This window comes from Microtus pennsylvanicus, chromosome 13 (genome assembly GCF_037038515.1).
Source record: "Microtus pennsylvanicus isolate mMicPen1 chromosome 13, mMicPen1.hap1, whole genome shotgun sequence".
In the NCBI taxonomy this organism is placed as follows: domain Eukaryota; kingdom Metazoa; phylum Chordata; class Mammalia; order Rodentia; family Cricetidae; genus Microtus; species Microtus pennsylvanicus.
In genome coordinates this window covers 64,849,192-64,991,136 of record NC_134591.1, presented here as the reverse complement: position 1 = coordinate 64,991,136, position 141,945 = coordinate 64,849,192, and the positions used below count along the sequence as shown (strand labels likewise).

Below are 141,945 nucleotides of genomic sequence, written 5' to 3'. Positions count from 1 at the left end.
TAACTCTGTGAAACTATGTTACTTTGCCTGTGTTGCCAGACAGGGAGAATAAATAGGAGGAGAAATCTGGGAACAAAAGATCAAAGAGCAAGAAAAGAAGGGGCCAACCACCCAGCAACAGAGCCCAGCACAGAGTATGAAGTAAAGAAAGATATATAGAAACAGAAAAAGGTAAAAGCCCAGGTGAAAGGTACACCGCATAATTTGAGTTAAGCTGTCAAGGAACAAGCCAAGCTAAGGCCTGGCATTCACAAGTAAGGATAAGTCTCCTCCATGGGCCGGGCGATGGTGGCGCACGCCTTTAATCCCAGCACTCGGATCTCTGTGAGTTCGAGACCAGCCTGGTCTACAAGAGCTAGTTCCAGGACAGGCTCCAAAGCCACAGAGAAACCCTGTCTGGAAAACCAAAAAAAAAAAAAAAGTCTCCTCCGTGTGCATTTATTTGGGAGCTGGGTGATGAGCCCCCAAAGAGCCAAAAGAGTTAAAAACAACCAGCTACATTAACCCTTGTCTGGTTATCTCTGGTGTAACTGGTGCTGGGATTACAGTGTCCGCCACCTCATCCTAGCCCAGCTGGGCTGCTTTCTGCACACTGCCCCAGGTATTCCACAGATTTACATCTTTGACACCTGCTAGGGATAGGGTCGTGCAAGGCGCCAATCCATGTGGAGTTCAGAGGTCTACCATGGAGGTGGTTCCTTCCTTCCTCCTTCACACGGGTTCCAGGATTGAATTTAGGCCATAAGGCTTACATAGCAAGCAGTTTTGCCTGTGGAACATCTCATCAGCCAGCCGTAACATAAACCCTTGACCTTGATATCTCCGCCAAACTGCTTCTCCCTCCATTCTCTCTGCCAAGAACACCATAATCCATCTGCTGGTTTTCGGGCAAAGCCAGAGGTCATGCCCCCACTCCCACCCCTATTAAGCCGTTCTCAAGTCCTCTCTTTGCAAACTAAACCCTAACCCATCCCCTTCCCCCTTGCCATTAGGTCTGGCGCTGTCCTCTCTCCCATGGATTACCGCAGTAATCTCCTAGCTCAGGCCTGGCAGCCCTCCCTTGCCCCCTTCCAATCCAGTCTCATCATTCTACCCAGCAAAAGCTTCATCTTTCGGAAATAAATCAGATCAAGTTGATCCCCAACCTAATGGCTCTGCCTGCAGAGTCACATCTGAAGCGCAGGCTTCGTCTCATAACGCAGTGGATCCTTCCGGTTTCCTAGAGACTCGCCAGATAAATGAGCATGCGGACCTTTCTGCCCCAAGGTCTTCACGCTTTCTATTGTTTTTGTCTGAGAAATTTCTCTCCCTGGTTTGCCCATCATCATCTTCAGGTCTCAGATTGAATGTCATCTTTGTGGGGGACGCCCCTCACTGGCCCCTTTTTCATCCAGTCCCTAGTTTCTTCCCTGATTTCCTGGGGATGCACCGGAGAACAAGATGACCTGGGGTTGCTTCCAACACTCCTTGGGTGGGACACCCAGCACTCATCTCTGTCCTGTTGCTTTCCCTAAGGAATGCCACACACAGCGGCATCTCTAAGAGCCATTTCTGGCACAGAGGAAACATTTGGGAAATATCGTCAGATATTTCATTATCCTTTAAAGCACCCCTCCTAGGATTTGGTTATTATTTATTTTATTTATTTATTTTGCTTCTGAGATATGAGATTTGTCAATCAGGGATCTCCTGGCATCACCCAGTGGCTATGTGTATACAGGAGGTGTTTAATTGGGTTGTTTAATGAATACATGAGAGGAGCCATCTTTTCTTTCTTTTTCTTTTTCTTTTTTTTTTTTGCCCCTTTTGTCCTGTTTATCTTTCAACACCAGACTGTTTCAGTGGATGTGAAACTGGAGCCCTGCCTGGGTATTTAGCTCGGAGGTAGAGTGCCTGCCTGCATGCAGAAGGTCTGGGTTGGGTGTCCAGCACTTCACAACAAAAAGGCAAAACACACACACACACACACACACACATACACACACACACACACACACACACACAAACCAATGCCCTCACTGAGGAGGGGGAGAGAAAGAAAAAAATGAAAAACTCCTGCTACCCTCTTGGAGGATTTGAGAGCTGCCTGCAGAGGCAAGGAGCGTCGTCTCTACTTGCCAGAAATGTGACAAGATACGGAAAGCATGTGGCACCTGCTGCCTCTATTGTGAACAGTCACAGCCTTTTATTCCAGGAAAAATAAGTAGGGCAGAATTTTCATCATAGAGGAGATGAAAAACAAAGAAAGTCTGAGCTCTCTGGATGCAGCGGCAGGCGGATTGCAGGCTGTGGGCTGGATGGCATTGGCAGTGCACTTGTGGCTTGCTGGGGAAGACACTCAGTCTCCTGTCCACATATCCCTCCTCCCCTGACACTTAGGAACCAAAGGCTTCATATTACCAATGCAGGAACAGAGGCCCAGAGAGAAGGGCCCCGCTTAAGCCACTGTGAATGAGAGCCAAGGTAGGATCCCTTTAAGCCTTAATGGATTCCGAAGCTCTTTATGAGATGGGGAGGAAGAGCAGGTGAGAGAAAGGAGGGAAGAGGGCGAGAAGGAGAGAGGTGAAGAGTCTGCTGGCAGGTGGGGGCGCTGACAGTGTATAGGGCAACCAGAGACCCTGGGGAGTTCAGCAGGAAAGGGGAGCTGGAGCCTGGGGCCTGGCTGTCTTATTTTCAGAACTGCTATCTTTGTCTGCATCTGCTAAATTATTAAACCGCCATCACATCCTCGAGGGTGTCAGGCCAGCTTGCCAGGAAGATGCAGGGGGCGGGGGGAGTGTTGGAGCTTTGTGCTGGGGCCGCGAATCTTGTGGGCTGGAATAGAAGTGGACTCCTCAGGCCTGACCTCTTGTCCTAGCCCATGCTCAGCTGATTGATGGACCTGGCTGGGGCCACACTCACATGTGCCCCTCCCCCCAACCTTCAGAGTCCCCTCCCCAGAGGTTGTTCCGAGAGGGGTTGGTCCATACTGGCCACTTTGCTTATAGTGTCTTCAACTCAGACTACAGGCTTCAAGCCAGGTAGACAGGAACAGCCCCAAGGTCTTACACAACCCTCAAGTCCTGGCTGTGCTATTGACACTTCAGATCTCTGACAGGACCTGGACATTCAGAGAAGGTGCCTCGCTCTGCTTTTGAAGAGCCAGGGAAGGACTGAACCCCATCCAAACACAAGCTCCCTACTCCTGGGTCCCCCTTTCTCCCTTATCATTACTTTTGGTTGTGAGGTTCTAAGTTTCCAAGGAAGATCTTGAACTTCCAATCCCCCTGCCTCCACCTCCGAGGAGCTGGGATGACAGGTGTGCACCATCCTGCCACCATACCCAGTTTTTCTGGTGCTAGGGGGTTGATCTCAGCACCTTATGCATAATAAACATGCGTTCCAGCTTTTGGTTTATCACGAATATTTTTTTGTTTTTTAATTTTATTATTTTCTCTATTTTCCTACAAGAAAATTATAATTTTTATAAAGATCCAAGAAAATGTAATGGTCATGAAAACCACAAAATGTGTTTCCTAGCTGGGCCTGCTGACAGACGTGGTCCTTTTAGGAAAATGGAAGGGGGGGAGGGTCAGAAGTTCAAGGCCAGCTTCAGCTCTCTAGTGTATTCAGAACAGCCTGGGTTACATCAGACCCTGCCTCAAAAAGACAAATGTAAGTGAAGAGGCACAGGGCCAAAGCACTTGTTATACAAACCTGAGGGCCAGAGTTAAATCTGAGCCCCACGTGATGGAAAGAGAGGCCCAGCTCTCACAAGCTGTCCTCTGGCCTCCATGAAGGCAGCAGTTCCTGCACATACCAGGTATACTCATGTGCAAGTGCACACACACACACGCACACACGCGCACACACACAATGCACACACACAGGCACGCACACACATGCACACACACACACACAAGCACACACACAACGCACACACACAGGCACGCACACATGCACACACACACACAATGCACGCACACACACACGGTAAGTTGAGTAAATGAAATTTTAGCTCTTAGAGCTTTAATAAAACTTAAAAGTCACTTTGTCAGCTTGGGCATGGCGCACACCTTTAATCCCAGCACTCGGGAGGCAGAAGCAGATGGATCTCTGTGACTTCGAGGCCAGCCTGCTGGTCTACATAGTAAATTCCAGGCCACCAGAGTTGCATGATGAGACATTTTTCTCACCTCAAGAAAAAAAAATGTGTCATCCTGGTTTGAATTACCTCCTGAATGCCAGGACCATAGGCTGTGTCAGCACACCTGGTTAATGTGTTTGGTGCTGGGATCTATCCCAGGACCTCAGGCGTGCTAGCTAGCTAGGCAAGCACTCTCCCAACTGAGCCCATCCTCAGCTCCCAGCTTCCTCATTCAGAGCGCTCAGCTTGTTGGGCTAGCTGTGTACTCATAAGTGGTTGGCTGTGGTCCCTGTCCACTCCTGGGACTGTGAAGTTAAACAAGACGTCAAGAAAACGGGCAGTTGCCACCCGTCTATTCCTACCCTGAGTCCGCCCCCCTCCCCGTATTCTTCACATTGACTCATCCTGCGGTTCTCAGCTGAAATACCACCTTCTGCACCTTGTCTTCCCCAGCTGGCCTCCTTGGGCAATGTGTTCCTGCAGCCTCTGTGTTTCTTCCAAGCAGGTATAAACAGTACTGAGCTGCCATCCAGTCACCACAGCAGGACTTATCTCGTTATGGCTGTGTCTCCCATCCCATCAGTCAGCCCAGCGGAGAAAGGGATCATCAAATTGAGGAGAGAGGGGGAGAGAAGAAATGAATGAATGAATGAATGAGCGCAGAGAGGAGGTCTCGGTTCTGATGGAGCCTGCTCCCATCGTTCCCCATTCTAGCGGATATTAGGATGGTGGTACATCTCTGTGGTAGAACTCTTGCCTAGTGTGCACAGTGCCCCAAGTCTCGTATCTAACAACACACACACACACACACACACACACACACACACGAGTGCTTTTGTTTTTAAACTGGGGACTTTATTGTTAGTGTTTTTAGCCCTTTGGAAGTAACAGCCTTATCTTGTTACATCAGGTAACATTATTGTTTCATTTTTAAAAAATATTTATTTATTTGTTTATTTATTTATTATGTATACAATAGTCTGTCTATGTATATTCTTGCAGGCCAGAAGAGGGCACCAGACCTCATTACAGGTGGTTGTGAGCCACCATGTGGTTGCTGGGAATTGAACTCAGGACCTTTGGAAGTGTAAGATCCTCACCCCTTATTCTCAAAGGGGCGAGAAGAAATTTCCTAGCAGAATGTTTTCCCAGGAAGATAGTGGCCTTCCCCTCTCCCACCCGGGAGATTCGTAATCTGGGCACAACAGAAGGGCAGGCAATGCTCTTAACCACTGAACCATCTCTCCAGCCCCTCTTTCATTTTTTATTGATTTTTATTGAGCTCTATATATTTCTCTGCTACCTTCCCTGCCTCTCCCCTCCCCCCTTCAGCCCTCCCCCAAGGTCTCTATGCTCCCAATTTACTCAGGAGAGCTTGTCTTTTTCTACTTTCTACTTCCCATGTAGATTGGATCTATGTAAGTCTCTCTTAGTGTCCTCATTGTTGTCTAAGTTCTCTGGAATTGTGGTTTGTAGGCTGGCTTTCTTTGCTTTCTGTTTAAAAACCACCTATGAGTAAGTACATGTGATAATTGTCTTTCTGTGTCTGGGTTACCTCACTCAAAATAATGTTTTCTAGTTCCATCCATTTTTCTGCAAAATTCTAGATGTCGTTATTTTTTTCTGCTGTGTAGTACTCCATTGTGTAAATGTACCACATTTTCCCTATCCATTCTTCAGTCGAGGGGCATTTAGGTACGAGTGCTTTTAGACCCAAGCATTCTGCTAAATGTCAAAGGATTCCAGCTATAAAGAAAACTAGAATAGAGGGGAGACTCCATCGATAATGAAACAACTTATCACATATATTTATATATAATACCTCAGAGGATAGGAATAAAATAGTGAATACCCAGTGTGATGGTGGATGCCTTTAATCCAAGCACTTGGGAGGCAGAGGCAGGAGGATCTCTGTGAGTTCAAGGCCAGGCTGGTCTATGGAGTGAGTTCCAGGATAGTTAAGGTTACAGAATAGGACCCCATCTTAAAAGTGTTTAACTTTTAAAAAGTTGTTACTGATTATCATTGTTGCATGTCTGTGTGTGGTGTGTGTGTGAATGACGCACACAGGGTGCTTTAGGGAACTGTTTCTTATTCCACTGTGATTTCTGGGAATCGAACTCACGTTGTCAGACTTGTGCTGACTTAGCTGATAAGCCATCTGGCTGGTGCTGGTCTTCACCTTTTTGAGACAGGGTCTTATACTATTGATTAGATTGGCCTAGAATTCAATATATTCCCCAGACTGGTCTCTGACCCATGGCATTCTTATTGCCTAAACCTCATGAACTCTGGGGTTATAGCTGTGAGCCAACACACCCAGCTCAGTTATGTGACTTAGAGAGGTTTCTTTTTTAATATTTATTTATTTGTTTATTACGTATACAGTATTCTTTCTGCAGTCCAGAAGAGGGCACCAAGCCTCATTACAGATGGTTGTGAGCCACCATGTGGTTGCTGGGAATTGAACTCAGGACCTTTGGAAGAGCAGGCAATGCTCTTAACCACTGAGCCATCTCTACAGCCCCTGACTTTGAGAGTTTTAAGTTCCTTTTAGGAAGAAAAGTCTGCTGATTTCCATATCTAGGGATGATGTAAAGAAATAGAATATTGACTTATTCAGTGAACACTCTATCTATCTACCTATCTACCTACTCAATATCTATCTATCTGTCTATCTATCTATCATCTATCTACCTACCTATTATCTATCTATCTATCTATCTATCTACCTACCTATTATCTATCTATCTATCTATCTATCTATCTATCTATCTATCTATCATCTATCTACTTATCCATCTACATATCTAGATATCCATCATCTATCTTTCTTTTTTTCTTTTTTTTTTTTTTTGTTTTTTCGAGACAGGGTTTCTCTGTGGTTTTGGAGTCTGTCCTGGAACTAGCTCTTGTAGACCAGGCTGGTCTCGAACTCACAGAGATCCGCCTGCCTCTGCCTCCCGAGTGCTGGAATTAAAGGCGTGCGCCACCACCGCCCGGCTCATCATCTATCTTTCATCTATCTGTCTGTCTATCTATAATTTATCTATTCATCTATCTATCTATCTATCTATCTATCTATCATCTATCTTCCTCCCTATCTTCCTATCTTTCTAGTTATTTGGATTTTGAGACAGTCTCCTGTAGCCTGGTCTGGTCCAGCTCTTGCTGTATAGCCAAGGATGATCTTGTGCTTCTCATCCTCTTGACGATCTCTCACGTGCTGGACAACAGGCAGGAGCCATCATAGCTGCCTGTTGTTTTTATTTGACACGGTGCTGGGGATTGAACCCAGCTTGACTGCTGAGTCACGCTTCCGGCTCCTAGTAGATATGCTTTGACCATCTTCTCCCTCCCAGAGAGACCAATGCCCAAGGTCTCTAGAAGAAAGTGTGTGAAGGTTTTGAACCCAGATCTGAGAGGTTCTCTGGATCTGACCAATGGTGGGGTTCAGTTTTGTTCAGCAAATAACAGTCCTTTTTTTCTTAAAAAGAAGTTACATTTTATATTATTTTTGTTTCTTTTGTGTGCCTATATCTGTGTGTCACTGCATACATGTGGAGGTCAGGGGACAACTTTGTGAGAAAGTTCTCTTCTTCCATCATATCACTCCCAGGGATCAAACTCACACAGTCAGGCTGGGAAATAGGTGCCTCTATCTGGGGAGCCATCCCAGCAGCCCTGAGGCAGGTTCTTGACAGTCTGATACTCGCAATTACATCATTTCTCTCCTTCCCTTTGATACCTCCCATGAATCCCCTTTGCTCTATCTTAAATTCATGGCCTCTTTTTCTTGAATTGTGTGTGTGTATATTACATTTATAAATTATATTAAATTATAAATATATATTTGGGTTTTTTAGTATAATAAAGGGTTCTTTATTCAGGGGTGGACTCACAGATCACATTCTCTGCACGAAGGGGGAACAGAAACCAAATCCAAAAGCAAAGAGAGAAAGAGAAAGAGAGAGAGAGAGGAGAGAGAATATGTATTTGTAATACACATATACATATATTCCTAAAAGTATAACCACAGCCTACTCAGTTTGTATAATGGTGATGGTGCTTGTATGTATATGATTCAGGGCTGACCACTTAGCATTGGATGAATGATTGGGGAGATTTTCTCCTTAGGTATAGAGGAGTTGTGTTGTAGACAGATCACTGGGCACCACGTCGGATCACTGGGGGCTGGGCATCGCATCGGATCACTGGGGGCTGGGCACCGCATCGGATCACTGGGGGCTGGGCACCGCATTGGATCACTGGTGCTGGGCATCACATCGGATCGCTGGGGGCTGGGCACCGCATCGGATCACTGGGGGCTGGGCACCGCGTCGGATCACTGGGGGCTGGGCACCACGTCAGATCACTGGGGGCTGGGCACCGCTTCGGATCACTGGGGGCTGGGCACCGCATCGGATCACTGAGGGTTGGGCACCGCATCGGATCATTGGGGCTGGGCACCGCATGATCTCTCGTACTCGCATTTGGATCAGTGTGGTTGTTTATAATGGTCTCTGCCTGTTGCAAAGGAAAGTTTCTTCGACAAGGAGGGAGAGCTGCACTTGTCTATGGCTATAAGGATACAGATTTAGAACACAGAAATTGTGCTGTTTTGGTAAAATGGCAGCTGTAGATTCTCCTCCAAGATCTATGATCTAATATCCTGAGGTGGTTGGCTACATTTCCAGCAGCAGGCATGATTTCCCTCTTGCTGGATGGAGCCTTAAGTCCAATTAGAAAGCTACTGGTTACCATGGAGATTTGGGGGCCACCCCTGCACCTTTAGTGTAAATGGTTCATGGGCATCACAGCTGGGTAGCTCGGTTGGCTGCTTCCCTCTCTTGGAAGCTTGCATGGGACCTTCTGGTGCCGTAAAAGCTAGTCTCAGGGAGGAGGATTTCGGGTCAGGTTTAGCTTAGATAAGTGGGGCCTGTGTTCAAAGTACATAGCGCCTTCAGCAATCGTGACTTACCTTTAGCCTCTGGGAAGAAACCAAGGGCAATGGCCATAGCCTACAATGTTTTAGAAGCCTCTTTCTTGGGCTACCCTGACTAGCAACTCCAAAGATGGCTTCCTAAGCTCAGTTTTGGGGTTTTAGTCTATGACTCTTGGGGGTAGCATTGTCAGACCAGGTGGGAAATTTTAATTTAAACTGTGTATGTACGGGCTGGAGAGATGACTCAGTGGTTAAGAGCATTGCCTGCTCTTCCAAAGGTCCTGAGTTTAATTCCCAGCAACCACATGGTGGCTCACAACCATCTGTAAAGAGGTCTGATGCCCTCTTCTGGCCTTCAGGCATACAGACAGAATATTGTATACATAATAAATAAATATTAAAAAATTAAGAAAAGAAGTGGATCATTTAAAAAAACTGTGTATGTATGTATGCCTATACACATAGGCTTATATGTATTATATGAAACTTTAGATAATGATTCCTTACTACTATATTCTTTAGGCAGCCCCACCCTTATGGTACCATCCTGACTCTCCATCTTCATTGTTTGTTTGAAACAGGGTTTCTCTGATTTGTTCTGATTGCCCTGGAGTTCACTGTGTAGACCAGGCTGTCCTTGAACTTGCAGAGATCCTTTTACCTCTGCCTGCCAAGTACTTGGAAGAGGGGCATGAGCTGCCATCCCTGGCCTTTCTCTTTTTAGTAAGGGTTTCATGTAGCTCAGGTTGGCCTTGAACTCTTGATCCTCCAGCCTCTACCTTGGAAATGGTGAAATTACCGGCTTGTGCCACCTTGAAGGAATGGGAGGGATGTTGAGACTTGGGGGGGTGCAGGATAAGGGCCTGTCTGTTGTTCCTCACCTCCATTCATCTGAGAGTTGGCAGCTGATGCAGAAAACACCAGTCAAGTTTCTCTGGATGGATTGCTTTTGCATTGAGAGACCCAAAGCTGTTCTCAAAAACAGACCCATATTATGATGCCTTACTCAATCTCATTGAACCCCTCTGACTCTCTGAGTTCCCATTCCCTGGGCTTCACTTTCCCCACTGTGCCATGTCACCCCCCCCCCCGCCCCCCTGCGTCTCTATACCTAGGTACCTGTTAACCCGAAGCCCTGGATCCTGTTACTGGACTGAGCTCAGTGAGCTGAATGGCCCCTCCTCTTCCTCTCGCGGAGTCATCTCCCCGGTGTGTCTCCTCTGAGAGCTACTCCTGTTAACTCAACACCCCTTTTCTATCTGTGAGTCTTCTCTCTTCTCTGAATCTAACTCCCTCACGCTCTCTCCCTTCCTCCCTCGCTCCAGGAGCTGCCTCTCTGGAGACTTGTTGTCATGCCTACAGTCCGCGGTAACTCAATCAAAACGCGCCCGTAAGCACTTAGAGAAGGTCAGGGGAAGGGAGGGACCAAGGCTTTCCTCCTCCTCAAACCAGTCTTCTCTTCAGTCTTTGAGATTTGGGGCGTTGGCCACACCTTTGGCAGGCCCTCTGAAACCCGGGGACCCGCTGTAGTCCTTCCTAATGGGGTTCAGAGCTGCTTTCCAGCCCTCCGGACTTTGCCCCCTTCCACCCCGGACTTTGATGGCACCTTCAAACAGCTACAATCGGAGGCAGGGCCACTGGGGTCCGGGCCAATGTGGGAACAGCAAGTCTACTTCAGCTGCGGGGGGGGAAAGAAATTGGGTAGAGCCAGAATGATTAAAATCCGAGATACAGCGCCGAGCGCCTGGGGGAGGAGAGGAATCCAAGTATCTCAAAGGGCTCCGACGAACGGTTGAGCTTATTCATTTCCGTCCAGACTCAGTCACTATCCCGCAATGTGACCTTGAGCACAGAGCACGCGACTTCTTCAAAGTCTCCCCCTCCACGTAAATGGTACGGGGGAGGAATCGTGTGCAGGCAGGTGCACACACAGGCAGGCGTGGAGCTGGAAAATAATTTTGCACACCTTGGGATTCTCTAAGGGCCCCACGAAGGTTGGCGGACCCAGCAGCAGCGGCTGTGGGGTTTGTTTTGCAAGCAAAGTGCCTTCCTGGTGTGCAACCAATCCAATCATATGTCCATCCTTCTGTGGACGTCAGTCGTCCCTTTGCCTTAATCACCGCACAACCTCAGAATGATGGAGGAGGGCGTCCTAGCGAGCCTTGTGGCCCAGGAGATCCTGAGCGCTGAGTTCTAGGCCAGGCTCTCACGGTCGTGAGCGCGGGGAAGGGGGGCAGGGGTGACGCTCAATCCAAATCCTTCTCTGGGTGGAGACTGAAATGTATGACTTTTAAGCATCCCTTCGAAGTTTACCGCTGTGAGAGTCCAGGCCAGGAAAGTGACCGCTACTTATCCACCCAAAATTTGGGGTGATCCCCAAATAGGGCCAACCCGGGAGAAGGACCGGGAACCTGAGGCGCTTGCGGACGCGCTTCTAGGTAGAGGACAGGCCGATTGAGGACCCGCAAGTCTCGGATTGGCTGTGAGGCCCATAGCTCCGCCCCATGTGCTATAAGTTGCGGGGCGGCGCGTGCGGCCTGGGTGTGGGTTCTGCGGCCGCCTCTCCCTTCTCTCGTGCCCAGCATCTCTCCTCCCCACCGTACTGACAGCCGGGGACCGCCGCGGGGCGGGGGATGCCGGGCTGCCGCATCAGCGCCTGTGGCCCAGGGGCCCAGGAAGGGACGGCAGAACCGGGGTCCCCCCCGCCGCCACCCCGGGAGCCCCTGCCGTCCCTCCAGCCCCCGCCTCCATCGCCGACCTCGACCCCGACACCCACTCAGTCACCGCCCTTGCCCGAGGCGGCGGAGACACCCGCAGAGGGGCAGGAGCTGCAGCGCTGGCGCCAGGGTGCTAGTGGGGGTCCGGGGGGCGCGGGCCCGGCGGGAGGCTCCGGCGGGGGTGCGGGTGCGGCGGCAGGGGCGGGGGGCCGCGCTCTGGAGCTGGCCGAAGCGCGGCGGAGACTGCTAGAAGTGGAGGGCCGCCGGCGCCTGGTGTCGGAGCTGGAGAGCCGGGTGCTGCAGCTGCACCGAGTCTTCTTGGCTGCCGAGCTGCGCCTGGCGCACCGCGCCGAGAGCCTGAGTCGCCTGAGCGGCGGCGTGGCCCAGGCCGAGCTCTACCTGGCGGCGCACGGGTCGCGTCTCAAGAAGGGTGCGCGCCGCGGCCGCCGGGGTCGTCCTCCCGCGCTGCTGGCCTCGGCGCTGGGCCTGGGGAGCTGCGTACCCTGGGGTGCCGGGCGGCTGCGGCGCGGCCACTGCCCCGAGCCCGACTCGCCCTTCCGCCGCAGCCCGCCCCGCGGCCCCGCCTCCCCGCAGCGCTGACCTCAGAACCCGCGACCCCTGGGCTCCGGAGACAGGCGGAAGGACAGACGGACGGACGGGTCCGAGTGCTGGCTAGATGGACGGCGTCATCTCTGCGGAGGAGACAGGCGGGGGCCCGGGGGCCCTGAAAATGAGACTAAGGTGAGGTGTTGTTAACTGGTGCTTTCTGGGGTACAGTGTGTCTGTGTCGAGGTGTGCAGTAGTTGTGATGTCTCATCTCTGGGGTGCCTGGCGTCTGTGAGGCCCTAAGGGAGCTGTCCGTTTTTTCGTGGCTTCTCTCTTGTTGGGTTAAGTGGCAGCGCTGTTGTCCCCTTACAGAGCTGAACTAGTGGAGGGTGTTGGGCTTCAGGAAGGATTTGGTGGCAAACTTTAACCAGCTGGAGCCTGCTGCGATACTGTAGCTTCTGCCACCTTCACCTGCGCTTGTGTGGTCTCTCCTGGGTCCCCTGGGACTGTAAGTAAAGTCCTGCCCTTGAAGCTGCTGGTTTCTACACAGCAGGGCTCCATCTCTCGGGGATGGGAGGGAAGAGTAAGACCCCAGGATGGAAGGAGCGCTGCCTTGGGGCTGTATGATGGGATTGTCCTCCTCGGAGCCCCTTTCCCATTGGAGGAGACAGAATCCCATAGAAGTTGAAGATTTGCCCCCCAGCGAGTTTAGTTAGGCCGCTTCTAGGAGGCAGCTTTATTCCTAATAATTTTGTTACCTGTGTTTGTAGACTGATGGAGATGACCAGAATGGGAGGTTTATCACCTGCTCAACCAGCAGCCCTCCCCAATGTATCTTAAAGATGGCTCTGCCAGAGACAGAGCCAGGTGACTCTTTAACAGCCCCAAAGGGGCAGGCATGGCATCAGCTTCCAGAAAGGCGGGCCTTAAAGGGCCAGACTGGAAATGCCACCTGCTTCTTCCTGACAACATGCCCTTCAGGCCCCCATTCCTCTGTCTGCACTCAGTGGCCTGGCCCCTGGCTCGCTTCCTGCATCTGATTGATGACAGCCCACTCGTCAGTGGTAAAGAGGGTATATCTGCCTCTCCGGAGGGCCGCGGGGGAAGCCAAAATGGGGTGTAGGATTTTTTTCTCACTGTAAGCTGTGGACATTTTACTGATTTAAATCACACCTAGAGACCGGTGCTGCCTTCTGTCTCAGGAACCAGGAGCTAATTTAAAGTCCTCATTTTATAAAATGGAAAAGGGATTTCTCAAGGTCACATGAGAGAGAGAGAGAGAGAGAGAGAGAGAGAGAGAGAGAGAGAGAGAAACCTGATCCTAGGCTGTGTGTGCCCTTTTCATTGTGTTCCAGCTAGGGAGAGCTGACCTCTGGACCCTGTCTACAGTGACCCAGAACAATACTGTCCCCTCTCCGAGTCACAGCTTCTCAGAATATGGTTGTCCCTCCTGTCAGACCTGAGAAGGGAGTGCAGGAGGAAGAGGAAGATGTCAGAGTCACATCAGTAATGGAGTCAAGTAGATTGCCATGGGCAGGAGTCCTCTGCTGACCCTACCCCCATCAGGCCTTTTTCTCCACACGTAACAGACTTAGCAGCTGGGTTCTCAGAAGGCCTTCATGAAGCCGCCTTAGCTGGACCGCTCAGAGCTTCTGAGAAAGCTCTGGGACCAGTGTCGTGGGGACTCTGACGTGTCCTGGCTTCCTCGGATAGGGCGGACTTACTGAGCCCTCTCAGTTTATCCGGGGTGCTGAGGCCCAGAGAGCACAGGACTTCTTGGAGGTGACATTGCTGGCTGCAGCGCTGGGCTTCTGCCAGGACCACCTGATTGCTGGTCTGCAGCAGTGGCTCCGCAGCTGCTTTCAGCTAATGGCATAGAGTGCTCCCTGCCATCAGTTAGGACCGTCTCTGGGGTTCGCTGTAGAGTGCTCCCTGCCGTCAGTTAGGACCGTCTCTGGGGTTCGCTGTAGAGTGCTCCCTGCCGTCAGTTAGGACCGTCTCTGGGGTTCGCTGTAGAGTGCTCCCTGCCGTCAGTTAGGACTGTCTCTGGGGTTCACTGTAATCAGCTTTGACCTGATTTAGAGGTGGGGTGGGTGGATACAGAGAGATGACACTTGCTGGAGAAGAGTGGGTGGGCACGTGGGGGGATAGGCAGCGATGGTACCTCCCTCCACTCCCTTCCCCCACCCAACAAAAGAAGTCTGGGCCAAGGCGAACCACAGAACTCACTGACTCGAACCTCAGGTTATACAGTTAGTCTGTGTGCATCTTTCAACCAAGGGAAAGTCACCTTCTCGCCCTGTCTGAGCCTCGTAGCACCCTGTGTAGAGTCCCCAGGTCCGGCTCCAGGCTCTCCTCACCCAGCAGACCCGGGTTTCCATTTACTCCCTGGGTTTCAGGAGGAACACGTACCAGATGGCCTCCACCGTGAAGGGTTTGCTCTTTGGACCTCTTCCAGGCAGCCTTCCTGGATGTCACCATCTCAGGAGACCTAATTGGAACCCAGGTTATTTTCTGATTTTATTTTTGAGACAGTTTGCCATAACCTCCATAAATAGCTCAGGATGATTTTGAACTTTTTTTCTTCAAAACATGCCTCATTTGTGGGTGGGTGAGGGGCATGCATGTACCGGAGCCCTGCGTGAAGGTCAGAGGAAAACTTGCAGGAATCCATTCTCTCTTCCACCATGTGGGTCCCAGAGGTTGAGCTCAGGTGGTCAGGCCCGGCAGAGGCATCTTTACCTACTGAACTACCTGTCTGGTCCCAACTGTGAACTTCTGGTCTCTTGCCTCCACCTCCCAAATGGGTTTTGGTGCATACCCCACCATGCTGTGTTTATGGGTCTGGTGTTGGACCCAGGGTCTGGTCCATGCTGGGCAGGCACTCACTAACTGAGCTACATCCCCAGCCTCTGCAAGTTTGGTTTCTATGGCTTATATTACTCTACCCCTGATCAGAAGCACTCTTCCCACATGACTTCCTGAACACTTTCGTTTGCTTTTGAGACAGGGTCTCACTGTGTAGCTCTGGATGAATACTTTCTTGATGGCCCCTAGTCTGCAGACTGGACGAGTTCAGGGACCCTGGGGATCTGTGCAGTGAGGACACTATGTCAACCAGTGAATCTGGGTGCTCAGTAAACAGAAGCCCCTTTGCTTTTAGGCTGATCCCAGCAGTTAACTTACTTAGCATTGCCACCAGAGGGCAGTGTGGAGCTGCTTAGTGAGAGTTGGGGGCGTGGCCTGGGGCGCGTTCTGTTTCGGGTGGCCCAGTCCTCCACCATCTCCTCTGTGGTCCTGGGCTTGCTGGCTTTGAGCTTTAAGGGTCAGCGTAATAAGCGGTGGTGGCTGTTCCCGAGACCCATTACTGACGGAGTGGTTCTAGTGATGGCTTCTAGCATGAGGAGGCTGGGGTTCTGCTCTGCATCCATCACCCCTGGGAGCACAACTCGAGAAAGGGACAGAGGAGACCCTGCCTTCAAGGAGAGATTCCAGTAGGAAAGACTTCTTGGGAAGAGGCTTCCACTGTTGACTGCCCGCACCCGAGTCAGTTCTGTAATTTACCTATTTGTTCCGCTGATGACATCACTTGGTTCCGCCACCACCTAACGACCAATGTGGTTCCTAGACATTAGGCTGAAGTGACAGGTCCAGACGAAGGTGTTCCAGACCAGCAGTGGGCAGTGTCTTGTGATGACAGCTTGATTCCTTGAGAACCAAGCACTCAGGTGCCCTGGCGTCTCCGAGTTGGAGAGTCTAGGCCTGGAGGAGGTATTTAGGAAAGCTGGGAAATTCCCAGCCTGTTTCTTCTCCCATTATTCCTTGACTACACCCTAGCCAGAGTGATGAGAGACGAGAACCCTTAGTTCTGGAATAAATGGACCACTTCCTTCACACTGGGCACCATACTAAGCACCTATGGTTCACATTCTCTCAAACACTCAACATGCAAGGCTCTTAGCCCCATGGCCATGAGGCAGAGGACTGAGGTGTGCAGATGGTCTCCTCAAAGGTGGAAACCTGTAAGCTCAGTGGGCCAACGACAGCACCATTTTGGGGGGATTTCTGAGTTCTTGTTTTTAGTGGGTCCAGTCCTGGGAGGGAGGTATGAGATGCTGCAGGGGCAGCCAAGTGTGTCTTGCACCCTGCCCCCCAGGACTGGCCACACCCTTGCTGGTTGTCTGGGTTCTAGAGGTGAGTCAAGCTGACTCAACATACCTGGCTTATGGCAAGGGTGGGCCAAAGATGTTCAGGACTGGATGCACAGCACAGCTAAGGCTTGTTCCAGCTGTCTCCCTCCCTGAAGCTCTGAGCAGGGATGTTCGGTGCCAAGGGAGCAAAAAGCCTGGGTAGCAGGAGAGGAGAACATGTTCTATGGCAGGCACAAGGGCTCAAAATAGAACAAAAGAAACCTGAAATCTGGTCTTGGGGTGAACTGAACTGTCTCAGCTTGGTGCAATGACTTCCCATTTTTATTTTTTTGTTTTGGTTTTTGAGACAGAATTTCTCTGTGCAGCCTTAGAAGTTGCACTATAGACCAGGCTGACCTTCAACTCAGAGAATCACCTGCCTCTGTCTCCTGAGTGCCAGGGTTAAAGGTGTGCATGAGTACTCCTGCCTCTAAATATTTTCCTTTTTTTTTCTTTAAGATTTTTATTTTAAATTATATGTATGTGAACCAGGCGGTGGTGGCACATGTCATTAATCCCAGCACTCAGGAGGCAGAGGCAGGAGGATCTTTTTGAGTTCGAGGCCAGCCTGGTCTACAAGAGCTAGTTCCAGGACAGGCTCCAAAGCTACAGAGAAACCATTTCGAAAAAACAAAACAAAAAAAAACCCAAACAACAAAAAATTATGTGTGTGTGCAGGTGCCCTTGAAGGACACAGTGTGGGACCCCCTGGAACTGAAGTTACAGGCATTTGTAAGCTGTTTGGTGTGGGTGCTGGGAGCTGAACTTGAGACCTATACAAGAGCAGGACATACTCTTAACCTCCAAGCTATCTCCCCAGCTCGAGAAACACTAGCGAAGGGTTAACATCTGGGTGCAAGAAGTCCTACTGAGTGCCTCATAGTGGGGCTCTGTGATGGTGGAACCACTCTGCCCAGGGCAGGAGACAACGCAAAAGCTGGATAAAGATGGGTTATTCCACCAGAGGAACAACGCAAGCCTTGGTGGCTCTAGGGCAGGGGTTCTTAACCTATGGGTCTCCACTCCCATAGGGATTGCCTAAGACCATCAGAAAACACAGAGACGATCATAACAGTAGCAAAGTTATAGTCATGAAGTAGCAATGACAATAGTTTTATGGCCGGGGGTCACCACAACGTGAGGACCTGATTTAAAGGGTGCCGCCAGGGGGGAGGTAGGAAGGTTGAGAGCCGGGGCTCTAGAGCATCACCATATTGGGAATCTCTGGAACAGCCCTGGGGAGCTCAGGAAGGAGAGGCGTGGGGGAGGGGCGGGCTCTTCATTCCAGGAACATTCCATTCCAGCTGCTCAGCCTCATGGGGATCCCAGCCAAAGACCAAGATCCTAGGGAACCTCTGCTTCTCTGAGCCCCTTTCCATAGCAAACCCTCTTGCCCTGCCTCCCTATGATAGTCCTCAAGGAAGCAGCTGTGGAAGATTTCGGGTGGGGTGGGACAGCTTCTGGAAAAGGTAATTAAGGCTCTTGGCATTGTTCTTCCAGCTCCCTGGAGCCTCCACTTTATGGGTCTGGACTTCTGCATTCCACTCCTCTGGACACCGCCCTCAGGAAGACTTCCAGGATTGACTGTACCCAGTCTCAGCACCCTCCTCCCAGGAGCCCTTCCAGTGGCAAGGGACTGGGGCCTGGGAACTTGCTATACTCTCAATTGTTGCTTTCCATACACTGCGTTTAACTTTGCTTATGCAGGGACCTGAGATGCAGTCAATTAGCAGAGTGCAGCAAACATGGCCAGTGTGACCACGAGAAGGATTTCCTTTAAAGATAGACTCCTCATTCTTAAACTGCAGGTCACAGTAGCTGGAGCCCCCGTCACTGCAGGTCACAGTAGCTGGAGCCCCGGTCACTGCAGGTCACAGTAGCTGGAGCCCCGGTCACTGCAGGTCACAGTAGCTGGAGCCCCGGACACAGTGTAGCTGGAGCCCCCGTCACTGCAGGTCACAGTAGCTGGAGCCCCGGTCACTGCAGGTCACAGTAGCTGGAGCCCCCGTCACTGCAGGTCACAGTAGCTGGAGCCCCGGTCACTGCAGGTCACAGTAGCTGGAGCCCCGGACACAGTGTAGCTGGAGCCCCCGTCACTGCAGGTCACAGTAGCTGGAGCCCCGGTCACTGCAGGTCACAGTAGCTGGAGCCCCGGTCACTGCAGGTCACAGTAGCTGGAGCCCCGGTCACTGCAGGTCACAGTGTAGCTGGAGTGTCCCCCCCCCCCCCCGTCACTGCAGGTCACAGTAGCTGGAGCCCCCGTCACTTCTAAGTCCAATAGCTCCAGGAGGCCTATTTGAGGCAAATCACTGGTGTAGAAAACGCCTGTTTTCCTTCAGCCACTGTCCTTGTCCTCCCCATGTGAGTGAGGACATCTCTGTGGCTCCTTGCAGACAATCAGCTGCTGCCTCCTAGGGGGACACCTCTTTCTTAGGATGAGGGGGTGGCAACATCAAACTTCCGAGCCAAGTTCAATGCACAGGGGAAATCCTTTTCTTTACGACAAGGGAAGGAGGCACATGTACTCACACACCGCCCGGAACTTAGAGGCTTCTGTATATCGACTCGGTCCCCAACTATATACACACGGGAAGAATAAAACTCAGTAATGCGAGGCTGAACTGTGCGGTGTTGTGGCTCACGTTGCAGTGTCCCTGCGCCTTCTGTCTGGTGGGTGACAGCTTCTGTTTGGTTTGGCAGTCTGGGCCTAGGGACTGGCTTACAGAGCAACTGGTTTTCCCTTGACTTGGCTCAGAGCTGACCCTTGGTTAACAGCGGTATGACAAGGAAGCCCAGAAAGAAATACATGAGACCGAGTGACGCGTGCAGGCTGAGAAGCTGTGACAGTGGATGTCAACGCTTGTGGTATAGTGTTGTGGGTGACTGTCCCTTGGGGTCTCAGGAGACAGGTGCATTTAAACTGGGGAGAGTCTTTTATTTATTTATTTATTTATTTAATATTTATTTGTTATGTATACAATGGTCTATCTGTGTGTATGCCTGCAGGCCAGAAGAGGGCACCAGATCTTATTACAGATGGTTGTGAGCCACCATGTGGTTGCTGGGAATTGAACTCAGGACCTTTGGAAGAGCAGGCAATGCTCTTAACCACTGAGCCATCTCTCTAGCCCAGGGAGAGTCTTTAAAAAGGGACTTTAGAAAAGGTATGGGAGCCAGGCAGTGGTGGTGCATGCCTTTAATCCCAGCACTCAGGGAGGCAGAGGCAGGTGGATCTCTGCGAGATCGAGGCCAGCCTGGTCTACAGAAAGAGTTCCAGGACAGTCAGAGATACACAGAGAAACCCTGTCTCCAAAAACAAACGTAGGTGTGGGATGTATCTAAAAACTAATAAAGGGGAGCCAGAACTGGTGACACACGGCTGTAATCCCAGCACTCAGGAGACGGAGGCAGGAAGACGGGAGAATTTAAGGCTAGCCTGGGCTACACAGGACACAGGAATACTCCGTCTTCAAAAAAAAAAAGAAAAGTAAAGAAAAAAAAAATCAAGAAAAAAAACTAGAGCTGTAACTTCAGTAATAAGGTGTTTGCCTAGAATGTGGAAGGCCCTGGGTTCCAGAGAGAGCTCATGAGAAAAACTCACATTGGGAGGCAAGTGTTAAAGGCCTGCTGCCATTAGCACGAGGGGTGTGAACCATGACAGCCTGGGAGGGAGGGAGAAGAGTAAACACCCTCTCCTTTCAGGCTCCTCCTGCTGGGGCCTCAGTGTCAAGAGCAGCAGGAAACTGGGGAACAAGGGAGCCATTGATGCCACCCAACAGCCTCCCCAGGGCCCTGAGCAGATGGGTGGATAGTGGATCAGGAGGGGCCGGCATAACATGTACCTGCCCAGGGGTGCCCACTGTGGCTCTGGCCCCCTGACTTACAACTGGTAGGAAGGGGTGGGTGGGTTGTTATTGGTACAGCGGTTAGAAGGTGAAGGACAGGACTCTCTCCCCTCAGCTGTCCAGATTCCGAATTCCTGCAGCCTGCACATCCTGGCATTCCTAGGTAGCCACGGGGATAATCCACAAGGACAACGTCAGGTACAGAATGTTTTTCTCACACCCGGAAACAATGTACCACACCCATAGCTCTCAGGTGTGCTGTTGCCACGACAGGTCCCAGACAGTCACCCCAAGCCATGACTACTGGCACAGATACATCAAGAAAATGTATGTCTTGGCACTCTGCTACACTCTGCCAGTCATACAGAAAATAGCCCGAGCCTTGCCACAAGTGCACAGGAGACAGGCTTGTCACCGTCATTCGTGTGGAACTACAGTGCAAGGGCGGATGCAACGTCTTGAGTCCGGCAAACCTCTTCCACCGCTTCGGCCCGCGTTTTTGTCTCTAAGATGGAAAGAACACTGTTCTCTGGAGTTGTTGTAAGGATGCGACTCCAGTGCTTGGACAGACCTAAGCATGGCATCGGGCCTAGAATAAATCACGCTCCACAGCTGTTGCCGTGAACGTCTGCCACTCCCCCCACCTCGTTACATCCACGCACGTGTGTGTGCCGGCTCCAGAGAGTACCCACACCCACACAGGACCGGCCAGACATCCTTAGGCACACGTGCCCTCCTTCAGACATGCCTGCCAGGGCACGTGTGCATTCACAGACAAGCTCCCTTGGCCCAGAACACTTTCTCTAGACAGCTACATGGCTCACTTCCCAGAACCTATCAGGCTTTGTTCAATCCAATACCATCTTCCATGAGGGGCACCTTGTGTCGATTTAAGTTCCTTGCTACATACATTTTTCTGCATTGTTGACCTTCTAAGATCACACTGTTTACCTTATTAGGGTATAACTGTCACAAGGGTAGGGATCCTAAACCCAGAACCATAACAGGCGTATGGTTGAGCTCGGTGCATACACACGAAGACAGAACTGGGTTTCTCATCTGAACCAAGCAAATCCAGGTGAACCCGCATCCCAAGCCATTGAGCCTGCTGTGTTTACAATGTTCCCAGCTCAAGTTTAGGCTCACATGGCCAAATCAGGAGGTAGGAGAAGCTTTGTCTGAGCACCTTAATGAGGTGGCCACAGGTGGGTGGGATAGGAGAGCCCCCCTTCCCCCGTTTTTTTCTTTTTCAAAACTTTCTCTGTGTAGCTTTTGGAGCCTGTCTTGGAACTCACTCTGTAGATCAGGCTGGCCCCAAACTCAGAGGTCTGCCCACCTCTGCCTCCAGGGTGCTGGGATTAAAGGTGTGTGCCAGCACAGTCAGGCCTGGGAGATCCTTTTCAATTGCCTTTCCAGCCATTTAGAGCCAGGAGCAGAAGGAACTGAGGCACCTAGCCAAACCCACAGCCCAGGTGAGCACTCCCTCTGATGACCCCCTGGGGCCTCCTTTGCTGCTTTATTCTTTTCCACCTGACTGGAACCATCAAAGTCACCACTTCAGAGGGGCCTAATGAGGCTGAATATGTTAAAAGCTTTGCGATCCCCAGATCAAAGAGGCGGGGTAAACAGCAGGCAGCGTCCAGAAGTGAGTGACCGATGCCCTGAGGGAATAGCTCCCCAAAAGCTGGCACTGCTGGACCACTTGGCTGGCCCCAGCTGGGTTCAGAGAGACCCAGCCACTCTCTAGAGGACCTGTTTACAATAAGGTAGAGCATGCCCGTGTCCACTTGCTTGGAAGACCGTAGCTGGACTCTGGGGGATCCCTGCAAGTCACCTAGCCTCAGCTTTCATTCCAGTTCAGATTCACCCTGCTTGCTTCCTAGGCAGACAGAGTGGACAGACATGCTAACCAAAGGCCAGGTTTGGGCCTCTAGGATTCCGGGGCATATTCCCCTTTAACACGAGAGGCCTAGACTTGCTGAGCCAACACGGAGACCAGCCAGACTGCCAGTTCACAGCTGTTAAGCTTTGGACAGGAGGGACTCGCAACAGCCGCTCCTTGGCTCCTCCTCCCACATCACAAGTCAAACAGCCTGGGGAGGTAGGGCCAACCTGTGCCATAGAGATCCTTACCCCAGGAGAAAGCATACGGTTATGCCAGGTGTAGACACTTTTATTGGTGGGAAGAGTGCACCACAGTGGCAAGCTCAGAGGAATGGGAAAAGAGATGGGGTATGCCTCCCGCCCACCCGCCACGTGAAAATCCCATAACCGAGCCGTGGGGTGGGAGTCGCTGACTGCGGCAGCTTTGAACCAGGCAGCCCCCAGCATTAGTGCCCAGACAGCAGGGCTCCTGGGAGACACAAGGGAAGGGAGAGGGTGGCACACGGGGAGGCATCCCGTCGTGGCTGTTTACCTGTCCACTGGACACCTCAGCACCTCAAGAAGGCCACATGGGTTTCAGGAGCCTGAATTCCCATCCCTCCAGAAACCCAGGGAGCTGCCTCATGCCTTAGTTTACCTTCTCAATGGTCAGCAAGGTTGGACCACCTGGCTCTGTGAGTCATTCATATAGACCCCAAAGTGAGTATTCCTGTCACGTGATGTCGTATTGTAGCCAGTGTAGGAACTTCTGGGTCCTTGTGGGCTGACCCCAGGCCATGGAAATCCACCCAAGGTGTCAGTACTGAAACCGCCACCCCAGCTGACTTTGACTTTTCAACAGGTTAATCTCTGTGACCCAAGTCATGCAGGTCCAGGAGTGTGGTGCGATGACCAAAGGGTCCTCCTATCAAGAACCTGATTTGCCCCATAGGAACCTCATGCAGGAAAAGTCTGGTCTGTTCAAAAGCCCAACCCTCTAGTACCAGGCCAGCTGGCACAGGCGGCCGGTGTCTGGCCACATCCTCCTCACATACCTGATGATCCTGCCCCACCCCCACGAAGCTCATTCCCTTCTAGCCAGGATCAGTCAGTTGCAAGGCAGCCAGGTGGGATAGGAGTGAGCCCGGGGTAGCAGGGGCTGCATGGGGGTCACATAGTAATTAACAGTGGCTGGTACGACTCCATCAGAGCCTGGACGTCTCCAGGCCAGGGCAGCGGCGGCAGCAGGGCCCTGCTCAGCTAGCGCCTGGAGGGCTAGCATGGTGATAAGGTCCAGGGTCTGGCGGCGCTCGTGGCTCATGAGGCACACTGTGCTCTCGTTGACCACCTGGTGCAGTGTCACAAGGCAAGCATACCGGCGGGCTGCATCTGCTCCACCAAAGTGGGCCTCCAGGTAGCGCTCCAGAATGCGCCTCTGCTCCACCGGGTCCGGAAAGTCGATGAAGAAACGGGAACACATGTATCGCTGTAGGGCACGAACGTCGGTGCTGGGCCTTGGTCGGAAGCCCCGCACCAGGAGGTGGCAGTACTTGAGGAGACCTCCGCCGCGGATCTCCTCAGGGCTGCGGGTGGCAATGACTCGGTGCTGCAGATGCTCCAAGGCCTCAGCAAAGTCCCCATATAGGCTCTCGCCTGTCACAGTCGGGTGGAAGTCCTCCGACATTGGTGTGCAGGAGCACTGGCCAAAGAGCAGCAGTGAGTCCAGGATGATCTGGAAGGAGTCGATGCTGAATTCGAACTGGCGCCTCACGGAGTCCACGAATTTGAGTTCCACGTTCTTACCGCTCTTGTTGGACAGCGAGATGAGGCTCCAGCGGTCCAGCTCCGTGCACACTTTCACCAGCTTCTGCACATAGGCCTCCTTGAGGGTCAGGGGAGTGATCTTGGCCCGGCTCACTCCCACCGGCAGGAAGTCCAGCAGGCAAGCCAGGACCACTGTCTTGGTCAGCTGGAAGGATGCCTCACTCTGTAGGTCCATCTGGAACACCAGGTCCAGGTCCTTGTAGCCTAGGCCACTCTCGGGGTGCAGCACGTGGCTGGCGGCTGAGCCGTGCAGCCGAACGCTGTGTACGCGCAATCCCTGTTCTTCCAGGCTGCTGCGGACCACCTGCAGGGGTGGTGGGGAGGAGAGAAGGGTCAGGTGCCTGTGCCTCTCAGGTCTGCACCCAGGGCTTCCAGGATTAATCGCCCTACCTATCCATTACTGCTGACCTCTTACCGGTTCCTGTGTCTTTGCAAAGTCTTGTAACTTACAAAGCCTTGATTTGCCAATCTGGAGAAGGGCCCAGTTGAAAGGAATGACTCAGAAGAGCAATAAAAATAACAAACGCAAGCCGAGAACTTACTAAGCACTTTATATTAAAATACAACCTCACTTAATCTTCCTAATAACCTGATGAGGCAAGGTATAGTCCTGCTTCACAGGTTGGGAAACAGAAGCACAGAGTAGCCCGAGAGCTTTCCAAAGTCACACAGCTGGCAAATATAGAGCCAGGCATTCAGTTCGGGCCTAGAGTTTTCCACCGTGCTACCTGACCTTCCTGACAGGGCAAGCAAACGCTCGGTATCGTGCCAGGCACTGTGTGATGGGCTGCACTCCCATGGCAATCCTTTTTAGGACTGCTGTTCCAGCCAGCCGATGAAGGGGTGTGAAAATGCACGTCCAAGGCTAAGATCAGGACCCAAGTTGGCTAGATTCACAAGCCCATGTAAATTCTTTTGAATTTTGAATTTCTTTATTTAGAGACAGGGTCTCACTATGGAGCTCTCTCTGGCTGTCCTGGAACTCATTCTGTAGCCCAGGCTGCCCTCGAACTCAGAGACCCACCTGTCCCTGCTTCCTGAGTGTTGGGAATAAAGGGCTGTGCCACCTCCTCCTGGCTATTTTCAGTTTTTAAAAGATTTTATTTGCCGGGCGGTGGTGGCGCACGCCTTTAATCCCAGCACTCGGGAGGCAGAAGCAGGCGGATCTCTGTGAGTTTGAGGCCAGCCTAGTCTACAAGAGCTAGTTCCAGGACAAGCTCCAAAGCTACAGAGAAACCCTGTCTCAAAAAACCAAAAAAAAAAATTTTTTTTTAATTTTATGTATATGTGTGTTTACACATGTGCTCCATCCATGGAGGCCAGAAGAGGGTTTCAGACCCCTGGAACTGGGGTTACAGGTGGTTGTGAGCCATCCTGTGGGTGCCGGGAAGAGCAGGCAGTCCTCTGCAAGAGCAGCCAGTGCTCTTAACTGCTGGGCTTCTCTCCAGCCCCATTCTTTCTTCTGACTATGACACAAACATTTTTTTCTTCTGCCCTCAAAAGGAACCAGGGAAGCAAATGCTACATGGGCAGAAGCCATTCAGAAATGACAGGGCTGAGCTGGGCGTGACAGAGCAGTCCTATAATCCCAGCCACTTAGAAGGCTGAGGCAGGAGGATATGGAGGACCCCACCTGGAGCCCCAGGGTTGATGAACGGGAACCCGACAGGGAACACCTGTAAGTCTTCTGGGCATTGGCTCTCACGGGAGAGGAGTGAAGCTGGGGGTGAACACAAGACATTTGGTTTCCTGGCAACCCCAAGCCCTTCACACGGTGTCCTGAAAGTGACCAGGCAGCATTCCTGCCCTCAGTGACTCTGCAACCCCACCTCGCTGCCAAGTCAGCGGGCTCTGGGGCAGGTTGTTCCCCAGCCTCCCAGGGAATTACTGCGAAGAATGCAGGTAAATGCTGAGGAAGCAAGCCGCAGTGGGGCAATCTGAGGCGGGCGGCTCCCTCCAGGAAGACTTCCGGAAGGAGTTGTCATGGTAATGGGGGTGGGAAGGAAAGAACTGGCCCTCGGAACATTCAGCCAGGGGTGGGAAAGGGAGGAGTACCATGGTTAGGTATTTAGTAAGCATCAGATGCAGGACCTCAGCAGAATCTATGGTGGGGGACGGGACCTGGGTGTGGCTCAGCTGCAGAGGGCATGCTTAACATGTGTAAAGCTCTGGGCTCCATCCCCAGCACCAAAACCTAACCGAAGTAACCAATCAACCAAGCAAGAACCCACGGGGATAGATCTTCATCTCCATGTCATAGATGGGGAAACTTAGATTCACAGGAATGAAGTCACACCCTCGAGATCGAACCCAGGTACGGCCAATTCCAAGCCTGTCTTTTTGTTTTGCTTCTGAGTGAGGCCTGAACCTGGAGGTCATGGATGCTAAGCCCACTCTCTACAGGTGGCCCCTACCCCCAGCATAGCCTACCCCCTCACTACCACATCCAGGCCCAGGCTTCAGAAGACGACGACTATCCATGGAGGAGAATGCCTGTAATCCCTCTCACTTGTGAGCCTGAGGCAGGAGGATCACTGAGAGTTGGAGACCAATCTGGGATATATAGCAAGACCAGGTGTCAAACCAATTTCCCACATCTATCTATCTATCTGTCTGTCTCTCTTTATATATTTTGAGACAGAGTCTCGGTAGCCCAAGCCGGCTTTAAACTAGCTGAGGTTGCCTCAGAACTTCCACTCTCCCTACCTCCATCTAGGTGACGGAATGGGCAGGTGCACCACCATACCTTTTTTTTTTTTTTTTTCAAAACGAGGATGAACCTCAAATCACTGATAGATGGTGGTGGGAAGGTGGGGGCTGGGAATGTCTTTAGCCAAACAGGGCTAGTGTTTGCAGCCAGCATGGGATCTTTCAATTGCACACCTTGGCAACTGCCCCCCCCCAGGTCAGGTAGCCAATGAGAGGCCATCTCCCACCCTGAGTCTCAGGTGAGCTGATTGAGCCTTAGTGCCAACTCCTGCTCCTCAGCTGATGCCCACTCCAGGGCATGGCATCTGGCCAGGTGAGTGAGTAGGTAGCAATCCCCTCATTATGTCCCCTGCGTCAGGGCCATGAGGCCAGCTGTGTCAGCCAACCATGGGCTGTTGTCTCTCTCTCAGGTATGAATCTCGCCAGTTTGACAGGCGGTCCCCAGATACTGCCACACCCAAGGAGTGCAGGGCAGCTCACAGCCTCCCAAATCAAACTTTCCAGCCTAGGAGGGGGCAGCGACTATGGCTTCCTTTCTCCTGTGCTGAGGTACCCAATTCCCCAAACTGCTTGCTCTGTCCAGGGCTTCTGCTGAGACCTTAGGAAGACTGAAGACTTACAAAGCTTGCACGAGCAAGCCCTCTGGCTGCAGCTGGAGAGATCCAGATTGTTTAGTTCAGTTTTCTGGGCCTGAGAAAGCCATTGCCCTGTTCAAGGTCACAAAGACAGTAAGTGGCAGAGTTGAGCTAGAACCTGGTCTCCAGAGCTAGACAGAGAAGGGCTCCTACAAACAGGCGGGTCCCTTTAGCCAGGCACAAACAAGGAGGGATTTTCCTAGCTGCTCAGATTGAGGCTGTAGAGAAGTCTTTGTTGGGCACAGAGGTAGAAGGCGTCCATTCTTGAACCATGAGACAACTTAGCCCTGGGAGGAGCCCAGAAAGCTCTTCCCTCCTCCCCCCACCCCTAACATCCCAACAGCTTTTAAAGCTGCTAGCTGTGGCTCCCCACCAGGAGACTGGCTGCAGAGGCAGGTGAAGGCACGCGTTCCCTTGGGAGTCTGGAGCCAGAAAGGATATTGCTGAGTGGTGGAATCCACTTCCATTGCACAGATGGGGCCGTGAAGCCCAGCAGAGGGAATAAGCCATGAGCTCAGACACGCGACTTCTCAGTCTAGTCCTGAAGCCTCTATCACCTATCCACTCCACAGCCCATGGTTCCCTGCTCTGGGGTGTCCCTAGTTGAGGAGGACCAGACCATAAACTTGGCTCCCATTCACTCAGTCTCCCTCACACGACCAGGAGACGACAGAGGATGGTACCCAGGCGCATGTGTGCCCTTAGTGTCAGTTGAGATACGTGTTCCTGCAGAGGTGTGGTCATGTTGAGGACCATCTTTCCTTCCCTTCATGCCTGGGGTTATGGTATTTCCTGGCAGAGTGGTGGCTACTCAGGACCCTGGAGCAGGAGGATCGTTTGGGTCTATAAGTTTGAGAGGAGCCCAGGCAGAACACAGGAAGACCCTATTTCAAAACAAAAAGCCGAAATGGGTTTACTAATGATCCAGACGACGACGACAGCGGGCAAGCAAGGAATGCCTTAGCCAGCTCCACTGGGACAGCCAGTGAGTCAGCCCAGGAGAATCTGTCCCCGCCCCCTCCATCTCAATCTTTGTTCCTAGGAAGGGAGGGTAAGACCATCCCCCCGCAGCCACCCTCCCTCTCTATTGGAGGCTATCGTAGCGGGGGTGGGGGGGACATATTATGTCCAGCTTTAACTGGTTTGCATGTAAAGCCCATGATTGGCCGGAACACACAGAAAGCATCGCTAGACTTTTCTAGCCCATTATCACACTCCCTTAAGATGTAGATGTTGAGCTTCGGAGCTAGGGGGAGTGGTGGGAAACAGTGGAACCTGTACCATCTGCTCCCGGTGAGCTCCAGGATTCCCTGAGCTTGATCTCCACCTCATGGGGTAGCCTTAGGTAGCTGAGGGTCCCACCTGAGGTCTCAGCTAGAATGGGGGGTGAGAACTGGCGTCCTCTGGTATTTCAGAATACCGGAATGCTCAGGCTAGAACCCCAAAGAGTAAGTTTGAGGTCATACAGGGTTAAGTAAAAGGGAAGATGGAGTTTGATAGAGGAAGCAGCTGCTAGAACCTTCCCCCTCCTGATCCTCAGGAGGGGGCGGGGTGCTTTTGGGGTCTGAACCTTGACTGGCCTTCATTTCCAGTCTTAAGGGAGGAGGAAGACCTAAAATGGAAATTTGATGCTATCTTCAGGGGTGGGGTCTCCGGTCTGGCAGAAGCACGTGGGAGGCAGGGAGGCAGGGAGTCTTCCCAAGGATTTGAGTTGTTTCACCTAGCCAAGGTTTCTTGACCCAAGGGCTGTGGGAACACAGGGACAAAGTGCCCCTGAAACCCTGAGGGAGCAGGAGGTCCAAGGATGTGAAGTAGAGGAAGAAAGCTATTTTGGAATCAAACACACACATTCCTAATTGGCGGCTGCCCGTACCTTTTGCCTTTGCTTGCAGATGGGGCGATGCCCCATCTAGTAGTACCTTCCTCATCTCCCAGCGAGGATCCTGGTGAGTGGTTTCCCAGGGAATAAGGGCTCCCTAAAACTGTGGACAGGAATGTTCAATAGGGTGCAGAAGAGCTAAGCTGGTAGCCCCGGTCCCCGTTCCTTAGTTTCCCTAGTTGCGGAGCCAATCGTAGACTGTCTTGCGGCAGAGCACCGCCCCAGCCCCCTGCCCCTGCCAGCGTCCCCTCACCTGCACGATCTGCCGGGGCTGCACGCTCAGCGTGGGGAAGTTGCCTCGCCCGTGAATGGGGATAGGCTCTCTCAGCAGCGCGTCCAGCCGCTTCACCTGTGGCCAGCTCAGCCGGCTCTGGTGCCGTCCCAGAGGAGCCGAGGAGGCCTCTGGGTCCGGGCCGCCGCCGGCCGCCCCAGCCGTGGCCTCTACCGAGGCTGCATCCGTCCCCACCTGTCCAGCTGGCCGCTCCTGGCTCTCAGCTCCACTCTCCGACGGCATCATTCGCCCGGCCCCGGCGCCCCGACGGCAGAAACCCGGGAATGGTTAAGGCGAGGAGAGCGGTGAGAGTGGATGCGCACCGGCCGAAGCTGGGGGCGGGGTGCGGGGACCCGGCGGCGGCGGCGAGGCAAACCCAGGGGACACCTCCGACGGCGGCTAGGACTAACAGACCTTAGAGCCAGGTGGCTGGCACCCAGCTGACTCTTATAGGCCGCGGGCCGCATCCCCATTGGTCGACACAGCTGTCACACAGCGGGAGCCGCCCCGCCTCTCGTCCCACCCCTACCATTGGCCAACAGAGTTTTGCACCGGAGTGCCGGCTCCCAGGGATTCTGATTGGTTGAAAGGCACGCCCCTTCCCCGCCCCCACTCTCAGGTTGAATTCCCTCCTTTGGGCTTTAAAGAACTTCTGCAGCACGTGATTGGCCCGAGCCTGCCGGGACTTAGAGGGACAGCGCCCTCCAGCGGCACGAAGGAGGGAGGGCGGTCTCGGTAATGTTGCAGTGTTTAACGAGGCGGCCGCTTTCTAATTTATTCCCGATTGGCCCTTCGAACCACAGCATGCCTGGCGAACATGTTCCATTTTAGGTGAGGTGAGGGCGTTATTACCAATCATCACATAGCCACATAGCGTGTGAGTGCCCGTTATGGTCCTGATGGAGGTGTAAAAATCTAAGCAGCATCCTCTCTCCACCCTGTCTGGGCCGACCGAGGGCTTTTCTCTCTCTTTACAGATCACAGAGGCTGAGACTTATTGCTACTTTTGAATTTGTCCACTTTGATTTTCAGATTTTAAATATACGTGTCGTGAGGAGGAGGAAGAATCGTAATCGAGACATTCTGATTCATAACTGCAGTGCTTTTTCCTCTCATTCTAATGATATAACAAATCCCATATCCAACCATTCTCCTGCAAGGCAGGCTAAGGAGTAGCCTTCATGACAGTGAAGGAGGGTTCAGGATTTAGAAGCAGCTACTACATGTCAGGGTCTGACAGGACACAGCTTGGCCCGCCTCAGATCAGAACATACATTTCTTCTTCCCGGAAGCCAGCCCCAGCGGCATGCTATCTTTGTTTCCCACTCCTGGAACCCCTGAGAGAAGGCGCCATGTGCTTGGCCGGGTGAGCCTGAGCAATGCCCCTGTATTCTCCCCAATGAATTTGGTTGCTATTTTAACATTTTTTAACATTTATTTATTCTTATTTTTTTGTTATTTTATCTTATATTTGGGAGAAAGGATCTCGTTAGCTGACCTGTAACTCACTATGCAGATCAGGCTGACCTTAAACTCAGACACCTGCTTGCCTCTGCCTTCCAAGTGCTGGAATTAAAGGCGCACACCTCCACTGTTCCTTAGATTTATTTGCTGCATGTGTGTGTGGGGGAGGTAATCCAGGAATCAAATTTAAGTTCTCAGCTTTGATGTCAAGATCTTTTACCTTCTGAGCTATTTTTGTTTGTTTGATTGATTGATTTTTTGAGACACAGTTTCTCTGTGTAGCTCTAGCTAGCCTGGAACTCTCTGTAGACCAGGCTTGCCTAGAACTCACAGAGATCCATCTGCCTCTGCCTCCCAAATGCTGGAACGAACTTAACGTGTGTGCCACCATCTCCTGGCTCCCTGAGCCACCTTGACAACCCACTGTTTTGTTATATAGACTTTTGATGGACACAAAGGGATGGATGTGACTGGATTGGTAGAGGTCTTGCCTAGCATGTATGAAGCCTTGAATTTGATCCCTGAACTATAATAAACCAGGCATGCAATCCCAGCATCCCAGAGAGGGTCAGAAATTCAAGGTCATTCATATTGAGTTCTGGGTCAGCCAGGGCTACATAGTGAGACCTGTCTCTGTTCTTCATTCTTTCTTCTTCTCCTCTCCTTCTCCCTTCCATCCTCCATCCTCCTTCTTTCTTTTTTCCTTCCCTTTCTTTCTTTCTCTTTCTTTCTTTCTTTTTTCTTTTTGGATTTTTGAGACAGTTTCTCTGTGTAACCTGACTGTTCTGTAACTCCCAATATAGACCAGGCTGGCCTTGAACTATGAGACCCGCCTGCCTCTGCCTCCCGAGTACTGGGATTAAAGGTGTGCACCACCACCGCTTGACTGAAACTAACATTTCTTAAACCTCTACTGTTCACCAAATCATATTACATATGCGATCATTCATTCCTGAAAATAGGCCTCAGCAGGTGAGATCATTTCTCTAGATATGCAGATGAGGAAACCAAGGCTCCAGAGGTCAAATGATGTACCCAAAGTCAGACACCACTAATTGGCAGTATAGAGCCTGAATTCAGGCCTCCTGACTGTATTTCCAGCCCCTCCTCTTAGAAGTTGGCACAGGTCAGAGGGTCACGCTTGGTACAGCCCTGGCACCACCCACGACACCCGTCCATCCCTTTATTCACTCTTTAATCAACATATGTACGTAGGGGACTGACTAGGTGCCAAGTGCGAGGCTGAACCCTGGGACAGGACAGGCAAAGTCCTTGTCCTTCTAGGACTTTTGTCTGTAGAGAGACAATGGAGAAAGAAAGGAGATGTTTCAGATGGCGGCTAAGATAATAAAATAGGGCCACAGGAAAGAGTAACTGAGAGGAGGGCGGGGACCTGAGATGCTTGGCCAGGGTCAGCTTCTTGGCGTGGTGAATCTCTGCCGGGTCCCCTCTGCCCTATCTCTCTGTGTTTGTCCCTGAATAGCCAGGGAAGCCAGAGAGATACCCGGCCAGATAGTCATAGAAGCCTGAAGGCTCCAGCTAAGCAGGGCCATTGGTAGTCCCCGCCTTCATCTTCTCAATTTATAAATAAAGTGGGGTATAGCGAGCAGGAGGGATTTGCCTCAGGTGGACCAGCGAGGCTGACAACCATTGAGGGACAAGTCCGAGTAGCGCCCCCCTTACACACTTAGCTAAGGAACTTCAGATCTCTTTGTCCATCTCTCGCCTTCTGTCTGGGTTAGGGAGAGCAATTAGCCAACGCATACATTCTGAATCACCCTCTGTCAACACGTCTATTCGCAAAGCTCATGCCTTCCATGTTTGCCCAGCGGGGCTAGGAGTGACTTGGGGAACGTAGGACGCCAAGACAGAGAACACAGGTGTGCCCAGTAAGATCTCCTGTTTCCATTAAAGCCAGCACTGGAGTATCCCAATGGTGGGGATGCACTCGGGTGCGTCTGGAGGCCAGCTGGCTTCGGGGTGGCATGGGTGAGCCTCCGCCAGGCACCTAGTCACATTTCCCGTCTCGGCGATGACTCCAGCTGATTTTAAAAGGGAGCTTGTTCTCTATGATAATAGAGTTGTCGTGACAGAGCGCAGTCTCTGCCTGCTGGACCCCAGCTTCTTATTCTCTAAGATGGGAGTGAAATGGGGGAGGTGCTCCCATTCATACCACCTGATTTGAGGACCAGAAGGGAGAGGCTGGACTGCTACCTTGGCACATCAGCTCTGGAACCCAAGAGGAAAGCATTCTGGGAACTGAGGCATGGCTACTTTTTGTTTTGTTTTATTGTTTTTTGAGATGGGGTTTCTCTGTCCTGGAATTGGCTTCATATACTAGGCTGTCTTTGAACTCACAGAGATCCACCTGCTTCTGTCCCCCGCCCCCGCCACCAAGTGCTGGGACTAAAGGCCTGTGCTGCCACCACCCAGCTGCTAAACCCACCCCACTGAGCATGCTCTCTTCCTTACGATCTTTTCCATGCCTCACCAGACTTTAGAACATAATCTCAGGACACAAGAGCAATTGCTCACTGTGCAGGAGGGGAAACCAAGGCCAGAGAAATGAAGTCATTGGTGTGGGGCCACAGAGCTGGAGAAAGAGACTTCATACCTAGATCTGTCTGAACCCCAGGACTAAGTCCTAATGAGGAGCTCACCCGGGAGGGTGATTTTGGGAAGCCAAATTACACACAGGTGATCCTTCCCAGCGGCGGCTCGCCCATGCTCTTGTCCTGTGACTCTTGGCCTCCAGCCTACTTCATGTCCTCATGGCCAAGGTAATGGACGTTGTCATTACCAGTAATTGTGCCCCTACCTGCATACCGTTGATATCAGCCTCACCTCTCATCTCTTCTACTTACACAGACAACCCCAACTCCTTAGCTTCTTCATCCACCCACCGGGTCCTTTAATCCCTTGCTCCTCCTTTCTTTCCCTGTTCCTGGACTCTCTCATGTTCTTGATTTTTTCCCCCTTCCCCAGTTCAGAGTCCAAGCCATCGCTGTAATTACTTCCTTGCCTACACCCTCAGCCCCCTTGTCCCCCATCATTTAATTGCCTCCACCTGGCCAAGCCACACCCAGAGTACTCCTGCACAGTTGACTGGGGCTCAGGGGGGCACAGCCCTGCTGATCTCACTTTGACATCAGGCCCACCACCTACCATGTGTCTCAGCCATTGTCCCCTCTCCAGTCCAGCTTCTCCGCCTGTGTCCTCTTCTCGAGGGACGAGCTTGCTTCCCGTTTCCCTGGGAAACAGACCCATCCGAAGGACATTCTCTTCCACCCTCAACGCCTGCTCCACGCATTCCAGCCTCTGTGCTTGGGTTCAGCCTCCCTTCCTGCTGCAGGGATGTAACTGTTTGCTCTTCCCTTGAGTGTCCCAGCTCCCTTGAGCATCTTGTTCCTCTGACAGGACTTTCCCTTTCTCACTGACTGGATTGTTATAATCTGCATTAAAAAATAATTTCCAAAAAGCTAGGGTGTGGTTGTATATGCCTGTGAGCCTAGCACAAGGGAGACACTTGGTTCCACCCTTTCACCTAAACTGCCTTGGTCAGGATTAAGGTCACATTGTTAAATCTAATCCTCAGTTTTCTTTCTTACCTTTTTTTCTTCTTCTTTTCGATTTTTCAAGATAGGGTTTCTCTATATATCTCTGGCTGTCCTGGAACTTCCTCTTTAGATTAGACTGACCTCAAACTCAGAGATCTGCTGGCCTCTGCCTCCTGAGTGCTGGGATTAAAGGTCTGTGCCACCATCAACTAGCCCTTTCTTCCTTGTTACCTTTCTTTCTTCTCCTTTCTTTTTTCTTTTATGTTACATTTTTTTTTCCAGTGCAGAAGAAAAAGAACAAGTCAGAATCCCCAAAGTGATGTAAAGAACAAAAAGGGCCTGGGCAGACATCAGGATGCGGTGGTCGCAGGAGGGAAGGCTACTGAAGAACGCATCCAGAACCAGCGAGCACAGATTGGAGGATGTCAACAGACACCTGGACCCTCATGGAGCAATACCACATCCCAAGTCATGGGGACCTGATTACCAGTTCCCATCATTCCAGCACTCGGGAGGCAGAGGCAGGCGGATCTCTGTGAGTTCGAGACCAGCCTGGTCTACAGAGCTAGTTCCAGGACAGGCTCCAAAACCACAGAGAAACCCTGTCTCGAAAAACCAAAAAAAAAAAAAAAAGAAAAGTTCCCATCATTCCTCTTAGCTTCAGCTGTGGGACGGAATCAGGGAAAGCAGGGGCAAAGTCTGGGTCTCCTCTGGCCACTGGCATTTTCTAGAAACGCTTAACGGCACAGGTAGGGGGCAGGTGAATCTTTGTGAGTTCAAGGCCAGCCTCGTCTCTATAGTGAGTTCTAGGCCAGATAGGCTTGTTTAAAAAAAAAAACAAAAAACAAACCTGAAACCAACAAGAGAAAAACCCCCAAAATAAGATTGTCCTTTTACTCAGTCCTGGCTTCTGGATAGCACTGGGATATAAACCTCTTTCGTTTGGACTGCCAAGTTCTGGATTCATCTCAGGGACATTTCTGTGGGAGTGGTGTCTTGAGTTGCCATCTCACACACCAAGGACAGCCAAGCTGTCTTCATCTAGATAACATGGCAGAGTCCAGACGATGACACAGATGCTCCTGCCACCCGGGGCCCGCAGTACACACCCCTGCCAGAGTGTCTGTGGGATGACCCACCCTTTTAAAGGGATGAGCTCCTTTAGCCTGAGACTTGGAGGTGCTCTTCCATCTAATCCCCGCAGAATTGACTGTCGGTGTTCTTCAGCCTCCTGGCAGTGCGTACAGCCTGGGCAGTAGCATAGCCACCCTTAAGGCAAGGATAGAGCATAGGTCTTGGGACAGCTTTTCCCATAAGTATGCTGCCAGTCTGCCAAGGCGGGCATTGCCATTTGATCACAGTTTTCCTTCCTTCCTTCCTTCCTTCCTTCCTTCCTTCCTTCCTTCCTTCCTTCCTTCCTTTTTTTTGGGGGGCGGGTTCCAGACAGTCCTGGCTGTCCTGGAATTCCCTTTGTAGATCAGACTGACCTCAAACTCACAGATTTCTGCCTGCCTTTGCCTTCCAAATGCTGGGATTAAAGGTATATGCCACCACCACCAGCTCTTTCTTTCTTTCTTTTGGTTTTTCAGATTAGGGTTTCTGTGTAGCCCTGGCAGTCCTGAAACTCACTCTGTAACCAGGCTGGCCTCGAACTCAGTGATCTACCTGTCTCTACATCCTGAATGCTGGGATAAAAGGCGTGTGTCACCACTGCCTGACTAATCATAGTTCTTTTTTTCCTTTTTTTTTTTCAAGATAGGGTTTCTCTGTGTTCTCTGTGTATCTCTAGCTGTCCTAGAACTCACTCTGTAGACCAGGCTGGCTTTGAACTCACTGTATCTTTGTTTTTCGAGACAAGAGTTTCTCTGTATAAGAATCCTGGCTATCCTGGAACTCTCTTCCTTAAACCAGGCTGGCCTTGAACTCACAGAGATTTGCCTGCCTCGGCCTTCTGAGTGCGGGGATTAAAAGCATGTGCCACCATGTTCACAGTTCTTACAAATGAAACCCAGGCATGGATAAGCTTCACAAATCCTCAATCCAGGGCCTTGAAACTATGTGTCCAGGGTTGGTACATCATGCGGTGCCTACTGGCATTCCTGGCCTAGGAGCAGCTTATGAGTGACAGGGAACGGACAGGAAACCGGCACAGACAGATATGGGTGCAGTGAATTGGAATAGCCGCATGTGAGAGCCTGGTCTGCCACGTGAGCATTGACCTGTCTTTGGTGCTGGCAGGAGCAGTCTCTGCTGCCATACACATTAGAAGAAAAAGTCACGGAACAAAAAAAAAATAATCACGTATTGGATTCATATGTAAACTGCAGAATAAAGCAAAACCACGACATTGCAAAAAATGTTTTTGTTGGGCTGGAGAGATGGCTCAGTGGTTGAGAGTATTGCCTGCTCTTCCAGAGGTCCTGAGTTCAATTCCCAGCAACCACATGGTGGCTCACAACCATCTGTAATGAGGTCTGGTGCCCTCTTCTGGCCTGCAGACATACACGCAGACAGAATATTGTACACATAATAAATAAATTTTTAAAAAAATGTTTTTGTTTCCAGTGCAGGTGATTGAACCCCTCCTCCATCTTCCCTCCCACTCACATCCTGAGCATGCGGTCTGCCACTGAGCTACACCCCGGTTCTGTTTTCCTTCACTGGCAAGTGTATTCTACCGGTATGAGATAGTCTGCATCTTATTTACCCGTTCGGCCGTTGATGGACATTTGGGTTGGTTCTACTTCCTGATCATTTTGAAGAATGCTGTGAAGGCATCGATATATATATATTGGATTTTTCGAGACAGGGTTTCTCCGTAGCTTTTGGTTTTTTTTGTTTGTTTGTTTTTGTTTTGTTTTGTTTCGTTTTGTTTTTTGAGACAGGGTTTCTCTGCGGCTTTGGAGCCTGTCCTGGAACTAGCTCTGTAGACCAGGCTGGTCTCGAACTCACAGAGATCTGCCTGCCTCTGCCTCCCGAGTGCTGGGATTAAAGGCGTGCGCCACCAACGCCCGGCTCTCCGTAGCTTTTGGTTCCTGTCCTGGAACTAGCTCTTGTAGACCAGGCTGGCCTCGAACTCACAGAGATCTGCCTGTCTCTGCCTCCCGAGTGCTGGGATTAAAGGCGTGCGCCACCAATGCCCGGCCGATATATATTTTTTTAATTCTTTCTTTAAAAATGATTTTACTTATTTTTATTTTATGTGTGTTGGTGTTTTGTATGATGTGTCTGTGTGAGGGTGTCCGATGCCCTGGAACTGGAGTTACAGACAGTTGTGAGCTGTCATGTGGGTGCTGGGAGTTGATCCTCAGTCCTCTGGAAGAACAGTCGGTGCTCCTACCCGCCGAGCCATTTCTCTATGTGCTTCTGTGTTACTTGTTTTTATTTCTTTTGGGTGTGATCTCAGAGGTAGAACTGCTGAGGAGATTGTTGTTAAGTCTTTTGAGAAACCGCCAGACTGTCTTCCCACTAGCAGTATACGATGGCTCTAATTTCTTCCCTCCTTAGCAGTACTGTTACTGTTATAAGGTCTTTTTTTATTATAGCCATCTTAGTCACGTGAGATGGTATCTCACTTGTTAAAATTAAATTTGTTTATCGAGGGGAGAAAGGTTTTGCATGTGGAGGCTACAGAACAGCTTGTCTGACTTGGTTCTCTCCTTCCATCATCTGGAACCTGGGGATCACACTTAGGTGGGCAGACTTGATGCCGTGTGCCTCTGCCCTCAGAGCCATCTCGCCTGCCTTCTTGATTATTTTGATTTTGATTTTTCTGGAGCTGGTAAAGTCTTTTCAAGTGCCCACTAGTCATCTGTGGCTTTTAAGGGAATGTCTTTAGACTCTTTGCTTCTTTTCTGTTTTCTTGCCATCAACAAACTCCTCCCATTTCTGCCTCCCACACTGATAGATTTACAGGTCCAGCTTTTTGCCTGGGCTCTGAGGATTTGAACTCAGGTTCTCATGATTGTGCAGCAGGCACCCTGACCCACTAAGCCATCTACCCCTCCTCCATATATATATTTTTCATGAGCTGTATATCCCAGGCTGGCCTTGAACTCACTAAGTACAGGCTCTCAGCTCCTGCCCCTCCTGCTTCTACTTCCAGGGTGATAGAACACACCCGTGTGCGCCACCAGGCCTGCTCTCTTCCTAATAGTTCTATCAGCATATAATGGTACATATTTATGGGGTACAGGTTGTACTTTAATATATGTGTATAAGATACGATGATAAAATCAGGAACATTAGCATATGTATTTCACACGCAACATCCCTTATTTCTTTTTGCTGAAATCCTCCTCTTAGCTATTTGGAAATAGCTACTACATGATGTAACAGGGCGGTGGTGGTGCACCCCTTTAATGTCAGCACTGGGGAGGCAGAGCCATGCGGATCTCTGAGTTCAAGGCCAGCCTGGTGCACAGAGTGAGCTCCAGGACAGCCAAGGCTCCATAGAGAAACCCAACCTCAAACCAAACCGAACAACAACAACGATGTAACAAAAACATAATCATAATACATAATAATCTATTACAGAAACATAATCTGTTAACTGTGGTTCATATCTGTGTAAATAGAACATTGGAGCGTAATACTCCTGCAGCTGTTAGTGTTTATACCCACTGCCTATAATCTCTCCTTTCTCCTTCTGCTTCTCCTAATCTTTAGTAACTACAGTTCTATTTGCTGCTTCTCTGAGAACAAGTCTCATTTTTTAAAAAAGATTTATTTAATTTTTATTTATTTATTTATTTTTGGTTTTTCAAGACCGGGTTTCTCTTTATAGTCCTGGTTGGCCTGGAACTCACTCTGTAGACAAGGTTTCTCTTTATAGTCCTGATTGGTCTGGAACTCACAGTGATCCCCCTATCTCTGCCTCACAAGTGCTAGGATTAAAGATTTATTTAATTTTTTAAAATTTGTGTGTGTTTGTGTGTGTGTGCACATGGTACCCAAGGAGGCCAGAAGAGGGTGCTGGATGTCCTGGAGTGGGCAATTACAGGAAGGTATGAACTAGCCTATGTGAATTCAGTCTTCCAGAATCTCAGGCTGGACTCTGAACCGCATAGTCCTGCCTCTCACCCAAGAACAGCTCTTCCGTTTCCATATTCTGCCGGAGGTCGTGTGGCTTTGTATCTTTATCCATGTAGATGTAGCTACAAAGACAGGATTTCACCTTTCCGTGACATTTTACTGGGTGTATGTAACTGACTTTTCTTCATCCATTCTGGGGCTGGCTCTTTGAACAGTGCTGTATTAAACATGGGGTGCCAAGGCCTCATGGGACACCCATGTATCGGCACTCAAGACCCGCCCACCATCTCCAGACAGCACCACTTTGCTAACCTGGGCCAAGTTTCAGACTGGTGTGGAGTGTCTGTTCATTTTGGTGGAGGAGAAGAGGAGAAAGTAGCGAGAAGGAGATGAGAGGGAAAGTCAGGGCCCTGAGGGAGCAATGGAGGAGTGAATACCAGATGGCGAAGGACGTGAAGACAGTAGGGCTGGCTGAGCCGAGGACAGGAAAGAGTCTGACCTCACTTCCCTCCGCTGGGTCCGGTGGTCGCTAGTGATAAGCGCTTCTCAGGCCGTCCAATAAGAGAGGAGGCAGGGAGAGACTGGGTAAGGTGAGGAAAACAAAGGCTCCTGAAGGTGGCAATTTGCATCTACCTCACACCCCACCCCCACCCCACCCCACTACCGCTAGCGTGGACGCTCTGTGGGCTCAAGGGCTGAGTGCACTCATTTCTGTCCCCTCGGAAGTGGGTAGCTGGACTGAAAACAGGAGCCAGTGCTCAGGAATAGGTTTCCCAGTCTGGTGACCCCATCGCCCCTCTACTTTTTTTTCTCTCTCTCTGTCGAGACAGGGTTTCTCTGTGTGACAGCCCTTGATGTCTTGGAACTTGCTTTGTGAACCAGGCCTCTGCTTCCTGAGTGCTGTGATAAAAGGCGTGCCACCAACCCGGCTAACCCGTCTTTCACGAGTGGAGCTCAATTCGTACATAACAACCTACGGATACACTTCCAATTTGGGGTGTGGGGTTGGAGGAGGCAGGGTCTCAGGTGCTCCAACAACTCTGATCCTTCTGCCTCCACTTCCCAGCTACTAGGATCTCAGGCTTGTGTTTGCACCCCAGGCTCCATAGGAGGAGGGGAGAAGAGGAAGAAGAGGAGGGGGTGGATGAGGAGATCAATGTCTTAACTGAAATGTAAAAAAAAATACTGGAAAGTAATTCCAGTGTCCCCCTGTCTCAGACCTGTACGTACTCAGGCTGACAGTCACCCGGGGACGATTGATGCAGATTCTGAAGTTATGAGCCTGTGGAGAAAGTTAAGAGCACGTTTTCACCCGCGGCTGCGCGACTGGAGGCAGAGCCCCCTCACTCACTCACCTCGTCCCCCCCACCCCCCACCCCGCCTTATCCCCCAGCCCTGCTGCAGCTCAGGGCGTCCAGTCTCCTGTAAGGCCCGCGGGCCAGAACCGTCCCCTCCCAGACTAAGGGGCAATGTCGTCCTGGACCCGCCCTGCCGCTCCAGCCTCTCATTCCCCGCACCTACAAGACTGGGCACCAGCTGCAGACACAGCAGTTCCCACGGGATTCTTGGGTCCTAGAAACGCACCGCAGGCAATGGAGGGAGGCCCGGGCATTGACGTCAGAGGGGCGGGGCCTCCGCGCCACACCCAACCTTTCCACCCTCTGCCTGGTCCCAGTTTGGGTCGCTAAATCCTAGTGTTGGCGTGGATTCCCTTGGTTCCATTCTCTCTGGCGGGAACTCTGCATTGTCTGGTTAACACTTCCCTGCAGTGGGGAAACGGAGCAGACCAGCTGTCCCCCTCCTGATCTCCCTGCAGGAAGGAGGCCGCGGAGAGCTGGTGCTGGTCCTGGGGAGGGACGGGTACATCCTGGGGAGGCTCTGAGTGAGTCAGAGTGAGGCCAGAGAACATCCCTGTCCTGAGCTCTGCTGTTGGATCCCTGCCAGGAGGACTACACTCTATAGTTTTACAAAGTGCTTTTTTGTTTCGTTTTGTTTTTGTTTTTGTTTTTTTTTTTGTTTTTCGAGACAGGGTTTCTCTGTGGCTTTGGAGCCTGTCCTGGAACTAGCTCTTGTAGACCAGGCTGGTCTCGAACTCATAGAGATCCACCTGCCTCTGCCTCCCAAGTGCTGGGATTAAAGGCGTGCGCCACCACCGCCCGGCTCGTTTTGTTTTTTGAGACAGGATTTCTCTGTGGAACAGTCCTGGTTGTCCTAGAACTCGCTTAGTAGACCAGGCTGGCCTCCAACTCAGAGACCCGCCTGCCTCTGCCTCCTGAGTGCTGGGATTAATGGCATGCGCCACCGCCTGGCTTGTTTTAATTTAAAATTTTTTCAAGGGGGCTGGAGAGATGACCTAGTGGTTAAGAGCGCCTATTGTTCTTTTCAAAGGACCTGAGTCCAGCATCCACAATAAGCGGCTCACAATCATCTTTAACCCCAAGGAATCCAAATCCTTTGAAGGTATCCGCACATACCTGCAAACATCCACACTCTCAACACAAATATGTATAATTTGAAAGAAAAAAATCTTTGAAATTTTTTATTTAAAATACTTTGTTTTTTAAATTGTGTGTCTGAGCCAGAGAGTGGTGCTCACCTTTAATCTCAGTTTAGGGGCAGAGGCAGGCAGATCTCTGAGTTTGAGGCTAGCCTGGTCTACGGAGTGAGTTCCAGGACAGCCAGGGCTACACAAAGAAACCCTGTTTCGAAATATCAAATAAATAAATAAATAAACAAACAACAAAAAGATAATAAAGGATAATAATAATAAACCTTTTTTAGAAAAAGAAAACAGTGCGTATGCATGGTGGGCAAACACCACCATGGCAGCTTGCGGCGGTCAGAGGATGACAGGTACTTAAGCTCCATTTCTGCCTTTTACTTGACTTTTGGCTGTAGAACTTATATCCTCTGGGTTGTATAGCCTCATACTTTACCCCACTGAGCCATTTTGCTGGTCCCAAAGGACATTCTTGCTACTTCACATTTTGTCTTCACAAATATTTTGTGACGGACAACAAAACTGGGGTGCAGAGACACCAAGTCACAAGCACACAGAATCTCAGCTAAGGAGTGGGTCCAGGATTTGAACTGTAGATGCTGGACTGTACCAAGATCTTTCCTGGTGTCCTGGACCTGCCACGTCCAGGAAGTCCAAACCCTTGTCGTGCTTGAGATTTGAGATTCTGATACAACGAGATCATCAGCTCTGGAGAGCCAAGGGGGAAATGCTGGACAGGTGAGGTGCCACACCCCACTCCTTAGGCTCTCACTCAGACAGTCTGATGTCTCTGCCTGTCTCCTACCAACTCCCAGGGGGCGGTTTAGGTACAGGAGGTCAGGAGGTTAGGGTTAGAGTTCTCCAGATCAAAAGAGGAACCTGACAGGGAGGAAAGGGGATCTAATGTCTCAGAAAATGTGCTTGGCCTTTGGGCTTTATTTCCTAAGATAAAGATGTGTCACAAAGTTAGCAGGAGGTGTGAGGGGATTAATCGGTCCTTAGTTGTATATTTTGTGGTGCTGGGGAATCAAACCCAGGGCCTTAACATGTGCTAGGCAGGGAAGTACTTGGCCACTAGACCACACCCCCAGCCCTTGTTCATTCTCAGACTTAGGTTTACTGTGTAGCTCAGGCTGGTCTCTAACTACTAATCCCCCTGCCTCCCTCTCCTCGGTGCTGGAGTATGGGTGTGTGGTACCACGCGTGGTTTTAACTGCCTTTAGTTCTCCATATCTGGTTTCCCAGACAGGAGACTCAGGCCTGAACTGCAGAGGTGAGAGATGCTGAGGCAGCCACCCTTGGAGCTTGTTTGGACACATGGGCCAGGTTTTGTCAGGATTTTAGAGTTGAGCTGGGGCATGCTTTGGGCTCAGATGGAAGTAGGAACATTTTCTCTAGACCCAACAGGTCCCAGCCTGAAACAAAAGGGGCTGTGTCTGAGCCTCGAACGATCCCTGCTAACACGCTCAGGCTCAGAGACCAAGGTCAGGGTCATCCTTGGATAAAGGAACAGGAAGATTCCACCTTGCTTGGTTCCTCCCAGCTCAGATTAAGCCCAGGATTTCTGCTCCAGAGAACTGAGTCAGGCACTGGCCTGGAGCCCATAGCCTTAGGTTCCTGGGCTGGACAAGCTCTTGGTGACTGAGCTGGAGGGCAGTTGGGGAGGGGGATTCGGTACCAGTTGAGGGTTAGGAATCTCTTCCTCTCCATAACCACCCACCCCAGAACATACCTGCCAGGATTCAGGTGTGCGGTTGTGCTTACAGAGGCCAGTGACATCACTCCAGCTTGGTCTAGGGACAGCTGGACAAGTGTGGGTCATTTCTGCCACAGTCTGCAGGGCTGTGTCCCAAGGCATGCATTCAGAGAAACCACTGGTTGAAGACAGTAACTGAAAGTCCCTACCGTAGCTGATTTCTGCCATCACCTCCCCAGCATGCCCCCTGTTGTGTCCCAAGGACAACTCTGGGAGAGGCTGAGTCCCTTGGTGACCTGCCTGGTCAGGGTGCTCTTGCCCTGTGCTTGTTAGTAGGAAGGTAGTTGTAACCACTTCACTGGGGCTTCGGTTGTTCATATGGCTCTGGTACTTGAGGCTTTTCTGGTCTCAGTGATGGGAAGTGTCTCTGTCACTCAACCAACAATGTCCAGGAGCATAAAGGCCAATTGGAAGCCATGTCACTTAGGACCCATTGTGTCTCCAGATAAGACGCTTGGCCTGATATGACCCTAGTGATATATCCGTCTCCCTCCTGCTCTGTGCAGTGATGCGCTGGCTTCAGAGGAGACCGCAGCCCATCCGTGTGTGGCAGGAGCCCACCTCAGTCTGCTCCCCTCGAATCCATGTTCCCCGTTTCTACCTTGTTCTTACCCGGTCCTTTGTCATTCCCGAGTACGTGTCCTTTGTTTTATCAAAGGACACCCTTGCTGGCTTCCGTGGACAAGAACAGAATGCTAGGTCTTTCCCTGGCGGTCTTTCTCTCCTCCCTGCTCTCCAGTCTTTATATTCTGGATTCTACTGCCATGGTTCCAATCTGCAAATACAGGAAGCTTGCTCCTGCTCTGGGAACTTTGAGAGCCACCTTGCCCCCTGTGTAGCAACCTGTCTAGTTCCTCAGTCTCTCAGCCTTAGCTTAGAGAGGCCTTTCCAACCTGCCCTCTCCACAGGGCTCCCCAACACTTCCCCCCAACCAACCCCTCACTCCCCCCCACGCCCCCTCAGCCACTTTAATTACTGCTGGCTCAGCATCACTTCCTGTCCCTGTCACATTGTCTGGACCACAATTTCTTTGTCACTGATTTGGAGACAAGATCTACCTCTATAGCCCAGGCTGACCTCCAGCTTCTGATCCTCCTGCCTCAGCTTTCTGAAGAGTTGCAGTTCCAGGCCCAGATGGTAGACAGGTATCTAATACAGAGAAGTAGGAATTCATACATTAGCTGGAGAGGCTGAATGGACCAGACTGTCAGCAGTGAACTCTAGACCACACAGTACTGACCACATGATGGAGGAAGGTCATTGGTTAATTAATAAAGAAACTGCTTGGCCTTGATAGCTATGAACATAGGTGGGTGGAGTAAACAGAACAGAATGCTGGGAGGAAGAGGAAGTGAGCTCAGATGCCATGCTCCCCTCTCCTGGGCAGACGCGATGAGGCTCCGACCCAGGATGGATGTAGGCTAGAATCTTCCCAGTAAGCGCACCTCGGTGCTACACACATTAATAGAAATGGGCCAGGCAGTGTTTAAATGAATACAGTTTGTGTGTTGTTATTTCGGGGCATAAGCTAGTCAGGCGACCAGGAGCTGGGGCAGCAGGAACACAGCCCGCAGCTCCTACTACAACCACAAACAACACCTAAGGTACGAGCTGACCTAGGGTCCTGAAAGCTGGGACTCCAGAACACCCACTGTAGCTGGAGTTGGGCAGGCAGGACATGGGGAACCTAGATGCCACCACTAGTCGCTGGGTGTCTCTGCCGAAAAGCTTACACTTGCTGGCTGGTTAAACAGCTGGAGGGAGGCGGGAAATGATAGAAAATCCCCATGGCAACAGCAGCCAAGAGTGACAGGGCTTTCTAGGAGCTGGTCCCGCTAGATGGCCATCCTCATTCTGTTCATTTATTTTTGAGGCTGGCCTCAAACACTCTACGTAGTTGAAGATGGCTTTGAACTGGTCCTTGTGAGTGACAGGACCGTCACACAGGTTCTCTGCTGGGCTGGGGCTGGAGTCCAAGACGGCATGCATGTCCAGGCAAGCTGTCTAGACCCCTACAACCCAGCTCTTCCTATCTTACAGCAAAGAAAGTTCCCGAAGGCTAGTGTCCCACTTCTGCCCTCTGCCTCCTGCTTGAGCCACTGCAAGGGCGGAGATGGAGTTGTCGCCGGGAGGGTTTCAGAGGAGTGCTAAACACTGAGCCACAGTGCCTGTTCCACGTCACCCGTCCATCAAGGCTAGAACGTGCCACCACCGTTTGTCATCGCCAGAACCTCCACCTGCTTATCACCAGCTCTGAGAGCCGTCACCGTTTCCATCACCGGCCCCTGTCACTGTTGACGTCCCCCTCCTTGTTCCCATTATGTCACTTCACAGCTGTGGTGGTATCCAGCTGGCAGTGAGGTCACTTCCTGGCTGTGGCACTCACATGTAATTGCTTAATAGGATGGTTGGGCCCTAGCATGTCACTGACCTGTGCTCTGTGGGGATCTTCACAGGCTCTGGGCTCAGTGCCTGTCGCCATGACTTCAAGGATCCCAAGAGCCCCCAGGTGTGGTGATATTTTGTTTACGCTGTAATAAATAAAGCTTGCCAGAAAATCAGAGTGCAGAGCTAGCCATAGAGGTCAGGCAGTGGTGGCACACACCTTTAATCCCAGCACTCGGGAGACAGAGGCAAACAGATCTCTGTGAGTTCAAGACCACCCTGGGCTACATGAGACTGAATCACCCTAAAGGAGAATCAGAGCTTTCACCTCTAATCCCAGCACTAGGGAGGTGGAGACAGGAGTGATATGGCTGGGCAGAGAGAGAAATATAAGGTGGGAGGAGACAGGAGCTCGGAGCATTCAGTCTGAGAATTCCTAGGGATGGGATCACCCATTCAGTCTGAGGATTCGGTAGAGGTAAGAACTAGTGGCTGGCTGCTCTGCTTCTCCAATCTTTCAGCATTTACCCCTTTATCTGACTTAGGATTTTTATTATAAAGACCCAGGAAGTCATTCTGTCTATCTTCCTGCCTCAGCATCACCTTGTTTTTGTAGTAAAGGAAAACAACGTCCTGGAGCAGTTAAGAGTGCTAGCAGAAGCCAGACCTGGTGGCTCATGTCTGTAATCCTAGCACTTGTGAGGCTGAGGCAGGAGGATTACTGTGAGTTCCAGGTTTGCTTGGTTTATAGTTTAAGACCCTGTCTTAAAAACTAAAACCAAACCAGGCGGTGGTGGCACAAGCCTTTAATCCCAGCACTCAGGAGACAGAGGCAGGAGGATCTCTGTGAGTTTGAGACCAGCCTGGTCTACAAGAGCTAGTTCCAAGACAGGCCCCAAAGCTATAGAGAAATCCTGCCTCAAAACAACAACAAAAACCAGACCAAAGCAACAAGCGAAGAGCACTGGCTGAGGTGTTCCTAGTGCACAAGTGACCCCCCACCTTGAAACCAGAAACCCAGCCTCAGTTAGCTCATCTGTAAGATGGGAAGGTAAAGAGCTGTCGTACAGGGTAACAGGGGTCCTTTGGGGACATTAGTGAAGAACCTGGCCGGGTGGTGGCGCACGCCTTCAATCCCAGCACTCGGGAGGCAAAAGCAGGCCCTCTAGAGTTGACCCAAAGACAAGGCATGAGGCCGCTGAGCCTCCCCACTTACCAGCTGTATTGTCTTAAGGGAAGAGGGCATGCCCTTGTCTCTGAGAAAGGGACACTGAGCTGCAATCTAAGGGTTGAGAGCCTTGCAGGTAAAGGAGGCATGTGGGGGAGGGAGGGTTGTGGATGACAGAAAGCAGCTGAGAAGGGCCAGGTAACAGGAGTTGGGAGCCTAGTTTATCCTCAGATCAATTCAAAGCGTTGAGGGGCTTCCTTTGGGAGGGGCCCCATCAGCCTGACATCCCCAGAAAAGAAGGGCTGTGGAGAGTGAGAGATGAGGCTCTGACTGTGTGCGTGTGAGGCCTGGAGCTCAGGTTCCCAGAATTCGCCTTGTGTTTGAGCCAACTCTAGAGGGCTGCCCAACTTCAGAGAACCAGTAAGAACCTTGCACTCCGTAGTGGAGGCCTGCTGTCTGTCCCAGGGACTTCCTGTCCTGCCCTCCACAGCTCTCACCTTAGCGCGGCCTTCATTCGCTTTTTCATTTGCCCCTCCCCGCCCCCAGATTAAAGTTGGACCCCTACAGAGCATCTCTACTGGACTATCTCTGGTTCCCCCCCCCCCCCCGGGCCTTTGCCTAATTTCTTTTTTGGCAGGGAGGGATGAGACAGGGTTTCTCTGTGTAGCCATGGCTGTCCTGGAATTCACACCATTAGACCAGGTTGGTCTCGAACTCAGAGAGCCACCTGCTTCTGCCTCCAAAGTGCTGGGATCACACTGTACACCACCACCACCCGGTTCTTTGCCTGATTTCTTTGTGTTTTGTGTGCCTATCAGCGCTCTGGTGCGGGGACAGGGCCTGCCATGCTCTCAAGGGGAGCACTGGAACCCAGCACCGTGCTGGCTTCGCTCAGGAGGCCTTGGGAAGTGAGTGGAGGGTGAGCGAACTCAGGCTCCGTAGGTGACCGCCGGGTGGCTGCGGCTCAGTTCATACAGCGCATGCCTGGATGCACAGGCCTGTAACCCTAGCACCTGCGGGGGAGGAGGCAACAGGGTCAGGAATTCAAGTTCACTGTCTACAAAGCCAGTTTCAGGACAGCCTGACTCTGCTTCCAGAACACAGAGAACCAAACCAAACGGACAAAGCACCTGATGGAGTGAGGATGAGCAGACAGGAGAGGCAGCTAAGTAACCACTGTCCCCGTAGCCGGGTGTGGCCGGGCTGGTCTGACCCAAGGGGCCACCTCCCATCCTGTCTGTCCTTCTCCAGGATCACGAGACTCGGCAAGACTGAAAAATACTAATAACGACCAGGGCAGCGGTTTCCCTGTGCCTCTCGGCACTGCTGAAATCACGGGGCAGCAGCCAGCATCACCCCGACTCCGGACACTGCGCCCAGGCTCCAGGTTCCATCGTTGAGCCAAGATAAACAAATGCGGTGTGGGGACATAACGCCAGGCTGGGCTGAGTCTCCGTGTCCCGGAAAGCTGGTGTCAGTAATCGTCTGTCCTTCTCTGCTCCATTTTCTTGTGTTGCCGAGGATGGAACCGGGGACCCCGCAAGCCTTACACCACCAAGTCACCTCCCCCCACCTTCCTGTCCTCCTTTAAGCCACAGAGGCTTTCTGACCCCTACCCTGTCTCCTTTACACTCCCTGCTCAGCAGCTTTGAGCAGATACCCCTCAGAGTCTCAGTTTGCCTGTCTGTGAAATGGGTGCACGAATCTCTGGCTATTGTGCAGTGAAGGATCATGAATGTCAAATGAGTTGTGTTAAAGCTAGGGTCTCAGCCCTCAGCTCCGGCTGGGCTCTGTGGTGCAAGAGCAGGAGGCCGTGTGTTTGTGTGTGGGGGGGGGTTCGGTGCCAGCCCTCCCCTCCAGGGCCTCTCGGAGGTCAAGAATACGCCCAGTGCTTCTCATTTTGTTTCCATCGTATTAAATACGGAAGTAAAAAGACTGCGGAGAACACAGCGCATTTTAAATATTTACATGTAACAAATGAAGGCTTTGTACGGGCACGAAATGTAATGCAGCCTAATTGTGCGATTCGCAGGGTAATTACAGGATTTATGGAAAATATTAATTCCTCCGTACCGCGGGAGGCGTGGTCGGGTGATGGGACCGAGGGCAAAGCCGGCAGCAGGTGGTCCCGTGCCTCTTCTTTCTGGGGTGTCTCTGCCACTAGCGCCTTCCTTTGCCACTTCCTCCTGGCAACACTGGTCACCCACAGCTCGCTCTGCTGACCCTCACCCACTCAGGGACTTAGCCACGGGGCCTTTGTGCTTGTGTCTCCTTGAGACACCCCTTCCTCAGAGGTCCTCACGCCTGCTCCCCCCACACCCTCCCTTTTCTAGTCAAAGGCGCTGTCTCTCTCTCTCTCTCTCTCTCTCTCTCTCTCTCTCTCTCTCTCTCTCTCCCTCCCTCTCTTTCACTCTCCTTGAGACAAGGCTTCACTATGTAGCCCAGGCTGTTCTGGAACTTGTTATGTAGTCCAGGCTGGCCTAAAGCTCACAGAGGCCTTCCAAGTGCTGGGATTTAAGGCATGCGTCTCACACACAACGACAAAGCTCATTTTGCGATACATCGGCCATGGTACCCGATTTGGAACTGCAACTGTTTGCTCGTCCCCTTTTCCTTTCTTCTCTTTCTTGCTTTAAGACACGTAGGCCCATATTTCTATATGGTGTGGCAGCCAGGCTCTGACGCCATAGGCCCCACCTGAGGTGGTCACGTAGCCCTGCAAACAGGCTGTCTCTGCCCTAACAGAGGGTCGGGATGTTGTTGTTCCTTTCTCTGTAATGTGGAGGATGCCTGATAGAGATGCTGATTCAAGCCTACTGACAGGTAGCTTACACAGCTGATGCGGACCTGACAAAAAGCCCTTCACCTGGTTACCTAGGAGACAAAATGCTAATGTATTCCCCCCCCCCTAAGCTTTGGTATAAAGGCTGTTTGGAGAATACAGGAGGAATTCTTCAGCATGTGAACTCAGGACTTCATGAGGGACCACTGAGAGTCTCCCTCCTGATGAAGTCATGTGAGCTGTGTCTTTATTTCGGCGCCTCCACGCCGCGGAGAGATAGTTTATGTTGGGGTCTGGTCGAGAGAAATAATTTATAGTCCAGGCTGCTATTGGACCCCAACAGAGACAGTCTTACTAGTACCCCGCCACCCCCCAAACACACACAAGCTCCTGATATGAAGCCCAGGCATCAAACCTGCTTCATCTAGCTGGTCCTCCCCCATCTTTAAGAATTTGTCAGAAATACAGACAAGCGGGCTGGTCCATTGGGTCAAGATGTTTGCCTCCATGCCTAACAATCTGAGTTCGAGTCCCACAACTTGCAGAATGGAAAAAGAGCACCAACTCCAGAAAGCTGTCGTATGACCTCCACACCAGTGAGTGGCGCACATGCCCCTCTCCTCCGCATGCACAAAGTAAGTAAATAAAGTGCAATTAAAAATAAATAAAATATCAGGTTGCATTTTTTTTCCAAAAAAGAACATGTCTGGAATTCATACATTACAAACAGAATGAGTGTGCGTGCCTACGTATGCACACGGTTCGGTTATCATCTGTGTCTCCTGTGCTCCTGACTGCTGGCGCATCGTAGGTGCTTAAGATGCGCTTGCAGGGGAAAAGAATGAGCTACTCATTAGGAAGGTCTCAGTGCCTTTCCCTGGGGCCCTCTACTGCCCCCTTGTGGCCATACCTTGGAAATGCATTCGGTTTCTGTGCTCAGGTCTCAGGTTTTTGGTGCAACAACGAATCTCATCCACGCAGCATTCTTACTGGACAGGAGGAGTCACGGCACTGTCGAGGGAAGAGTTTGGTTCTTGTGGCTTTCAGGTTTTTTGTACCTGCTTGTCTTCCTTCCCCTTTTGTCTACCTTGACGCAAGAAACACGATGGACATCTCCCCTCTGGGCTCTGACTTTTCCTAGGGGTCCCCCTACTTTTCTTTTTAATTTTATTTCATCTATTATTCTTGTTGTGTGCATGTGCGTGTGTGGAGAAATGGCTCAGCAGGTAAGGGTGTGCACGGCAAAGTCGGGTGTGGTGGCGGCACACAAATTTAATCCCAGCACTTGGGAAGAAGAGGTAGGTGGATCTCTGTGAGTTCAAGGCCAGTTTGGTCTACAGAGCGAGTTCCAGAACAACCAGAGATACATAGAGAAATGCTATTTCAAAAAACCGAAACAAGCCCAAACAAATCAAAACAAAACAAACATCAAACCGAGAGTTTACTGCTGGTGCCACTCTAGCTCTGGGAACTCTGGCGCCCTCTTCTGGCCTCTGGACTCACCTGCAGATATCCACACACCGAGACAAACGAGTAAAACCAAAACAAATGTGGCCGGGCTCGGGAGGCAGAGGCAGGCGGATCTGGGAGTTCGAGGCCAGCCTGGTCTACAAGAGCTAGTTCCAGGACAGGCTTCAAAGCTACCGAGAAACCCTGTCTCGAAAACCAATTAAAAAAATGCAACAATAAAACAAATGTGGCCAGAAATGACTCAACAGTTGAGTGTTGCTGCTCTGCTAGAGGACTCGGGTTTAGTTCCTAGAACCCAATGGTCTGCAGTTCCGGGAGATCTGATGCTCAATTCTGGCCTCTGCAGGACCAGGCATGCACATGGTACACAGATGTACATGCAGGCAAAACATCCTTAAACATAAAATAAAATTTTAAAAATTCTAAAACTATAGTGTCTTGTGTATGTGTTTCTGAGTATGTATATGCGTGCAGGTGTGTGTGTCTATGCCTGTGTGCAGGTGTGCATACGTGATAGTCAGAGGAAAGTTTCTGGGAGGCAGTTCTCACCTTCCACCTTGGATTTTTTTCAAGACAGGGTTTCTCTGTGTAGCTTTTGAAGCCTGTCTGGAACTTGCTCTGTAAACCAGGCTGGCCTCAAACTCACAGGTGTGTGTTTTTACCCACTGGGCTGTTTTTAGCTTCTCTCCTATCTTCCTTTGAGCGTGTGTGTTCTTGAATGTGCACATGTTGCTGGTGCACACACATGTATGTGTACGTGGTGAGTTTTGAACACTTGGTTCCCAGCTGGTGCTGTTTGGGCTGCTATAGAAAGTGTGGCTTTGTTGGAAGTGTCACCAGAAGCTGGTTTGGAGTTTAAATGCTCACACCATTCCCAGTTTGCTCGTTATGCTCCCTGCTTACAGTTTACCTGGGAGCTGTCACGTTCCTGCACCCGTGTCTGCCTCCTGATGCCACAGTTTCCACCATGACGGACTCTTATCCCTCTGGAACCTTAAGTAAGAACTTCCTTCTAGAAGTCACCTTGGCCACATTGTTTTATCACAGCCACAGAAAAGTAACTCATCCAGTGTACACGCGTGCGCAGGCCAGAAGGTGGCATCAGGTGCCTTTCTCAAACGTGCTTTTTTTCTTTTTTGAGGCAGGGTCTCTTACTGAACATCCCCCTGTCTCTGCCTCCCCAGCACGTGGGTCACAGGTGGATCACAAGTGCACACAACTGCCCTGGCTTTTTCCATGGGTGCTGGGGACCCGAACTCAGGTCCTCTTGCTTGTGTGGCAAGCACATTACCACCTGAGCCACCTCCCCAGCTTTCTACCTCCACTCTGATGTCCTCCAGCAAGCCTGCCCTGAAGGTCCTGCACCCCATCATACCTCTGCAGGGTTCCCCAAACTCCTGTGCCTCCTCTTGCAAAGCATTCTGGGTTATGTGGGTGTTTGGTGCCCTTCACCAATCTGTCCTTTTCTAGACTGTGAAGGTCTCTTGGGTGAGGACAAGCCTCCTCTTCATCCTGTCTTTGTTTATCTTAGAGAACATACTATGTGTCCTGAATCCCATTTTGGGTTTTGGGGACACAACATTGAAGGAAACAGATAAACCTCAGGCTCTCAGGAAGTCTAGAGTCCTGAATCGGGGACAGACATACAGTGAGGGGATTGCCAGAGTCTGAGACCAGATGGCAGGACAGTCTAGTGTCCAGTTCAGGGTCTTATACGCACTCCAAACACTTGGGTTTGAGCCAAGCTGTCCCAAGCTCCAGACATGCCGGACCACTGTCCCTCTCCAGCACAGGAAATGCTTTTGCATGCGCTTGGGAAAACCCATCTCTCTCATTTTCTGCATCTGTAAAGTGGGAGCATCAATGACCTTTAAAGGCTCCCCCCCCCTCAAGGCTGCTGTAAAGTAAAACGTGTGCACAGAGCCTAGCGTATCGTCAATGCTCAATGAATGAAAGACTGGGTGGCGTGTTGCTCGGGGAGGAGCACTTGTCTGGCAAGCGAAGAGGCCCGATTTTCGTACCTAGGGCCATAGGTAAAAAGAAAGGGAGAATGGGAGATGAGGAAAAAAGAAAATGGGCACAGGAAGGTGCAGGACCTTGCAATGGTCCTAGTGCTCTCTTGCCCTGGGATCTCCAGCTTTTCAATCTGAACGCGCAGTTTCAGAAATAGCCACAAGGTGGTGCCAAGATCCCGGTTGGTGTGGGCTTTGTACGTAATTGTTAGTGAAGAAGTTTTTTGTTCAGAAGCAGAGGCCAAACAAGCAGGTAGTCTGCTCCAGGCAGGGGTGTGTCACTCTGGAGCCAGGAGGATGTCCAGTCGTCCTAGCTTCTCTCCTCCAATCCCTTGACTTCCTTTTCAGTCCTCCAGAGTTGGGGGCCATTTTCTGCCCCTCGAGACACTTTTCCTCTCTTCTCACTCATGAGCCAGGTATGAGGATTTAATGCTTCCTGTGTGACTCTGGGGATAAAGGAAATGACCTGTGTCCTCTTCTTGGTGTCGTGAGGATGGGGTGAGAAATGAGAGCAGAGAGTTAAAGAGAGAAATGGGAGCTATGCTCAAGTTACAGAAGACTTCCTTCCGTGCCATAGACGGCGGTGGGCCACCATGTGGATGCTGGGAACGGAACTCAGGATCTCTGGAAGAGCAGCCAGTGCTCTTAACTTCTGAGCCATCTCTCCAGCCCCGCGTTATGACTTCAAAAAAAGATTTTTTTATTATGTGTGTGTGTGTCAATGAGTTTGAGGCCAATTGGTCTACAAAGTGAGTTCCAGGACAGCCAGGACTGTTCCACAGAGAAACCCCATCTCAAAAACAAACAAACAAAAAAGTACTGAAAGTTACCTGGATGACACCCAGTCCTTCTCCAGGACACAATCAGAAACCTCTTTTCTTGTTCCAAGGTACAGATTTGTTTTATTTTTGCATTATGAACAGCCTCACTATGTAGCCCAGGCTAGCCTTGAACTCATTAACCTTCTAAGTGAGGATTCACTTCCCAAGTGTTGGGATTACGGGATTACAAGCAGCTCCACAACGCCCAGTGCTTTGTCCCTTTCAGCCAGCCCGATCAGGATGAATCAGGCCCTAGCCTTTTCTCGGGGAGGCGGGGGCAGGTCATCGCAAGGGAGTCCCCTTCTCCCAGAGTCCCCTTCCCCATTCGGGCAACTTCTAATTCTGGCCACGGTCAGTGCCGTGCTAGCCAGCAGGTGGCGCTGTGGCAAATGCTCAACTGTACAGGAGGGACTTCATGGACTGGCACCTAGTGGGCCTGCCCAATTTTTGACCCTTGCTGACCTCTGGGAGTCTGGTTGTGTGACTGCAGGAAGACCCAGGGCTACAAATCTGGCTGGTCACAGATCCAGTCATTCTTTTGAGTGACAGAAACATGCAGACGCACACCTCACACTCGTGAGTTTTCCTCAAGATGCCTGCCTGCTCTCATCTGCGCTGCCCCAGAGGCACAGGTCCCCACTTGCTGACTTCTGCCATCTCGTGGTGTTGCTCACTCAACCTCTGCCTGCCTCCTCGTGTGTCTCTTTCTGGAAAATTCTCCTCCTGGAGGTTGACTAAAGGACATTATGTCTGTAACCTCCCTTAGTCTCTTGTCACCCAGACATCACAGGTGTCAAGCACACTCTTCCTCTCTGCAGGCTGTCTGGACTGTGAGAGATGCCGCCCCTGGCCTACACAGACATTGGTCTCCAACTTGATGGTCTCGAACTCACAGCAATCTTCCTGACTAGATTTCTGAATGCCGAGATTGTCAGCATGAACCAGCACACCCGAGGACAAAGGCTGAGATGTTCCGTGTGTCTCACCATTTACCTGCCCCAGCCTGGCCCTGAACTTCCTCTTAGTCCCACAGAATGAATAATAGCTCTCTAGTGCAGTGGAGCAATCCTTGTACAAGGTAAATATGTATTAATCTCATTGGTTAATAAAGAGCTGACTGGCCTATAGCTGGGCAGGAGAAGTTGGGCAGGATGAGCCAGACTAGGAGAATTCTGGGAAGAAGGGCAGAGTCAGAAGAGTCACCAGGAGACACAGAGGGACCAAGACATGCTGGAGGACATGTAAAGTCACAAGCTACATGGCAGCACAGAGATGAATAGAAATGGGTTAATTTAAGTTGTAAGAGCTAGTTAGTAATAAGCCTGGGCTATTGGCCAAGCATTTGTAATTAATGTTGAGTCTCTGAGTCAGTTATTTGGTGAGTGACTGGCAGGAAAGAACTGATCAACAATCTAGACAGAAAACTCTGTCTACACCCCAGGGTCAGCTCGGCTCTCCAGAAGGCTGCAGAGTTAGTCAAACTAGTCCACCTCAGTTCAGCATGCAGAGAGCACCGGAGTGAATATACATCCCCTGAGCCAACCCAGGGACGGTCCCAATAGAGGTAGTGGGCAGCCGTCATAGATTGAGATCTGTGCTGGGGCAAACACAGGGTCAGAGGGCAACTGTGGAGTGGGGTCTCTAGAGGAGGGAACTGGACAGGGTTTCCACCAGCTTCTTGGTCCTTCTCTAAGTGCTGGACTGTGGGACACAGGGGAAGAAAATCTTCCAGCCACCACAGGAGTAGAGTAAGTTAGGATGAGAGCCCCGCACCCAATGACCGTGACAGCAGGACAGTGGTCCCCACAGCGCTGTGGCCAAGTCTCAGGGATTCCCCCAAAAGAGAAAAGCAGAGTGGGGTTACCTGGGAAGAAAAACCCAGGGCTGGAGGGAGGCACAGTCCCTAAGAGCCTTAGGAAGTAAGGTCTGGTGAAAACATGGGGTGAGGGAGTGAAGGGGGGCTCACCTGTAATCCAAGCACTCAGGAGGCTGAGACAGGAGAATTACTGTAAGTCTGAGGCCAACCTAGACTACACAATGAGTTCCAGACTGGGCTACAGACTGAGAGCTTGTCTAAACACACACACACACTCACCCCACAACACATACACCAGAACCAAATGACTTATGGAGGATTAAGAGGCAGGCAGGAGACAAAGAACCATGACGTTCTCCGTGCCTGCCTTTCTCTGTGGGAAAGGGCGCTGGTCCGTAAGTGCCCACATGATGAGCACAGCCTGGAGCTGGCTTTCTGCTTCCTTCTATGAGAGGCACGCCTGCCGACAAGGGCAAGAGGACGGCTCTGGGCCAGCGCTTTGTGCTCCTTTGGGGCTTGTTTTTGTTTGCAGCACTGGGGATTGAACCCAGGACCTCATGTACGCTAAGCAAGTCTTCTGTCACTGGGCTACATCCCAGCCCTACCTCAGACACCCAGCAGGAGAGTGGAGAGTCCCTAAGAGTTTTGTAAAGATATTATTTTATTTCTTCAAAAATGCTCTAAGAGCCAGGCGATGGTGGCGCATGCCTTTAATCCCAGCACTCGGGAGGCAGAAGCAGGCGGATCTCTGTGAGTTCGAGACCAGCCTGGTCTACAAAGCTAGTTCCAGGACAGGCTCCAAAGCCACAGAGAAACCCTGTCTCGAAAAACCAAAAAAAAAAAAAATGCTCTAAGAAACTACTGAAGGTTTTGGTCTGGACTCTGGTTTGGATTCTGGTTTAGGGTCTGATCTGGGCACTGGTTTGGGTTTTGATCTTATCTGAGTCCTTCAGGGTCTAGATGAGATTTTTTTTTCTTTCTTTCTTTGCTTGGAAAGGCTACATTGGATGGCCTCTTTGAAGGCCAGGCAGAGCTCTCCTGTAGGCGATGCCAGAAATCCTGGCAGCGTGACTATTACAGGGTTGCTGTTTTCTGGATCTTGTAAGGATGAAGCAGGATGCAGCAGCAGAGGAGGAGGAAGCCAGCATTTGTTCTCGGTGCTTTGGGCCTCTTCCCCTTGGCATGCAGAGGGACTTGCCGCCTGCTTCTCCGCAGTGCAGAAACTGTGGATTCCGTGTGGCTAGACTTGGTCCCTGAAGTCCCGCTGAGACAAGGCTGAGCCACACCACCTCACCCCATCATCCCATCTGTGACCGCTCTCCCGTGACTCCAGCACCGTGTGAGCCTCTACATCCGGGGCTCAAACGGTCCCACACTGCGCACCGAGAACGTGGCACATTGCTCCCCCGTCTGGTTCTGTGGAGCTCTAGGGGAACCTTAGCTGCTACTTAGGATCCCTCATGAAGTTGTGATCAAGATGTCAGAAAATCACACTTGCACTATACACACACATGCATACACACACACCACACACAGACAATTCACACTTGCACTATACACACATGCATACACACACACCACACACAGACAATTCACACTTGCACTATACACACATGCATACACACACCACACACAGACAATTCACACTTGCACTATACACACATGCATACACACACAACCACACTAAGACAATTCACACTTGCACTATACGCACGCACACACTAAGGCAATTCACACTTGCACTATACACACATGCATACACACACAACCACACACAGACAATTCACACTTGCACTATACGCACGCACACACTAAGGCAATTCACACTTGCACTATACACACATGCATACACACACAACCACACTAAGACAATTCACACTTGCACTATACGCACGCACACACTAAGGCAATTCACACTTGCACTACACACACATGCATACACACACAACCACACTAAGACAATTCACACTTGCACTACACACATGCACATACACCACACACATATGTACACACATATTATGACAATTCACACTTGCATGCACACGAGCACACTCAGAATTAGAGAGAGACAGACAGAAGGTGGCCTAAGTATTTGAGACTAGCGGTCAATACCATGGCCTCCTCTGTGGTAGGGATTCTTTTTAACAAATATGATCATCTCATGGAGTGCTGGCTAGTTTTTAGGTCAACTCGACATGAGCTAGAGTCATTTGGGAAGAGGGAACATTAATTGGAAGTGTCCCCACTAGACTGGCCCATCGGCGAGCCTGAGATGTATTGTCTTGACGGACGTGGGAAGGCTGAGTTCACTGTTGGCAATGCCACCCCTGGGCTGGTGGCCCTGAGTGCACTGCGAAAGCAGGCTGAGCATTCCATGGGAACTAAGCCAGTGAGCAATGTTTCTCCTTGGCCTCTGCATCGGCTCCTGTCTCCAGGTTCCTGCCCTTGAGATCTTGCCCGGGCTCTCTTCCGTGCTGTACTTATATGTTGGAAGAGGAAATAAACCTTTCCTCGCTAGCTTGCTTTCGAACATAGTGTTTCAGCAAGAAAAATCCCAAGACAATGGATTCAGTCATATTATTTCTACTGTAAAACAGCAGAGGAAATCAGGTAAGTATGAATTAGCTCGGACCTGTTAGGCTGCACGAGACAGAATTCTCAACTACAGGTTGCCCAGGGAGGGGATTTCACTCTCTTCAGAGGTCTTGAGGAGGCCTTCTTGATATCCTTCCTCTCCTCGGGCTCTCCCTTTCTTCCCCGGCTCCCCTCCCCTCTTCCAGTGCTGGGAAGGAGCTTGGGGCCTGGTGAAGGAAATGACGTACCTCAGAGTTACATCCCCAGGCCCTGCCTCCCACCCTTCATGAATGAGATATCATCATGAAATCTCCTGGCATTACATCCCCAAATGACCAAAGCTATAACAGCAACCCTGAGCAAGCTGCACCCCTGAATCAAGTAGCCCTTCATCCCTGTTCGCGCATCGGATCTACAGAGCAACCAGGTGAGGGAGGCAAGGCTCAGAAAGGTCGGGAACCCTGCGGAAGATGGCATTGCCAGGAAAGGCAGAATCATCCTTTAACCCAGAGTCTGGCTGGGGAGCCTCCAGTGTGAACTGTTCAGCGGTGTTATGAGGCAGTCTCCCCAGAAGGGAAGGCTGGGGTACGGCTATTACCCCAAAATGTCTCTTCTCCTTAGGACAGAGAGTCCTTCCCAGAAGCCCCCACTGACTCTTGCTTCTATCTCATTGGCTGGACAGTAACCTGGGACCAAGAGTAGTGTCCTTTGACTGGTCATCTGACCTGGGTAGGTTGACATGTAGTTCTCAATAGAGACTTGTTTTACGAAGGGATCGTCGCCGTTGCCTGCGCTTAGAGCATGAGGGGAACCCAGGGTTAGCAGCAGCCTGCTGCCCACCGAGGGCGTTGCAAGCTGGCCTCCTCCCCGTTCTTGACTTCCGCAGTTGCTCAGGCTTTGCAGTGCGGGGCTCTCTCCGGCTTCTGCGGAATTCCAGCAGCCGTTCCCATGGCTCCAGCCTTGGAATCACACGTACACTGCAGCAGTGTCTTCTCCCGAGAAGCCTCCGTGAGCAGAATTTCATTGGGAACTCTGGTTCCCAGGATGAGCAACAACTGTTTAGCACACAGCAGCACAGGGACATCCTTGGGCCCCAGGTCATCCCGTCCCATCCACAGGGAGTCATCAAGCAGCCCAGTCTGCCCCTTCCACAGCCTCCCAGCTCCCATAGGAGATACCAGCCCTGAGCCTTTCCCCGTGTCCCCTCTCTCTTCTTCCCCCACCCCACACTTCCCAGCCAAGGCTGCCAAGACCCTCAGAACAAAGGGACCTTTGAGATCTCCTCCGCTCAGAAGGAAGCTGTGGTCCTAATGAACAAAGATCCCCTCTGCATGTCACTGCAAATGCTGGGAATACAAACTTCAGAATGAGTACAGCAGAGACAGTCATCCTCCTGCACCTGGCCCCTCAGAGTCCTTGGTAGAGTCACAGGGAAATAGTTATCTCCCAGAACCCGAGGAGGTGAAAGCTGACTGCATTAGCATCTACACTGGAGACCCCTCCTGAGCCTCCTTCAGGGCTCACAGCACAGCCCACAGTGGCCTCCCGCGGCAGCCTCCCGTAGCAGCCAGAGAAGTTCCCATCCCTTCTAAGAGCCTCCAAAGGAGGTAGATAAAGCTGGCTTTGCCAAAGAAGAGATTTTCAGGACAAGCCATTATGAAGCAGATTGTAGTTTATCAACAGGTCTGTTTTAATTTTTTGAGACAGAGACGCACTTTTTTGTAGCCATGGCTGTCTTGGGATTCACTACATAGACCAGGCTGGCTTCAAGCTCACGGGGATCGGCCTGCCTCTGCCTCCCACGTCTGTCACTGCATCTCACACTGAAAGATATTAGACACAGGACTAATTAAAAACAAAACCTACAGGGTGGTCATGGCGCAGGCCTTTAATCCTAGCACTTGGGAGCTAGTTCCAGGACAGCTAGGGCTGTTCTACAGAGAAACCCTGTCTCGAAAAACCAAAAAAAGACATACCCAAGTGTGGATACGGTCTCTCATGGGGGGGGGGGAGGCTTCAGGACCCTGGTAGTGAGGAACAAAAGAGAAAAGCAGAAAATGGGGAAGGGAGAGAGAGAGAGAGAGAGAGAGAGAGCTCCTTCCCCTGGAATCCCATTGAAGTTTCTCACCAACAGACAGCAAGAATTCCAGCTGCCCAAGGCCTTTCTCTCTTCCCAGTTAGGAACCTGCGCTTGCCCAGGAATCTCACTAGAGAGTTCTCAATTCCTTGTGTGACCTTATGGGCTCTTGGTTTCCCTGTCTCAGATTACCATTCTCTCTAAGGCCTCTCCAGAGCCACTTCACTGAGCTCACTTAGAATAAGAAAAGTTTCTCAGCAACCCTTTGAGATGTAGCGAGAGAGCCGCCAAATGGTGCGGATGTCGGACACTAAGAAAATCCGTCGCAGCTCTCCCTGAAGAAGCCTTACCCATGCTCGGCACGCTTAATTTCCCCTTATCCTCCTCTGAGAAGCACATACCCCGACCTGGTCATGTCTTAGTTTCATCTGGGCGTCTCTCTTCCCCTTTCCCCTTGTGCTGAAGCCTATATAAAAATATCTCTAATAAAACCTTTAACTCTGCTTCAAAAACTCTTCAGTCTCAAATTCCTCTCAGCACCAAAGCCACAAACCCTGCTCTGAACTGCATCGAGGTCCCTAGAAGCCTAGCAGAATTCCTCAGGCTGCTGAGGGTGACAGTGGGAGTTGGGCCTGTGCCTGTCCTCTCATGACTGACAAGGACATCAGCTTTAGGAAAGTTTGGAATTGTGTTGTTTAATGGATTCCTAGCCCCCCCCTCCCATTCCCTATTCAGGCGCCAACTGGAGTCACTGTCTGGACAGATAGAGGCAAGAGACACTCAGGCTGTGTGGAGGGGCTGGGGCTCCTGTTACTGTAAATGGGGTTTCTGGCAAGATTTCTAGAAAATTGTAGGTTTAGAGTTAAAAAGGGAGCCTTGAGCATTCTTGGTTGGTGTCATCCAGACTCGGGTAAGAACCCCACTCCTCCCAACCACTTACGTTTCCCTATTAGTCTATCCTGCCTCATGTCAGTCGCTGCTTTAGCCGCTACATCTGTCACCTCAGCTCCTACCTCAGCTCTACCTCAGCTCCCAACTCAGTTCCCACCATTTCCCACCTCAGCTCTACCTCAGCCACACCTCAGCTCCCACCTCAGTTCCCCCCTCAGTACCCACCTCAGCTCTACCTCAGCCACACCTCAGCTCCCACCTCAGTTCCCCCCTCAGCTCCCACCTCAGCTCCTACCTCAGCCACACCTCAGCTCCCACCTCAGCTCCCACCTCAGTTCCCCCCTCAGCTCCCACCTCAGCTCCTACCTCAGCCACACCTCAGCTCCCACCTCAGCTCCCACCTCAGTTCCCCCCTCAGCTCCCACCTCAGCTCCCACCTCAGTTCCCCCCTCAGCTCCCACCTCAGTTCCCCCCTCAGCTCCCACCTCAGTTCCCACCTCAGCTCCACCTCAGTTCCCCCCTCAGCTCCCACCTCAGTTCCCACCTCAGCTCCACCTCAGTTCCCCCCTCAGCTCCCACCTCAGTTCCCCCCTCAGCCTCACCTCAGCTCCCACCTCAGTTCCCACCTCAGCTCCCACCTCAGTTCCCCCCTCAGCTCCCACCTCAGTTCCCCCCTCAGCTCCCACCTCAGCTCCCCCCTCAGCTCCCACCTCAGTTCCCCCCTCAGCTCCCACCTCAGCTCCTACCTCAGCCACACCTCAGCTCCCACCTCAGCTCCCACCTCAGTTCCCCCCTCAGCTCCCACCTCAGCTCCCACCTCAGCCACACCTCAGCTCCCACCTCAGCTCCCACCTCAGCTCCCCCCTCAGCCACACCTCAGCTCCCACCTCAGCTCCCACCTCAGCTCCCACCTCAGCCACACCTCAGCTCCCACCTCAGCTCCCACCTCAGCTCCCACCTCAGTTCCCCCCTCAGCTCCCACCTCAGTTCCCACCTCAGCTCCACCTCAGTTCCCCCCTCAGCTCCCACCTCAGTTCCCACCTCAGCCTCACCTCAGTTCCCACCTCAGTTCCCACCTCAGCTCCTACCTCAGTCCCCACCTCAGTTCCCCCCTCAGCCTCACCTCAGCTCCCACCTCAGTTCCCCCCTCAGCTCCCACCTCAGCCTCACCTCAGTTCCCACCTCAGTTCCCCCCCTCAGCTCCCACCTCAGTTCCCCCCTCAGCTCCCACCTCAGCCTCACCTCAGTTCCCACCTCAGTTCCCCCCCTCAGCTCCCACCTCAGCTCCCACCTCAGCTCCCACCTCAGTTCCCACTTCAGCTCCCATCAGTTCCCACCTCAGCCCCACCTCAGCCCCACCTCAGTTCCCACCTCAGTTCCCACCTCAGCCCCACCTCAGCCCCACCTCAGTTCCCACCAGTTCCCACCTCAGATCCCACGTCAGCCCCACCTCAGCCCCACCTCAATTCCCAGCAGCTCTCAGTTTCTCCTGCATCTCAGGCTACAGCTCGGTGCCTTCTGTTGCTCCTCAGAAAATATTCCCCCCTCTTCTCCCTCACTTCTGTCAATTCCAGGACAGAAATGAAGGCAGTGGCTGTGCGACATCATCAATGGCATCAGGAATAGGACCCTGTGAACGTGAGCCCCGAGAGTGGGGACCATGCCTGGATTTGCACGCATCTTGTCCCGCAGTCTCCAGGTACAGCCTGCAGCTTATGTCACAGCATTGACTGACCCCTTTCACCCCAGAATCTCCAGCTGTGGTCCCTGGACCAGCAGCAGCAGAACCTGGAACTTGGAAGAAATTTAATATTTATTTGTTTATTTATTTATTTAGGTTTTCTGAGACAGGGTTTCTCTGTGTAACAGTGCTGGGGCTGTCCTGGAACTCACTTTGTTGACCAGGCTGGCCTTGAACTCATTGAGATCCTCCTGCCTCTGCCTCCCAAATACTGGGATTAAAGGTGTGTGCTACCATTGCCTGGCTTTATTTTTATTTTTTTGAGACAGTATCTCACTATGTAGACCAGGCTAATCTCGAACTCTTGGAGATCACCTATTTCTGACTCCTGAGTGCTGAGATTAAAAGCCTGTTACCATGCCGGGCATGAAATGGAAGTTCTAGTCCACATTCTGTTCCATCAGGGTTGTGGGGTTGCGCCCAACACATTCGGTTTTAACCTCAAAGGCAATTCTGATGCATGTGTAGCTGGGGGCCTGCTAATCAATGCTGAGGAAGCCTATTTGTGTTTGGCTATCATGTAACTATGGCCTTCCCAGGTTTTCCACCAGGCATTCATTTGGGGCAGGTAAAACCTATTTTAACTGTACACTGTTGTGTAAATGTACCACATTTTCCTTATCTACTCTTTGGTCAAGGGGCATTTAGGTTGTTTTCAGGTTCTGGCCTTGAACTTGCTGCTTTCCTGTCTCTGCCCCTGGAGTGCTGGGCTTACATACCCGCTCCCCACACCTGACTTCAAAGGTAATCTTTCAATCTGTTGGGTCTAGCAAAGGCTGGTCCAGCCTGCCTTACAGAGACCTTGAAAGAACTGACCTCTTGGCCTCGTGAGAGCTGAGAGCAGCAACTGCTGTCTGTGCCTGACGGGAAAGATATTCTCTTTGGTTCTCACCTTTTGCCTTTCCCTGGTGCAGCTGTTTAGATCTGACTGAAATGACCGAGTTCTGGCAGATGGAGTGGAAGGCAAAGTGTAATTCAGGAATTTCTCTTAACCGAAAGATTCATGTTCTCCTTCCCTTCCTTCTCTCCCGCTGGCTGAAATGTTGCCTCAATGCTGGAGCTGAAGCAGCCGATTTGGACCACGCGACAGAAGGCAAATACAGACCATTTGGGAGCAAGGCAGAGGAGGTCCCTAAGGATGGTGTTATTGTGTTTCCTGGACTGGATTCCTTTTCTTTTGCTTTATTTTTGTATTTTTTTGAGATAGGGGCTCACTCTGTAGTCCAGGCTAGCCTCGATCTCACAGAGCTGTCTGCCTCTGCCTCAAGAATGCTGGAGTTAAAGGCGTGCACCACCACACCCAGCCTGCACCCCTAGACATTTAACTGGGGATGGACATTTTTTACTTCATTGAGGTCTCTGTTATTCCACGTTTCCATCATTCATAGCTGAACCCGGATGTGGACATGGGTTTCCTTGTCTCTCATACATTCGACCAGTATTTCTCAAAACAAGATGCAGATTGGTTTGAAACAAGGTCTCACACGGCACAGGTGGGCCCCAAACTCACAGCTGAGGCTAGCTTTGGCCTCCCAAATTATGAAGTTAAAGGTGCGTGTCACCACGCCCCTCCGCCTCTGTGTGTTGGTGGCCCCAGTAGCGACTGGAAGCCTGCTGGGGCAGCTGGGACCCTGTGAGGGCTGAGTGTTGTTTGACCTTGGCACAAAGTCAGGTGTGTCTGGCAGCCTCTGTGTCAAGAGGGCCCAAAGATGAGGATGGAAACTCCGGGAAGCTGCTGAGCAGGTGCCTCATTCCCTTGGGTCCCTTCTGCAGCCTTCAGCTGCCCCTCCTCCACCTGCACGTTAGCCTGATCTCCAGGCCTAATTAAGGCTGGAGAACTGGAGCGGGCACACACCCGCACAGCTCAGCAGGAACCAGCTGCATTCTGGAACTCACAGGCAAAAGCACTAACTGGCATCGGATCTCTGCGTGAGGCTGGGTCTTCATAGAGCAGTGTCCCTGTGCTCTTCAGAAGAATGACCAGGAGTGCGGGAGCACGGGCATGGTGTATTGTGTGCCGCCAAGCAATTCAAGTGTCAGCTCTACAGGTGGCCTTAGGCCCTCCACTCCACCTCGCCTCACCCCCTCATCCCAGGGAAATCTGTTCAGGCGCTGTCCCCCCCCCCACCCGCCTGCTTGAGGGACAGGAAACCACCAGTCCCTGCTTGCTGGTTGCCAAGCAACCCAAGGATGAGCCTTGGAGGTCATTTCTCAGACAGCTCTGTGCCTCCCCACAGCCTGTGAACAGATGGCCCCGCAAGCAGTCAGCCCCAGCCCTAAGCAATTGCTACGCTCCTGCAGCCATCTCCCTGAGCAAGGAGAAGAAGGCCTCTAGGGGCTCGGCCAGGGCAGTGAGGAGACTGTTTTGTGTGGAAGGGGAGAGGGGCCTAGGCTAGGCTCCAGGCAGTCCTGCAGCATTCTGCCCGTGCTCAGGGCAGTGCCTGGAAGGAAGGGAAAGAGAATGCTAGGTTGGTACTGCCACTCCTTCCTCTGGGTAGGCTACATTGTGTACAAAAGAAGGTCTGCCCCCCTTGACAGCTCACCAAAGTACAGCCTCTGACAAGAGGCTTCTAGCGAGCTAGGAACAGACTGGGGATGCAGCTTGGTTGGTAGAGTGCCTGCCTAGCACGTAGGAAGTCCTGGGATTGATCCCCAGTATTTCATAAAACTGGGCGTGGTGATGCGTTCCTGTAACCTCAGTACTTGAGAGATGGAGGCGGGGGATCAGAAGTCCAAGGGGGCCCTTGCCTACACAGGGAGTTAAAAACAAGCTTACATTACATAAAAGCCTGTCTCAAAAATAAAGTAATAAAATTGGGTGTGGTGATCTACATCTTTAGTCTCAGGACTTGGGAGGCAGAGGCAGGAGGATCTCTGTGACTTCAAGGCCAGCCTGGTCTATGTGTCAAGTGCTAGGCCAGCCAAGGCTATGTATGTAGTAAGACCTTGCCTCAAATAAATAAGTCAGAAAACTTAAAATTCAGGAGACGTCTGTGATGTCGCCATCTATTTTCTTTATTTTTATTTTTATTTTGGTTTTTCGAGACAGGGTTTCTCTGTGGTTTTGGAGCCTGTCCTGGAACTAGCTCTTGTAGACCAGGCTGGTCTCGAACTCACAGAGATCCACCTGCCTCTGCCTCCCAAGTGCTGGGATTAAAGGCGTGCGCCACCACCGCCCAGCTATTTTTTTTTATTTTTAGAACAAAATTCAAAGCAGTGTCTCAGCCTCAGGGAGGTTTTCCCTTACTTTTCTTTCTTTCTTTCCCTCTCTGTCTCTCTCTCTCTTTTTTGACAGAGTTTTTCTGTGTAACAGCCTTGGCTGTCCTGGAACTCACTCAGTAGACCAGGCTGCCCTTGAACTCACAGAGATCTGCCTGCCTCTGCCTCCCAAGTGCTGGGATTAAAGATGTGCACCACCACCGCCCAGGTTTTTGTTGTTATTGTTTTTGGTGAGGTTTCCCCTTTCTGATTGCAGGAAGGTACAAAGTCCAGAAGAGATGCAGCTACTCCTGCATCTTCCTATTGTTCTGTATTTTGCCTTTTATTTTACTTATTTATTTTGGTTTTATACTTTTGGAAAAGCGTCTCACTCCACATCCTCTGGCTGGCCTTGCGCTCACTGTGTGTGAGGGTCCTTGCAAGCATCGCGGCGGGCAGTGAACTGATCCGAGAAAAAGCCATAATGAAACTTAGTTCAGCCTACTTCAGTTATCCGGCACTGGCTCAAACTTCCGGAGACTGACACTGGCTTAATTTAGCCATGTTTAAGCACAGCATAATTTTGGAAAAATTTCCTGATGACAACTAACCCCATCCTGTGTGTGAAACAAAGCTTAAGACATGCTTACATCGAGGCTCTTTACAGAGTACAGATAGCTTCTTTCGTGGGGCTGGGCTCTATTGACTCAGAAACGGTGCTCCGGATAAGGGCCTAAGGAGAGCGTCTGAGGAGTCGGGAGTGGCCTGGCCCTAAGATAACATGGAAGTCACTTAGGCTGTTAAAACACAGTGGCATCTAGCATAAGGATGGTTTTACGGACTGAGAACCAATGTTAAAGATCTGGGGGGGGGGGAGTCTGGGCTAAACAAACACAATATCTTGGGTGTTATGGGGGGGGGGAAGTCTGTGCTAAACAAACATAATATCCTGGGTGTTGTGATTTATTTTTAAAATACCACGAAGAGAAGTCACATCATGCAACAGGGCTCATTTGGAAGGTTTATTGAAAGAGGAGAGAGAGGGGCAGAAAAGAGGGCAGAGAAGGGGGCAGGGGAGCAGAGAAGAGGGCAGGGGAGCAGAGAAGAGGGCAGGGGAGCAGAGAAGAGGGCAGTGATGGTCCCTGGGGCAAGAGTGGTGGGAGGGAGAGAAGGAGAGCGGGAGGAAGGAAGGAAGGGAGAGGGAGGCAAGGCTCACCTTTTAAAAGGGAACATAGTGAATGTGCACAGGAGATGCTCTTAGTGGCTACAGCCGAGGATGTATTCTGTGAGGACCCCAAGGGCAGGCCAGTGCAGATGCCTGAATGCTAGTACTCTTGTGAGGACCCCAAGGGCAGGCCAGTGCAGATGCCCAAATGCTAACACTCCTTTCTTTTGCTTATTATAGAAAAGTGGGGCGTTAGGAAGGGGTAGCAGGTGAGGTGGGGATGAGGATGATGTGTTCTGGAGACTGCTTCCTGCTGACCTGGGGGGCACTAATCATATTTGGGGGACCTGAGAAAGCTGGGGTTCTGGCCATGTCCTGGGGTATCTGGCTGTTTGACTTCTCTGTCTAGGCTCTGTGGACTGCTCGGTGCCCCTTGGACCTGGGAAATGCCATACAAGGTGGATCCAAGTCCACTCCCTGGAGCTCACAAGAACTTTAAGTTTACAAAGAGATCAGTTTTAGACACATCAGAAAGCAACCAAAGAGAAATTAAAATCCGGCTAAGGCTGTCACTTGTCACTTGCTGTGCAGCTGGATGACCTGAGTTCGATCCCCAGAACCCAGGTAAAGGTGAACGGGAGAGCCAACTTTGCCAAGTTGTCTTCTGACCTACACACACACACACACACACACACCACATACACCACATACACACACACATGCACCACATACACATCACACACACGTACACACCACACCACACACACTATATACACATACCACACGGCACACACATCAAACACACCATACACACCACACAACACCACACCACTGCACACATGCCACACACACACAGGCACACACTACACACATATATTACACACCACATACATACACACATATACCACACCACACACTCATATACCGCACACACATGCACACACACACACACTACACACATAACACCACAAATACTACTCTATACAAAATACCACACACACACACACACACATTAGGCACACCATACACACCACATAACACCACACCACGGCACACATGCCACACACACAGGCACACACTACACACATAACACCACAAATACTACTCTATACAAAATACCACACACACACACACACACATTAGGCACACCATACACACCACATAACACCACACATTCATTGCACACATACCACACACACATACTACACAAATATACCACACTTATATACACACCAAACCATCACAACATACACACACACATACCACACACACACACCACACAAACACACTCACCAAATAAAGGAAAAACATAAAGGGAGAAAAAAAAAACTTTCTCCCCCAGACAAACTCAGTTCCCCAGAGTGTGAGTTAAATTAATCCCCTTTTCTTTATGATTTTGTACAGAAGATTTTGTTTTAACAGCAGAAGATAGACTATCAAGGCCACATTTACCAGCTCAGCGTGATCAAGTACTCCTCCATTGCAGGGCTCAGCTTTTCATTCTCCTTCTGGAGTTTCTGACTTTTAATAAACATAAATGGTACCCATCTTTTCTGTTATGGTCACCCATGGGACCTTGCTCTCCTGTGTGTATGGTTAACAGTTTACCGTTCTTGAGACAGCTGTGAGTCTCCCTCCTTCCTCAGCTTCTCCTAGCAGCTGAGGCTCCAAGGCACGCACCACCCACAATGCTTGGCTGCCTCTCACTTGGGAAAAAAAAAAATCAAACTGGGTGTGGCTGTACTTGGGAAACAAAAAGGAATAAAAGGAGTTCAAGGCCAGCCTTGACCAGCTAGTGAGACACCAATCAGGCTACTTAAGACCTTGTCTGAAAAAAACAAACAAACAATTTCAGTTTATTGGAACTCTTGATCTTTAGGACGTTAATCGCCCTGAGAACATTTGCATTTCCTTCCAGGAGGCACAGGACCTTAAGGTAAAAACATACACGTTCAGAACAAAACAGATGATTATAAATCCTAAGATCGCATATGAGCGTGACCACGTGCATTTACTAAGGCACACTTCCTGGCAAGGACTGTCGGAAGCACAGAGTGTGTATTCCCCTCTGGTACCGTCAGTGGCCATCCAGCTGCTCTTCAAGAGACGATATTTTCCAGCTAGGCTTGTTGCGTCATGCTGGGGGACCCAGTGCTGGTCATGACCTTACCAAACAAGCACCTCCCCAGCCCATGGTGGGGAATCCTGACTGCCAACCTGGCAAGATGGAGAAGCATCAAGAAGATTTGTAAAGTACTCTTTGGGGTGTGTCTAGGAGGGCGTGTCCAAGAAAAGAGTGAGCTAGGGGGAAGAGCCGCCCTGAATCCCATCCCATCGACTGAGGGTCCAGAAGGAATAAGAAAAAAGGGAGAAACCTGATGAGGACATCCTCTCCTCTTTCTGTCTTGACAAGGACTATCCTGCTCCGTTACTCCCCAGACCACCTCCACCTCACCTCCAGCACCATGGTGGACAGAATCCTGTGAGGCCACGGGCTGGCAGCCATCTTCCCTCTGTTTATGCCAGCCATCCTTTCACAGCCACGAAGACAGCACGGCCTCTAAAAAGGAAGCTTCAGCTGAAGATGGCTTTGCTGGCTCCCGTGTAATCCTCCCATCTGGCTGTGATGTGAGGAGGGATGCAGAGTGAGCTGTGGTAGGCATGGAAACGAGGCTGAGCGAGCATCTGCCTCGGCTGCCTGCTGCATCTTTACCTCCGCCACCAACACGTGTGCACATGCACACACAGACACATGGGCAGGTGCTCTCGGCCTTTGTGCCAAAAGGCATGGGACAGCGGTCTTGCTTTCCTTGTCTGTAGGATGAGCTCATGAGCTGTGCTAAGTCTCAGAAACTGATGCTTCCCAAACCTACAGCTCTTCTAGATTCCAGCACGTTCTTTGTCCCTTTAAGTCTACCCTCCACTCTGGAGGGACCCCTTCCTCAAACCCTTTTTGACTTCTTGAGGATGTGACTTTTGATGCTAGGTGTTGGTGGCACATACCTGTCCAATCCCAGCAGTCGGGAGGCAGAGGTAGGAGAATCTCTGAGTTTGAAGCCAGCCTGGTCTACAAAGTGAGTTCCAGAACAGTCAATGCTGTTACACAGAGAAACCCTGTCTTGAAAAAAAAAATGTGTGTGTGTGTGTGTGTGTGTGTGTGTGTGTGTGTGTGAGAGAGAGAGAGAGAGAGAGAGAGAGAGAGAGAGAGAGAGAGAGAGAGCCTTTTGTCCTCACCCAGGGCCTGGCTGACTACCAGTAGAGCCATGGACGCTTCTGTGGCAAGGACGCTTCTGTGGCAAGGCTGCTCACATATCTTGACTAACGCTCTGGCAACCTCCTTGGAAGGGGCCGATGGACCATGGTAAGCCACGACACGCTACGGCATGATGGTTATTCACCATATGACCAGAAGCGGCATGATATGACTGGTGAGATGCTGGCAGATCAAGTGGTAGCATTTGGTAACCATGGTGACAGCGTTGGCTAGAGTAGTGACAATGACTGGCATGGCTGGTCTGGAGAGCCTTCACCCCGTCAGCCGCTGGGCAGCTGCGGCAGAGGACTGGTTTCTGTCAAATGGTGAGAATCAGAGCCAATTACACTCACAGCCCCGTTACATCTTTCACACTTGGAAAAAGATGTCTGTAAGAAGGAGTGGTGGTGTGGAAGAGGCTGGAGAGATGGCTTTCCGTGGTTAAGAGCGCTTGTTGTTCTTTCGGAAGACCAGAGTTCAAGTCTGTGGGACCTGGAAGGCTCAAAACTTCCTGAATAACTCCAGCCTCAGGGGATTCTATGCTCTCTTCTGATTTCTGGGGGTACCCGCGCACACACACACACACACCCCAAATAAACAAAAAAGAATGGGGGCCAAGGCTGAGATGGGGCCATGTGGCTAGAACTTTGTAGATCCCTGCAGTTTCCTGCTGACAGCGGTGGTTCCTCCCTCAACTCTTGAAAACGAGTCTTTTCCCTGTCTCGAAAAACCAAAAAAAAAATAAAAAATAAATAAAAAAAAAAAAAAAAAAAAAAAGAAAACGAGTCTTTTCTTGCTTAAAAACCATCCAGTGAGAGCTGGACTGTGGTGACTTACGTCTTTAGTCCCAGTACTCAGGAGGATCTTTGAGTTCCAGACCAGCCTGGTCCACGCAGAGAAAAAAGGTGTTCAAAAAACAAAACAAAATAAAATCCATCCAATGACTCTGCTTTGGCAATTGCCTCCAAAGAGGCACGGAGCTCCCCCAGGGTGCAGGCCCAGCACCTGCTCTGTCTCCTGGGACACCCTCCTATAACGAGAGTGATGCTCTAGTACAGCCCAGGAGGAGTACAAGGCTCATTCTCAGAGAACCGTGCACACGTTCAAGAAGTGGCCAAGCCTGGGAAAACTGCCAGGCACCTGGGTTGTATTCTGGGGTGTTAGATTAAGGAAGACAAACTTGGGGGTTTGATAGGACCAAGTTAATTGATGTAGACCTCTTCACTCAGTCCCGGGGTTGTGTGGATTTGAGGCTTGGTGTGGTCTGACCCGGATAAATTGGTTATTTAAACTGCCCAGTGCTCAGTGTCTTCGCTCAGGGGATCAGTTCTGGGAGGAAGGCTCCATTCCTGTGGCCTATGGTCCTGGACTGAATAGCAAGGGGCTGAGGAGATGGAGTGGTTAAAGTGCTTCTTACAAAAGTAGGAGGACCAGAGTTCGAATCCCTACCACCCATATCAGGTGGGTGTGTGGCTCACTTATAATTTCAGCCTTTGAGTGAGGACGGGTCACTGCGACTGGAAATTCTGGTGATGTCTGGGTTCGAGTGAGAGACCCTGTCATCAAGATGAATGAAGTGGAAGATTCTTGACATCAGTCTGGGTCTCCACACACACGCGCACACATGCATGTGAAAACACACACAAACACAGACGCGCATGCACGCACGCATCCACACATCCACACAAAAGGACGAAGAGAGGGGCTGGAGAGATGGCTCAGAGGTTAAGAGCATTGTCTGCTCTTCCAAAGGTCCTGAGTTCAATTCCCAGCAACCACATGATGGCTCACAACCATCTGTAATGGGGTCTGGTGCCCTCTTCTGGCCTGCAGGCATACACACAGACAGAATATTGTATACATACTAAATAAATAAATATTAAAAAAAAAAAAGGACGAAGAGAAATGAATTGACGTAAGCACTCATGACTCTGCTTCTTGTGGACATGGGCACATCTGCCTTGATTTCCCAGCAGAGATGGTGCGCCCTCAGAGTGAGAGCCAAAATAACTTTCCCTTCCTCGAGCCCCTTCTGTCCCTGTTCTTTCATGGCACCAAGGAAGGGAACGAGGTGGCATCCACCTTTGATCCTTGTGGCGGCTCAAACACAAACGGCCCCCATTTAGGCTCATATATTTGAGTGTTGGGGTCCCAGTTGGTGAATGGTTTAGGAAGGATTGGAGGTGTGGCTTTGTTGGAGGAGGTGTGTACCTGGGCTGCAGGGGTGGGGAGGTTTCCAAGCCTACACCAGACCAGGTCCTGCTCGCTTTCTGCTGTACCCTTGTGGATAAAATATAATCTCTCAGCTACAGCTACAGCGCCTGCCTGCCTGCCGGCTGCCATGTTTCCCACCATGATGATCGTGGACTAACCTTCTGAAACCATAAGCCCTCAATTAAATTCTTTATTTTATGAATCGCCTTGATCGTGATATCTCTTCAGAGCAACAGAACAGTGACCAAGTCATCATGATAAAGTTCTAAACACTAGGCCAGCCCATTACCTGACCAACAGGAAGGCTATTGGGCCCAGTGAGTAGGAAGCTGTATGTGATCTACGTTCTTAGGAATGTTTACTAAGGGAAGGCGGGCTGGTGAGATGGCCGACGATCCTACACAGTGGAAGGAGAGGATCAGCTCTCACAAGATGCCCTCTGGCTTCCGCAAGCACACACACTCATGCCAAGTAAAGAAAAATGTACTACAGGGGGCTGGAGAGATGGCTCAGTGGTTAAGAGCATTGCCTGCTCTTCCAAAGGTCCTGAGTTCAATTCCCAGCAACCACATGGTGGCTCACAACCATCTGTAATGAGGTCTGGCGCCCTCTTCTGGCCTGCAGGCATACAGACAGAACATTATATACATAATAAATAAATAAATATTTAAAAAAAAAAGAAAAATGTACTACAATCTAAAAAAAATTAAATAAAGGAGGAGAATAAGTCCCACAAAAAATTCAGGGATTGCAATGAGGCTTGAAGGGGACTCAGGGGCAAGGGGACTCAGGGGCTCTGGGCCTGTCTTTCCTCTAAGATGAGCGGCCAGTGTCCTCTTCACACTGCCCTCTTCAAAGGAAGAGGCAAGGGCTGGAGAGATGGCTCAGAGGTTAAGAGCATTGTCTGCTCTACCAAAGGTCCTGAGTTCAATTCCCAGCAACCACATGGTGGCTCACAACCATCTGTAATGAGGTCTGGTGCCCTCTTCTGGCCAGCAGGCATACACAAAGACAGAATATTGTATACATAATAAACAAATAAATATTTTTTTTTTTTTGTTTTTTGTTTTTGTTTTTTTTGGTTTTTTCGAGACAGGGTTTCTCTGTGGCTTTGGAGCCTGTCCTGGAACTAGCTCTGTAGACCAGGCTGGTCTCGAACTCACAGAGATCCACCTGCCTCTGCCTCCCGAGTGCTGGGATTAAAGGCGTGCGCCACCATCGCCCGGCACAAATAAATATTTAAAAAAAAAAAAAAGGAAGAGGCAAAGGATGAGCTTCTGTGGGACTTTGAATCTGTGCGGGTGGGGATGGGGAGATGGGACGGACAATATATACCACATCTAGCTGTGCCTCCAAAGCCATTTTCTGTGAACTCCACGAGACTGTGACCTTGGGGAAGAGACCCTGAAGCAGGTGCAGGCTGCAGAGGACACTGCCCAGTCACGTGAGCATTCTGAATGAGAGGCCACTGCAGAAGGATGCCGGGTGGACAAGCGCCAATAGGAGTCTCTGGCACGACAGACCTTCAGGGTTTTCTAGAAAACCATGCCAGCGGCTTGTGCCAGTAGCTCTTCTGCATTTGAAAAGTAGCTCCTGGCTCACACTGGACATGGCAGGGACAGAATGCCTGTCTGTGGGACCCCAAGCGACCCCTGTAACCAGAACCCATGGCATAAGATTGGACACACACACTGGTGTTCCATTATTAAACAGCAGCGACGAGGTCAGGTCTGGACAAGCCCGGGAAGCACGGGAAACCGCGTGAGCAGGCGGTTCGGATTCCCCTGGCACCCCACTTGCTGCTATGGCAGTTCTCCCTAGAGCACATGTGAGCTGCTATCCCATTAACTTGAAGAAACAGGCACAGATAGGATTGCTGTATGTGTGTGTGTGTGTGTATAGATAGTTACAGATATAGATATAGGTAGTCAGTATATATGCGTATAGTTATATACTTTATTTTTTATTACCTTAAATTTTTTAGCATAATTTATTTCTACTTCACGTTCACTGGTGTTTTGCCTGCACGTGTATATGTGTGAGGGTGTCACAGCCATGGAACTGTTGTGAGCTGCAGTGCAGGTGGTGCTGGGCATTGAACCTGTCCTCAGGGAGAAAAGGCAGTGCACACCTCTGCACCAGCTCATGTGGATGCTGGGCATCCGAGCACAGCAGAGGACAGCTGGTTAGAAAGACCTTTCTCTTCTCCCACATGTGAGTCCCAAGGACCAAATTCAAACACCCTTACCCACGGAGCCCTTACCCGTCTCTCCTTCACGCCACAACCAGGCTGTCCTCGAACTCAAGGAGGTCCACCTACCTGTCTCCCGTGTGCTCGGATTAAAGGAGCGTGCCACTATGGCTTGCACCTCCACTTTATTGGGGGGCAGGCAGGGACTGTCACCCAGCAGAGCTTGCTGATTCAGCTAGAATGGCTGGCTAGCCAGACTCTGGGTTCATCTCCTTCCCGTCCCCCACCTCTCCCGGCCCCCGCCCTGAGATGACAGCTCTCGATGTGAACACTGGGCAGCTGAACACCAGTACACATAGTCAGAAGACTTAAAAATAGGGAGATTGGAGGCTGGGGAGAGGGTGCTGTAGTTTGAGAACCTTCCTGTTGGGAGGCTGACACCCCTTTCTTTGTAAAGGAGCAGTTATTGCCTCAGGGGTCTAAGTGCATACTAATGACCCCGACTGGCATCCCCACCTGGTGGCTCCTGCCAGTACAGCATTTCTGGATGCGACAGAATGGCTCTCATGGTCCGCCTCCTGCCATTTGATGGAGACCATCTGCAGTATTCTGTAGACTGCCATGTCCTCCCAAGGAATCCTGCCGTTAGCAGTACCGACTGGAGAGAACAAGGCAAGCTGGGAGCGAGACTTCCCCCTAAGTCTGGGCTTCTGATGGGCCATGCTGCAGTGTGTGCTTCAAACAGTAGCTAGTATATGACACCGCTGGTTTTTGTTTTGTTTGCTTGTTTTTGAGACAGGGTTTCTCTGTGGCTTTGGAGCCTGTCCTGGAACTAGCTCTAGTAGACCAGGCTGGCCTCGAACTCACAGAGATCCGCCTGCCTCTGCCTCCCGAGTCCTGGGATTAAAGGTGTGCACCACCACTGTTCTTACAGTGCAGTTTCACAAGCATGGGGAACAAGGGGTTATGTGCAGGAGAGTCTCTATTATTCCCAGTTACTTGCTGGAGGGATTCCTGCCTTTATTCCCGTGATTTGTGGTCATGTTAAACTCTGTGTGTGGCTTAGCCAAAAGGCAGGAAGAGGGCCAAAGGCATCAGCTACAGGAAAATTAGTCTGCATTATCAGAAGGAAACTAAATTTTACTATACATTGGGGGTAGGCAGAAAGGCTGGCTGGAATCATGGGGTTCACCAGAGGCTTCCTAGTTCTCTCTTCCTGTGACCCTTAGCTGTGGGGGACCAGAGAACCCAACAAACATCACAGCAGTACGAAGTGCAGATACATAGGGAAAGGGGGACACACAATAGTCAGGGTTCTCTCCTCTTAACCTCCCCGCCCTAGAATTTGTTGTTCTGGAGACAGGTGTGGCTATAAAGTCCCAGGTAGGACTCAAAGAATCCCCTACTTCAGCCCACCAGATGAAAACCCCAACCAGTCATGGCATTGCCCACGGTAAGAACAGCAAAGCCAGGCATGGTGGTGGCACATGCTTGCTGTGGGAGAATACTCTGGTACACTGAAAAGATTTGTCACTCATATTGGTTTAATAAAATGCTGATTGGCTAGCAGCCACGCAGGAAGTATTGGCAGAGCAACCAGGCTAAGAGGATTCTGGGAAGAGGAAAAGCAGAGACTCAGTTACCAGCCAGACACAGAGGAAGCAAGATGAGAATGCCTCACTGAAAAAAGGTACCAAGCCACATGGCTAAACATAGACAAGAATTATGGGATAATTTAAGTTGTAAGAGTTAGTTAATAATAAGCCTGAGCTAACAGGCTAAATAATTTATAATTAATATAAGCCTCTGGCCATTGTCCTTAGAGCCCCAATGACTAACTTTTTAAGGTTTTTGTGCAAGACATTAGTTGTCTTTATCAATCCCTCTCCACTTTAATTTTGAGACAGGGTCTCTCTCTCTTTGAGCCTTAAATGTATCTATCAGTGGTAGCTGGCCATCTGGCTCCAGGGATTCCCCCTGGCCTGGGCTTCTTAGTGCTGGTACTGTCTGCTAAACTGAGTTTTTACATGTATCCTGGGTGTGTGCGTGTGTAAACTTGGGTCCCTGTGCTGTCTGAAAAACACTTTAACCAGCGAGCCATATTCCCAGCCAATTATTTTATGTCTCCCTCTGTAGTTTAGGCTGCCTCAAAGTTGTGGTGATCCTCCTGCCTCAGCCTCTGGAGTATTGGAATTATTGGGATTGCAGGTGTGATCCGCCATCCTAAGTTCGTGATGATTAATATTTCAAGTTAATCCCTGAGAAGAACTGGAAAATGGCAGGGATGCAGTGTTGCTGAGATTTTTGTTTCCCATGTAAGGATTGTGTTTTCCTCCTTTCATGAAATACAAATTGACATGGAAATCTTCATTATTGTTGGTTTTCCGAGACAGGGTTTCTCTGTGTAGCTCTGGCTGTCCTGGAACTCGCTCTGTAGACCAGGCTGGCCTCGAACTCAGATCCACCTGCCACTGCCCTCCCCTCCCCCCAGTGCTGGGACTAAAGGCGTGTGCCACCATCGCCTGGCGAGATTTATATTTTTATTTATGTATATGTGTATGCTGGTATGAGTTTATGTGCACCATGTGTGTGCAGTGGCCACAGAGGGTTGGATCCTCTGAGTTGGGATTGAGCTGTTAACCACCAAGCCATCCCAGTCAGGAAAATCCAAGTGGAAATTCTGATCCACAGGTAGCTGTGCTGTTGTTTATGGACACAGACGTGGCTGGACAGGACCCTTCCAGACACAGCTCTCTTTTTTCAAGTGCGGCTCTAGAACCTTTTATTGTTGCTATCCTTGAGATGGGGTGTGGCCTTGGAGCCCCAGGTTGGCCTCAAGGAACCCTTCTACTTCTACCCCTCCTGCCTGGGATCAGGCAGAGTCCTGCGCTGTTGAGGGGCGGAGTATGTTTCCCTAAAGGGAGCTCTATTAGGCCTCATCCTTGGTGGTATTCATAACACTGCCTGCACCTTCGGAGTGTTCCAGCGGTTCCCTGCTGGGACAGCAACACAGGGATGCAAGGTGGTCCTTTCCTATAATCCTTTTGGCATGGCCCTCTTCAGATATCCTCTGTAAGGTCAGCTCTGAATCCAGGTCCCAGGCTTGGCAGAGCCTCTTGGACAGTACAGATTCCTCTGGGCTGAGAGCTCACTGCCCTCTGGTGGTCAACTACTGGAAATGCCGTTCAGTTCCCAGCTCTGCATTACACACAAACCCCTTATTCCAACAGGGTACATACAGGGACTGTATGGTCCCGCTTTCCCAGGTGAGAGCACGGGGCTTCAGAGGCTTTGCGCTGCCCTCAAGTCCCAAACATAAACTACAAGGTCCCATCCTCCCCTTCTGTTTCTCGGAACCAGACATACTGGCTTTTAGCAAGCAGAGCAAACAGACTTGTTAGGGAAAAGTAGAGAAAACTCGCCCTGGCCTTCCTTGGGCCTCAATGTCTCCACTGGCCTCAGCAGGAGCCAGTCCTGGGTGCCAGTCAGAAGTCTCCCTGATAACAGCCGGCTGCCCTGCTGCCCCCACTCACACACCGGGGTTTCTAGCCGTGTGGGCACTGGGAACTGTTGCCCTTCAGCACCGTATCTCCAGCACTTGGCACACAGTATCAACCCCACCAGCAGATGATGGTGGCGGTGTCTCTGTGCCAGGCTCTGAACTTAGTTCCTCAGGTGCCTTTGTTCCCAGGAAGCAGCCCTGGACTCTTATAAAAAACTCACATTGATTTATTAGAATATGAAAAAGGTTCAGTTTCTTTTGTACAGGTGGCAGAGCGGCGGCAGCTGCAGTGGCTTTGTACATGGTTGTCGATGTCACCTTACATGGCAACTCCTGCCCGAAACAGCACTTGCATGGAGAGGAGACAGCTGGGCCAAGCACCCATGGCCCCACCCCTGGGAGGGACCCCTCTGACTACTGCACTATCCTTGGGGAGGGAGTGCTTGGAGGCTGGACAGGCACCTGTGGGCTTGTGCCCAGCCATGGTGGCAGAAGGGAGTATGTGCTTGTGAGCAAAGGCCTCTGGGGTCCAGTGCTCTGTCTACTCCAGCAGCCCTGGCCAGCACAGGGCACCCTCAGCGGAAGCCTTATTCCCAGGGCTGGGCTTCACTGCAAGCTATGTATGCAGGTAAGAGAGGGGTCGGATGGGGGTGGTGGTGGAACAGGCCAACAGAGTAAAGCAGGCCCGTGAGCAGGTAGGTGCCAGGAGGCCCCTTGCTCGTGAGCTTGAATCCTGACAAGTTGGGCCACATCTCAATCAGTGCCGTGGGCAAGAGCCCAGTGGGCAGAAGTTCGGTTTAGGGGAAGGCGGTAGACAGCAGGAAGGAAGGAAGGAGGGGAAGAGGGTGGGGCTGACTGGTGTGGAGTCTCCAGGGTCTGGAAACAGGAGTGCCTCTGTGCAAACGGAATCGTACTTACGTGGAGGTGCAAACGTTGTAAGAAGGCAGCACTACCTGGAGCGTGGGCAGCCCTCCAGCCCCAGCCCCAGGAGGCCCGTGGTCCTCATCCCCCAGTCACAGTACCCAGCAGGAGCTCAGAGGTGCCCCGAGCCAGCAGCTCAGGTGGCGGGCCAGGGTGCCATGGCTGGCAGGAATAGCGTGGGTCGGCCATGGGTCCCCCGTCTGTCTCCCAACCACATGCCTGCTGTCCTCTGATTCAGGAGATCCCGTCAAGGCCAAGGAAGGTTCGGCTCCCTCCTTTCCTGGTGGGGCCACAGTGGAGCCAGAGGCTCTTTGGTTAGAAATGATGATCAAAGATGGAAAATTGGTCTGGATGAGGAGGGGGCTGTGGGACGGGAGGGCCTCGTGGAGCCCTGGTTCCAGGACGGGAGAGCTTGGCTCTAGAGATAGGGCAGAGCCTGCCTCACCAGTCCAACTCTCTGCCAAATGGATTGGAAAGGCAGTTCTGGTGGGAGAGGATACTTCCCAGGAGGCAGGGCAAGCCGTGCTGCAGTGGGGGCTGTGGACCCAGCTGCCATGCGTAGGAAGGGGGCAGGGCCAATCCAGGTCAAAGGGCAAGGGGAGCACCCAGTCCCCACTCTGTGGGAGAGTCTATGGGACACCCACTGGCCTGGGCCTACTGCCCTTTGGGGATGAAAGGCTCTCCCTCCCCGGGCTCGGGGTGAGGGCCTGGGTCACTGAGGCAGCGCTGTATCCTCTGGGAGCTGGGGCTGTCACTTGGTCCAGGAGTGAAGACATCATCAGTGCCTGGGGATGAGGGCTCCTTGCTCCGCATCATGATGACGCCATCCTCATCTTCATCTTCCTCCTCCCGAGTCATCCTTGTTGGATCCCGGTTTAGCCCTAGGACCTTGCCCTTCAGCTCCTCATTCACCAGGTCCACAGACTCGGGTGACTGTGGGGATGCTGGGTCGATGGTGATAACAGGCAGATCTGCCTTGGGCTCATAGGCCAACGGATCTGCGGATTGAAAACAAAGCATGGATGGGTGGATGGGCTCCGCCCCTGAGCCCTGCTCAGTGCGTGCCACACCTCAGGGACCCCTTCAGCCTGTGCTAGCGGCTCTCAGACCTTCCCAAGAGTGCATCTGTGTCTAAGGGCTTCACGCCGGTTACCAGTTGCTCTTCCATCACACGGTTGCCCTCTCTGGGTCAGGAGTTCCTACTGGTGTCCCACAGGTTAAAAAATAGGGCTTTGGGCTGGAGAGATGGTTCAGCAGTTAAAAGAACTGGTTGCTCTTGCAGAGGACCAGGGTTCAATTCCCAGTACCCACATGGCAGCTCATAACTGTCTGTAACTCCAGTTCCAGGGGATCTGACACCCTCACACCAATGCACATAAGGTATATATATATATATATGTGTGTATATATATATATATATATATATATAAATTTTTTTTTTTAAGAGAAAGAAATGGGCTTTTTCCCGAGCCATGACCTGCCGGTCTACGTCTGCCCCCGTTCCTCTTCACGGACTAGTGACTTCTGCCTCCCTACCGGATGCTCTGTGCTGTTGCCCACTGCAGTCTTCACCCTGAGTCCCCCCGGCAGCACCTCTGTGCCTGGATTTCAGAGCAGAGCTATGCTGCCCTCTCTGTGAACACCCAGCCCTCCCAGTATGGACATAACTCAAGGTTTGAGAAGAAGTCATGATGGGAAAAGCTCATCTTCCCCTATGATTCTGAGGCTCTCGCTGGCACAAACACCCAGCCTGAGGGCCTCTTTAACCTTACCTGAGCCTATACGGGCCCGCGACATGGTGGGTGAGTCTAGCTTGTGGGCCGGCACTGTCAGGTAGTTGCTGATCTGACAGAGAGAGCAGACAGGGTGAGTGTGGGCAGTGGGCTGGCAGAAGCCCTCTGGAAGACACTGAGACAATGGTTCCTCGATGGGCACTCGCTTTGTCCGTACCGGCACCCACAATGACACTTCGGGGCCTTCAGGGGACTTGTCCCAGGCTCTCGGCAAAGCTGTGCCACCTTCCTGGGCAAACTCAAACAGATCTACTTTGTGCTAGCCTTGCCTCCAGCTCACAGCTGACCCCAAGATTCTAGATTAAAACAATAGCAATAAAACACAACCCGAGGCAGCATGTCGAAGTCCCGTATGGCCCCCAGTACCACCGCAGCTGAGCTCAGCTCCTTACCTAGCATCAAGCCTTGTTCCTTTCCTGGGCACTCTGACTTCTACCAGCCCCTTTAGATTCCTTTCCTCCCAGTGACCCCACCTCAAACTGGTCACCCAGTCACCAAGTCTTGCTTAGCTCCACTCCCAGTGTCCCTTGAGCTCACTTGTTTCTCTCTCTGTGTCATCCCCACCCTTTCTCAGCATGGCTCCTCAGGGGATAAAGCCCAAAGCCTCACTCCACTAACAAACCTCCCAGGCTGTGTCTGTTTCTGAAACAGGTGCATGCCCTCAGAGGAGCCCAGCAGAGCCGGAGGTGCCCTGGGGTGAGAGTGCAGAAGAGGAATCCAGCCTCGAGCATGCGTGAAAGGCAGGCCCAGCCTGACACACACCTTCTGCTCCAGCTGCCGGGCCTTCTGCCTCCGGAGCAGCATCTGGTTCCAGGCTTCCTCGTAGGGGTCGGCCACCAGCGTGTGTCTGTTGTAGGACCGCAGCTGAGGGCAGAACAGTCATCAGGAGAGGGGAGGACTCAAGCTGGGCTGGGAGGCCATGGCCAAGGAGGCCTGGCTGTATGGGGGACAGGAGAAGGGCATGGTAGGAGGCAAGGAGGCTCAGAGGAGAGCAGCTAAGAAGGCGCCAGGCTGGGGCAGGACCTCACCCGCTGTCGGGTCTTCTGCAGGTTGCTCCTCAAGATTTTGCGAATCTCCTCCTCCTTGTCCTTGGACAATGCTGGCAATATGCGCTCTGAAGCCATGGACTTGGGGTGGATGTTCCTGGGACAACAGAACACAGGTTAGGTCGCCATTTTGGCAGCAGGAGGTCATGCTGGCGGACAGCCCAGGGGTGTGTAGTCAAAGTCCTAAGCCCTAGTATGGCTTCAAGTCAAAGGCTACCTTGACTAGCTAAACAACACGGCCCTGGTGGCCATCCCAGGCTATGGCTGGGGGAGCTAACATGGGTACAGATGCTGCCCAGGTTGGCAGTGGCACTCACTGCATTGAGACAGTGGAAACAGCAGACGGGATCTTGCCCATGCCTCCACTTTCCACCAGCTCGATGGCCTGCTTCATCTCCATCTTGTGGTAGAAGGCAATGAGCTGGGGCTCTTTGGAGCGCTCGCCAGCTATCAGACACTTCTTCACGTACTTCTTATTAAACCGGTTGAGCCTGTGGGAGGAGGGAGGTGGATGGGGCTGGTTCCTAGGCATGAGAAGATGCCCAGGCCCCCAAGAACCCTTAACTGTTCTCCCCACCCTCCTGCCCACCAGACCTTCACCTACTTGTCCTTCCAGTGATGGTGGCCATAGTGACCACAGATGTCCTCGATGCCTGTCAGAAGGTGGTCCAGGAACTGAAATGGGCCCAGGGCCAGGTCAAGCCTTACTACTGGGCTCCTTCCCTACCCCACCCACTTTCACCCATAGTCTGCTTAGCCGGGCCCTGTAGTTCCAGGAGTAGCCAGGAGGTGGCGCCTTTCCCTTACTCATCCTGAAGCCCAGGCCGCACACTCTGGTGTGCCCCCCCTCCAACCCATGTGCAACTAATGACAGAGATTGGTGTCAAGTAGAGCCAGGGGTGGTATAACAGCCTCTTGGGCTCCCAACTGCTCACACCACACTTCCCCTTCAGCTAGAGTCTGGTGGGGGACCTCCAGGGGCTGAGAGATCACCTAGCACTGGGATGAAGGAGGGTACGCTTAAGGCCCAGCTGCGCCCCAGCTCCAGCCTTCTCCTGCAACCCAAGGCCCAGCCCAGCCTCCAGTACCTGGGTGTGGATCTCCTCGTTGATGGAACGCTTAGTTTCTTGCTTTTTCTTCACAGCCAACAGGTCTACCAAGGGCCGAATGGTCATACCCTGGAGGGCAGGTGAGAATCTGACATCCTGGTTCTGCTACATCCGCAGGGAGGCTGAGGAACATCCCTTCTTCCTGAGGGGCACCCCCACCCCAAGGCAAGGAGAATCTCCCAGGACTGGGCTTCTCACCCTCTACCTCACTATGTAAATAAAGGCAGGTCTTTTTTTTTTTTTTTTTTGGTTTTTCGAGACAGGGTTTCTCTGTGGTTTTGGAGCCTGTCCTGGAACTAGCTCTTGTAGACCAGGCTGGTCTCGAACTCACAGAGATCCACCTGCCTCTGCCTCCCGAGTGCTGGGATTAAAGGTGTGCGCCACCACCGCCCGGCTTAAAGTGCTTTAAAGTGCACTTCTTCCTGTCAGAGTTCTACCAGCCCAACCTGTGGAACAAGCCTCATTGCCCGTCTAGTTGGGGCCTGGGTTCAGTGTGGGCTCTATCACCAATCTGCTCTGCAGCCCAAGAAGTCAGGCCTGGAGACCTTAGCACTGCCCCCTGCAGACAGAGAATCACCTCTGCACTGTCCCTGTAGACAGAGGACCACCCCCACACAGTCCCCTGCAGACAGAGAACCTCTGCACTGTCCCTGTAGACAGAGGACCACCCCCACACAGTCCCCTGCAGACAGAGAAACTCAGCACTGCCCCCTTACAGGTTCTTAGTGTTTCCCTAGGATTTGGGCTTCAATACCTGCAATATCCCTGAAAGATGGCTCCTTAAAATGTTCCCATTTTACAGATGAGGGAACTGAGCAGTACAGAGGCTGAGGGATTTCCTAGGGCCAGAGGCAGGCTGGTTCAAGGAGGTCAGAACCATGCCACCTTCAGTGAAAGTGGGCTTGGAAATCCACTGAACAGACTCAACAGCAAAGTCGAGAGAAGGCAGGGCGTCTGAGGATGGAGCGGGAAAGAGGGCAAAGAGGAGCTCGCTCCTGTGAAAGGACAGAAACTGCGCCCCATCCAGGAGGTCTCCCCATATCTTTCTCTCATGAGAAGGCAAAGGTGTGTCCTTCTGGCACCGTGTGAGGTGCCCAGGCAAGGCAGAGGATGCAAGAGAAATAGAGGCCAAGTTTGTTACCTGTTCTAGGCCAGGCAGCTACAGGAGAGCAGTGGGCAACATACCACACAGACTCCCTTGAGAGGTGGGTAGAGACTGTCATTTAAATGCCCAGCAGTCACTGACCAGCAGGCTTGAAGGACTCTTGGGATCATCTGGCCGGGTCTCCTCACCTCACAAATGGAGAACTGAGACACAGACAGGAGTACCTCCCCAAGAAACACAGCTAGTGGACACTGGGCTGAGCCCAGGCCTCAGGCTTCCCGGCTCAAGAGATGTTCAGCTGCCTGTTCTGCAATGCTAGAAACAATAACCGGGAAACCACCGCAGCCCTGCCCTGAGCTGGGACAGTCAGATCTCGGGCCTGCCAGCTACACATGTGACATCCGTGGCTCTCAACAGAGCTGGGCATACTCTGGTCACTTCACACACTAACCATTGATTTCACAATGTTCACTACCACAGCTGGGAGCTGAGGCCACAAAGCAGGATGGCTTGCCCAAAGTCATGTGGCAAGTTAGCTACAAGGTACCCATAGCCCTTTCCACCAGAAAAGTCAGGGCCCCCAAGGCAGGGACATGCCCATCCCAGGCCCAGCACCTGCACAAAGACTGTGAAAAAGATGACCGTGATGATGGCAGTGAGGAACAGGTCACACATGGGGAAGTGCTTCTTGTCCAGGAGGTAGCCCAGGGAGAAGGCGATGGCCCCTCGCAGGCCCCCATAAGCGATGATGAACTGGTCCTTGGGGGTCAGCTTGACAATGCGGAACTTGTTGATGAACCAGGTCAGGCCCAGCACACCTGCCAGGGAGCAGACAGAGGAGAGGTCAGGTGGCCCAGGAAGCCCCTCCCACTAAGCCCATTTAGCTCACTCACTTCTGAGTGAGGCCTTCAGGGGCTACGGGTCAAGGGATGAGGAGACAACAGAGTGGTAATGAATCGTTACTTATTAAAACAGATGAGCAGCAGGGAAATTGTCTCTCCTTTTCTATATATTGGGAACTGTCCGTAATAAAGTGTACTTCACAATGCAGGCAGTGAGGAGAGGGACGCAGAAGGGTGCTTTGCCCCACATGCCTGGGGTCCTCAGCTTGATCCCCAGCATCACTAAACACACAGACAAAACCTGCTTGCCAACAATAAAAACCCCACAAAACTCTTTACAGGCAGCTTACACCTATAATCCCAGTACTCATGAGGCTGGGCAGAAGAATTTCCAAGAGTTCTAGCCCAGCCTGGTCTACATAGTAAGACCTTATCTCAAACAAACAAGAAAACCCCAAACAACACACAGACCATCACACAGACGGCTCCATGCCCCCCCCCCAACAGCATCACACAGACGGCTCCGTGTCCACACACACACACACACCATCACACAGACGGCTCTGTGTCCACAAGCACACACACAGACCATCACAGCCAGGGTTCCGCGCAAATGTAACGGGAAGCACAGACTTGGCTCTCAGCACAGAGAAGAGGAAGCAGTGGCCGAGCCACTGAAGTGAGGACAATCTGGCACATGGGGGTGGAATCACAGGTGACACTAGCCTGGTGGCTTTGGGCATATGTGCTACGACAGGCTGGGTTTTGAGGGCCTGAGAAAGCCACTGGGCTGTTGGAGTGTTGCAAAGCCCTTCCCTATGACTCTCTGTGACACCATCCCCAGCGTCTCCATACTAACTACAAGGGGAGGGTGTCTCTCCCCGAGTGGTCTCAAATGACGTCAGCATCGCAGAGAAGAAATGGGAGCAGCCAGGAACCATTCAGCCAGGAACACACTTCAGTATACGCATCTCACAAACTGGCGTCTCCGCACACTATACACCCACAGCTCAGCCTCTCACGCTGTCGTAGACCCCACAACTTAGCCCCTCTACACCTATACCATAGATACCCCACATCTCGGTCCCTCAATACGCTGTCATAGATACACCCACACTTTAGCTCCTCTACAGACTGTACTGGACATACCCCACAACTCAGCCCCTCCACATGTTATATTATAGACACCCAACAGCCCAGCACCCTCAATACACTGTACTGGACACCCACAGGCCACCTCTTCTACATATTGTACCATACGATACAACCCAGCTAGTATTGTACCTTACCACACACACAGCCTGTCTCCTCCACACAGCTGCCGTCACACACACACACACACACACACACACACACACACACACACGCTCCTCCCGTGACCTGGGTCTGGCCTCACACTGTATCACAGCCCCTCCACAGTGCTCGCACGGTCACAGTCGGTCACACACTCCTCCCTCAGGCTGCGTCTGGCCCTTACCCAGGACCCGGGCAACGAGGCAGAAGAGCAGGGTGCTGATGACGAAGGTCCAGTTCCACTGGTGGGAGCCAGCCACAGTGGAGACCCCGAGGAAGATGAAGATGAGGGTCTCGCTGACGCTGCTCCACATCTTCAGGAAGTATTTGATGGTGGTGTGGGACTTGTGGGAGATGTTGGCTTCCACGTAGGGACGCATCACCACTCCTGAGGCAATGAGGCTTGGGGTAGAGAAGGAAAGGGTTCGGGGTGAGCTGCGCCACTGCTAACAGGCTGACCAACCACCTGCCTGCTAGGAACGCATAAGGACCAGATACCCACTGCCTCCTTGACCATCACATTAAGTATACACGGGGCCAGCGAATTCATGCGTTTTCAGACAAGAGACAGAACTTTTGGGAAAATAAAGTCACCTCCACTTGTCTAACTGAGGTGAGTCCACTCAACTCCAAAGCCTTGGCCTCGTCTCCAAGGCCACACCGCATCTGCCCAATGTGGTCTCTCGGGTTCACTCCCTCCATGTGCGATGCTCCCAAGGCACAGGGCCCCACTAGGGCAGTGGTTCTCAACCCTCCTAATGCTGCGACCCTTTATAGTTCCTCACGTTGTGGTGACCCCCAAACATAATATTATTTTCAATGTACTTCAGAACTGTAACTTTGCTAGTGTTATGAATCATAATGAAAATATCTGTGTTTTCTAGTGGCCTTGGGTGACCCCTGTGAAAGGGTCACCACCCACAGGTTGACAACCACTGCTCTGGGGAACTCTGCAGGCTTGTCCCCACTACCCAGAGTCCCCCAGTTTAGACTGGCCTCGCACTTCTGTTCTCCTTGTCCCTCACTGACTCTTCCCATGGACCACTGCAAACTCAACAGAGGCCTCAGGGCTTTTGCGACTCAGGCTTGGTAAATGCTGGTAAGGCCTTTCTAGGGAGCCTGTGCAGGACTGAGACCTAAGACTTCAGGAAGCACGAGATTCTGCTTCCTGTGACTGAGCCTAGCCAACACAGGTTGTTTTTTTGCTTCATCCGCTTTCAGGCAATCTTCAGAATCCTGAACCCCAGAGCCCAATCCGCTAACGACCTGGATCATTCCAGTGGATACCAGCGAAGTCTGGAGTCCAGAGTTCGGGTGCTGGGGAGCTCCTTGGTGACCACACAGATGTGGGGATGTCATGCTAAGTGGCTTCCCCTACCCAGCCCATCACCTGTCGTGCCCGACTCACGCCATGATTCCCGACAGGTGGAAGAGCTCGGCTGACAGGTAAGCCATGTAGCTGTAGAGGAATACGAAGAGCGGCTCGATGACCCGGATGTGGGAGGTGAACCGTGAGGTGAAGGCTGCGATGACCCCGTAGACCACGCCCACAAACACCCCGCCGAGGGACACTACGAAGAAGCTCAGGAAGCCAAGGAAGATGTCCGAGATGCCCACATACTCATAGCTGGCAAACTCCTCAAAGAGGTGATAGAGGACCTGGAGAGGGCAGGCAGGCTGGTGGGCAGGAGGGCAGGGCCTGGCCCCACGGCTCCCTGGTTAGCCCACCCATGCTTATCCCACCCTCCACAGCCCACAGCCATGAACATAGCCTATACGCAGCAGAGAAACCCTAGTGCTGAGTAGGTATAGAACCTTGGCCTGGGGGCCGGGACCTTCTTCTTTGGAGGCCTGCGGCCCACCCTGCTGGTCACGAATGCAAGCTCTAAAGCTGGGCAGCCAAGCGGCAATCCTTCTTACACACCGCAGGTAACCCAATCTTCTGTGCTTCAGTTTCCAAGAGGTGGGAGCAAGCGCAGCGCCCACGTCACAGGGCTGTCATAGAAGTAAGCTAACAGAGTGCTCAGCACAATACTCCCTGTGCTGCCGCTGCCACTGGTGCCACCAGGTCTACGTATCTCACTGCTTGACCTTGTATAAAGCAGGCCAGTTTCAATAGCAAACCAGGATAGGACCCGTCGTTAACCTCTGGAAGGAGGTGCACGGGCTAGGTCGTATGCAACCTGGGATCCACCAAGAGGGACTGGCAAATCCCCATCTAAACAAGCTGCCCGGGTAGTTCCAAGGAACAGCCTAACTCAGACGCTGTGGAGCTGGAGGCCCCCACAGCTTCCCAGCCTGGCAACGGGAAAGTCTGCAGTGGTCATCACGTACCGACTATCTCTATTGATATGCAGGCCAAGGATACCTATACCTATCTCCTTGCTACAGTGAGGCTCAGACATATCAACTAACATGCCGGGGGGCCCACCAAGGGGCAGGACCAGGCCCAGAACTTGTTCCCTCAGTCTCTGGGTTTTGTTTTGAGGGACCAACATGGCGGCTCCCCAGGCTACTCAAATCCAGCCCTAGATAGCTCTGCCAGGAACCAGATGGGGAGTTTCCAGGCCTGGAAGGAAGGGGAGGCAGACAGGAGAGGGTGAAGGGACAGAGAGCTGATGCCAGGCAGCTTGGGTGCAGCATCACTATCTTGGAAATATGGTGTTTACAGCTGTACCAAGCCCTAGAAAAGGTCCAACAGGGGCCTGGCAGGAAGGGCAGATGCTGGGCACTCGCTGGGCCCCAGTGCTGCTGGTGTTTCACACCTGCTGGGGGACAGGAGAGGCCTCAGGAGCAGGTGTGCTCTGCCCAAGGCTAACCTCACTCCTGGTCTGGGGACGCTCATGTGCGCTCATGGTCTGCCACACGGGCCACTGAACAGTACAGAGGCCAGGTCCTCCTTTCTAGCCTGCAGCTATGATTGGGGGTCATGTGACTCTAGCATCTCACGCATTAGCTGGTGGAGCCTCCTACTGCCTCCATTTCTTCATGCAGGAACACTTGGATCAGAATGCCATGGCCTGGCTGTTCTTTGCTAGAGTTACCTGGGATGAAGACCTTCAGCTGGGAGAATGACTCTCCAGCAGAAGCAGACTTCCTGGAGCCAATGCTTTGGGGAATTTTTTTGATTAAAAGGCTGACGAGGGAGGACGCAGCTCACTGTGGATGGTACCACCTCTGGGCAGGTGGTCCTGGTTGTACAGGGAAGCAGACTGAGCAAGTCAATAAACAGCGTTCCTCCACAGCTGCTGCTTCAGCCCCGACCTCCAGGGTCCCGCCCTGAGTTCCTGTCCTGACTTCCCTCGGTCATGGGATGTGATCTGACCTAGCTGTAGGCTCAAACAAACCTTTCCTCCTCAGATGCTTTTGCTCTGGTATTTTATCACAGCAACAGAAACCCCAATGGATATGCAAACCAGATAAGGCAAGCTACATTCAGACTGGAAGCACCTGAACACTGGCCACATGGTCACCACTGTCACTACTGTCAGGAGATGGCATAGACCCTACACACCCAGATCTGAGTTATCAACTCGGTGAGAGTATGTCACTGTTTCCAGTAGTGTCAACATGAATTCCTATCCAGACTCAGCTGGGCAGGGTTCAACTCAGGTACCAACTGGCTTCAGATACACATTAATAAGAATTATTCCATTGTGGGAATTTCTTAAGTCAATAGCCTTTTAGATATCGGCCCATTTTGGGCATGATCTCAGGACTAGAAGTGCACATGAAAATCATGCATGACCCCTTTTTTCTGCTGGATTCGGCTCCCAGCTTCCATGCACACAGAGGACCACAGATGGCTACCCTTACTGTGAGTTTATCCCCAAATAAATAAACCTTTGTTATACTCATTCCAGGCTATTGTGGAACTCTTTGATACGCCCACATTTTGGCGCCCAATGTGGCCTGAGCTCACACTACTCCCGCCATGAGAAAAAGCAGCAGATGGCTCGGGAGAATTCCTATAGGAATCCCAGGAAAATGAGAGACTAACTTTGGTGCATCCTGCATGAGCTGAGGCTTTCGTGTCCCTTGGCAGGGGCTGCTGCTAAAAAGACCAAGATGGAGAACTGAATGATCAGGCTAGACTCCACTGTATAAGAAGTGGTGAGGGGCACGGGAAGACGTTGAGGCCAAGGCTAGGAAGCACTCTTCTGTTCCTACTTTCTGTTGCATCCAGAGGGGCTGGAGATGACAGAGTGCGGTGCCAGCAGGACTGGGCATGGACCTCTGTCGTTTGTGTTTTCCTGTGTGTACAGACCCTTTCTTAGGAGCCCAGCTCTGGAGGGGACTAATGTGCGTGAGGAAGCCCACAGAGCTCTCCCCTGGCCTGTGGCAGACAGCACTACTACTCTGTCACTTGAAAACAGGCCTAGAAGAGGAGTCTCTTGCTTAAAGTCACACAAAAAAAGTAGTCAATCCTGACCTACTAAATTCACTTATGATGCTTTAGAGGTTTGGGGGAGCAGACTCCTCATTTCCTTTGCCCAAACCCTGCACATACCAATTCTTGGAGCTAAAAGGCTTCTTGGAGATTAAATGGGCTATGAAGAAAGGAAAGCACGAAGCAGTTCAGCAATTGGGCAAGACAGCAACAAAATGCAAGCTGGCCAAGGAGCAAATGACCTACTGGGCCAAGAGCTCAGGTCCTACAGGGCAACAGACTAGATCAAGCTCACTGCCTAAAACCTTAGCTCTGCCACACTCTAGCAAGTTGTCTGACTTCCGCGGTTGTCTCTAGCTCTCTAAGATGAGAATAGCGCATCTCTCCTCAGGTTGTCCTGAAGTAAGAGAGAGAATCCACATTCCATTGCTTGTCTGACACACAAGCACGGAGAGACATGGCCATCCAAATTATCACCAGTGGAAGGATTAGGCATTGCCTGTGCCCCATGTGCGTGTGGTGTGGCCTGACCCCTCACCACAGTGACGGCGTCATTGAGCAGGGACTCCCCGAAGACAAGGATGTGCAGCAGTTCGTTGATGTGGATCTCCTCGAAGACAGCCAGCACAGCCACCGGGTCCACGGCCGAGATGATGCTGCCGAAGAGCAGGGTGTCCAGCAGGCCGATGTTGTTGATCTGCTCACCGCCCACCAGGCACACGGCGTACAGGAGGCCACCCAGGAAGAAAGCGTTCCACAGTGTGCCCACCACAGCAAAGATCAGGATGGTGCCCAGGTTCTCCGTGAACTGCCGCAGTGGCAGGAAGTAGCCCGCATCCAGGATGATGGGTGGCAGCAGGAAGAGGAAGAAGACGTTTGACTGCAGGAAGGGGGGCGTCTCGCCAACGCCCTTGATCAGGCCCCCCACCAGCAGCCCCACTACGATCAGCAGGCAGCTCTCCGGGACGATACTCGAGATGGTGGGGATCACATGGAAACCTGTGAAGGACGAGAGAATGGGAGGCCGTGGGCTTTTCAGGGGAGCCAGAAGAACAGAAGGTTGGGGACAGGACTGGGGACCAGGAGAGCATCTGGCGAGAGGTGCACAGGCTTGGTCTCAGAAGGCCGCTCTCTTAACTCTCTGAGCCTCGGCTTCCTTGCCTGTAAAATGGAAGGGATAATACCAGCTTCACAGGGCTGTGGTATAAAATAAATTATTTTTCAAATTTACATTTATTTTATGTGTGTGTGTGTATGCATGCATATATATGTGAGTATGCACCATGGCACGTGGGTGGATATCAGAGGACAATTTGTGGGACTTGGTTCTTTCCTTCTATCATATGGGTCCCGGGGATTGAACTCAGGTCCTCAGGCTTAGCAGCGAGCACCTTTCCCTTCTGAGCCACTTTGGATCGATGATTTCACAGAACATTCATTAATTGTCTCTGTCACTGTCCTAGACTGTCAGAAAGCAGCAGTTCTATATACCTCTAGCAGACAGAAATTAAACTGACAACCAAGGTGCAAAGTACCCAAGGCAGCAAGCTATTCCTGAGCCCATGGCATCTTTTCAGGCACAAGTTCAGGGAGGCTGACTTTTGCCCCACCCAGGGAAGAACAATTTAATGATTCTGTCTCAGGGAGGGCTCCATGCCATGGAAGTGTCTAAATCACAGGCCAGCAGTGAACGGTGCTAAAGTGGAGAGAGCAGAGAGACCGCTAGGAGAAACGTGGGGACAATAGGCCTGGGTCTGCAAACTGGCAGAGCACATGCATAAATTTCCGATCCCAGACTGGCAGGCAGGAGGCCGTGGACATAACCGAGGCATGCTTTTCCGGATATCAGGAAAAGATCCCAAGAGGTCAAAAGCCATTAGTTTTGGCAAGCAAAGCAAAACCTCTTTGCCACCCTACTCTGCCTTTAGTGCAATCCCACCCACTCTGAAGACAGGGCAGCATAGGCTGAAAAGGTAAAGAGACTCGCCCAAAGTTGGAGCAAGTCAGTAGCAGAGTCACGAGAGAACCCAGATCTGATGCCCCGCTCCCGATGCCCCGCTCCCAGCCAGCTCCCTAACTCTGAGATTGTAGCTCTCCTAGCCTCCCTCCCCATCAAGCCATCCTGACACCCACCAACCATTCCCAAGCGGTGCTGGCCATTCTTTGTTGTGGACCATGCTGAGGCTCCATACACGGGCTGCGGGGATGACAGGTTTGGGTACAGAGCCGTGTTCCCTATGAGTTCTTCGGTTTGGTTCTGCAGTAGGAAGGTGGGGGAAGACCTGGGTACCCAGATGCAATGTTGGGTACCAGACCCCAAAGCCAGCTCGGTCAAGAGACTGAGCCCTTTGCTCAAGAACGATGCTCCCTCCTCTTCCTGAGCTGGTAAATTCTACGGTATGTGCTGACTTGAGAATGACTGTGATCCTCAAGGACCTGCCTCGACAGATCTTTGCCTTCTTCGTTCCCAGAGCCTTGGGAAGGAAGGACATTTCTCCCAAAAGCAAAGGCACTCCTATGCTCAGTACTGACCCAGGGAACACTAGTACACCACAGTCCCCATACAATGACAAGCTCCCAGGAGACACGGAAAACACACTAGGGAAAAACCCATCTCTGTCTTAGGGCAGGAAGGAAACCTCAAAGCTACCTTGTACATACATGCTCCTTGTGTGCTGAAAAGATGTCTATAGGCTAGCCAAGTGGTGGTGATGCACACATTTAATTCCAGCACTTGGGAGGCAGAGGCAGGCAGATCTCTGTGAGTTCGAGGCTACGCTGGTCTACAAGAGCTAGTTCCAGGACAGGCACCAAAGCTACAGAGAAACCCTGTCTCAAAACAAAACAAAACAAAAAAGTTTCGAATTCTCTTTAAACGGGTATTTAGTCATAGGAACATGAGACAACTGAGTTCAGGGGACTAGATTCTTACAATGGGCCAGAAAGCACAGAAAGCAGTGTTCCAAGATCAAGAGTGCAGCTCTAAGGACTGGTGAGATGGCTCAGTGGGTAGAAGTGCTTGCTGCCAAGCCTGATGACCTGAGTTTGATCTTCTGGGTGCCACACAGTGGCAAGAACCAACTCTTATAGGTTGTCCTCTGATCCCCACAGGCAGGCTATGGCACCATGAGCACACATAAATAGATGCTTTATAAAGTACCATCCCCCCAAAAAAGAGTACAGCCCCAGTCAGCTGGCCTTCCTTGAATGTTGTGGGTCTACTCTATAGAGTTAGCAACAGCAGTTGTCTTAGAAGAAGACAGAGAGCCCACAGTAAGCAGAAGATAGCTTCCACCTCCACCTAGCAGAAAGGCTGGGAAAATGCCTCTCGTCCTGTGTTCATCAGACCAACCCACAGAGCTGGGATCCAGGGATGAGCAGAAACAGCTCCTGTCTGGAGAGGGTGTGTGAGTGAGATAAGCTAGGAGCAGTAACGTGGGGATGTTTGCTGCTCCTGAAGGTGTCCCAGAACCAGCGCTGTGCTGGAAGTTCATGGTCACACTCAGTCCTGAGAACAGCCGGGCAGTGCTGCATGCAGCGGAAGACAAGTCTGGGTGTGCAAGGAAGGGTTCTGTCTAGTACAGCTGTCTCGAGCCTGTGGTCAAGAGTTCTCAGCCATTGCTGGAGTGTCAATATTTTCCCTGAGCTGGCTCTGCTGGGCCCTGGGACCTTGTGAGGAGCTCATGGGGATGACCACGCTACTCTGGAATAAGTCCTCTCTGGCAGGTGAACAGTGGGTATCCCTACAGACGAGGAGCTGGTACTCTGAGAGGCAGGATGTGCCCTCACAGGCTGCTCAGGCCTGGGCTTGGGGTCTCCTGACCAGGGGACAATATGCTTTCTTTTGTTGAATCAGCTCCCAGGGGACCCGGCCTGCAGTCATGACCCTGGCGTCCTTCCCCTCTCATCTGCCCCCAGTCTTCCGTTTGGTCCTGCTTCCTAGTATTCTGCTGGGGGCTCCAGGCCTGAGGGGCCTCTAGGCTGAGTCCAGGCCACAGGATCTCTTCACCCTTGGCTTCTTGCCTGCAGTGGGTGGAACATTACTGGAAAATGCTCGGGGGAGGGGCGGTGTCCCTCAGGAGGAGGAGACTCCTGGGGAAAGCAGCTCGCTTGCCTGTGGTCTGTCCTTGATTGTCCCTCTCCAACTGTCCCCACCCTGTATCCCCCAAGTGTCCTGAAACACAGGCAACTGGCTGACACCTGTAGTGGGGTCCCTGGCGTGGTGACAAAGGGCCAATATCGAGGGCTCCTCCAGGACTCAAACTGTAGCACCAGTGACTTAGCTACAATGGAATTCGGGTAGGGCAGACAGAGTTAGAAACAGATCTAGAGACAAGGGAGCTAGAATGGATCTCAGACAGCATGATATGGTCAGTGGCCACAGAACCAGTTCCACAAGAGCTGTGCACTGCAAAAGCCGTGACCCCTTAAGCCCCACAGCATCCCTCGTCCCTCCAGGCATCCTGTCCACGCAGAGCTGTGTGGCAGGAAGGTGTGGAATTCCACATTCCCAGCCTTGCACAATGAATGCAGCTGCAGGCTGGCCTCCCTGTGAGAAGCGCTGTGGGTGGAGAGGTGTTCGTTCCTTCCCACTGGAGTGCTGGTGTGACCATGTGTGCACACGATGTATGCGCACACAATGCACACCGACAGAAATGACTAAGAGTTTGGATTGGGGGATTCTCCAGGCTCTCTGCAGCTGCTCCGCCCTTCACCATAAAAACATTTTATTCTCAGGCTGTCTCCATCTGCTTGGGTGGGCACGGTGGAGCAGGCAAGGCTGTCCCATGTCACCCACGGTTCCTAGGGTGACCACATGTTCCTGGTTCTGCTTGTCACAGGCCTGCCTGGCCTGGGAAGAGATGGAGGAGGCTGGGATGAGGAATCTCTGAGGCCCCCCAGTATCAGGTCACCAGGGACCAGACGGCAGATCGGGGGCTCTGCCACCCTGCATCCAGCCCTGAAGACAACTCTGGGGCTGCAGTTCAGCTGGTGCCCAAGGGACTTCTCTCTTCAATGCACAGTGATTCCATTTCTTTACGCCCCTCATCAATGCCCCAGCAGCTGTTCTCAACCACAGCAATGAGAGACAGGGCCTCACAGGGAAGCTACAGTGGCTCTACGGGTTACGATGTGTGCTAGCCATTTTGATATCATTCGCTCCTCACCATGACTTCGAGAGGACACAATTTTAGATGAGAAAACTGAGGCGTAGAAAGGTTAATTAAGCAACTTGGCTTAAATCCACAAAAGCAATAACTGGGTAAGAATCCAGGCCCGGAGTCTGCTCTCAGTCATTCACACCATGCCCTCTGGCTTCCTACCTCGCTGGTTTCTCAGAGGACCCACCCAGGACTAAAGAGGCCCAGAGCTGTTCCCGAAAGACCAGAGGCAGCCATTTTTTCCATGAGCCCTTCTTCCCCAGGGAGGCCTTCACGCAGTTCCTCTCTCACGGTCCTCTTGAAGGCACTGTCCCAGGAACCATGCACCGAGCTTAGCCAGAAGGGCCTTTGCTGCCAGCTCTTAGGGCAACAGGTGGCAGTTAGTCAGACATGGGTTCTCACTATGATCTCATCGGTGGGACCCGAGGAGCAAGAGTAGCTCAGAATCAGCCACTGCCTCAGCAGGATCCCAGACAGAAGTGCAGGAGGTAGAAGTGCCTACCCACGCTGTGTTTCCAGAGCTAGCAAAAGTTAGGTCCCAACCAAGACACAGTAACTAACCAGCATATGGCCTTGTCAAGTTACTTTACGGCTCCTGTCCTCAATTTGCCCACCTCTAGCATGCCAGTGGGTAGAAGCAGATGAATTAGAGGAGACAATAAAGGTAAAAATGCCAAGCAGTGAGCCAGGTATGGGAGTGCATTCCTTTAATCCTACCTACTTGAGATACTGAGGCAGGGGGACCGTGAGTTTGAAGCCTGCCTATGCAACTGAGAGGGAATCTCAAAGAGGAGGAGAGAAAGCACCAAACGATGCTGGTGCCCGACGTACAACGTGACAACTACTCTATTAGCGTTTTCATCAAGGGCCAACAAGATGGTTCGGTGGGTAAAGTTCCCATGGTACAAAGCCTGGTGACCTGAGTTCTGACTCCTGGAACCCAAGTAAAAGTGGAAGGAGAGCTGAGCAGTGGTGGTGTACGCCTTTAATCCCAGCACTTGGGAGGCAGAGACAGGCAGATCTCTGTGAGTTCGAGGCCAGCCTGGTCTACAGAGTGAGTTCCAGAACAGTCAGGGCTATGCGGAAAAGCCCTGTCTCACAAAACAAAAAAACAAAACAACAAAAAAGTGGAAGGAGAGAACCAATTGATTACACAAAGTAGTCTTCTGACCACTATGTGGGCACTGTTGCGTGTGTGTGCTTTCATGGGCCCACATCATGCACACACATACAATAGCGATAAATAAATTTAAAGTAAAACTTCCTTCAGCTGAGTATAATATAAATACATTATCATGACCCACTGCTGTGCATGTACCCCCCATTGCTGTACACATACACCCCACTGCTGTGCATGTACCCCCCATTGCTATACACATACACCCCACTGCTGTGCATGTACCCCCCATTGCTGTACACATACACCCCTAACTGCTGTGCATGTACCGCCCCACTGCCAGGCTGAAAGTTACCAAGGCTGGAAAGTTCTTTTTTTTTTTCTTTTTATTTATTCTTTGTGTGGGTGGGAACTTCTTAGAGCCACCCAAGTCCCTGGCTTCTAGCACAGAGCAAACACTAACTACTTGTGATTGAGATGCGATTGTCAGATGTTAAGCATGGAAAGAGGAAGGCAGAAGGGACTCTCAGTTCTTAACGCCAAGCAGTGTTAAAGGGGAAGAGAAGATGGTGTCCTGGTGCAGGGCTACCAGGCTGGGCTTTTGAAGGCTCAACAAAAAAATGCCTAAGGAGCAGAGTCTGTCTCCCCTAAAAACCTCGTGACCTGGGCCCTTCTAGAGGCTATGCAGAAGGATCCCAAGTTCAAGGACTGTATGGGCTGCACAGCAAGTTCTAGGCCCTCCTCAGCAACTTAATGAGAGCATGTCTGAGAATAAGAAATAAAACAGGAAGATTCAGAGTGCAGCTCAGGGGTCAAGTTTTTGCCCAGCATGAGGGAGGCTAACGGAGTCAGTCCAGACACTGCAACAACAACAAAGAATAAATAAATAGAAAGAGCTAGAGAGACCACAATGGTTAATGCTCTTGCAGGAGACCTGAGTTCTGTCCTCAGCACCTGTGTTGGGTGACTCACAACCTCTTATAACCCCACCCCCAAACGATCTGACGCCCTCTTCTGGCCTCCCAGGGCAAGTGCACATACATGCACGCACACACTTAAAAATAAAATATGTAAGAAAAAGAAAAAGAGCAGAGTGGAGCATGGCGGCACATCCCTCTAACCCCAGCAGAGGGACGCGGATCTCTGAGTCTGAGGACAGCCTGGTCTACACAGCAAGTTCCAGGGCAGCCAGGGCTACACAGAGAAACCCTGTCTCTAAAAACAAACAAACAAACAATGTAAACTAAAGGCTGGAGGGAATAGCTCAGGATTCCAGCTTGTCTAGGATGAACAAAGCCCTGGGTCTGATCTCCAGAACCACATGAGAAAAAGAGAGAGTGTGGGGGAGGGGAGACTCCCCGTGACCCCAAGTCACATGACAATGGTTGTCCAGCACAGAGAAAGGGCACATTTAGAGACACGCTCAGATGCCGATGTGAGGGGCAGGGCTGGGGTCTTCACAGCCTGATCCTCATTTGATGGATAAGGAAAAGGGTCAGAGAAGCAGGGTGACTTGACCAGGGCTGTATAACTGGGAAGGGCTGCCATAATTAGAATCCAGGTCTCCTAATTGCCAGTTCTTTGAGCTCCACGAAACCTAAGCCTGTCAGGATCAACAGAAGAATTCAAGTCTGCCATATGCCTCCCCCACATAAACAGTCAGAAATAAATCTGCTCCCAGTACCTGGGTAGGAACCATCCCCGTGCCCAGAAAAGCCGGTCTCTCTGTGCCTCTCCCTAGCCTTTCCACACAGCAGCTGTCTGTTTCAATCCATACATCAGAGTCTTTCTAGGTTATAAGGGGAAGGGAGGACGCATAGGGTCCTGTTTGGTCAAAAGTGAGACCCCAGCCTCCTGACACCCCTATATCAAGCAGTCTGGGATGATTGATTGAAAGAGTCACCCCAGCCCCTGGCACCCATCCTTGGAGCAGGAAGCTCCATTTCAAGACCCCTCCCCCTGGGAGCTGCGTTGGTATGGACTCCACCTCCACCTGGGGGGGGGGGGGAAGCCCGCCAAGCAGTGACCCCTCCTCAAGGAGGGTAAGGACCACTCCCACAGGCTATTTAGGCAGCTGCCCAGAAAAGAAACACGTGGTCTCGGGTTTTGCATGGTCTCCCCTGCTCTCTTCCCCTTGCCATGCTCCTGGCCACCTGGGAGCGTTGCATTAAACGTGAGAAACTTTTATTGGGCCTAATTTTGTCTGATTGAAATTATTTGCGTCGGCAGAGAGGCTCATCTTACGAATTATTCCTAGCAGGTCCCACCCCTAGAAATATCAAGACTACATAATAAAGCAGCTAAAAATCTACCTGAAAACAACAGCGATGCTGAGCTGTCTGGGCCAGGAAAAGAAGGCTGAGCCAGGGAGCAAGAAGCAGTTCCGGGTCTGGACCCGCGTGCTAATAACCCTGAGCCCGGTGTCTTCCAGACTTTCCACTCACGGAGCTCACCACAGATGGGCCTTATTCTGTCAGAGTCAGGGGCTGGGCCCAGAAGCACCTGTGATGCGGCAGAGGGGCTGGTAAAAGACAGAACAGGGAGATGGGCCACAGCAAGTGGGAGGGGGCCAACAGCCTGAGGAACCCAGTGCTGAAGCTGGGAGTCAGCTCCAGGAGAGGCTGCTCAAGGCCAGCCTGGTCTAGAGAGTAAGTTCTAAGTCAGCTAAGGCTGGTTACACAGAGAAACCCTGTCTGGGGGCAGGAGGGGGGGGGTGAGCTTTGTTTTTTTATTGTCTTCATTCTTCTACCTCCACCAACCCCTCTTCCCCGTTGCCAGAAGTTTCCTAACCCTGCTTCTGTGTACACAATGAGGAACTCTTCATCTTGAACTTCTACCCACTTCCCAAAACCCAGTTAGGCATCGCTTCCTCTAGGAAGCCCCCTCTGTGCACACTCCGACTCAGCTGCTCCTCCAGACTGAACGTGTGCTGGACATCCACATCAGCGCTGGCACCCCAAGCACAGCCCAGACCTGAAAGGATGACACTCGGGAAGATGGGGTTCAGGGGACAATGGGAGCCTCCTAAAAGTCATCAGATCCCTGTCAAAGAAGGGGAGGAGGGAGTGCGCAGAGGGCAACGACCTCTGAGTCTCCGAGGCGGACACTGGAAAAGACGCTGGCACACAGGCCTGAGACACACAGAGGGGCTCCCCCTGACCGTCAGGCCCCACCCCATATCTGTATGGACTGCAGCCAAGTCCTGCTGCCATCAGCCTTCACCCTGTGGCTCAGAGAACCATTTCAATGGCCTCAAACCCCTCAAATCCCCTCCTCCCTGCTCTAAGCAGCAGTAGGTCTGGTGTCCCAGGGCCTCCAGTCACCAGAGGCTCCAGAAAGCCACAGTCAATGAATCCCCCCTCCCCCGCAGCGCAGCGAGGCAGATGCTGACTCACGCAGGGTGAAGGGAAGGACAGGGACCAGGACAGCAGTAAACAGTGTTGACAGAGACAGAACTGGCAGTCAGAGCAGTGGCAGGAGAGGAGGGCTCCAGGAGACAGCGGGGCCGCTACCTGGAAGGGACCAGGGCTGTGTGGGGCAGGCCAGTGGGATCTGGGGTCCTGAGTCTCAGCGCTAGTCCGCTAGCAGGGGACCATGTGATGCACATTGATTTCTTTCCGTTTTCTCAAAACAGACACGGACTGTTCTGGTGATTTGATTTTATTTTTGTTTTTTTGAGACAGGGTTTCTCTGTGTAGCCCTGGCAGTCCTAGAGTTAACTATAAAGACCAGGTTGGCCTCAAACTCACAGAGATCTGCCTGCCTCTGCCTCCCAAGTACTGAGATTAAAGGCGTGTGCCACCACTAATCACCGCCCACCCCAGGGCTTGCTTTGATTTTAAGTAAACTCATGTTAATTAGAAAATATTTGCTAGTACTATGTACTTTTGCCAGCACTAAGTGCTTTTAGAAGGCAATTGACTCCCTTCGTCTCCTCTTTTCTTTTTTCTTTCTTTCCTTTTTTTCTTTTTTCTTTGGTTTCTCTGGCCTCAAACTCAGACATCCTCCTGCCTCTGCCTCCTGAGTGCTGGGATTAAAGGCGTGGGCTACCACGGCCCAGCTGAGTCTCTTCTTTTCTATACCCCCAGCCCAGCCCGCCATAGCAAAGTTGACTTTGGAGACCCTCAAACTTTTCTGCTTCTCCAGTTTTGTTTTGTTTTATTTTCAAATGCTGAGGACAGACAGACTTCAGGGCCTTCTAGAATGCTATGCAAATGCTCTCCGGAGTCGCATTTTTCATATGTTAGTTAAAACACAAATTTAAGTGTTAAAATTATGTTTAAGGGGCTAGAGAAATGAGTTAAGAACACTTGCTGCCCTTGCAGAGGACCCAAGTTCAGTTCCCAGCATCCACACCAGGTAACTCATAACCACCTGAAATTCCAGCTCCAAAGGGTCCAGTATCCTCTTCTGGCAGCTGCAGGCACCTGCGTGCACATAGTGAACATACGTACATCCAGGCACACTCACACAAACATAAAATAAATATTTAATAGAAACAAAACAACCAATCAGGTGTGGAGGAGCATACCTTTAACCCCAGCACTTGGGAAGCAGAGGCAGGCGGATCTCTGAGTTTGAGGCCACTCTGATTTATAGAATGTGTTCCAGGACAGCCGGGGCTACACAATAAGAACCTTAATCCCAGCTCCCAGAAAATCCTTCTGGCCTCCTCAGGTACCGCACTCACGTCCACATACCCACACACAAATAGATAAAACTATGTACAAGTCATTAACTGTCCTCTGTGGACTTTGATGTAAAACCTCACCCAGCTGCCTCAGCCCTAACGCAGTTGTGCAGTTATTGCCCTCATTTAGAGACCAGGCTGGCTGCCAGCATGGCTCAGCAGGCTGTCACTTGCTGCGAAGCCCAACAACTACCCAAGCTCCATCCCTGGCACCAACAAAGTGGGAGGGGGAAACCAACTCCCCAACGCTGTCCTTTAACCTCTATACATGCACCATGACACACAGAAAAAAAGTTAAAGTTTTCTTTCAGATCATAAAGAGATTGGGTGTGAGTTAGGCAGTGGTGGTGTATGTCTTTAATTCCAGCACTCAGGAGGAAGAGGCAGTGGGATCTCTGTGAGTTCGAGGCTAGCCTGGACTACGTAGAGAAACCCCGTCTTGAAAAAACCACACACCCCCAAAAGAGAGAGACTGGGTGTGATGGAGCATGCCTATGACCCATCACTTTGGAGGCACGAAATTGGGGCCGGTCTGGGCTCCATGGTAAGTTCTAAATCAGACTGGAACATAACGCCAGACTCCGTAGCAAACAAACGCCCACTTACTTGCCCAGGACACACGGCCAAGCTTACAGTGTTTGGGGCACCCTGGTTCTTCTTTCCTACCCTGTGCCGTGGATCCCCCTTACTGCAGATATGGCTGTGCCTGCCCCATCATAACAGAGCCATTCCCTACACTGGCATTAGGGTGAAATGAGGCTTCTTATACTCCGGTCATCTCTACCTGAGCCCCGAACAGGCCTAGCCTGCCTGTGTTGTTGGCAATAATCACCTGGCAGCCTTAGTGTCTGGTTTCATGTCCCTTCACCCCATGGCACCACTGGCATTGGAAAAATCTAAATGACATCCCTGGCAGTGGAAGCCCTTCTTGGCTCCCCAGCTTTCACCCTTGGAGTGAGAAGGAGGTGAAAACAGAATGCTGGAGCTCACAAGAAACCTGGAAACGATCTACTGTCAAGTCATTATGTCTTCCTTTCCCCCTGCCGGCCCTGGTGTGTGGCTGACCGGCTGAGCTCTTGTTCTCACGCCCACTCCGTTGCTGTCCTGTCCCGTCCTGGGGGCTGTTCTAAGGACTGCAGCGGTAGTGGTAGCTGCACGTGCTACCGTGCCTCATTATCTGAGGTGTGGCAGGGCCTATGCACAAACAATGCTATCGTGTTTCAGAAACTTTCATCGCTTCTCTCGCTTTAGAAATTTTAGAGCCGTGAGAATGCTAGATTTTCCTTTCTTTTTGGAAGGGTAAGATACAGTCTGCAAAATGCAGACACAAGACAGAACTGAAGTTGAGTACAATAAATACCAGTGGTTCTTAAGCAACCCTCTGAGCCCAAGGCCTGATTCAGAAGCATCAGAGTTCAATGCATTGCACGTGACCCGTTACCTAGAACTTGCACCTGTGCACAGATGTGGCGCGGTGGCAGAAAAGAACAGCAAGAACAAAGCAGCACAAAGAGAAACCTACAACGCCCAGGAAAACTCCCCTGCAGAAAGTGAGTCACAGTGCCCCATTTTCAGCTGCCACAGGAGGGCAGGGGGTTACAAGGAACCAGGCTCAGTGCTGCCAGCTTGGTCAGGGAGAGAGAACAGCAGCCCCCGGGAGGCAACGGGCCCTCTGTCCCTCACAGCTCCGTTTGAGAATGGGATTTATGTATATGTATCTTCTGTGATAGAGAATGGGTACCTATCCGCTGGGAGATAGCTAGCCACCTCCCAACCTGAGCACATTGGTAACCTCTCAGAGGGTTGTAAAGATATCAGCGAGAGCTGGCGCAGGTTTGTGCTCGAGGAGCTAAGGCAAGCTGGGCATGCCTGGGCTACAGAGCAAATCCAAGGCTACCCTGGACAACTTCTGGAGATACTAGCAAAATTAAAAATGGCCTGAGGACATAGCTCAATGGTAAACACTTCCCCACGTTATGTAGGACTGTGAGCTTAATCTATAGTACCCTAAAAAGAGGAGATGGGGAGAAAAGAAGGAAGAGAAAGAGGAGGAAAAGGAAGAAGGCAGGAGGAGGCAGTGGCGGCATCAGTGAGGTAGGATGTTGAGAAGGCAGAGCTGAAGGGGAGGCTCTGCAGGAATGCAATCAGATGCACAGGTGGATCTACGAGCGGCAAGGAGGCAGAAGCTGGGCTGCTCCTGACAGGCAATTCCCTGCCCCAGCTTCTCCTTCGGTTGTTCATGCCCATCTTTAGACTCACCCTGACTCCTCTGCGCCTTCATGCCCCCATCCCACCACAGCCAGAGGCTACTGGCTCTTCCTTTTAAACCCCTTCACTGACTCCTCTGCTAACAGCTGGTCCAAGTCTCCAGATTGCCGGGGCCACTGCAGCAGCACCCATCAGTCTCCTCCATCCTCTGCAGTTCCCGGGGCTCTTCCTATGCCAGCCAAGGGGGAGCCACCTTTAAAAAGTAAGGCGGGCAGGGTGTCTCACACCTTTAATCCCAGCACTCGGGAAGCAGAGGCAGCTGGATCTCTGAGTTTGAAGCCAGCCTGGTCTACATAGTAATTTCCAGGCCAGCCAGGACTACATATTAAGACCCTGTCTCAAAAAGTCAAACCAAACAAACAAAAGAATGGCAGACTTTCAAAGGAAGATACCAATGCCAGGGGGTGCATCCTTTTAATCCTAGCACTTGGGAGGCAGAGGAAGTTGAATCTCTGAATGTGAGGCCAGCCTGGTCTACACAGTGAGTCCACGGGTGGATGGACAGCATTTTCTCTGCTTCCCTTTAGGTCCCTCCACCTCCTCCAATCTCATGCTATGTTGGTGGTGCCCATCACTGTGACAGCATATGTGCTTACCAGCATGTCCCTTGCCCCGGAACGTGAGCTGCATGACTAGTGCCTGGCACCCAGTCAGTCTACAACTGATGACTGGCCTACAAATGCTTATCTCTTGCTTTATCACTGTTCCAGGTGATTCCCAAAATCACGTGAGACCACAGATATGTATGCCCTGCCAGGGTGGGTCACCTTGTCCCTGGGAAGCCCTAGGGAGACAGACCCAGAGGCCTCTGTTGAGAGTCTGAAGACTGATTCGTTTCCCCTGGGGACCATAAGCAAGTTTCTTACTCCAAGCAAGGACAGATCACATCCTTTTACCTTTGATTTTCCAGCACCAAGCCCAGGGCCTGACACATGATGACAAGAACCAAACCTGAGCCTATATGATCACACAAGAACCAGACTGCCGTGTCCTGTCCAGCAACTGGTCCTACACACTGAACTCTAGCAGAATTGGTCTTTACTAGACAGGCACCTGCCGAGGCAGAATGGAGTGCTGGTACAGGTAGAATATTTCTATTGGGAACAAAGGACAGCAAAGACTAGAGAAAGTTGTTGGATGTTCTCATAAGAAGCCAGGCAGTGGACAGCAGATGAATACAGACAAACTTCAGAGTCCACAGATTGACCCAGAATAACATAGGTGGCAGTCAGACAACAATCATATTAGGAGTGCTGACCCCCATCCAGTGTTCACCCAGGCCTAGATGTGGTATTACGTCAAAATTTTCTTTTGCTAGACGGTGGGGCGCACGCCTTTAATCCCAGCACTCAGGAGACAGAGGCAGGTGGATCTCTGTGAGTTCAAGACCAACCTGGTCTACAAGAGCTAGTTCCAGAACAGGCTCCAAAGCTACAGAGAAACCCTGTCTTGAAAAACAAAACAAAACTTCTTTTGTAAGCAGGGTTTTAATTAACCCACTGAGTCAAGACAAGCTGCAGGGCTCCAACTACCCGGGCTCAGCACCTTGGAACATGGGAGAGCTGTCTGGCTGCACTCAAGAAGTCTAGGCTCCAGAGAGACCAGCAGTGGCCCCTCTGTGACACCAGCAGTGTGGGGAGAGCCCATGCCCCAATGTCCACATGCATTGAGAGACTAGAAACCTACAATCAGAGGGAGAAAGGGTCAAAGCCAGACCCATACTAGTGACCAGGAAACTGGTTCCAGTACCTACACACTGGGTGCTTTGAACAAGCCCTTGCCTTTCTAAGCCTGTGTCTTCCTCATATATATATAGCAATGTTTACGGCTTGGGGAGCTGGAAGAAAGAAGAACATGAACTGCACATAGACAAATGTTCTGCTTTCAGGGTAGAAAACAGCATTCCCGATGGATGCCAAGAGGCTTGAGTGTTCTGAGGGGGAAGGGATGTCTGCCCTGCATGGTTTGGCCTCCTCTCAGCCTGGTATGACTGTCATTAGCCCTGACTTGTGTTCAACAGGAGCATGGCATGGGTGTGGAAGCACAGGGGTTGGACCTTCTACTCAGACAGAGGTCTTATATTACCTGGCACCTTTGAAACTCAGGCCAGCTCCACACCAGGCCCTAGGGAGGCAAGGACTCAAGGGTCAATAAAGCAGCTTACCCTCAGAACAACTACTCTAGAGCTGGATGGCCAGCATTCTGGGGCCTGGGGACAGGCCAGGGGCTGGGGAAGCTGGCTGAGAAGGGAGGTATCCGGGGGGGGGGGGGACAGGTAGTGAGTCAGCTCAGACTTTCAACCCCAATTCAGTGGCAGATCAGGGAGGCTCCCTTGTTAAGAGGACAATCCCCTGCTGCTGACTAGAAAGGTCTTTATGCCGGGCACTTAACCTCAACTCAGTTCTTCATCTGAGGAGTGGGGCTCAACCATTTCCATCTGGAAGGGCCATTCTGGGTGGCCAAAGAGCTGAAAACAGTCAGCTAAGGGCGCCACCCCATCTCCGCGCACCCCACCTCCAGCCCTAAGACAGCCCCCCAGCATCAGGATATGCCTAGCAGAGGAGCCAGAGGCCAGGAGAACTGGGCCCCACTCACAGGCAGCACGGCACAAACACCCGCACCCTGCCAGCTTTTCAGGCTAAGCCTGACTCTAAGAGTCACAGAGGGCACGTAGGGAGGCTGCAGCCCCCAAGGAACCAGCTCCTTGCAACCTGTAAAATCATAAAGCTTCCTTATAGGGACGGAGCCTGCAGGTCACAAGACCTGGGGATGGGCTAGGACTTTGTATAAGCTGTACTCTCTAAGACAGATGAAGGATCCCTGAGTCCTGGGCAGCAGAGTGCCTGTAGGCAGGTGTGGCTAAAGTATGGGTGACTGGCGGTAGACGCTGGCAGGGGACATGCATGGAGGACTGTTCCCTGTCCCTTCTCCACCAACATTGAGGGCAGTTTGTCACCCAGGCCTCTAGGAGCAGCAAATGGGCTAAGCGGATAGGAGAGTTGAGCATGCCCAGAGAAGGCTGCCCTGCAGAGGACATTGCAGAGAAAGGAAGAAAGAAGCGGCCACAGGCCTTGGTCCCAAAGCCAGCAGGGTCCAGGACCTGAGATCTTTGGAGAGAAAAACAGCAAGAAACATCAGGAAATGCAGAGATGGCCAACCTAACCTCTGCTTCAGGGATGCAAATTAAGCCCAAAAAGGAACAAGGACTGGGCCAAGGTCATGAAGGAAAGCGATAGCAAAGCCGGGATAGACACAGAAGACAGAAGACAGGGTTTCTCTGTGAAACAGCCCTGGCTGCCCTGGAACTCACTCTGTAGACCAGGCTGGTCTCGAACTCAAATAGATCCCCTTGCTTCTGCCTCCCGAGCATTAGGATCAAAGGCGTGTGCCATCACAGGCTGGAGAGGTAAGGAGTTTTGACCTGGTCCTCTGCCTGGTCTTTCTGACTCAAGAGTCACAGTCTCCAGCCATGCTGCCTAAAAAGCAGGGTTCTGGTTTTCTATCCTGCTTGGAAACAAACAGGAAGCGTAGGAAGCAAGAGCTGCAGTTTACTGCCAGCTTCTCTATCTCCTGTGTGATCTCAGACAGACCACTCGCCCACTCTAACCTCTGGCCCCTCTAAGACCCACAGCAATGCAGACAAACCCTGGGAAGGGAGAGGCAAGAGGCTCCCAAAGAGGAACGGAGCCCTGCTGGGTCTAACCTAAAAAGCTCCCTGCTTACTTACTGCCTGCGCTGCCATGTCAGGGAGGCGGAGATGACAGTGTGCCCTCTAGCCACGACTGCCACCAAAAGACAGAATTATCAGCAAGTCTCTGCCTTTCCCATTTAGCCTCAGCAGAGCTATGGGGCAGGCACTACTATTTCTGACCAGCAAGCCCAGAACGTAAGAATTTGCTCAAATGACACAGACAGAAAGTACCAAATTAGTACTAGATCCCAGAACTGCTTAATTGTAGAGGCCAAGCCTGGTAACTATTTCCTGTTGACGCTCTGGTCTTCTGGAACCAGTACCAGGCTGAGGCTGGGACCCCTTCAGCCAAGCCAAGCATGGAAGCCCAAGGGTCCCACGCAGGATGAGAGCTGCCTGCCAGCCAGCCAATCCCATAAAAATAGGCGTGTGTGCACAGGAAGGGGATAAGGAAGCCTTTGTCAGCAGTGGCTTCCGCCTGCTGCTGCACTAACTGTATGGACTGTAGAGGCCCACTCTCTGCAAAGGAAGGGTAGGTACATTTGCCTCCCTGGGGCAGGGTAACAAGATGCTTGTGGCATCCAGAACTGGAGAAGCAGCCACCAGAGGACAGGACAGAAACTGTCTGGAATTTGGGGGGTAGGGGTTCTAATCAGCTTAGTCAACCGGTTTCCTCAAGAGAAGAAGATGCTAATGGCAATGATTAAAGGCTTGAGTCTCCCAACTACCCATTGATGTGGGCTCCATCACATTTCCACCACAGATAAAGGAAACTGAGGCTCACAGAGGCTCAAGATCACCTAGCTGGTACCCCAGGCTGGATTCAAGCCCAAGAAGTGGCCCCAGTGCTGGCTGATGCTCTCCCACTGATGTGTTTCTCAACAGTTCCTCATTTGTACCAACAAGAACAATGACCTGGGTGACAATTTTCTCAATGATCCAAAAGACAGTCATAACCTGGGCTGCTTCTGAGTGTCCACAGGAAGGAGCGAGGCTTCAGCGTGAAAGGGAACACCAGTTCCTGAGCCCCAGTTGCCACACTGTCCTGTTTCGGATGGTGTCACTTGGCTCTGCTAACTTAGAATAGCGTTTCCCTCTGACTTCCCAGGACTCAAGGTCTTCTAGTTTCACTGCTTTCCTAAGTGAGTTTGCTACCCTCTCGGAATTCTGAGGTTCTTGTTTACATACTGAGGATTTCTCTCTCTACCCCACAGGATGAAGGGGGAGCACCTGAGATGAGCAGGCAGAACCCAAGAGGGAGGCAGGTGAGCTGAGGCTGGACCGTGAGCTGCTGGTGCCTACTGCCCACACTGCAGGACTATTTCTCACCACCATTCACTGCCCCAGGACGTGCGTCCCTTCAAGACCTCACCCTGAAAGCAGATAGCAGGGCTCTCCCCAGCCCCCGCCCTGGGCCAACAGGGCACTCCCAGACAGGCTCAGCCTGGCTCCTTGATTATCGTCAGCAAAGTCTTTTATAATGAGCTGTGGCCACAAGGGAGGACAGGAGCCAGGATACAAAAAGCCATTACTGAGCTATGTACCTGGTACTGAATGTGGTGGCTAAACAGAGTCAGGCCCACCTGGGCTGGCACTGTGTAAACCTTATCATGCCAAATGCCTCCTGGGAAAGGGCTGGGCGAGTGAGGCAAAGGCCCCAGCGATGCCAGTCAGGTCTGTCCCCAGGTGATCTCAGCCTTGGCTATCATCTCGCACAGACCCAGAGGTGCCTGCTTCTCTGTCCTCTCAGAGCTAAGACGTAAAGGCTGTGGTGATCAGTCCCTAGGCGGAGTGAGAACACTCAGACCCAGGCCTATGGGGTCTGCCTAAGGGGAAGGGAACAGAAGCCCCAGCTTGACTTCTTTAGTTTGGAGGACAACGGGAGGCCCAGGCTGTTACAGCTAGGACAGCAAGGATGCTATGGTTGACTGGGATATCTCCTCTCATCCAAATCCCCGCACCTCTGTTCTGCCTTCTTAAGACCACAGGCTGATGAGCACACCTCATTGCCCAGAAGTTCCAGATACCACAGCTTCTCAACCAGGGACCGGGGGCAACTGAAGCCCTGGACATTTCCTAAAGCGTCTTTCCTCTCTAGCAAGGCCCTCTACACACAGGAAATGAGCGGATCAGAGCAAAGCTCAGGCCCACACAGCAGACCCTCTTAGGAAGCACGTAGGCTCCCAGGCATCAGAAATCATTGGCTGCTTCTGGCCCCATCACCTGCTGCTTTCATGGACTTCCTGGGGCTTTGGTTTTCTCCGGCGTTACGTGATGGGGCTGATTAACTTCCTGCACATCTCTTCTAGCTGTTTCCACAGAGTAAGTAGTGTGAACACATCACTGTCTGTTTAGCTCTGTTCACCTCATGTACATCCGCACATTTAGACCTGATGGCACAGGGTCTAACTGTAACAATGAGGAAATCAAAACTCAGGGCATTCCATGGAGAGAGAAGATGCCAGCCCTTAGATGAGGCAGAAAGCCTGGTGTGGGCTAAGGGCTCACCTGAGACCCTCCAAGTCATTCCCTCGATGTGTGTATGAAGTCAAGGACTGGAAAGGGGAGCAGGAGAAGGAAGGAGATGCTAAGGGAGGGAAAGGGACGGTGCTGGAGTGTGTCACACAAAGACAGAAAGGAAGGGAATCCGGTAGAGGAGGTGGGCAGTGAGTGAGGGGACAAATCAGAAAATGGTGCAGCACACACGTGAAACTGACACAATGAAGCCCATATCTTTGCTAATTTAATTAAGTTACTTAATTAAAAAATTATAACACAGGGGCTGAAGAGGTGGCTCAGTAGTTAAGAGCACTTGCTGTTCATGCAGAGGACCTGGGTTTGGTTCCCAGTACCCACAGGGTGGCTTGTAACTCTCTATAACTTCAGACATACTCATGGTACACAAGCAAAATACAGCCAAAACACCCATGCACATAAAATAAATTTTAAATTAAAAATTTTTAATTATAAAATATAGATATGAGCTGGGTGGTGTTGGTACACGCCTTTAATTCCAGCACTTAGGAGGCAGGGGCAGGCAGATCTCTCTGAGTTCAAAGCCATCCTCATTTATGGAATAAATCCTGTCTTGAAAAACTAAAATAGGCTGGAGGAATGGCTCAGAGGTGAAGAGCACTGGCTGCTCTTCCAGAGGGCCTCAGTTCAATTCCCAGCAACCTCATGGTGGCTCACAACCATAATGAGATCTGGTGCCCTCTTCTGGTGTGTAGTCAGAACACTGTACACATAATAAACAAATCTTAAAAAAAAAAAAAAGAAGAAGTTTCTATGCCAGGCACTGGTGGCGCACGCCTTTAATCCCAGCACTTGGGAGGCAGAGGCAGGCGGATCTCTGTGAGTTCGAGGCCAGCCTGGTCTACAAGAGCTAGTTCCAGGACAAGAACCAAAAAGCTACAGAGAAACCCTGTCTCAAAAAAAAAAAAAAAAAAAAAAAAAGAATCTCTGTGAGTTTGAGACCAGCCTGGTCTATAGAGCAAGTTCCAGGACAGGCTCCATGACTACTGAGAAACCCTGTCTTGAAGAAAAAAAAAAGAAAGAAAAAGAAAAGAAAAAGTAAAATAAATAATAAAATATGGATATGTAAACTAAAAAGTTGATTTCATAAACTCGAGGGTAGATTAGTGGTAAGAGGGGCTGACTGTGCACGAGGGTACATGGGCCAGGAGGAATGACTCCCAGTGTCTAGGGCACAAGAGGATAACTATCTCTGCTAACATGTTTTCTGAAGTACTAGGGGTTGTGGGCCTTGTGTATGAGGCATATGACCACTGAGCCACATTCCCAAGATTGTTGACAACTAATCAGATATTTCAAAACAGAGGATCTGAGTGTTCCCAGTACAAAGAATGGATTATCATTCGAGGTAATATGCCAACTACCCTGATCTGATTGGTATATATTGCATACGTGTATTATGACGTCACACTGTTCTCATTCATTGGTCATGTGGCCCACACCTTTAATTGTAACACTTCTGAGATAGAGGAAGATGGATCCCCGTGAGTTCAAGGGCAGCCTGGTCTACATAGTGAGTACAGCCAAGACTACATAGTCAGGACAGCCAAGACTCCACAGGAAGAACAAGCCCTGTCTCAAACAAGCAAACAAACAAACAAAAAGAATATAAACAGTGAGCCGGGTGGTGGTGGCACAGGCACCTTTAATTCCAGGACTCAGAGGCAGAGGCAGGCAGATCTATATGAGTTCGAGACCAGCCTGGTCTACAAAGCAAGTTCCAGAACAGGCTCCAAAGCTAGAAACCCTGTGTCAAAAAAAAAAAAAGAATATAAACAACAACAGTAAGTTTGTTTATAAGGCCAACTTTTTTTTATTATTAAGTAGTTCATACCACTATAGAAAAAAAATCCCAATAGGACATACTGGTGTTTAATTTTTTTGGGGAAAAAAATTAAAACCCACAACACCCACCCAGAAGGCAATTTTTCTGAGTCATAATTCAATATTAAACACTTTACTGTAATAGATCATCTCATTTAATTCCCACAAAAACCCCATGGAGTATAGAAGAATACTCAAAGCAGCTTTCTTCATAATTGTCAGAAAATGGAAGCAACTCACGCTTATCAACAGGAGAATAAGCCAGCTGCAGTGTGGCCATACCTACGGACGGCGAGTGAATGAACAAACCTCTCGTGGGCATGACAACAAAGGACAACTTCACAGATATGCCCAGCAGATGTCACACACCACAGTCCCCATTATACTTTTTTTTTTCCACACAGGGTTTCTCTGTGTAGTCCTGATTGTCCTGGAACTCGCTCTGTAGATCATGCTGACCTCAAATTCGCAGAGACCCACCTGCCTCTGCCTCTCAAGTGCTGGGATGAAAGGTGCGCACCACTGCCCGGATGTACGATTCTTCTTATCTGAAGAAAGGTGAAACACTGGGGTGTGGTGGTGCACACCCCTAATCACTGCACGTAGGAGGAAGAGGTAGGAGACCAGGAGTTCAAGATCATCCTCAGCTACACAGCTACCTGAAAGCCAACCTGGGCTACGTGAGACCATCTCAAAAACAAACAAATAAACCATGTAAAACTAATCATGCTGGTAGATGTGTCAGAACAGCGGCTACTCCAGGAGAGTGGAGGGTGCTGACCAGAGCACAAGGAAGTCGGAGTGCACAACGACGTCCAATATCTTCATCTGGGTAGTTTATGTTGATGCCCACATTGTAAACAGCACATTTAAAGATTACGTATGTAACACACACATAAAGATCGTGTATATCTGTTACAGTATATAGGCATGTAACTCCACAATTAAATGCTTGGGGAGGGTATTAAAAAGTCCTTCCTTCAGTCAAATCATCTTCTGCACTCACAGAGTGGGCACATAGTAGAGGTGATACTTAAATTATGTCTACTGACTCAAGACCTTAGGCTATCTGGATACACTGACCCCTGAAACTGTCTGGAAGGATGCCTCGAATCCCCTCCCGACCTGCAGAACCATTCCAGCGTCTCCATGGGCAGCTTATTCCCAGTTCTAATGTGGTACACTTGCTCCTACTGCCAAACACCAGCACCGTGGTTCAGCCACTAAGTGGATCCAGACTCACAAGAAGCCTCAGCCGGCTGACAGCTGCTGTTTTGCCAGAGGGGCCAAGTAGGGGCAAAAGTCAGGTCCGCACTAAAGCTTTAGACTGCTGGGAGCTAGGGCAGGACAAAAGACAGCTTATGCCCGGACAGTAGCCCAGTTACACCCAGCATTCATAACAGACCCTGGTCCGCAATAATGTGAAGGGCCAGGCCACACAAGACAGCAGCACAGCTGGCCCATCAGTCTCACCTCCGGCTTACACTGCCTCCCACTCCCACTAGGACCTCAGCCCTGTTAACCCAAAAAGGCGAGACCCTGCCAGTCAGCTGTCCCTCTCCTGGAACTACAGGAGTTGTGGAGGACTCGGCCATCCAGACCCGCCTCCATCCTGCTTTGCGCTCAGCCCAGCCAGGGCTTCCCTGGCTCTTCCTCTCCCCATCTTAGAAGGGAGCCACCGCCTGCTGCTCGGAGGCAGCTATTTCCTCTCCAACCTTCCCACAACTCCTACACAATCCCTGTCCCAAACCATTTCCTACCGCTTCCCATCTGATCAATTTCTTAGGGAGCTAATTATCCACGGAGGGAGGAGGCAGACTCTCTCAGAGCCAAGAACACTGAGAGGAAACTTTGTCTCCATTCTCTACCTTCCTTGTCCCTAGCACTGAGCCCCATGCTCAGGCCTCCCCTTAGCCACCCGCAGTTCCCATCCACAGCGATCTCAGTCTTCCACACTGATTCTGAGCCCACTATGAATTAGTTCTAACCCAAGTCAGAACTCTAAGTGGCGGCATCACAGAGACCCATCTGCCTCCAGGACCCACTATGCTGCACCCCTGTATCACTATAACCACGCTGTATGTTAGCTGCCATAGCTGACTCTCCCAGCAGGTCAATACCTATTGTGGGAGCACTTTCCACACATCTCCGCCCAAGCACAGCAGGTGCTCAGGGACAAGCAGAAAAGCTGGAGCTCCAGAGGAAGCCCCCCTCCCTCTAAAAAAGAAAGGGAGTGAGGGGAGGCTGCAAAGATGGCTCAGCGGTTAAGAGCACTGGCTGCTCTTCCTGAGGTCCTGAGTTCAATTCCCAGCACCCACATGGTGGCTCACAACCATCTGTAATAGGATCTGAGGCCCTCTTCTGGCCTGCAAGTGTACATGCAGAGCACCTATACGTAAAATAAAAATATATTTTAAAAATTAAAAAGATACAGGAATGGAGGTAAGAAGGTCATTTATGTTATTGCAGAAAGGCCCATCAGATAGGGGCCAAAAGAGTTAAGCCAACCCCAGCTTTGCTACCATCCGCTGCTGCCCTTGAGCAAGTCACTTCCCCTCTGGCCTTCTGCTTCCCCCTCTGTGAGATGAGACTAGGCCAGGCTCTGCCCCCAACCTCCAAGAGTTCTTCTTACTAGGCACTCCTAGTGGGCTCATTCCACCTCCCCACCTCTGCACGTGAGGTCCACATGGCTGAAGGGACAGGAACTCTGGCTGCTGCTAGTCCCCAAATTTCTCTGTTGTACTCGCAGGACTCTGGGCTTAGTCTGGGATCTCTCAGAGCTTTGAAATCTGATTTGGTTTCTAACAGTCCTTACGTGGTCGGCCAACAGCCCAGGCTATGACTACAGAGCTGTTACCACCGGGAGGAGGGACCCCCAGGTCCTAGAGCTCTGAGCTGCCATGCCTTCTTATAGGACACGTCTGCTGATGGCCCTGAGCCTGATACAGGCCTCAAAGATCCAGGCGTCCCTCTCAGCCCCTCCGGCACTCTCATTGAATCCTTTATGACTGACTGCTCTGGCTCGCGGGCCCCTAGGCTGGCACTCCAACACCACCAATGACCTGGCAAGTGGTGCTTTGTTAGGGAGCCTTGCTCTCCTGCCTGTCCCAGGCGGAGGAATGCGCAGAGATCTGCTTTGCACAGTCACTCGGTACTAGCCCGAGTCTCAGCTCCCTAACATTGACTCCCACCCTGCTACCACACAACTCCTAGCATTGATTCTTTTTTTTTTAATATTTATTTATTATGTATACAATATTCTGTATGTCTGCACCAGACCTCATTACAGATGGTTGTGAGCCACCATGTGGTTGCTGGGAATTGAACTCGGGACCTTTGGAAGAGCAGTCCATGCTCTTAACCTCTGAGCCATCTCTCCAGCCCCCCTAGCATTGATTCTTTTTTTTTAAAGGTTTATTAATTTATTATGTACAAAGTGTTCAGCCTCCATGCCTGCAGGCCAGAAGAGGGCACCAGATCTCATTACAGATGGTTGTGAGCCACCATGTGGTTGCTGGGAATTGAACTCAGGACCTTTGGAAGAGCAGTCCATGCTCTTAACCTCTGAGCCATCTCTCCAGCCCCCCTAGCATTGATTCTTATAGCCAACCCAAGGCCATACAAGGCCCGGCCTCTGCCTCCTCTGTTCTCACACCCCACTTTCCTCCTTGCCTGACTACAGCTCCCTTAAACACATCCTCTTCAGGACCCTGGTCTTTGAAAAGTGGGTGGCCGCTCTCCTGTCATGCATCCACTTCCTCAGAGAACCTTCCTGACCTAGGTTTATTTTCTCTAGATATATATTCCTGCCTGACATTATTGGATCTACCATTTAATACTCCGCACTTGTGTTATGAGCCCTTGACACTAAGCACTCTTCTGTCCTGGTTCTGGCTGCATCGGCAGCATCCAGAATAGACTGGCACGGGGAAGACTGAGCTGGTAGGTTAGGGCATGACATTAGTCCGGGTGGTAGTAGAAAGGCCGCTCTAAAGAGAGAGACCTGTGACTTGAGGCAATCTACAGGCAGTGTTCCAAGTTAGGGGACAAGCAAACACTAGAGTGTCACAGAGAAAACGGGCTGGCAAGGGAGCGGGGCATGACACTGAGAAGGTATAGACGAAATCAGAAATGTCTTCAGCAGGGAACAGTGCGTTCTGGTTTACGTTTCTACAAGCTCCCTCTAGCTGCTGTGGTACCCTCATTACAGACAGGCCTGGAGGCCAGAGGCACCTTAAGATGCTAGGGCACTGTCAGAGAATGGGTGTGGAAAGAGAGAAGGAGCAACCTCTGACCTACGCTACAGCCCCCTCTGGCCCGAATCCCAGACACTCAGAAGCCAAGTCCACCCTAACCTAACGTCACTTCCCAGCACGCCAACGCATATGGTTTCAGCTAGACGGTGTCCCTGGGTGGCTACTCACTGCAGCTGCTCAGTCTTGGACATGTCCCAGACTTCTCCTGACTTGGTACCTCTTTGTTTCTGGGATTTGTGAAGCTGCCTACACTGAGGCTCTCTGGGCTTCCCGGCCACATCTCTTCCCTCTCTAGAGGCTTCCTATGCTTTCAACAGCGGCATGGCAAATCCCCAAGTGCTAAATTATCCTGTGTCCTTGTCTGTTATAAACCGGATAAAGTCAATATACCATGACGCGCTCTGCTCAGGGCTATCGTGAAAATGGGCAGCTAGGCACTGAGGAGTCCTCAGCACAAGACAGGCACTGGCAAGACTCAGTCAAACAGCTCCCTCCTCCTGGTCTAAGGGTGACATACATCCCAGCCTCTCCCCAACCCCAACTATGGCCGAGTACTTCTGCTTTCTCTACATGGTTAAGGGAGGTGAAGCTGTTTGGGGAAAGGGTTGAAATTGCCCCAACAGGTTTCCAAGCAAGTAATCTGGATGTGGCGGCTCACTCTCATAAAAACAGCATTCGGTAGGGTAAGGCAGGAGGACTGTCATGAGTTCGAGGACAGACAGGGCTATAATATGAGACTGTTTCAGTATCAGTATTTTTAGAAGCAAATGGCAGTCACCATCGCCTCTGGCTCTGCATCACCTCACTACCTTGCTTTCCTCCCATCCTCCCTCCGGGTGAGCTAAGCAAGTAACACTTCACCTGCAGGGCCAGCTCAACACTCTGGAAAATGAGTCACCCCTACACACACACACACACACACACACACACACACACACACACACACACGCATGCACAGAATACACCGGGCCTCTGTGGGCCCCTGCTGTGGTATTTCACAGCACATCCAAATGGCTGTTTACATGCCAGTTTCTCCCCTGAGAGATTATTCTTACTCAACTTTCCATCCTCAGCAGAAATCAACGCTTGCCATCTCCCCACACCTAACTCAAAACCAAAATCAAAATCAAAAAACAAAAAACAAAAAAACAAAATCAGACAACTCAGTTCATTCTCTCATTTGTACCTCTGCCCTGAGTATGATGACATTCAGTCTACTCCAAGGTCATCAGGTCACACACCGAACAGCATCCTCCTCTTTCAATGCGACAGGACCAGTGGCAGCTCCTAATACCTACAGTATGGTCAGAGCTTTACAGACGCTCCCTTATTTGACCAAGGAAACTGAGGTTTTGGCATGGCGATTAAACTGAAAGGGGCAAGACTTTCTGCCCTCAGCACTGGCACGACTCATCTCATGCTTGAACTGGAGCTGTTAAAAACTATTATCTCCTGGGCTAAGGATATGACTCAGTTGACAGAGTGCTTGCCTGACAAAATATACGGCCCCGGGTTCGATCTCTGGCACCATAAAAAAAAAAAAGCAGGTGTGGTGGGGCGCACCTAAAATCTCAGCACCTAGGAGGTGGAGGCAGGAGGGGAAGGAAACCTGAGATCATCTTTGGTTATGGAGTGTTTGAGGCTGTCTTGTAATTCACTATGTATTCTAGTCTGACCTTGAATTTACAAGAAAAAGAAAGGGAGAAAAGTAGGATGGTAGGAAAGGGAGGGAGGGAGGAAAGGAAGGAGGGAGGGAGAGGAAAGAGTTTGGGTGGTGGTGGCACACACTTTTAATCCCAGCACTAATGAGGCAGAGGCAGGAGGATCTCTGAGTTTGAGGCCAGCCTAGTCTACAGAATGAGTTCCAGGACAGCCAGGGTTGCGCAGAGAAACTCTGTCTCAAAAAACCAAAAGAAAGAAAGACGAGGGGGATGTGCACAGAAGAGATGGCTTAGTCAGCCAAGCATTTGCTGAGTAATCCCAAAGCCCTGACTCTGAACCCCCAGCAGCCCTGTAAAAAGCCAGGCACGATGGCACATGTCTGTAGTACCAGCACCGGAAGGACCTCGTCTCAAAAAATAAGGTGCAGAGCAACTGGCCCTGTCCTTCTCTCTCTCTCTCTCTCTCTCTCTCTCTCTCTCTCTCTCTCTCTCTCTCTGTCTGTCTGTCTCTCTCATACACACACACACACACACACACACACACACACACGAGAACCATGACCTGAGCTGGGTTTGATGGTCCACACCTATAATCCCAGCACTTGGGAGGATAACAAGTTCCAGCCCGTCTGGGGAAGCACGGTGAGCTCTAGACTAGCAGGGAATGCAGAACAAAATCCAGTCTGAGAAAAATAAAACACACAAACAAAAATAACTGCTCGCAAAAACCGAGTGTTTTTATAGCTACATTTGCCAGCTAAAATCATGCCTTCCTCATTAGATGTTTCAGGGAACAAGTCCTGTTACCTCAGCTGGGCAGTTAAGGCAGCAGCATATTCCTCAAAAGCCTTCCTGAGTATGAAGTGCAACTCATGGTGGAGATCACGCTTAGCCCGGTGGGGATCTGGGCTAGGCTCGATCCCCAATCCCCAAAACACACACACGCACACACCAGGTTCCCTGCCCTGACACTGAAAGGCTCAGTGTCCTCTACCCACTGCCACATCACATGTGCTTAAGCACACCACTGGACACACGGCAGGACACCAAGACTGAGTGGGAAATAAGCCAGCACTCCCCTTCCTCCTGATCCTAGGTCACTACTCACTCTGTACAGCCCATCACATGCAAGTTCTCCCCCAGGACCCTCCCATTAGCCCTGGCAGTTAAACGCACACTACATTACAATTGACCCCTCACTAGGGGGACTTACTCCTTCAACATCATGGCTGAGAGTTGAAGTTGGGTGGCAAAGCCTGTGCCCCTAGTCACCATGACTATATCCACGGAGAACTGCTTGAGGCAGTTTTCAGCACCCTAAGGGTTCCGCCTCAAATAGAACTTCCAGTGATGCCCAGTGAGGTTGAGATTGACAAGCGTCTCATACACATCCTTGCTCACAAAGTGTCTTGACCCTGCCAGTCAGGATGTCTATCTTCTCTCCCTGCCCCAAACTCCCAGTGAATTCCATGTGCACCTCAAGTCCCACCCACTTGCCCCATCTCTCCTCAAGAGTTTGACAAGAGAAGCACTTTTGCATCTCTGTACAGCCAGGCAGGACAGGCTCAGGAAGGGTGGAGTGAGGGGTGCCTGTTCCTTTCCCCTCCCCCCATGTAGCTGTAAACTCAGTCTTGGACTTGCTTGGGTATAGAACTGGTTCTGCCCCATGCTGGCATCCTGCCTACCTAGTACAACATAAGGATTTTTTAATATTTATTTATTTATTATGCATACAGTATTCTGTCTGTGTGTATGCCCGAAGGCCAGAAGAGGGCACCAGACCTCATTACAGATGGTTGTGAGCCACCATGTGGTTGCTGGGAATTGAACTCAGGACCTTTGGAAGAACAGGCAATGCTCTTAACCTCTGAGCCATCTCTCCAGCCCCAACATATGGATTCTTATGGGCCTGATCCAGAACTCAGGAGACAGGACCTTGTTTGAAGGTAAAAATGTTATAAAAAACAAAACACTTAACTGGACCTGGTGGCCTACACCTTTAATCTCAGCACTTGGGAGGCAGAGGTAGGTGGATCTCTGAGTTTGAGGCCAACCTGGTCTACAAAGTAAGTTTCAGGACATGCAGAGATACACAGAGAAACCCTGACTTGAAAAACAAAAAACAGAGCACTTTAGCTTAGCACTGGCTTGTGATTTACTCCACAATCTAAAAGATTCATTGATCTGGGACAGTGTGGCCAATACCCAACAGTTTCCTGGTCCCTGAAGAGGTACTACCCCAGCAGGACACCAGCCTTCCTTATTCCTTAGGCTTAACCGATTGATTCATCAGTGCTTGTGACGTCCAGGCATAGACCACAGCCCCTCCTCCGGACCCACTGACTAGAGAGACCTGTGTTAGTTAAAAGAGCAGGAAAGAACCCTGTCTCTGCCATTAATTCACATGTGGCCCAAGGCCAACCATCCCTGGCCTCAACTGGACAATGAGGGACTCTAGCAAAATGTCTCTTTTCCCTTTGGGGCTGAAAGCCACAGACTATGAAAAGATTCTTTGTACTTCCAGAAGCAAGATGAGAAGAGAGAACAGGAGTGCTGGTCTAGGAAACAGCAGAGACCAGTCAGGGCTTTCCAGCACGGGACCTTAAACACTACCCACCTTCTGATGCTATCGCTCCAGTCTGTCTCCGTGGTGGCTGCTTCTTTACAGTGTCTAAGAGGTATGTTTGGGCCCCAAGCATTTTAGGAAAAAGAGTGAGAAGACTGAGTCACACCTAAGGTGTGAGTTGGCTTCACCATGGCAACGCGGCTGCCCCAACGGCCCAGTGCAAGGGGAGCCTGTTGAATCACTTAGCTTCCCAATGCCAAAAAGCTTTCTCTACTTAAGCAGTCACGTCAGTCACGTGCTCTTCTCTTCCAGGGTAGTCTTCCCTTCTTGCATTGATGAGATTCTATAGCTTCCAGTTCCACTCATCTGAGGGTCAGGTACCACAGTGCCCAAGGAACCCCCCCCCCCCGGGAGAAGCCGTCCTTCACCCTTTTAATTCCCCATAGCACAGACTTGAGCACTCAGAGTCTGTGGCTACGACTGGCCGTCTTCCCGTGACAGTCCAGTACAAAACAGCAAGATGTGGCGGCACTCCTTTAATCCTGGCACTCTGGAGGCAGAGACAGGCGGATCTCTGTGAGTTTAGGGCTAGCCTGGTCTTCAGAGTCCCAGGACAGGTTACTCTGTCCATTCTTCCATCTCGGCTAGACTCCATTTGCCCCAATCTCTCCCAGAGAACAAGGCTTCTTAAACTATTCCCGTTGAGACTGACCTAGGCCTTCTACATATGTGTGACAGTTGCATAGCTTGGTCCATTTGTGGGACTCCTAGCAGTGGGATCAGGGAACCTATCTGCCCAGCCTCCATACAAAGGGAGGACGTTAGTCCTACCTCAACTTGATGTGCCATACTTTGTTGACCCCAATGGGAGGTCTGCCCCTTTCTAAACAGAAACAGAGAAGTGGATGGGGGAGGGGGCAGAGAGGAGGAAGAAGGAGAGGGGAGGGCAGATGTAGAGGAAGGTGGGGACATTGTGGTTGGGATGTAAAATTAGTGAGAATTTTTAATTAATAAAAAGAAAAAAACTTGCCCATTGTAACTCCTTTGTTGAAGAAATTTTTGTGAGCCTAGGAATATAAATACATAAAACCTACATAAAACAAAACATTTACTGATAGTAAATCATCAGGAAATTTATTTTAAGAGGGCAGGAGAGATGGCTCAGCAGTTTAAGAGCACTGACTGCTCTTCCTGAGGACCTGGGTTCAAGTCTCAGCAGCCACATGACAGCTCACAACTGTCTGTGGCTCCAGAGTCAGAGAACCAAAGCCGGTTCCTGGCCTTCACGGGCACCAGGCACACAGGGGTGCAATAAAGACCAGGAAAATACTCATACACACAGAATAAAAATAAGTTTAAGACACTTGTTTAGTATTATACATGTAATTCTACAATTTAATAAAGATAAAAACAAATTTGCATACTAATGAGATGGCTGATGCTTTTTATTTGTATATAAAAAATTCAATTCTGAGCCAGCAATAAGAATTTAATCCCAAATAGAGGCAGGCGGCTCTCTGTGAGTTCGAGGTCAGCCTGGTCTACAAGAGCTAGTTCCAGGACAGGCTCCAAAGTTGTAGAGAATCCCTGTCTCGAAAAAATAAAAATAAAAAAATTATAAAAAAATAAAAAAGAATTCAATTCTGACTAAATATTTGCTACTGTAGAACACAGAGCATCATCAATGTTTTTCTGAGTTGATCAATGCTTTAATTTTGCAGTCATCAATGCTAAGAATGCTGCTATGCACAAATATATAGTACCACCAGCTGTGGTGGCACATGCCAGTAGGCAGAGGCAATAAGTTCATGAGTTCAAGTCCAGCTTGGGCTATCCCTTGGGGTGAACGAGATGGCTCAGTGGGTAGAAGCACCCACACGATGGAAGAATCCTGTGGGTCATCTTTTGACCTCTGTGTGCTACCATAGACATGCACCCACACACAGAAGTACAAATGTGACTTTTAAATAAACAAGTTTCTACAGAGAAACCCTGTCTCGAAAAAACCAAAAAAAAAAAAAATAAATAAATAAATAAATAAACAAGTTTATGTGTGGTAAAAACAGAAAAAGGCAGAATGACCCGACATATAGGAAAATTTCAGAAATTGTTGGAAATTCTGTCCTAATCCTTGGTCAAAATTCACTAGACCAGCTCCTTTTTTTTTTTAAATTAAATTCAAATCAACAACTCAAATAGCAATTTCAAAATCAAATAGTTTACAAGACAATCCAAAAATGTACTAATTTGCTACTTTACATGCTGAGGGATGATGGCAGGGAAATATCAAATCTTTTTTCCATAATTAAACCATCATGTTTATATGAGAACAGAGAATTTTTTATGTATAGTAAAAACACTGCAATTAGCTTAGTACGGTGACGTCTGTAACCTCCACACTGGGGAGGCTGCGGCGGCCGGAAGACTGCTGTTAGTTCAGAGCTAGCCTGGACTACAGTGAAAGCGTCAGGTCAGCCAGGGATACACAATCAGACTCAAATAAAGAAATAAGTGAATTAATAAATAAATAATAGGAGATGGGGCTTGAGAACTTGCTCAGCAGTTTCTAGCACTGCTGTTCTTTCAGAGGATACCATAGTTCAGCTCTCAGCAGCCACATCAGCTACGCACAACTGCCTGTAACTCCAGGTCCAAGGGATGAGCTGACCCCTTTTCTGACCTCTGCAGACACCTACATATATGTGACATACACTCACACACACAGAGACACACATAATGACAAGATAAAAATAAAACATTCCAGTGGTGGTGCATCCCAGCACTCGGGAGGCAGAGGCAGGCAGGTGAGGTGAGTTCAAGGCCATCCTAGTCTACAGAGCAAGCTCCAGGACAGCCAGGGATACATAGTGAAACACTGTCTCGAAAAACCTAATTAATAAATGATAACACTTTCCTTTAAAAAAGAATGAGGATGATGGGCCGCAGCTCAGCAGGTAAAGTACTCGCCTGGCTTGAGCAAGAAAGGTTCCCAGAAGCTCTCCTATTTGAACACTTGGTCCTCAGTTGGTGCTATGTTTGCGACAGTTTTGGAAACTTTAGAAAACAGAGCCTTGTTGGAAGAATATGTCATTTGAGGCAGGAGAGTTCATTGCCTGGCTGGGGGGTGGCAGTGGTGCACACCTTTAATCCCAGCACTGGGAGGCAGAGGCAGGCAGATCTCTGAGTTCCTGTGGTCTATAGAGTAAGCTCCAGGAGAGCTAGAGCTACACAGAGAAATCCTGTCTGAAAACAAAACAAGAGTTCATAGCCTCACCCCACTGCCAGTTTGCTCCCTCTGCTTCCTATGTGTGGCTGAACTTGTGATCTTTCAGCTTCCTGTTCTAGCCACCTGCCTGCTGCCATGCTTCTCCTGCTTGGCTTCTTCCCTCTGGAGCTAGAAGCCAAAATAAACTCTTCCTTGTATAAGTAATTTTAAAATATTTACTTATTTGTGTTTGGGGTTTTTTGGGGGGGGTATTTTCTTTCTTTCTTTCTTTGTTTTCATTTGTTCCAGACAGGGTTTCTCAGTGTAGCTTTTTTGGAGCCTGTCCTGGAACTTGCTCTGTAGACCAGGCTGGCCTCGAACTCAGAGATTTGTCTGCCTCTGCCTCCCGATTAAAGGTGTACACACTACCTCGTGGGTTTATTTGTGTATTTTCATGTGTATGAAGAAGGCATTAGATCACATGGGATACGGTGAGCTACTATGTGGGTGCTGGGAAGTGAACACCAGACTCCTAAGTCATTTCTGATCATGATGTTTTACCACAGCAGTAGAAAAGTAAAGGTTGCTTTAACCCCTTTATGGGTGGTAAAAACAGAAGTTCAAGCTCATCCTTGGTTACACGGTGAGTAAATTTGCAAACAGTCTGGGATATGTTAGGACCCTGTCTCAAAAAACAAGAAGCCCACCACTGCTACGACTCCTGACACACCAGTTCGGGGTCGGAGCCAAGATGCTCCAAGCAGTGTCCGATGACTTCTGTGGCATGACCGACACGTTCCTGCAGAACAGAGCGTGTTGTACACACAGAACTAAAGCAGGACCTTTTGTGAGGATGCACAATGCAGCTCAGGGGAGCATGGAGAAACACCCTGGGCTGATTACACTTCGATTATGAATTAATTATTGGTGCTATGTTTGGAGACCCACTGTTACCAGATTTATCAAGCTTCATGAGCATGTTTTGCTGCACAGCCCCACAGTTGGAGAGACGGTGCCCTGATCACCTCTCCAGATCATCTCTTTCCAGAAGCTTCCTTCTCTCATCTCCTTTCGGGTTCCAGCATCAACCAGCGCCATACAGTCCCATGCCTGTGCTTCACCCCTTATATACCGTTCTACTTCTCCTATGGACCCAAGTCCTTAATCTTAGAACTGAAGATGACTATGAACCTATACCTGGATTCTGTGCTTTGAGGCCTGAGATCCTATGGGAACCACGAACCACCCACAAAGGATGAACCTTGTAGACTTTTCCAACCAAGAGTTTCAGTCTGCCTAGGCCTCAACCAAGCAGAGGCTCCCTTCCAATTAGAAAGCCCCAGTGGAGCTTTTACAGTGAAGTGAAAGTCGAAGAAAACAAAATGATTTCTGCAGAAAAGAGCAGAGCTAGAACTAGGGGTCAAGTCCCAGACCACAGCCTAGAGCCACCGAGTAGCTGCATGAAAACTACACTTGCCCTAGATGCCCATACGCTCACACATGCATGGGGAATTTATGCAAAACATGTACAACAGAGCTAACAGCAGCAACACCTGGGGGAAATGAATGAGTGGTCGGAGAGCTAAGCAGGGAGACTTTCGCTTTTTACTTTAATCTCCTCTTGGACTGTTGTTGGATTTTAGTACACTGTTCTTATTTTATTTGTATAAGAATAAATCTGCCACAAAAGCAAGATTCTGGCCCCAGTCCACACCCAATCCACATACAAATAAAGAACAGTCATAACTAAGCCTGTCCAGGTATGACCATAAATTAACAAGATGCCTTCTTATGTGGTTTATGGCCACTGGTCTCATTAATTCAGTCATGGAGCAGTTTATGGCTTGAGGAATCTTCTCAAAAAAAAAAACCTAATTCAATCAGTTTTCAGCAGCTCCCTGTGGAGGTTCTGGGGCTCACTTTTCCTTACACACAGAGAGGGTGGACCTCCCGAGACACCCCTCCCCATCCAGGCAGATACCTTTGCAGGCCAGTATCACAGCCAGCAGGAGGCCATGACCACAAGACCACTTAGACGCCAGCCGGCACCTAAAGCATCATCCATGAGCATCGCTTTCAGTTAAACACCTGCCTACCATTCAGCAGCCAAAGAGCTTCTGGACTCCCTTTCTCCCTCCTCTCTGAGCAACCTGCTTTCTAGTGTACCAGTCTCTGTGTGGACCCTGTCTCCACAGGGAAGTCAGCCATGAGCAACCTGCTTTCTAGTGTACCAGTCTCTGTGTGGACCCTGTCTCCACAGGGAAGTCAGCCATGAGCAACCTGCTTTCTAGTGTACCAGTCTCTGTGTGGACCCTGTCTCCACAGGGAAGTCAGCCATGAGCAACCTGCTTTCTAGTGTACCAGTCTCTGTGTGGACCCTGTCTCCACAGGAAGTCAGCCATGAGCAACCTGGTTTCTAGTGTACCAGTCTCTGTGTGGACCCTGTCTCCACAGGAAGTCAGCCATGAGCAACCTGGTTTCTAGTGTACCAGTCTCTGTGTGGACCCTGTCTCCACAGGAAGTCAGCCATGAGCAACCTGGTTTCTAGTGTACCAGTCTCTGTGTGGACCCTGTCTCCACAGGAAGTCAGCCATGAGCAACCTGGTTTCTAGTGTACCAGTCTCTGTGTGGACCCTGTCTCCACAGGAAGTCAGCCATGAGCAACCTGGTTTCTAGTGTACCAGTCTCTGTGTGGACCCTGTCTCCACAGGAAGTCAGCCATGAGCAACCTGGTTTCTAGTGTACCAGTCTCTGTGTGGACCCTGTCTCCACAGGAAGTCAGCCATGAGCAACCTGGTTTCTAGTGTACCAGTCTCTGTGTGGACCCTGTCTCCACAGGAAGTCAGCCATGAGCAACCTGGTTTCTAGTGTACCAGTCTCTGTGTGGACCCTGTCTCCATAGGGAAGTCAGCCATGTGCTCCTTCATTCATTCACCCCAGTATTTGTGGAGGGAGCCCTGTCTGTGGGCCAGAAACAACCAAGAAAGTGAATGCACAAAGGTTCACAGCACACTTAAAATCTGTCAAGCAGGTTTTCTGGCTTTTGCTAACACCATAACAAAGGAAGGAAGGAAGGAAGGAAGGAAGGAAGGAAGGAAGGAAGGAAGGAAGGAAGGAAGGAAGGAAGGAAGGAAAGAAGGAAGGAAGGAGAGAAAGAGAGAAAGGGAGGGAGAGAGAGAGAGAGATCAAAGGGGAGGGAGCTAGCACACAGGTCCCGTCTTCAAGGGACTTCCATGCTCGCCCTCATGGGGACCAGCTTCTAAGCACAGCAGTTGCTCCACTTCTGTTCCCTTCCGCTCAGGTTCCACCTCATCTTTTTGGAAAGCCTCCTCTACCGCAGCCCTCAGGGACTGCCTACTCCTCTCATCTTGCCCTCTGCCAGGAGTCTACCCAGCCCTCAGACACAACCACTCCTTGTCACGTCTTGTCTCATCTCGTCCAGTCCTGAACAGTCTGGAAGCACCTACTGAGCCCCGGAGGACCCTGAGCTAAAAGCCGGCAGGCAGACCACCACTGGTGTGCCTCTTCTTGCCTCTCTGTCTTCAGGCTGGCCAGCTCAAGACAGCCTTCTCAAGCCTTACCCAGCACGCGGTAAGGGCTATGTATGCAAGTGGTGTTAGCTATTAATTGTTTTGGTTAACTTCTGGGCTCTGTCTCACAGAAAACTCTGATGTCATCCCTCCACCTTCAGTGAGTTGGTCTCAGACAGACTCCTCTCATTACAGACAAGCCACTTTGGTTTGAGAGGTAAGTTGTCCCCACAGGCCTGGGAAGGAGCAGAATGCCTCACCCTAACCCTCAGTCAGAGTACCTGAGAACATGTATTTCTGAGAAGTCCTGGGATAATCCATAATCTAGGGATTCCTGATTTCTGGCAGGCAGTATTAGAATTCAGGGCTTAGTCTGGCCCAATAAACATCACAACCGGTCCTACGTGTTGGATGAGCTTTAGGGGGAAGGAAATGAAATCAGCATGATTCCAAAGAACAGGGGCAGCCCACTGATCCAGGCCAACCCAAAACTTAGTTCAGTTAAAATTAGATTAGCCCATAAGATTAAAAATACCCACATATAATCACGGGCTGCCTAAAGTATCAGTTGGTGTTTATTGGCATCTAAAGAGACGGTTTGGCCCCATGCGGTGTGTGCAGACAACCTTGGGGAGACTCGTCTGACTCAGACATTTGCAGAGGGAGCAAGAGCTGCAGGAGGAGCCCACACTGGCGGGCGATGGATGACTCAGGAATAACCCAGGCCCTGCCTGTGCTGAACGAGACTTCTCTGCCTGCATAAGGGGGGGGTGGGGGCTGGTGGGGAAGGAGCCAGCTGCAGGTTGTGTACAGGCTGCTTGCTGCTCCCAGAGGATTCTGGAGCCCCTTAGCTCCAGGTCCCTGTCGTTCCAGGGTGTGTGTGGAGCTTGGAGTGGGTCACAGTTTTCAAAACTGAGCCAGAGAGAATAGTCAAGGCTTTCAACTGTCCAGTTCAGAATGACTGTGGGGAAAATGGAATTCCTGAAGTGAAGGGGCCCTTGAACTTAAGCTATGACACTAAAAAAACATAGGCTCCAAAGTTGGCCAGAGCTAGGCTTTGACCTCGTGTTTCTAACTGTGCACGTACCCAGCAGTCTCGAAGCCAGAAGCTTAGTAAGAAACAGCTAACAAATAAAAATAAAAGCAATGGCTAATGCAATTAACAAAAATATCACAAATTGCCAGGCGGTGGTGGCACACACCTTTAATCCCAGCACTCCGGAGGCTGAGACAGGTAGATCACTGTGAGTTCGAGGCCAGCCTGGACTACAGAGCGAGTTACAGGGCAGGCTCCAATGCTACAGAAAAACCCTATCTCAAAAAACCAAAAAAAAAAAAAAAAAAAAAAAAATCACAAATCAGAAAATGGGCTCAGAAATTGTCACAGGGTCAGAAAAGACCAGAGTTGGGGGAGGGGGTGTGACTCAGGCCCCAGGTTCAATTCCCACACCAAAGGAAGGCTGACCTGAGGTCGGATCTCGTGCACTCCCATCCACTTCCAGCAAGTTTCCCATTGAAATTCACTTCTCTCCTCTCTCTTTGGGTGGGGGTGGGAGAACCTCCCACGAGCCAAGAATGAGAACACCCTCCCTCATCTCAAAGATTCGCTGCTCTGCAGACTAGGAAGGTGAGCATGGCAAGCCTTGGTCTGACTTCAGTGGCACACTTCACAGAAGCATGGGTCCTCGGAGGGTAGGGAAAGCCTTGTTGCTGAGTGGCTAGAGCTCTGGACACCCAGCTCTACAGCCCTCCTCCCAAGGGAGGGACACTACCTCACCTCTCTTAACAACCACCAGATCACCTATGTGGATGCATCTGGTCATTTTCTCTCCTAAAGCCACTTTGGATCTTTTTTCTTTTTCTTTTAATTTTGGAGACAAGGTCTGGCTGTCTTGGAACTAACTATGTAGACCCAATCTGGCCTGGGACTCACAGAGTTCTACCTGTTTCTGCCTCCCTCCCAAGTGCTGGACTTAAAAGACATGTGCCACCGCTCCTGGCTGGAACGTTACTAACATTCAGTGTAGCTGAGTGTGGTGGTGCACACTTTTAACCCCAGCATTCAAGAGGCAGAGGCAGGCAGAGTTCCAAGGCCATCCAGGACTCACTATGTCACTGTGTATAGTGAAACCCTGTTTAAGAAAGAAAGAATGAAAAAAGAAAGAAAGAAAGAAAGAGAGAGAGAGAAGGAAAGGAAAGGAAAGGAAAGGAAAGGAAAGGAAAGGAAAGGAAAAGAAAAGAAAAGAAAAGAAAAGAAAAGAAAAGAAAAGGAATCCTAGCTTGCTGGCCAGGCAGGAAAGAAGACAGGACCTTGGGCTAGCAGTCCAGAAATTGTGTCCTCTCTCCTACCTCAGGCAGGTCACAACCCAAGACTCAGTTTCCTTAGGCAGAAAAACAAGCCACAGCACTAATAAGAACTACGACTGCTGCTTCTAGATCAGAAGAAAGCTGTGCCACCTGCTCCCATCACAGAGGGAGTGCCTCTCAGAGGATGCTACCGGGCCCTGAGGGCAACCAAGAGCAGCCTGGCACCTTCTTCCTCAAGGGCAGGAGGTCACAGTCACAAGGCTAGCCACTCCCTCTGGCTAAAGAAAATCCCCTCCCAATTGTCACGCTCTTGACCAACAGGAGGGAAGAAAGCTCTGCCAGACAGCTAAGAGACACCTGCAGTGAGGAGACAGGTGGGTCACGACCAGGCCAACAAGGAACAGACGCAACCAAGCGCAGGATCTGTGTGGGCACAGGCTCAGCGATCTCGGAGGACAGGCCTAAAGCCAGGCACAGACACCCACAGCTCTCTCAGGTGGGAAGAGGGCTCCCGTGGCGGGCATGCCACCCCTCAGATGGAGTCCTAGCGGAGTGCAGGTGCGGAGGAGCTGGGCACCACTCACACAGGGCCCAGTGCATCAGCTGAGGGCAATGAGACAGAGGCAGTGCAGCTGCACCCCTTCGGAAGGCTATGCCAAGACACCAACAGAAAAGAAACGGCAATTCAGCATCGCTGAGAACCCCTGAGCTGTTTCCTCATCTGAAGAACAGAGGGAGCCTTTATCTATTAAGTCTTCAGTGGGAATTAAGTGAGATTACTTTTACAAAGTCCCCGGCACGGCTCTGTAGATACTCGATAAATGGTAGTTATTATTAGAGCACACCCCACCAGCAACAGCAGCGACATCACAGGGCAGGCTAGGGACAATGCTGAAACTGGGAGAAACTGTGGGGAGAGGGGTCAGGAGACAGGAGAGCACCTGCTACAGGCCCGAGTGGGCAGGACGACCTTAGGTCTGGAATAGTCCCCAGAGGCCCACAGTGGTGATATCGGGAAGCTGTGGGAATTTAAAAGGAGGCCTAGTAGGTCTTCGAGGCTAATGGCATGTCCTTGAAGGGACTGTAGTACCTCATCCGCCTCCTTGCTCTCTTTGGTTTCCAGCCATGAGGGAGGCAGTTAGTTCTGTTCCACCACACACTCCTGCCATCAAATGTCACCCCATCTGTAGGCAAACAATGAGCCAACTAGTCTGTGAGACCCCAAAACTGCGAACCAAAAAAAAAAACTGGTTATATACAGTATTTCTGGTATAGTAACAAAACTGACTAAAGTGGTGGGGGGGGTCATCTAATAAGCTCTAAAAGCCACCACAGTGAGCCAAGCACCCCTAAATCAATCTCTACCTCACACTCAGAAGGTCGTCAGGTCACTAAAAAGGCAAGGCGAGCCCAGAGACGCACAGTAAAAGACAGTCAAGGGCAGAGAGCGAAGCCAGGTTTCCGCCAGGGCTTTCCTTGCAGTGGAGCTGCAGGCGTTGGGCTGAACTGGCCGGGGGAAAGGTGAACCTCGGGTGTGAAGCTGAACAAAGTCCAGGCCACGTGACCAGCCCAGGCCCTCCAAATGCCCAGCACACCTGCAAATATACTACCTGCAGCCTTTTCGCCCAGATGCTGGCTGACTTCCCTCACGCCATCTGAGTCAGACAGCTGTTTTCCCAGGAGAAAAATGTCATCCTTTTCTTTTTAGAATCCCATCAGGTTCAATGTGACCTTTAAGCTGTTTCTTCTCTACTTTTGAGAAGTAGAAGAGGTAGGTCTGGGTCTCACTTATGTGAATGGGGCAATAATAATCCCCTAGTTTCTCTGTTCACAGGCTCGGTCTAAAGAGGAAATAGCAGCATATACCTTGTAAAGACCAAAACCAAAACATCATTAAGATGGAAAGGGACAAAAGAAGAAGTCTTTTTTGTACCTAAACAGGGAACAAGATGAATACCTGCTTCATAGGCAACTGGGCCTCCGCCAGATGTTCCAGGTCAGGAATACGAACAAACAACAGGGGGTGCTGCCAGTGCTGAGCTGGGTTACTGAGAGCTTCTCCCTGGGAACAAGCACTGCCTGAGAGTCAGGTGAACTGGGACAAAGCGGAATTCACGAGGGAGCCAAACCACAGGACATGAGAGAGGAGAATGCCCTACCCTAGAGGTTTCAGGACGGTTCGCTCAATTATTCATTTATTCATACATTTATTTATTATTTACTTACTTGAGATGGGGTCTCGTGTATCTGGCCTCAAACTCACTCTGTAACTGAGGATGGTTTTGAACTTCTGATCTTCCTGCCTTTACCCCAAGGGCTGAGACTACAGTGTGCTACATACGTTACTATCACACTTGCTTCATGTGACGCTCAGACTCAAACTCAGGGCCTCGGGCACAATAGGCAAGCACTCTACCAACTAAGCTACATACCCAGTTCTGGTTCTCCCGATAATTTAAGTCCCTCTTAAACCACTAACTCCTCCCATCAAGAAAAAGGACTTGACTACCAGAGAGAGAAAAACAGGGTCCAAAGCAGGGAAGTGATTTGCCAGAGGTCACCTCCCCAGTCCCAGAGGCATCAATTACTCTAGAACATTAACCCTTGCCCTGTCTCTCCCATGTCAGTGTCCACAAGGTTCTCCTGTGGGTTCCAGGACACAAGTAGGCTGGGAAAGAAGACTGCACGCTGCACTTTCCGCCCTTGCGTGTCAAGGAGCTGCCACAGCTGACAGAACAGGGACTCTACCAAAACCCCTACTCACTCTGGGATGATGGGAAAACAGGCAAGACCCTGAAACAAATTCTCTAACTCTTGGAGAACAGTCGATATGTACAAAGATCTGTTACTCAGGTCTGTTATCAAGTCACCATCTCCCTCTTCCCACAACCAGCTCCAGGAGCAGTTCAAGAGAAAGAACAGGACAACCAGGGCTACACAGGGCTCAGAGGGACACACAGAGAGAACAAAGTCAGATGGGAATGTCCAAACCCCTGAAACCTCAAGGAAGGACCAGGACCAGGTGGCATCCAGGGCTATGGGATACTGTGCTCCAGTCTCAGCAGATATAGGAAGTAGGGCTACATCTGCCTTAGGTGGCTAAAATACTAACAGCAGCAGTGGCTGCTCACCAAGCACTCCCTATATATAGAAAGTCAACTGTGTGTGCATTAATTTACATCATCATCACATCACTAGCTACAGCTAGATGCTAGCCCCCTCACACACACGCGCACTCTCACACAAGCACACTCTCGCACACTCACACACACTTTCTCTGTGAGGTACTGGGGCAGAACCTAGGGCTTTGTGTATGCTCCTACCACTGAACTACACTCCATCTTGTACTTTCCATTTTATGATAAAGAAACTGAGCTTCAGAGAACATAAGCCACCAGAGCGGAGGTGCCTTCCCCACTGCAGCCTCAAATCTAACCTTAACGTCAGACCGTAAAGGTGGAGGTGGAGAAGTGGTTTGTACTGTTGCCATTTTAACGGGACCCTTGACACCTTTGGTCCACATTCCCTCTACCGTTTAGCCCCAGAAAGGCCAGGTGCCAAGGGCCAAGGCTCCTGTTGTCAGAAAAGTCAGACACGCAAGGGCGGGGGGGGGGGGGGGAACGGGGGATCATACTCAGTCTTCCCATTTTATGATGGGAAAACTGAGGTCCAAGGTTGGGGCTTAACCAGGGTTTCCAGAATCAGGGAAGGATCACAAAGATCAGTTGGCTAAGAGGGTGTGATTGGTCAAGGTCACAGGAGGAGGAGAGATGGTGAACCCAGTTTCCTGACAAATATTCTTGCCAGTGCCCCATCCCTGCTGTCCAGCCCAGGGTCTCAGACCCCACACTCTTATGCTGACAAAGCAGGTCAGGCCCAGTTGGTGCCCCTTAGGACAAATGCTATCACATAGGGTCTGCAGGACAAAAAGTTTCCAGAGTGGGGTCTTTTTGGTCAATCACCAGCAGACACAGATTGGCTGGGTGTGTGCCAACTCCCAATACTGGGACGTGAGGGGGCAGAAGGGAGGTGTTAGTCTCTTCTTGTCTCCTACAGACAAATGACATATCATGGTCACTTCAGTTTCTTAGAACAAGCACAGACACAAGGTTTCATGACTCAATCAATACAGTCAAACAACACTTCAGATTCTTACTTCACAAGACCTTCAGGAAAGGCTCAGCTGTTCAAGGTCACACATATATGTGAGAATCCAGACACAGGGTTCCCCTTGCTCAGTCCTTGTTTTTTCCCAGGAAGCTGGCTGCCATCAAGGTATAGGTGCTGATGGCCCAGCTCCACAGCCAAACTCCACAGTCACCATAACGCCTCAGCACCAAAGCCCTGCATCGGGAAGCCGGACCCTGGTTCTATCAAAGTAGAGGCAGCAGTTTCTGCAGCACGTCCCAGGGGCGGCCTCACACTAGGCTGGTGTCCTTGGGAAAGCTGAAAGGCTTCCGGTTCAGTCTCTTAACTCCTGTAAACCCAAATCTCAAGCAAAGAGGGAAACAGAGTCCCAGTACCTTGTGCCTTCCACTGTTAGCTGTATGTGGACTGAAAAACTTAAGGCAGCTTCCAAAGCCCCCTGGACACTACCTCCAGGGACTTCTGCGTTATGCAGCCTCTGGAGAGCTCCACCAATCACCCAGCAGAACAGGGTGCTCAGGCTGGGCAGGGAGCCCAACCCTTGGGGAAGGGACAGCTTTTCCATGCCCTTCTTCCAAAGAGACTACTTTGAAATCTTAGCCTAGCTCTTCTCTGTCCCTTCTTCTTCAGTGAGCAGCCAACGTCTCTGGTCAGTCGGGTACAAACCCGAACCAAACCTCAACTTCCTCCACTTTCCTGCCACCCCAAAACGGCCTTTATAAATATGCCTACGAACTGGATAACGGTTGGCATTTCTGGTCTGGAACCTGACTCAGGGGCATCTGACCAGCCTCGGTAGGCAAAACTGACAGATACTACTCTGGGAATGAAGGAAAATGAGACTTTGGTCATCCCTGACGTTCTTCCGACCACACTGTCTTCTGTACCCAGTCCCTTACTATATGCAAAATCCTTAGACAGGCCAAGTCCTGAAACACCCTCTCATGGAGAAGGTAATAAATTGCACTGATTCCTGTTGACAGGGCAGAAAGTGCCACTCGCTCAAAGATCCTCCTGTCTTACACATAGCTCAGCACTGGGCTCCTCTCTCCGTCCCATCCAAGTCATGGGACCTGCCAAGCCTTGGAAGCTTTACTGAAACTCCCTAGTATTAGAAGCATCCCATTCTCAAGTCCTGTGTGCTCTCCCGGTCCCTTCCTTCCCCCTACATAATGCCAGCTCTAACTTGGAAGGTCCCAAATCACACAGGCCAGAGTTGGAATTTAAGGACCAAACACATAAAGGGAAAGAATGCCTGTCACAGAAGTGGTTCATTGGGATCCTGAGCAGCCGCATCTGGTAAGAAACAGGACAAGAAGCTCACCTATCTGGTGGCGGCGGTGGCGGCAGCAGCACCACACACCTCAGACTTACCTATCTTCATGAGGCAGGCCAGGAGGATCCAGAGGGAGATCTCGAAGGGTGTGCGCACGTGTAAGTAGTCAATGTCCAGGACCGGAAAGGCCTTTCGATGTGACTTAACGCCATGTTCAATGTGTAAATGGGTCAAATTGTGGTCGTCTGGGTGTTGGAGAGGCTCCGACGGAGCAGTGGTAACATCCCCAATTGAGCGTTCCCGTGGTGGTTCGGACCCTCTGATGGTGCTGGCAGTGGGGCTGGGCTGGAGGCCATGGCTCCTGAGAACAGGTAACAGTCCCACCAAGGCAACCACCACCAACAAGGAGGGGAAGATCCGAGGTGGAGAAAGTCCCCCAATGCTAGACCCCCGAAGCATCATGCTGCTCCCTCAGCCTGAGAGGCCTCAGCCCTTAGGGAAGTGAGTGTGAGACCTGGGACATAGGGAGCAAGGAGTCTGCAGCTGAGGTGAACTGGAGCAGTCTCTAGGAAAAGTTCATGTTTTAGAGAGGTATTTTCGTTCTCTAGAGATTCACAATCTGAAAGTCTAAACTGGAAAAAAAGGGGGGGGGGGGCAAGTACCTTGGAGGAACTAGGGAGGAAACCCAAAAGATCTAGAACTCCAGGCTGAGAGAAGGCAATCGGGGAAACTGCGTCCTAAAGACAGAGGAAGGGCTAGGATAGGATGGACCACCGGCAAAGGAAACGAGGAAGAAATCCGGACCTTTGGCTACGAAAAATATCCGGGATGCTGGAACTCGGCTAAAAGGAAGGGGTAAGGAACCTGTGCTAGAGGGGACCGAAAAGGGTGAGACCCACTGCAGGAAAAGGAGAGAGGAGGCTGGAAGGCCAGCCTGAGAGAAAGGAGTAAAACCAGAAAAAGGCTGGGGCTTCCCCACCCAGAGGAGAGCCTGGGTCCAAGCGCGCCGGGTTGAGATTCCGGGGAAATGGAGGGAGGCGGAAGACGGAGGCAGGCGGCCTGGCGGGAAGGCTCCTCGGCGCAGGCAGGAGGCGGCTCGCAGTCAGCCAGCAGCAACACACCCCTCTTTGAGACACCGGTGCAGTGCTGTAGTGCGCCCCGGCCCAGCGGCAGCTTCTTCCCGGCCAGCTCCAGCTCCACCTCCAGCCCTAGCACGGTCCCCGGTCCCGCGGCAGCGGACTGATGCCTCGCTGAGCACAGCGCAGCCATTTATAGGCACCAACGAGCAGCCGGCGCGGCGGGCTAGAGAGACCTGTCAGCGCCCGCGCGGTGCAGCGGCCCCTGTCGCCGAGGGAAGGAAGTAGCACGTAAGAAGAGGAAGCCGAGACCCAGATGGAAAAAATAAAAAAGTACATTCTAACACGAATGAAATACTGTACTACCTACAAAGTATTTTCTCATTGCCGCGTGACCTTGAGCAAGTTACTTAGCTTCTCTTTTTCACAGCTTTCTCAACTGTGACGTGGAGATAAGTAGCTATACCAAACGGGTAACAGGATGGCTAAGTGAAGTAATCTCTGTGCAATATTTAGAATGAAAGGTGGGATTGTGGTTTAGAGGCAGTGTGTGCCTACGTTTGTAACGCCTTGATTTCAATGCCAAGCGTCACAAAATAAATTGTATGAATGAATGAATGAATGAGGGCTAGAAATCTGAAGTGCAGATGTTCCCAAGGGTAGGTTTGTGAGCAAAAATCAGTTACTGCATCCCACCTGCTGGGACTTTGTGGGCAGTGTACTGGTGTCCCTTGACTGTGGCAGCGTAACTCCACCCTCCCTGTCTCTGTCTGTCTCTAGTTCCAAATGGTCCCTTTTACAAGGACTCCAGTCAATTCGAATTAGGAATCTGCCCTTAGCTTGATCAACTTCAAAAGTCCAGTCTAAGACCTGAGCAGTGGTTCCCAGCCATAATTGCCAGCACTCGGGAGACTAAGGAAAGAGGAATTTCAACTCAAGGTCGGCTTGTGTAACGAAGTGAGTGAGTTCCAGACGAGTCTGGGCTACGTAAAAAGAAGCTATCTCAAAGAGATGAAAAAGACACTCACCTAAATAGGGCCACATTCACAGGCACAGAGGGTGGGCAAGGGGAAGACTTCAGCTTCTTCTGAGAGGTGCATCTCAACCCACTACAGTAGTGAAACAACAAAATAGCAAAGAAGCTGGGCATTGTTTTATTATTTTTTATTTATTTATTTATTTATTTATTTTGGTTTTTCGAGACAGGGTTTCTCTGTGGCTTTGGAGCCTGTCCTGGAACTAGCTCTGTAGACCAGGCTGGTCTTGAACTCACAGAGATCCGCCTGCCTCTGCCTCCTGAGTGCTGGGATTAAAGGCGTGCGCCACCATCGCCCGGCTGGGCATTGTTTTAGTCTGTTTGTTTGATTGGTTTAAAGAGGAAACAAGGATTTTTATTACCTGCAAGCAGAAGCAGAATGCAACTTCCGAAAACAGCATGTTCTCTATTTTGTGAAACAGGGTCTTGCCACGTAGTCCAGCTTGACTTAATGTTTTTGTTGATGTTGCTGGGGTTTTTGTTTGTTTGTTTGTTTGTTTGCCTTTTTGGTTTTTCAAGACAGAGTTTCTTTTTTTTTTTTTTTTTTTTTTTTGGTTTTTCGAGACAGGGTTTCTCTGTGGTTTTGGAGCCTGTCCTGGAACTAGCTCTTGTAGACCAGGCTGGTCTCGAACTCACAGAGATCCGCCTGCCTCTGCCTCCTGAGTGCTGGGATTAAAGGCGTGCGCCACCACCGCCCGGCAAGACAGAGTTTCTTTAATCCCAAACAGGAGTGCTGGGATTAAAAGCATGTGCCACCACCACCACCAGGCAGTCTGTCCTCTCAAATGGGATTACTAGTGTACGCCAGCACAGACAGCTGAAGCTGACATTTGAATGAACGGTGATGACTGGGATTTGGGAAGCTCAAGAAATTATGTCTGTGTGGTGCAATCATTAGAAATCTTTTTATCCTAAGTAGTAGGATTTGAACACAAGCCTGCTTATGTTAGGCAAGCACTCTACCACTGAGCCCAGACTGAGATTATTTTTTTCCTTTTTGACTTTTCAAGGCAGAGTTTCTTTGTATAGCCCTGGCTGTCCTGGAACTCATTCTGTAGACCAGGACGGCCTCGAATTCAGAGATCTACCTACTCTACCTCCTGAGTTCTGGGATCAAGGGTATGTACCACCCCAGCCTGGCCGACTGAGAATTTTTGAAAGATTGAAATGTTGTCCTGTTGTGTAGAAAAGTTAATTAAAAGAAAGTCGATTACCTTAGAGAGGTTCATTTTAGTTTGACGCCTTCCGGACCTGTTGACAAGGTTTGCGCTGGGCTAGCAGCACAGGCATGGGCACGGGGTGGGAGTGGGTCGGGGACTAGGTGTCAGCTCAAGAGCTCCAAGTGAGAGTGAGCGTCTGAGTCCTGGGAGTGTCTGTTCCTTTGTTGGGTACCCACAGGCAGTTAAGTCGTGGGCACTCACCAGGCACTCGGGATTTATGCACTTTTTTGGAGATTCCTATGTATAATAGCCCTGGCTGTCCTGGAACTCACTCTGTAAACCAGGATGTCCCGGAACTCACAGAGTGCCTGCCTCTGCCTCTGCTGTGATTAAAGGCGAGTGCAACCACCTCCTCCTGACTTTGTGCGCTTCCTTGTGAATGTGAAATCCTTTCAGAAAAAAATGCTTGCAAAGAACAAGAGTGCGGTGTGACCACTGAGTGTGAAGAGCACGACGTGACCGCTGAGTGTGAAGAGTGTGACGTGGGGACTGAGTGTGAAGAGAGTGACGTGGGGACTGAGTGTGAAGAGCAGGATATGACCACTGAGTGTGAAGAGTGTGACGTGACCGCTGAGTGTGAAGAGTGTGACGTGACCACTGAGTGTGAAGAGTGTGACGTGACCGCTGAGTGTGAAGAGTGTGACGTGACCGCTGAGTGTGAAGAGTGTGACGTGACCACTGAGTGTGAAGAGTGTGACGTGACCACTGAGTGTGAAGAGCATGACGTGACCACTGAGTGTGAAGAGTGTGACGTGACCGCTGAGTGTGAAGAGCGTGACATGGGGACTGAGTGTGAAGAGTGTGACGTGGGGACTGAGTGTGAAGAGTGTGACGTGACCGCTGAGTGTGAAGAGTGTGACGTGACCGCTGAGTGTGAAGAGTGTGACGTGACCACTGAGTGTGAAGAGCTCAACGTGACCACTGAGTGTGAAGAGCATGACGTGACCACTGAGTGTGAAGAGTGTGACGTGACCGCTGAGTGTGAAGAGAGTGACGTGGGGACTGAGTGTGAAGAGCAGGATATGACCACTGAGTGTGAAGAGTGTGACGTGGGGACTGAGTGTGAAGAGAGTGACGTGGGGACTGAGTGTGAAGAGAGTGACGTGACCACTGAGTGTGAAGAGTGTGACGTGGGGACTGAGTGTGAAGAGCTCAACGTGACCACTGAGTGTGAAGAGCAGGATATGACCTCTGAGTGTGAAGAGTGTGACGTGACCACTGAGTGTGAAGAGTGTGACGTGACCGCTGAGTGTGAAGAGTGTGATGTGACCACTGAGTGTGAAGAGTGTGACGTGACCACTGAGTGTGAAGAGTGTGACGTGACCACTGAGTGTGAAGAGTGTGACGTGACCACTGAGTGTGAAGAGTGTGACGTGACCACTGAGTGTGAAGAGTGTGACGTGACCGCTGAGTGTGAAGAGTATGATGTGACCACTGAGTGTGAAGAGTGTGACGTGACCACTGAGTGTGAAGAGTGTGACGTGACCGCTGAGTGTGAAGAGCGTGACGTGACCGCTGAGTGTGAAGAGTGTGATGTGACCTCTGAGTGTGAAGAGCATGACGTGACCACTGAGTGTGAAGAGTGTGACGTGACCGCTGAGTGTGAAGAGCGTGACGTGACCGCTGAGTGTGAAGAGTGTGATGTGACCTCTGAGTGTGAAGAGCATGACGTGACCACTGAGTGTGAAGAGTGTGACGTGACCGCTGAGTGTGAAGAGTGTGATGTGACCACTGAGTGTGAAGAGTGTGACGTGACCACTGAGTGTGAAGAGCAGGATATGACCACTGAGTGTGAAGAGTGTGACGTGACCGCTGAGTGTGAAGAGGGCAATGTGGGGACTGAATGTGAAAAGTTACTAACTTTTCTGAACCTCACTTTTTCCATGGTTAGATTCAGACACTGGGAAGTGACCAAAAAAAAAAATCTAGACAGACTGGAGAGATGTATTAGTGGGTTCAAATCCCCATTGAACTGCATTAAAATCACCAGCTCTCACATTGGAAAAGAAAACAGAAAGAAAGAAAACCAAGCAACCCCACTCACCTTGAACCCTAGCACTGTGGAGGACAAAGATAAGAAAAGACTGTCGGGGCTTACTGACCACCAGCTTGACTCCAGGATCAGCCAGAAACTCCATCTCAGCAGACTAAGACAAAGAGATAGAACAGCAAACCCGATGTCCTAGTCCAGCCTCTACACCTGCACACACCACGCATGCATGCACATACCACACACATGAGGTGGGAAACTTCAGAGAGATTATGGGAGATGTCCTAGCAGGAGCAAGTCCCTGGGTTCATCCCTAGCACCTTAAGAAAACACTGAGAACAGATGAAAGGCAAACCTTATCTCCAATGAAGGTAAGCAAAGAGGGACAGCCTTTAGGTCAAGGATCAGAATCAGCCAGGCTTGGTATCCAGTGTTAATTCAGGCCTGTAATCTCGGCTGCTCAGGAGACTGAGTCAAGAGGATTGCAAGTACAAACCCCAGCAGGCCTACAGAGTGAGCCAAGGCTAGCCTGAGCAACTTATATATGTGTGAGTAGCCAGGCAATGGTGGCGCACACCTTTAATCCCAGCTCTTGGGAAGTAGCGACAGGTTGATTTCTATGAGTTTGAGGCCAGCCTGGTTTACAAAGCGAGTTCCAAAACAGCCAAGGCTACACAGAAAAACCCTGTCTCAAAAAACCAGGAAGAAAGAAAGAAAGAAAGAAAGAAAGAAAGAAAGAAAGAAAGAAAGAAAGAAGAAAATTATAGCT

General features: G+C 50.9%; 3 protein-coding genes across 5 annotated transcripts; 1 reads left to right on the top strand and 2 right to left on the bottom strand.

Annotated features, from left to right (window-relative positions):
* Positions 1-11,614: 11,614 nt before the first annotated feature.
* Trnp1 (TMF1 regulated nuclear protein 1) lies at positions 11,615-19,145 on the top strand. Of its 2 annotated transcripts, none has more exons than XM_075945333.1 (4): positions 11,615-12,529; positions 18,025-18,332; positions 18,720-18,736; positions 18,798-19,145. In XM_075945333.1, exon 1 carries the CDS (start codon positions 11,705-11,707, stop codon positions 12,386-12,388), a length of 684 nt encoding a protein of 227 aa, XP_075801448.1. In that variant the 5' UTR covers positions 11,615-11,704; the 3' UTR covers positions 12,389-12,529; positions 18,025-18,332; positions 18,720-18,736; positions 18,798-19,145. The 2 variants fall into 2 exon arrangements, with proteins under 2 accessions (XP_075801448.1, XP_075801447.1); XM_075945332.1 differs by having other exon boundaries at positions 18,025-18,363.
* Positions 19,146-22,532: 3,387 nt separating this feature from the next.
* On the bottom strand, positions 22,533-29,954 carry Tent5b (terminal nucleotidyltransferase 5B). The gene is made up of 2 exons (XM_075945331.1): positions 29,533-29,954; positions 22,533-24,360 (listed from the first exon to the last, which is right to left on the bottom strand). The coding sequence occupies exons 1-2, from the start codon at positions 29,794-29,796 to the stop codon at positions 23,341-23,343; spliced, it is 1,284 nt and encodes a 427-aa protein (XP_075801446.1). The 5' UTR covers positions 29,797-29,954; the 3' UTR covers positions 22,533-23,340.
* A 49,371-nt stretch (positions 29,955-79,325) lies between these two features.
* Slc9a1 (solute carrier family 9 member A1) lies at positions 79,326-137,134 on the bottom strand. 2 transcript variants are annotated; one of them, XM_075944657.1, is made up of 12 exons: positions 135,953-137,134; positions 92,159-92,781; positions 88,639-88,889; positions 87,415-87,632; positions 85,711-85,913; positions 83,970-84,059; positions 83,486-83,556; positions 83,199-83,372; positions 82,864-82,978; positions 82,598-82,699; positions 81,815-81,887; positions 79,326-81,040 (listed from the first exon to the last, which is right to left on the bottom strand). In XM_075944657.1, exons 3-12 carry the CDS (start codon positions 88,683-88,685, stop codon positions 80,697-80,699), a joined length of 1,437 nt encoding a protein of 478 aa, XP_075800772.1. In that variant the 5' UTR covers positions 88,686-88,889; positions 92,159-92,781; positions 135,953-137,134; the 3' UTR covers positions 79,326-80,696. The 2 variants fall into 2 exon arrangements, with proteins under 2 accessions (XP_075800772.1, XP_075800771.1); XM_075944656.1 differs by having other exon boundaries at positions 92,159-92,619.
* Positions 137,135-141,945: the final 4,811 nt, after the last annotated feature.

Bases quoted from the DNA above. Each gene is read 5' to 3' on its own strand.
- Trnp1 (XM_075945333.1), top strand. From the start codon at position 11,705: ATGCCGGGCTGCCGCATCAGCGCCTGTGGCCCAGGGGCCCAGGAAGGG.
- Tent5b (XM_075945331.1), bottom strand. From the start codon at position 29,796: ATGATGCCGTCGGAGAGTGGAGCTGAGAGCCAGGAGCGGCCAGCTGGA. The intron at 24,361-29,532 runs GTGAGGGGACGC...CCACCCCTGCAG, and splicing joins AGCCCCGGCAGATCGTGCAG to GTGGTCCGCAGCAGCCTGGA.
- Slc9a1 (XM_075944656.1), bottom strand. From the start codon at position 136,316: ATGATGCTTCGGGGGTCTAGCATTGGGGGACTTTCTCCACCTCGGATC. The intron at 88,890-92,158 runs GTGAGGGGTCAG...TGCCCTCTCCAG, and splicing joins TCAATGACGCCGTCACTGTG to GTCCTCTATCACCTCTTTGA. The intron at 84,060-85,710 runs GTGCTGGGCCTG...CCTGCCCTCCAG, and splicing joins TTTTCACAGTCTTTGTGCAG to GGTATGACCATTCGGCCCTT.